At 44.4% G+C, this 123,527-nt stretch overlaps 2 protein-coding genes across 2 annotated transcripts; one reads left to right on the top strand and one right to left on the bottom strand.

The window, feature by feature from the left end:
* The first annotated feature begins 17,712 nt into the window (after nt 1-17,712).
* On the top strand, nt 17,713-33,367 carry LOC141197792 (uncharacterized). The gene is made up of 3 exons (XM_073662875.1): nt 17,713-17,737; nt 27,105-27,194; nt 29,563-33,367. Exons 1-3 carry the CDS (start codon nt 17,713-17,715, stop codon nt 30,717-30,719), a joined length of 1,272 nt encoding a protein of 423 aa, XP_073518976.1. The 3' UTR covers nt 30,720-33,367.
* A 19,137-nt stretch (nt 33,368-52,504) lies between these two features.
* LOC141197791 (uncharacterized) lies at nt 52,505-85,927 on the bottom strand. The gene is made up of 12 exons (XM_073662874.1): nt 85,294-85,927; nt 84,625-84,872; nt 83,228-83,425; nt 80,162-80,561; nt 79,862-79,918; nt 79,285-79,363; nt 60,407-60,617; nt 60,098-60,277; nt 59,899-60,022; nt 59,718-59,815; nt 59,429-59,519; nt 52,505-53,733 (listed from the first exon to the last, which is right to left on the bottom strand). Exons 1-12 carry the CDS (start codon nt 85,925-85,927, stop codon nt 52,799-52,801), a joined length of 3,255 nt encoding a protein of 1,084 aa, XP_073518975.1. The 3' UTR covers nt 52,505-52,798.
* Nucleotides 85,928-123,527: the final 37,600 nt, after the last annotated feature.

The raw sequence follows: 123,527 nt of genomic DNA, 5'->3' as shown, positions 1-123,527 counted from the left end.
TAGGTGTCAGCTAATTCCATTTCAATCTTCATTAGCATTTCTATTCATGTAGTTTCTGGGGCAGCTGCGAGCTGCTATTTTTAGCCTGGGAAAGTGCTATTTGCAAACATGGTCCCTGGCTGTTATTAACAGCTCACAGCTGTTAATCACAGCCGCTACGTCCCCACGAACAGCAAGAAGCAGCGCTTTGGATGCAGCATATTCTTGCTGCGTCCAAAATGAGGTGTTCTAATGCCGCACTTTTGTTGTCGGTACATGTCAATCCACCGCATATAATAACACTTCAATCGGTCAAAATCTGCAGCATAGACCAGCGTGTCCGCTACAGAAATTTACATGCTGCGGGTGAGTTTGGGTACATGGCCACGATCAGGAGCCGCTGCAGGTTTGATGCTGCATGTTTATACAGCGTCATACCTGCAGCATCCAGATGTTACCCTACACATAATGGATGGGATCTCTAGAAATCCCATGTTCACTATGCATGCATCAGAGGCTGCGGATCATCCGTGAAGACTGACAACTTTATTCACACAGATACAGAGGACTTTATTCACACAGATACAGAGGACTTTATTCACACAGACACAGAGGACGTTATTCACACAGATACTGATGACTTTATTCACACGGATACAGAGGACTTTATTCAGACAGATACAGAGGACTTTATTCACATACATATAGAGGACTTTATTCACACAGATACATAGGACTTTATTCACACTGATACAGAGGACTTTATTCACACAGATACATAGGACTTTATTCACACTGATACAGAGGACTTTATTCACACTGATACAGAGGACTTTATTCACACAGATACAGAGGACTTTATTCACACAGATACAGAGGACTTTATTCACACGGATACAGAGGACTTTATTCACACAGATACAGAGGACTCAACCCGAGCAATGAGCCCAATGTAAGTCTATGGGAAACTCGAGCATTTTTCAGGCGGATCCCCCGGGGGTCTGCAGAGTTTCGATGGGAACAGTGCTCAAATAACATGGGAACAGCATGGGGAAGACCCCTGGAAGTATTTCTGACTCCCAGGTCACTTCTGTCAACAACGTGGTCAGAGGTATTACGCCACTATTGCGGACTCACAATAAAACATACAAAAATGAAACCAAAATGGATTTTCCTGGGAAATATGTTAAGGAATTTCCTTTCCAGGGTAATAACTTGTATGTAAATCAAAATAAATAACCAAAAACAAAAATACTCCTCCACACCTTGGGCTATGTTCACACTAAGCATTTTTGATGCATTTTTGCACTTTTGCATTGCTTTCAACCGTGACAAATGCATTCACCAGGTAATGTCATTTTAACATTTTACAACCTTATCGGGCCATGTGGTGTGTGACACATCATCAGACACATCCTATTTTATTTATGATGGAGGGACTCTGAAAGTCACAAAGCCTATTTTTATAGGGCCATCAGGCGGCCTTTACTATTCTTAAAGGACCAGCAGTCGGCCCTCACTATTCTTAGAGAGCCATCACCCGGCTATGCTTTATTGTTCCCATTACTAAATAGTGGGTCTCCTATACTGTTATTGCGTATGCAGTTAGTGGCAGGGCTGCCCAAAATTTGGACACACCCCAATACCCCTTTTGAAGAGACTTAGAGGAGGGCCTCCTGAAACCAATGTTCCCATTATTAGAAAGTAGGTCTACCATTGTGTTTGCCTATGCAGTGAATGCAAGGGTTGCCAAAAATTTGGAGGCACTCCAATGCCCCTTGGAAGAGACGTAGAGGTCAGAGGGCCTCCTGAAAACAATGTTCCCATTATTAGGAAGTGGGTCTCCCATTGTGTTTGCCTATGCAGTGAATGCAAGGGCTGCCAAAAATTGGGAGCCACTCAAATGCCCCTTGGAAGAGACGTGGAGGAGGGCCTCATAAAAAATGTTCCCATTAGAAAGGAGCGGGCCTCCTATACTTGAAATGCCCATGCACTAAGTGTATGGGCTGACAAACATTTACCCCTGGGGGGTATACATGAACATACTGTATACATTTTTTTTTTACGGGCATCATAAACAACACCCTTTAAAAAAATTAGGTGGATGTTGCATCACGGACCACGGTCACCCTGGTGATATGGTGGTGGAGGATGAGGAGAAAGAGGAGGACAAGAGCAAATAGCCAAAATCAGGAAGCGTATACCCATGTGTGGGTGTGAGGAGATGCATGGGAATACACCTCACGAAAAAAGACACTGGATTTGAGTTTATGTTACGCTGCTATCATTCGGAGGTGTTGAGAAGTCTGGCCCAATCAAGCCCTTGTTCATTTTTATAAGAGTCAGCCTGTCAGCATTTTCAGTTGACAGGCGGATGCGCTTATCAGTTATAATTCCACCAGCGGCACTAAAAACCCGCTCTGATAAAACGCTGGTGGCAGGGCAGGCAAAGACCTCCAAGGCGTAGAGAGCCAGTTCATTCCACATATCCAGCTTGGATACCCAATAATTATAAGGCACAGAGGAATCACGGAGGACGTTGGTACGGTCGGTAAAGCACTCCCTCAGCATCTTCCCAAACTTTGCACTCCTTGTGAGAGTACCCTGCATCTCAGGGCCTGTGCGATGGGAGGGGCTGAGAAAATTCTCCCAGAACTTTGACAGTGTTTCCCTGCCTCTGCTGGATTGAAGTTGTGTCTCTCCTGTAGTCCTTGGTTGTCCAGCGAACTGTGACCTCTGCCGCCAGCGTTTTCAGATGGGAATTTTTTTAATAGTTCTGCAACAAGGGCCTTCTGGTACAGCCCCATTTTTGTAGACCTGTCCGCCTCAGGAATAAGAGATATAAAGTTCTCCTTGTAGCGTGGGTCTAGAAGTGTCACCAACCAGTAATGACTGTCACCCAAAATTTTGAAAACGCGAGGGTCATGGGAAAGGCAGCGTAACATAAACTTAGCCATGTGTGCCAGACTGCTAACAGGCAAGACTTCCGAGTCCTCACCAAAAGGATGACTGACCATGCTCTCCTCCTCCTCCTCCTCTCTGTCCTCTGGCCATCCACGCTGAACAGACGGTATTACAGCTGTGCAGGTAGTACCGTCTATAGCGGTACTACTAGCTCCTGTTCTTCCTCCTCCTCCTCTTCCTCATTGTCACCCAATCCACATTGGGATGAGATGAGGCTGGGCTGTGTGTAATCACCCTGTATGATTCCTTGATCCATATTATCGTGCTCCGCCTGCAATGCATCCTCTTTGATTGTGAGCAGAGGTCATTTCAGAAGGCAGAGAAGAGGAATGGTGACGCTAATTATGGCATCATCATCGCTCACCATCTTAGTGGAGTCCTCAAAGTTTTGGAGGATGGTACATATGTCTGACATCCATGTCCACTCCTGAGGTCTTATGTGTGGAGTCTGAACTGAATACCGACGGCCTTGTTGATGCTGGTAATCAACAACGGCCCTCTTCTGCTCACAAATCCTCCCAACATCTGCAGTGTAGAGTTCCAATGCGTGGGGACATCACACACCAGTCTGTGAGCCGGAAGCTGAAAATACTGCTGAAACACGGCATGGGCGGAAGCTGTAGGTGAGTCTCTAAAATGGGCACACAGACGGCGTACTTTAACAAGCAGATCCAGCAGCTCCAGGTAGGATTTGAGAAACCACTGAACCACGAGGTTAAGCACATGGGCCAGGCATGGTACGTGTGTGAGCTCGCCTCGCCTCGGAGCCGCCACCAGGTTCCGTCCATTGTCACACACGACCATGCCTGGCTGTAGGTTCTGTCCACAACTCTTCAGGATTGTGCGGTTTATCACCTAAGCATATTAGCTTCAGCACAGCCTGTTTCCTCTTGGCCGAGGCAGTGCTGCAGTGCTTCTAGCTTGTGACCGATGTGGTCATTTCGGAGATGGAGGCTGAAGAGGAGGCTGATGTGCAGGAGCTGTAGACTGTGGGGGCAACCCTGATTGACCTAGGGCCCGCAATCCTTGGCATCGGGAGGACATGTTCTGTCCCAAGGTCCAACTGGGTCCCGGCTTCCACTATATTAACCCAGTGTGCCGTCAGCGAGATGTACCGTCCCTGCCCACAAGCACTTGTCCACGTGTCCGTGGTTAGGTGGACTTTCCCGGTAACTGCGTTGTTGAGGGCACGGCTAATGTTTTGGGACACGTGCTTGTGTAATGTGGGGACGGCACACCGGGAGAAATAGTGGTGGCTGGGGACCGGGTACCGAGGGACGGCTGCCGCCATCAGGTTGCGGAATCCTTCTGTCTCCACGAGCATAAAAGGCAACATTTCGAGCGCAAGCAGTTGTGTAATGTGGGAATTTAGTATTGTGGCCTGTGGGGCGTTGGCTGCGTATTTGCGCTTGCGTTCCAAGGACTGAGGTATGGACAACTGAACGCTGTGCTGGGACAAGGACGTGCTTCCTGATGCTGCTACTTGAGAGTGTGCAACGACAGGTGCAGGGCAGGAGGCATCTTCGCATGCACCATGGACAGGGGATTGGCTTGCAAGCACAACAGCGGAAGAGTCAATGGTGCTACCCGCTGACACTGTTCCTTGTCCCGGGGGTTCGGCCCACAAAGTCGGGTACTTTGCTGCCATGTGCCTGATCATGCTGGTGGTGGTCAGGCTGCTAGTTTTGCCAACCCTGCTGATGCTGGCCTGGCAGGTGGTGCAAATAGCCTTTTGGGGGTTGTCGGCGGAGTCTTTAAAAAACAACCAGACTCGGGAAGACCTAACAGTTGTACTGGCAACTTGCTTCATGCTGGTGTTATGAAGAGCGGTTGCCTGCCTTCTGTCTGCGGCCACCACACTGCTTCTTCCTGCCTGTTGGGGTACTCTGCCTCCCTCCACCTGTATGCTCCTGTCCTCCTGCCATGTTGGGTCAGTTACTATATCATCCACCACCTCGTCTTCCACTTCCGCACCCTGTTCCTCCTCCTGACTTTCTGGCAATTGTGTCTCATTATCGTCCACCTCTTGTGACACTTTCCCACCGTAGCCTTCATGTGACCGTGGCTGCTCAAATATTTGGGTATCGCTACCTGCGATCTCCTCTTGCCCCACTTCAAGTGGACCGGGCGAGAGGCCTGAATCTATAAATGGAAAAATGAACAGCTCTTCAGAGTGTCCAAGTGTGGGATCATTTGTCTCTGGGCACTCGGCCTGGTGGGAGGAAGGAGGATCAGGGTGAATATGCAGTCCAGACTCATGGCTACTGAGACTTGACCGTGTGGAAGACATGATGGTGGTGGTGGCTAAGTGACTGAAAGTATTATCCGCTATCCAACCAACAACCTTTTGACACTGCTCTGGGTTCAATAGTGGTGTGCTGCGGTCCCCTAGGAATTGGGACAGGAAGGTCAGGCGATAAGATTTGGGTGTTTGTTGTGGCACAATTTCAGCTTGCCCACTGCCTCGGCATGCACCATCACCATCACGTCCAGTTCCCCGTCCCTTGCCACGCGCCTTGCCCATTTTAAATGGAGGACAATATCTTCCACACTCACTACAAATGGCTGAATTTGGAGCGAAGTTATAAGTAATCCATGTGATGGAGAAACCACAGTTTTAAATACCTGGCCTGTAGGTAACTATTTTAAACAGCAAACCGATGCCAATAACTTTGCTGACACACTGAAAAAAAATTTGAATGGAGACCAAAAATGGCAGTATTTTCAGCGCAATTATATGTAATCCGTGTGACGGACAAACCACAGTTTTAAATAGCTGGATTTTTAGCGCTGTAAAGGACCTGGCTGTATTCTGCAGTGCTAACAAGCAAATGGCACAAAAAAAGTGTTCTCTGGATTGCTTTTTAAGCAAATAATAAGTATTAAGATCCCCAAAAAAATATTCCTGGCCTCTGAGACCTGGGCCTTTGTCTAGAAATATCTAACATCCGCAGAAGGCAGAACTGGAATGGAGCCTCTTGTGCTATAGGCACTGCTGTCTGCAATATATCCTGCCTGCCTATATACGCTGCCTGTCTGATATCTCTGCAGATGGATTAGTCCTCAGAAGGACTGTTTGTTGAGATGGATATGTGTAATGTACTTGTTTTCTCCCTACACTACCTAATACACAACCAAATCTCTCCCTAGCTCAGCAGCACCTCTCCCTACACTGCCTGATTGCGGAGTAGACTGACGAGCACAGCGGCGCCAGGTCTGATATAGACCTGATAACGCTGTGCGGCCAACCAATCACTGTAATGCCACAACCAACATGGCTGCGGCATTACAGTGAGTGGCAGGCAATCCCTGCATGTTCATTGGCTCTGTAAAGAGCGCCAAAAATGCAGGGAGGCGACCCGAGCATCCGCCCGAGCATCTCGCAAGTACGTGGCGAGCTCCGAGCATCTTGAGCACTGAGATGCTCGGGCGAGTACCGAGTACTTGCGAGTATGCTCGATCATCACTAATACAGAGGACTTTATTCACACAGACACAGAGGACTTTATTCACACAGACACATAGGACTTTATTCACACAGACACAGAGGACTTTATTCACACAGATACTGAGGACTTTATTCACACAGATATAGAGGACTTTATTCACACAGATACAGAGGACTTTATTCACACAGACACAGTGGACTTTATTCACACAGACACAGAGGACTTTATTCACACAGACACATAGGACTTTATTCACACAGATACAGTAGACTTTATTCACACAGATACATAGGACTTTATTCACACAGACACAGAGGACTTTATTCACACAGATACAGAGGGCTTTATTCACACAGATACAGAGGACTTTATTCACACAGACACAGAGGACTTTATTCACACAGACACAGAGGACTTTATTCACACAGATACATACAGAGGACTTTATTCACACAGACACAGAGGACTTTATTCACACAGACACCGAGGACTTTATTCACACAGACACAGAGGACTTTATTCACAGGCACAGAGGACTTTATTCACACAGACACATAGGACTTTATTCACAGATACAGTAGACTTTATTCACACAGACACAGAGGACTTTATTCACACAGACACATAGGACTTTATTCACACAGATACAGTAGACTTTATTCACACAGATACATAGGACTTTATTCACACAGACACAGAGGACTTTATTCACACAGATACAGAGGGCTTTATTCACACAGATACAGAGGACTTTATTCACACAGACACAGAGGACTTTATTCACACAGATACAGAGGACTTTATTCGCACAGACACAGAGGACTTTATTCACACAGATACAGAGGACTTTATTCACACAGACACAGAGGACTTTATTCACACAGACACAGAGGACTTTATTCACACAGATACAGAGGACTTTATTCACACAGACACAGAGGACTTTATTCACACAGACACAGAGGACTTTATTCACACAGACACAGAGGACTTTATTCACACAGACACATAGGACTTTATTCACACAGATACAGTAGACTTTATTCACACAGATACATAGGACTTTATTCACACAGATACATAGGACTTTATTCACACAGATACAGAGGACTTTATTCACACAGACACAGAGGACTTTATTCGCACAGATACAGAGGACTTTATTCACACAGACACAGAGGACTTTATTCACACAGACACAGAGGACTTTATTCACACAGACACATAGGACTTTATTCACACAGATACAGTAGACTTTATTCACACAGATACATAGGACTTTATTCACACAGATACAGTAGACTTTATTCACACAGATACATAGGACTTTATTTACACAGATACAGAGGACTTTATTCACACAGACACAGAGGACTTTATTCACACAGATACAGAGGACTTTATTCACACAGACACAGAGGACTTTATTCGCACAGACACAGAGGACTTTATTTACACACATACAGTAGACTTTATTCACACAGATACATAGGACTTTATTCACACAGACACAGTGGACTTTATTCACACAGATACAGAGGACTTTATTCACACAGATACAGAGGACTTTATTCACACAGATACAAAGGACTTTATTCACACAGACACAGAGGACTTTATTCACACAGACACAGAGGACTTTATTCACAAAGACACAGAGGACTTTATTCACACAGATACAGAGGACTCTATTCACACAGATACAGAGGACTTTTCAGGTTCTTATTTGAGGCATTGTTATCAGAGACTAGGTGTTGTAGCTAATCAGAAGTGCAGGTACAGAACACGATGCCCAGGAGACACAGTGACTCCATCTCATCCGTATAACAAGGAGCCGTCAGCGAACAGGACAGATTCTCGCTTTTCCTGCTTTCAGACAGCTATCCATATATCTATTATCTATCTATCTATCTATTTATCTATCTATCTATCATTTATCTATTATCTATCTATCAGACTATATATCTATCTATTATCTATCTATCTATCTATTATCTGTATATCTATCTATCCATGTATCTATTTATCTATCTATCAGTCTATGTATCTATCTATCTATTATCTGTATATCTATCTATCCATGTATCTACTCCAAAAATAAAGGACAGCATTCCTTGTAGAAAACATAATGTGGTTTCATGGCCCATAAGGGCTAGTGGCGATGTTTTGGCTCTGATTTGAGCCTTTCTCAAGCAGTGAATAAGTGAAGTTACATCATATAAATAGAGTCATCCGTCAGATAATCAATGATATAAATAAAGTGCATAAGTGCTTTACAGAACCAAAATGCCTAGTACAAAAGACATGTGCAAACATCATTGTATATTTATAAATAAAGTGTTGGTGATACACGGATTGCAGATTTACACAAAACATATATTACATTTAATTGCAATCAAGTACCAGATGCGTAGCTTTCAATAATCTAAGATAACATGACTCACCCCATTGGATCATATAATCCAGCGCCAAAACTCGGCATCTATCAAATGCTACCACGCATGTCAGAGTCAGCGGGGTGTCCTGGCCGGGCAGGCGCTCTAAGCACCTGTGTGCATCCTGCACCATGATTGTTGAAGTAAGACTCTCAAATCGTACTGCGCATGTCACAGGCTGCTTCAGCACCACAGGAAGTGCTGCGCCTGACACAGACTGTCAAAAAATTCCCATGCAGCAGTAGTGCCGTAAGTGAGGTCACGCTCCTGTCAGTGTATCGCGGCTGCAGAATAGAGACGTCACATTTTCTGATGTGGCCGTTATATTCATGAGATCGATGTGGGACACTCACAATATGGACTACGGTGGACAGTGAAGATTATGGTCGTTTATTATTTTATCTTTATTTCAGGAGACAATGGCTTCAGGGATTAGGTGTAAGGTGAGTATATGGCGTGTTTTTATTTTTTGTAGGGGACGAAGGCATCGGGGACAAGGTGTAGGTGAGTATAATCTGTTTTTTTTATTTGAATATTTTTTTGTTCATTTCGACATTTGTTTTTTTTACTTTCAGCACAGGCGCCGCTGACAAGAGACTGCTGCATCAATCCAGCGGTGCCTGTGCTCCCTATTTTCTATGACAGCAGGCGCCGGCTGATGGGGATAGTAGTTCCATCAGCCGTCACCTATGACCTGCAGTAAGCTTTTTACCGCAGGTCACTGTCACAACTGTGGGATCATGCTGATCAGCATGATCCCACAGCGCTCTGACCATGGTAACTATGTTACCGCCAATCAGAGCCTGAGTTTCCTGCGCTGTCACGCAGATGACAGCCCGTGAAACACCCGAACCTGGACCCGAACAGTAACACGGACTTCCCGAGAAAGTCCATCTTCAGGGTCCGTGCCCGAACAGTAGTTGTTCGGTACGGACCCCAAACATTACTGTTCGGAATCGCCCATCACTATTCATAATCTCTATCTACGTAACACCACCATATTCCAGGAGAATCATACATACAATTCTCACTATTATTGCCGGCTTCTCGTAAATCCCCTATATTGTAATAAGGTACTTTAAAGCACATGTCAGCAGGATTGTGCTAATTAAACTACATACACTGTCTGATGGGCGACATTACTCTGATTAACATGATACCTTGGTTGATGAAATCCGTCCTGTGGTTCTTGTGTAATCTTTACTTTTAGTTTGGAGATAATGATATGCTCGTGCTCCAGGGCGGCCTGTGGAGGGCACTCTATCTGGTGCTCTGCTTACATATTAATCATATTAATCTGTATGCTCTTATGGCAGATCACTGATCGATCACTGACCTGCCTTCTATTTTACATACTACTAGATGCATTATGTAGAACAGGAGCAGACATAAAACACTTCCTGAGCAGAAAAAAACATTTCTCAATTTTAGCAAAGAAAGAAAGAATTCTCCCTCAATCCTTATCATACAACACGGACATGTTCCTGGTGAGAATCCAAATCAGCTGAGAAAATTCTATATCATCAAGGAAAATCACAAGAAATCTCCCAATGTAATCAGAGAAATATCATTCAGAGAGTTGTGAAATCCTGTTGGTGCATTGGAGAATCCAATTAATAGAGAGAAGTTGTGTCAATAGTTTATAGCACCCCTAAAACAATATATGTATAACCATTAGTCTATGAATCTACCACTTGGGTACTTCAAACCACCATGGAAGTGGTAAGTGGTTCCGTACAGAAAACACTCATCATATAGGAAATGTACTCATGAACCAAGATACATAAAATACTTATAGATTGTAAGCTCTTACGAGCAGGATCGTCATTACACGCGGCTCCGATCCATACATTTCGTACACACGCGGCTCTGCTCCGTACACCTCGTACACACACGGCTCCGCTCCGTACACTTCGTACACACACGGCTCCGCTCCGTACACCTCGTACACACACGGCTCCTCTGCGTACACCTCGTTCAAACACGGCTCCACTCCGTACACCTCGTACACGCGCGGCTCCGCTCCGTACACCTCGTACACACACGGCTCCGCTCCGTACACCTCGTGCACGCGCGGCTCCGCTCCGTACACCTCGTGCACGCGCGGCTCCACTCCGTACACCTCGTGCACGCTCGGCTCCGCTCCATACACCTAGTACACGCACGGCTCCCCTCCGTACACCTCGTACACACGACTCCAATCCCTACACCTCGTACACACGGATCTGCTCCGTACACCTCGTACACGCGGCTCCGATCCATACATTTCGTACACACGCGGCTCAGCTCCGTACACCTCGTACACACGCGGCTCCGCTCCGTACGCCTCGTACACACGCGGCTCCGCTCCGTACGCCTCGTACACACAGGGCTCCGCTCCGTACGCCTCGTACACGCGCGGCTCCGCTCCGTACGCCTCGTACACGCGCGGCTCCGCTCCGTACGCCTCGTACACGCGCGGCTCCGCTCCGTACGCCTCGTACACGCGCGGCTCCGCTCCGTACGCCTCGTACACGCGCGGCTCCGCTCCGTACGCCTCGTACACGCGCGGCTCCGCTCCGTACGCCTCGTACACGCGCGGCTCCGCTCCGTACGCCTCGTACACACGCGGCTCCGCTCCGTACGCCTCGTACACACACGGCTCCGCTCCGTACACTTCGTACACACACGGCTCCGCTCCGTACGCCTCGTACACACACGGCTCCGCTCCGTACACTTCGTACACACACGGCTCCTCTGCGTACACCTCGTTCAAACACGGTTCCACTCCGTACACCTCGTACACGCGCGGCTACGCTCCGTACACCTCGTACACACACGGCTCCGCTGCGTACACCTCGTACACACACGGCTCCGCTCCGTACACCTCGTGCACGCGCGGCTCCGCTCCATACACCTCGTGCACGCGCGGCTCCGCTCCATACACCTCGTGCACGCGCGGCTCCGCTCCGTACACCTCGTGCACGCACGGCTCCGCTCCGTACACCTCGTACACACGACTCCAATCCCTACACCTCGTACACACGGTTCTGCTCCGTACACGCGCGGCTCTGCTCCGTACACCTCGTACACGCGGCTCCGATCCATACATTTCGTACACACGCGGCTCAGCTCCGTACACCTCGTACACAGGCGGCTCCGCTCTATACGCCTCGTACACACGCGGCTCCGCTCCGTACGCCTCGTACACACGCGGCTCCGCTCCGTACGCCTCGTACACGCGCGGCTCCGCTCCGTACGCCTCGTACACACAGGGCTCTGCTCCGTACGCCTCGTACACGCGCAGCTCCGCTCCGTACGCCTCGTACACGCGCGGCACCGCTCCGTACGCCTCGTACACGCGCGGCTCCGCTCCTTACGCCTCGTACACGCGCGGCTCCGCTCCGTACGCCTCGTACACGCGCGGCTCCGCTCCGTACACCTCGTGCACGCGCGGCTCCGCTCCGTACACCTCGTGCACGCGCGGCTCCGCTCCGTACACCTCGTACACACGACTCCAATCCCTACACCTCGTACACACGGTTCTGCTCCGTACACGCGCGGCTCTGCTCCGTACACCTCGTACACGCGGCTCCGATCCATACATTTCGTACACACGCGGCTCAGCTCCGTACACCTCGTACACACGCGGCTCCGCTCCGTACGCCTCGTACACACGCGGCTCCGCTCCGTACGCCTCGTACACGCGCGGCTCCGCTCCGTACGCCTCGTACACGCGCGGCTCCGCTCCGTACGCCTCGTACACGCGCGGCTCCGCTCCGTACGCCTCGTACACGCGCGGCTCCGCTCCGTACACGCGCGGCTCCGCTCCGTACGCCTCGTACACGCGCGGCTCCGCTCCGTACGCCTCGTACACGCGCGGCTCCGCTCCGTACGCCTGGTACACGCGCGGCTCCGCTCCGTACGCCTCGTACACGCGCGGCTCCGCTCCGTACGCCTCGTACACACGCGGCTCCGCTCCGTACACCTCGTACACACGCGGCTCTGCTCCGTACACCTCGTACACGCGTGGTTCCGCTCCATACACCTCGTACACACGCGGCTCTGCTCCGTACACCTTGTACACACGCGGCTCTGCTCCGTACACCTTGTACACACGCGGCTCCCCTCCGTACACCTCGTACACACGGCTCTGCTCCGTACACCTCGTACACACGCGGCTGTGCTCCGTACACCTCGTACACACGCGGCTGTGCTCCGTACACCTCGTACACACGCGGCTCTGCTCCGTACACCTCGTACACACATGGCTCTGCTCCGTACACCTCGTACACGTGCGGTTCCGCTCCGTACACCATGTACACACGCGGCTCTGCTCCGTACACCTCGTACACACGCGGCTCTGCTCCGTACACCTCGTACACACACGGCTCTGCTCCGTACACCTTGTACACACACGGCTCTGCTCCATACACCTCGTACACGCGCGGCTCTGCTCCGTACACCTCGTACACACACGGCTCTGCTCCGTACACCTCGTACACACGCGGCTCTGCTCCGTACACCTCGTACACACGCGGCTCTGCTCCGTACACCTCGTACACACGCGGCTCTGCTCCGTACACCTCGTACATACACGGCTCCGCTCCGTACACCTCGTACACACACGGCTCTGCTCCGTACACCTCGTACACATACGGCTCAGCTCCTTACACCTCGTACACACGCGGCTCTGCTCCGTACACCTAGTACACACACGGCTCCGCTCCGTACACCTCGTACACGCGCGGCTCCGCTCCGTACACCTCGTACACACGCGGCTCTGCTCCGTACACCTCGTACACATGGCTCTGCTCCGTACACTTCGTACACACACGGCTCTGCTCCGTACACCTCGTAAACACGCGGCTCTGCTCCGTACACCTCGTACACACGCGGCTCCGCTCCGTACACCTCGTACACACACGGCTCCGCTCCGTACACCTCGTACACACGCGGCTCCGCTCCGTACACCTCGTACACACGCGGCTCTGCTACATCCACACTGTAAACCCCTCCTGACCCCACACATAAACTTCAGCTCATCCAGCACCATGACAACCAGCACAGCAGAGTCCTGCATCCACTGAGGCCCCTGATCATGTGACCCCTGACTCCTCCCCTCCTGTGACCTCATCACAGCTCCTGTGCGCACAGAGCAGCCATATATGTGGTGGCGGCTCTGCAGGTGGAGGTATGTGGAGACCCCCCATTACTGGGCGCAGGGGGCATTAACCCCTTCAGCACGGAGACTCTTTTGGGGTCTTGTGTTGCCCCTTTATAAGAATGATAAGGTTTTTGTTCTGTTTTCTGTAATAGATATATACGACCCAACTATGGAGCCAGGAAGGGAGGAGACGTATTGTTCTCATAGTACAGGACCCCTTTACTGCCCCACAGTGTAATGCCCCCATTATGCCCCTTATACAGTATGTATGATGCCCCCACACAGTGTAATGCCCCCATTATGCCCCTTATACAGGATGTATGATGCCCCCACACAGTGTAATGCCCCCATTATGCCCCTTATACAGGATGTATGATGCCCCCCACAGTGTAATGCCCCCATTATGCCCCTTATGCAGGATGTATGATGCCCCCCCCACAGTGTAATGCCCGCATTATGCCCCTTATACAGTATGTATGATGCCCCCACACAGTGTAATGCCCCCATTATGCCCCTTATACAGGATGTATGATGCCCCCACACAGTGTAATGCTCCCATTATGCCCCTTATACAGGATGTATGATGCCCCCACACAGTGTAATGCCCCCATTATGCCCCTTATGCCGGATGTATGATGCCCCCCACACAGTGTAATGCCCCCATTATGCCCCTTATACAGGATGTATGATGCCCCCACAGTGTAATGCCCCCATTATGCCCCTTATGCAGTATGTATGATGCCCACCACAGTGTAATGCCCCCATTATGCCCCTTATACAGGATGTATGATGCCCCCCACAGTGTAATGCCCCCATTGTGCCCCTTATACAGGATGTATGATGCCCCCACAGTGTAATGCCCCCATTATGCCCCTTATACAGGATGTATGATGCCCCACACAGTGTTATGCCCCCATTATGCCCCTTATGCAGTAGGTATGATGCCCCACACAGTGTAATGCCCCCATTATGCCCCTTATGCAGTATGTATGATGCCCCCACAGTGTAATGCCCCTTATGCAGGATGTATGCTGCCCCACACAGTGTAATGCCCCCATTATGCCCCTTATGCAAGATGTATGATGCCCCCACAGTGTAATGCCCCCATTATGCCCCTTATGCAGTATGTATGATGCCCCCCACAGTGTAATGCCCCCATTATGCCCCTTATGCAGGATGTATGATGCCCCCACAGTGTAATGCCCCTATTATGCCCCTTATGCAGGATGTATGATGCCCCCCACAGTGTAATGCCCCCATTATGCCCCTTATGCAGGATGTATGATGCCCCCACAGTGTAATGCCCCTTATGCAGGATGTATGATGCCCCACACAGTGTAATGCCCCTTATGCAGGATGTATGATGCCCCCACACAGTGTAATGCCCCCATTATGTCCCTTATGCAGTATGTATGATGCCCCCACACAGTGTAATGCCCCCATTATGCCCCTTATGCAGGATGTATGATGCCCCCGCACAGTGTAATGCCCCCATTATGTCCCTTATGCAGTATGCATGATGCCCCCACAGTGTAATGCCCCTTATGCAGGATGTGTGATGCCCCCACACAGTGTAATGCCCCCATTATGCCCCTTATGCAGGATGTATGATGCCCCACACAGTGTAATGCCCCCATTATGCCCCTTATGCAGGATGTATGATGCCCCCCACACAGTGTAATGCCCCTATTATGCCCCTTATGCAGGATATATGATGCCCAAACACAGTGTAATGCCCCTATTATACCCCTTATGCAGTATGTATGATGCCCCCACACAGTGTAATGCCCCCATTATGTCCCTTATGCAGTATGCATGATGCCCTTACACAGTGTAATGCCCCCATTATGCCCCTTATGCAGTAGGTATGATGCCCCCACACAGTGTAATGCCCCCATTATGCTCCCTATGCAGTATGTATGATGCCCCCACACAGTGTAATGCCCCTATTATACCCCTTATGCAGTATGTATGATGCCCCCACACAGTGTAATGCCCCCATTATGTCCCTTATGCAGTATGTATGATGCCCCCACACAGTGTAATGCCCCTATTATACCCCTTATGCAGTATGTATGATGCCCCTACACAGTGTAATGCCCCCATTATGTCCCTTATGCTTTATGCATGATGCCCCCACACAGTGTAATGTTCCCTCAGTACCGCCTGAGGTCCTGCACTTGGAATGATTCCTCTGGAAAATGGTTTTCCCTCTGCCTGCTCCCCTCCATGTATACCCTCGAGCATGTATACATACATGTAGGGGAGCAGGCCTTACTAGATATTGAGGCTTTGTACAGTAATATACTGCATGAGGATGGTATCAGAGGAGTAAGACGTTTCTTGAAATCAAGATCAATAGAGTGTAGCAGACCTAATGTCTTCATGGAGGATCTTCTAAAATTCACTCTTAGGCTGCGTGCACACGATGCGTTTTTCATGCGTTTATGCTGCGGAATTTCCGCAGCGGAAACGCATCAAAAAAGCATGGTAATCCGCACCCCCTGGTCCCCAGTGGCATTCCACAATGTCAATGCACATGCTGCTGATTTTTCCGCAGCGTTTCTGCAGCGCAAATAAATCCGCAGCATGTTCATTAATTTTGCAGAAGCGCCGCCATTGACTTGCATTGAGACGCATAGAATCCGTGTCTGTACATTTCTACAAGCGAATTCTATGCGTCTCTATGTGCGGATGGTACCCAGGTCTGGAGGAGAGGAGACTCTCTTCCAGACCTGGGTACCATTGTACCTGTAAAAAAAGAATAAAATTAAAAATAAAGTTTATATTCACCTGTCCGGCGGCTTCTCTCTGCTTGCCGGCAGCGCTTCTCCTTCCAGGACCTGAGATGACGTCACGGTCATGTGACCGCAGGCTGTCTCGCGATGTGCCGGCAACCTGGAAGAAGCCAGGACGAGCGCGACAGCACACGCCGGGGCATCGGGGGTGAGTATAGCTTTATTTTTTTTATTTTTACAGTCACACTGTATAAATCCATGCCTTTTGCATGGATTTATACAGTGTGACCTAGTTGTCAAGCACTTTCCCAGTGATGCTATCGCCTGGAAAGTGCTTGTCAGTCCGCATGCGGAAACACATGCGTTAACGCATGTGAATCCGCATGTATACTGCAGGAAAACCGCATGCACAATCTGCATGCGTTTTTTCTGCCAGGGAGATGCAGAAATGCTGCAGAAATTTTCTGCTTCATTTCTGCATCGTGGGCACATAGCCTTACTCATAACTTCTTTCTTTTTGACAGGAAATACTTCCACCAGCTCAGGGGTAGTGCGATGTGGAGCCCCTGTGTCCCCTCGTATGATAACCTCTTCCTGGGCTGGTGGGAGGAAACCACAATATTCAGGGATGATCATAAGTGGTGGCATCCATATATTTGGGTACAGTATAGATATATTGACCACATTTTTATCAACTGGTCGGGGACGAGTGAACAATTTTTTTTACATTTTTCAGGGAACTCTACATCAATAGCGATGGCCTTAGATTTACATCTGAGTTTAATTATTACCAGTTGCCTTTCTTGGATGTACTAATCTAGAAATAACGGGATGGGACCCTAGGGACACTCAACTACCATAAACCTACTAACACTAATAAACTATTGAAATGGGATAGCCACCACCCCATCCCACTGAAAAAGGCAATACCCAATGGCCAATTTTTACAGTTGAGAAGGAACTGTTCTAATGTCACAGATTTTAATATACAGACAATAGACATGAACTCCAGATTCATGGAAAAAGGTACCCACAGTACATTTTGGATTCCGCACGATCGTTTACAGAAAAACAGGAGAGACAAACATTCCTCCATACCTAACCAAGAGACCAAGAAAAAGATGGGATAACACTGGTAATAGGAACTGAGTAACCGTATCTTTAATATCCTCAGAAAACACTAGGATGTACTTGTGGCCGACCCGGACCTGAGGGTGCTGTGGGATCTACTCCCACAATAACTTTCAGAATTGGTCAGTCAATTAGGGACCATTTAGTGCATAGTGTCTATAAAAAACCAAGGGGACATGGCTAGATAGAAGAATCTTTGGTTTCTTCAGATGTGGAGAATGTTTTTTCTGTAATTGGATGAGACATATAAATCTTGTTCCTCCACTGGTAAAACCATTGTTCAGAGGGATTATTCCAACTGTAAAACCTCGGGACTTGTATATATGGCCACATGCACCTGCCCCTAGATTATGTAGGCAAGGTCAAGAGGGAATCTAGATAAGGTGGGGTAGCATCTGGGCGATATATGCCATGGTCACGACACCCCATTAGCGAGGCACATGAACAGTGTACATCGAGGTGAAGCCGGAGACATCTCCTTTTGTATTATTGAGGTGGTTAAACCCAATGTGAGAGGAGGTGATCACAATAGATGTATCCTCAAAAAGGAAAGTGAGTGGATTTCCAGATTGGATTCACTAGACCCTAAGGGACTGAATGAGCAAATTTCCTATGCTTGTTTTGTGTGAATACAACCCCATTTTGGGTTACATTTTTGGATTTTATACTCTATTCATTGCTACTCTCATTGTTCATTCATTGTTCCCTGTAAATAGGGTTCACATATTGTTTTACTTCATGAAGAGATCTGAGCTTCTATATCAGAATTATTTCTTATCAGTTATATCCCATATATACTATTTACACTGTGTGCAGAATTATTAGGCAAATGAGTATTTTGATCACATGATACTTTTTATACATGTTGTCCTACTCCAAGCTGCATAGGCTTGAGAGACAACTACCAATTAAGTAAATCTGGTGATGTGCATCTCTGTAATGAGGAGGGGTGTTGACTAATGACATCAACACCCTATATAAGGTGTGCTTAATTATTAGGCAACTTCCTTTCTTTTGGCAAAATGGGTCAGAAGAGAGATTTGACAGGCTCTGAAAAGTCCAAAATTGTGAGATGTCTTGCAGAGGGATGCAGCAGTCTTGAAATTTCCAAACTATTGAAGCGTGATCACCGAACAATCAAGCGTTTCATGGCAAATAGCCAACAGGGTCCCAAGAAGCGTGTTGGCCAAGAAAGGCGCAAAATAACTGCCCATGAATTGAGGAAAATCAAGCGTGAAGCTGCCAAGATGCCATTCGCCACCAGTTTTGCCATATTTCAGAGCTGCAACGTTACTGGAGTATCGAAAAGCTCAAGGTATTCGATACTAAGGGACATGGCCAAGGTAAGGAAGGCTGAAAAACGACCACCTTTGAACAAGAAACATAAGATAAAACGTCAAGAATGGGCCAAGAAATATCTTAAGACTGATTTTTCAAAGGTTTTATGAACTGATGAAATGAGAGTGACTCTTGATGGGCCAAATGGATGGGCCAGAGGCTGGATCAGTAAAGGGCAGAGAGCTTCACTCCGACTCAGACCCCAGCAAGGTGTAGGTGGGGTAATGGTATGGGCTGGTATCATCAAAGATGAACTTGTGGGACCTTTTCAGGTTGAGGATGGAGTGAAGCTCAACTCCCAGATCTACTGCCAGTTTCTGGAAGACAACTTCTTCAAGCAGTGGTACAGGAAGAAGTCGGTATCGTTCAAGAAAAACATGATTTTCATGCAGGACAATGCTCCATCACATGCATCCAACTACTCCACAACGTGGCTGGCCAGTAAAGGTCTAAAAGAAGAAAAAATAATGACATGGCCCCCTTGTTCACCTGATCTGAACCCCATAGAGAACCTGTGGTCCATCATAAAATGTGAGATCTACAGGGAGGGAAAACAGTACACCTCTCGGAACAGTGTCTGGGAGGCTGTGGTGGCTGCTGCACGCAATGTTGATTGAAAACAGATCAAGCAACTGACAGAATCTATGGATGGAAGGCTGTTGAGTGTCATCATAAAGAAAGGTGGCTATATTGATCACAAATTTTTGGGGGTTTTGTTTTTGCATGTCAGAAATGTTTATTTCTAAATTTTGTGCACTGATATTGGTTTCCCTGGTGAAAATAAACAAGTGAGATGGGATTATATTTGGTTTTTATTAAGTTGCCTAATAATTCTGCACAGTAATAGTTAACTGCACAAACAAATATCCTCCTAAGATAGCCAAATCTAAAAAAAACCCACTCCAACTTCCAAAAATATTAAGCTTGGATATTTATAAGTCTTTTGGGTTGATTGAGAACATAGTTGTTGATCAATAATAAAAATAATCCTCGAAAATACAACTTGCCTAATAATTCTGCATGCAGTGTAGTAACTAAGTGTGGTGATCCTTGTTTATCTCTAATTATGCAATAGGGGTCAAATTTGACCATTTAGGAATATACTGTGGGCCATCATCCCATATTTTTTGTAGTGACAAAGTAGATCTACATGACTATTGCATGATGGGAGGATGTGCAATACTTGTGTATAATCTCCCATGAAGCTAATCTCAGAGACAGGACTTTTCTATATTGGAATGCAATCCAAATTCATTATGCGCTTCAGCGTGCAACTCATACTTATGGACATTTGCAGTCTCAGAATGATCCTAGATGTGCTCCGGCGTGTAACACAACTACAGGCATACGCAGTCCCGGGTACTACTGGCACGGTGGGAATCAGTTTATCTGGCTTTTCAGTGTAAAGCGCGTCACTTCCGGACATGCACACTAGGGGATGGACATTATCGGACCTCTAGCTCATGAGAAGTAGCGCAAGCGCAGTACATTATTGTAGACAGACTCCATTCTATATACAGTGAGTACGGAAAGTATTCAGACCCCTTTAAATTTTTCTCACCCTTTGTTTCATTACAACCATTTAACAAATTCTAAAAAGTTAATTTTTTTTTTCTCATTAAAGTACACTCTGCACCCCATCTTGACTGAAAAAAAACAGAAATGTAGAACGCTTTGCAAATTTATTAAAGAAAAACTGAAATATCACATGGTCATAAGTATTCAGACCCTTTGCTCAGTATTGAGTAGAAGCACCCTTTTGAGCTAGTACAGCCATGAGTCTTCTTGGGATTGATGCAACAAGTTTTTGACACCTGGATTTGGGGATCCTCTGCAATTCTTCCTTGCAGATCCTCTCCAGTTCCGTCAGGTTGGATGGTGAACATGGGTGGACAGCCATTTTCAGGTCTCTCCAGAGATGCTCAATTGGGTTTAGGTCAGGGCTCTGGCTGGGCCAGTCAAGAATGGTCATAGAGTTGTTATGAAGCCACTCCTTTGTTATTTTAGCTGTGTGCTTAGGGTCATTGTCTTGTTGGAAGGTGAACCTTCGGCCAAGTCTGAGGTCCAGAGCACTCTGGAAGAGGTTTTCATCCAGGATATCTCTGTACTTGGCCGCATTCATGTTTCTTTCAATTGCAACCAGTTGTCCTGTCCCTGCAGCTGATAAACACCCCCATAGCATGATGCTGCCACCACCATGTTTCACTGTTGGGATTGTATTGGGCAGGTGATGAGCAGTGCCTAGTTTTCTCCACACATACCGCTTAGAATTATCACCAGAAAGTTCTATCTTCATCTCATCAGACCAGAGTATCTTATTTCTCATAGTCTGGGAGAACTTCATGTGTTTTAGAGCAAACTCTATGCGGGCTTTCATATGTCTTGCACTGAGGAGAGGCTTCCGTTGGGCCACTCTGCCATAAAGGCCCGACTGGTGGAGAGCTGCAGTGATAGTTGACTTTGTGGAAATTTCTCCCATCTCCCTACTGCATCTCTGGAGCTCAGCCACAGTGATTTTGGGGTTATTCTTTACCTCTCTCACCAAGGCTCTTCTCCAGCGATTGCTCAGTTTGGCTGAACGGCCAGGTCTAGGAAGACTTCTGATGGTCCCAAACTTCTTCCATTTAATGATTATGGAGGCCACTGTAAACCTTGAGTAATGCAGAAATTCTTTTGTAACCTTGGCCGGATCTGTGCCTTGCCACAATTCTGTCTCTGAGCTCCTTGGACAGTTCCTTTGAGCTCATGATTCTCATTTGGTCTGACATGCACTGTGATCTGTGAGGTCTTATATAGACAGGTGTGTGCCTTTCCAAATCAAGTCCTATCAGTTCAATTAAACTCAGTTGGACTCCAATGAAGGAGTAGAACCATCTCAAGGAGGATCACAAGGAAATGGACAGTATGTGACTTAAATATGATTGTCTGTGCAAAGGGTCTGAATACTTATGACCATGTGATATTTCAGTTTTTCTTTGTTAATAAATTAAAAAAAAATCTACATTTGTTTTTTTCAGTCAAGAAGGGGTGCAAAGTGTACATTAATGAGAAAAAAAATGAACTTTTTAGAATTTACCAAATGGCTGCAATGAAACAAAGAGTGAAAAATTTAAAGGGGTCTGAATACTTTCCATGCCCACTGTAAAGCGGTGCTGCACGTAGTGGCTTAGAGGAATGCGGTGTCCACCGCTAGTTCCTGGTGGTGCTGTGTGCGTTGTTAGGGGCAGGATGGTATCTAAAGGCGGGGGGCGGGAATAGTGAGGGCGGCTGACCAATCGCCGCCAATCCCACAGGGCTGTGTAGTGTGAACTCCGGAAGTGCACGTGTGACGTCACCGGAAGTGACTCGCTGCTCCCAGGAAGCTGTGCGTTCAACAGGCCAGTGTAAATGCGTTTCAGTGAGCCGGAAGTTTGAGGGAGAGAGAACGTGCGTTCCACCAGTATAGAGCATAAGACCCCATGGGCATGAGCCAGAGCCTTTGATGGAGTGGTGAAGGATCCAGGAGAGGGGACAAGAATGTGCCAGAGAGGAATAATCTTCAATAAAGGAGACAATATATGAGTAGGATATGTAGATCAAAACATGTATATTATTGACCTATTCAAATTGAAGACCACATTTCCAAGCGTAAAATACATTTCAACATAGGGTCACATAAGATCCCTGGGTGACAAGTTTCTTTATACCAATTGTCCAATGAGAACCAAACTCCAAATATAAAAAAACCTTATAGAAAGGGCAGTAGGTCATAGTCCCTATTAAGGCTTTTCGGTGAAAAGCACCGTGATGGGTACCAATGTGGCCCCCCCATATGCAAATTGCTTCATGTCATCTTTCGAGAATCAGGTGGTCTACTCTAATCCACTTTTTCAAGAACATTCCATTCTCTGGGAACGTTTCATAGATGACATCTTTTGCATATGAGAGGGTCCCTTAGAATCCTTAGAGGTTTTTCTCCACACTTAACTCCGCATAGCCAGATTTGAGCTTCACCATGACATATGATTCAAGCAGTGTTAGTTTCCAAGGATCAAGGATACACAGGGCCACCTAACAACTGACCTCTATTCCAAGCCCACCGATCGCAATGGCCTATTACACTTTTCTAACAATCATCCAAGGTCGTTGAAGAAATCTATACCTACATCACAATTTCAGAGGGTCAAACAGATAGTGTCCAGTGACACTATCCGCAATCAGAGGTTACAAGAAATGATGACCAAATTCATTGAACGAGGCTATCCACCTAGCTTCTTGCATCCCCAGGCGTCGAATTCCAGAACTGATCGTCCAAACACTAAGGACAGAATCCCCTTCGTTCACACGTTCCACCCCTTCGCCTACATCTTACATAAAACCATTAGGAAACACTGGAACATCTTACAAACCAGCTATCCCACGATCCCTGCGTTCCAACAACCCCCTTCCTACCGTGTTTTAAGAGAGCAACCAATATTAGAGACTCTCTGGTATGTGCCGATTTGGGCACAGCGCACCAATGTCCTAAACAACGGTTCTTCCAGAATCCCAAAATGGATTCAAAGCACAAGTCCACAATTCTGTGCAAAAACCTAATGTTACCCATTCCCCAACACTTTATCACGGCAGGACATAGTATTTCTCAATTCAAATACCAGGTATTGGAACAAGTTTTGACACCACGTCGGAGGGGGCGACCAAGTGAGCCTTCTCAAACGTAGAGAAGCCTTCTGGATTCATGAATTACAGTCCTTAGAGCCGAAAGACCTTAATAGGGACTGTGACCTACTGGCTTTTTATATAAGGTTTTTTATGTTTGGAGTTTGGTTCTCAATGAACAATTGGTATAGAGAAACTTGTCACCCAGGGATCTTATGTGACCCCATGTTGAAATGTATTTTACGTTTTTAAATGTGGTCTTCAATTTGAATAGGTCAATAATATACATGTTTTGATCTCCATATCCTACTCATATATTGTCTTCTTTATTGCAGATTATTCCTCTCTGGACACTCTTGTCCCCTCTCCTGGATCCTTCTCAACTCCAACAAAGGCTCTGGCTCATGCCCATTGGGGGCTCTATATTGGTGTAACGCACGTTCTCTCTCCCTGGCACTCAAACTTCCAGCTCACTGGAACGCATTTACACCGGCCTGTGGAACGCACAGCTTCCTGGGAGCAGCGTGTCACTTCCGGTGACGTCACACGTGCACTTCCGGAGTTCACACTACACAGCACTGCGGGATTGGCCGCGATTGGTCAGCCGCCCTCACTATTCCCGCCCCCCACCTTTAGAAACCATCCTACCCCTGAAAACGCGCACAGTACCAGGAACTAGCGGTGGACACCGCGTTCCTCTAAGCCACTACGTGCAGTACCACCTTATAACCAGGAACTAGGGGTCACAGGTATGCTACATCCAGCTCTATTCTGTCTATCTCTGCCTCCACGGTCCCTCTCAGCTGATAACTCTGAGTCTGCCACTCTCTGCTCTTTTCTGCAGACCCAAGCAACCAGTGTCACCATATCTCCACACTTTTGAATTCCTACCTTTGAATACCATCCAGCAGTCTAGTAGGTGTCAGCTCGCTTCAATTTTTATATATACTTGCTCTATACTATGATGTTGTATCCGTATTAATGGGGTTTGATGAAATATTATGCACTGTTTGACAGCATGTTTATTGTTCAGGTTAAACAAGAGATATTATCATGTTATTGTGCTATGATCCATTTGTATATGCTTTTTTAATTTTATTATTTATTATTATTCTTCTATTTATTGTTTTGTTCTTTGTGCTATTTCCAACAGTTACTGATGAAGGTCAGATCGACCTAAACGCTAACTTTTGTTTTTGGACTGCATTAAAAAAATTGAACCATTGAATGCCGAGGTTATTCTCCATTCCAGTGTCAGAAAATGCGACGAGAATTAGCTTTATGGAAGATGAGTCTATGAGAAACGTATTCGGCTGCGTGCCCACGTTGCGTATTACAGGCGTATATGCTGCGGAATTTCCGCAGCGTAACCGCTTGTAAAACGTATGTATATCCGCACCCCATGGTCCCCAATGGCATTCCGCAATGTCAATGCCCATGCTGCGGATTTTTCCGCAGCGTATATACTGCAGTCAAAAATCCGCAGCATGTTCGTTAATTTTGCGGAAGCGCAGCGGAATCAATGTGCGGATGGTACCCAAGTCTGGATGAGAGGAGACTCTCATCCAGACCTGGGTACCAAAGAACCTGTAAAAAAAAGAAAAAATAAAGTTTATACTTATCTTCTGATGTCTTCCCGGTGTTTTCCCGCCGTCGCGCTGTTGTGTGAAGGACCTGCCACGTCATTGAGTCATGTGACCCATCACATGACTCAATGACGTCACCGCAGGTCCTGCACACAACAGCATGAGCCGCTCAAGACTCCGGACGGGGCAGAGAATGCATCGGAAAGTGAGTATAAACTTTATTTTTTTTATTTTTTACCATTCTGATTCTTTTTTTTTTTAACTATTACTTGGTCACACTATATAAATCCATGCCGGTTGCATGGATTTATATAGTGTGAACAAGTTGTCAAGCACTTTTCCAAGTGATGCTTAAATCACTTGGAGAAGTGCTTGATAACCCGCATGCGGAAATGCATGCAAAGACACTGCAAAGACGCCTCACAAACGCTTCTACCTGGCGGGAAAACCGCATGTAAAATCCGCATGCGATTTTCCCGCCAGGGAGAAGCGTAAAAATATGCTTCAGTTCCGCAACGTGGGCACTTAGCCTTCAGCTGCCGACTCCGAGGAAGAAACTGCTTGTTGTCTGTGGCCTAAAATATAAAGGTTTTATTACTAGATGTAAAGTAAAAAACTAAATGATGTGAAATAATAAATCTCCTTATATGTTTCCTCTCATTATCTCCAATAGATGTATTATTACACAGGATTTTTATGATGTTCCATCAACTTATCTTCTTCTCATTCAGGTCTCTACAATATCGGATCCTCTCAGTGAAGATCTTCTATATATGAACATTTTCCTGATTTACTCATCAAAGATGGATATGGATAGAGACAAGATGGCGGAGAGGATATTACACCTCACCCTAGAGATCCTCTTCCGTCTTACTGGAGAGGTGAGAGATTCTGATGACGTCACATTACATCATTCTTATCTATGGGAATAACAGATGGACAGAACTGGAGAGGTGAGGACTCTGGAAATGTCTGTAGTGAGATTTATTAATGTGTCTCTCCATAACCAGAGATTAATCACGGGGCCTCCACCTCACCCCCTGATACATGAGGACATCAATGACCAGAAGATCCTAGAACTCGCCTACAAGATGATTGAGCTGCTGACTGGAGAGGTGACACTGCTGGGAATGCTGGGACATTATACAGTAACGCTATGGAGGGATCGAGGGGATGATGGTATCATTGTATGTGTCAGGTTCCTATAAGGTGTCAGGATGTCGCCGTCTATTTTTCCATGGAGGAGTGGGAGTATTTAGAAGGACACAAAGATCTGTACAGGGACTTCATGATGGAGGTTCCCCAGCCCCTCACATCACCAGGTAATAGAGAGGACTAAATACACATGGCCTATAATTGTCTATATGTAAAGAATGAATTCAGACCCTGTATGTGTTTCCTCCAGATCTATCCAGTAAGAAGACAACACCAGAGAGATGTCTCCGTCCTCTTCTTCCACAGGACTGTAAACAAGAAGATCCCAATGTTCCTCAGGATCATCAGGTAGATGAAGAGAAGGTGTCATGAGATCTCCCCTATGATGTGTAGATTGCTGTGAAGGTCTTGTATTCAGTCTTGTTTTATCCACCATTATTATGTTTTATATTTGTGTAATGAGAACGGTGGAGATGGCAGGATTAGAGCTGATCATAGATGTGACTTCTCCATCTGTCTTTGACTTTTATAATATTTGTTTCAAGGTGAAGATCTGACCCATAGTAATATTACAGAGACATATGTGAGGGGTGATGAGCGGTGTAAAGAGGAGATTCCTACATATGACTACCCAGGTGAGCAGTAACCACTAAATGCACAGAAGTCACAGATTCTTCTCAGTCACCGGCTGTGGCTGCTTTATCAGTGGTGTAGTCCGGCTGTATCACAATTTTGTGAGCACCATTTTGCCTCTAGACCACAACATTCTCCTCCGTCTGAAAATGTTCAGATTACTTTGGGAAATTATGAAAGCCCTTTTCTATAGAATTTACAACCTGGAGGATCCACCTACCCCCTGAGATTAGATGATGCTGACCATTACTTGCCCAGATCTGTAAACTACAAAGCCAAATGACAGCTTAAGTAGAATGTGCTGACAAGTTAGAAAATCACTTGAAGAAAAATATTATGATGGTCCTGTAAGAGAAAGTGGAGGGTAATGATGCTGTTGGCTTCCTAGATCCCTGATATCTTATTGGATGAATCTACCTTCTCTCCCTTCTGTGCTGCTGAATGTGCTCATATGGTCCCTACAAGACCAGGTCCAGTCTTTCTGGCCAAACTTCACTTTTATGATCGACATTAAATTTGCAGTGAGGCCAAGTGTGAATTTCTGTACAATAACAACAGAGTTTCCCTTTATCCTGACTTTTCAATTTATTTTAAAACCGACTAACTTCAATCAGGATTGTGATAAACTATACAGAAAACATTACTCCTGTGCCATGATATATCTCTAAGCTGTGCGTGGCTGATGGCTGTAATATACATTTATTCACGCCTGCAGGAGATGTGTTGGCTCGAGCCCTGGTTTCATGGATTCACTCCACGTCATAAATTCCATTATGTTTTCATCCTAAGAAATTCAGATTACTGCACAATCTCTCCTGAAATGGGAGCGCTAATACTTTCTCTACTCTTCTGGTCAGGATTCATAGTAGCTCCAATGCTCCACCATAAATGAGTGTGACTCCAGTTTAGTGTTGGATTTCTCCCTTCATACATACGTTGTTGTTGGGGATGTTACATGTTTATATATTCTTTCTTTTTTTTTACAGGTTCATTCTGTATGATAGTTTCATTATAGTGGGATCGGCTTTCCTCATTTATGTGACTCTGTAACTCCCTGGTAGTCTTTCAAAAAGGTCTCCATTACCTCTTCCAAATGCCCGAGATCTAAATTTAAGACGCCTCATCTCTGCAGTATTATAAAAAGTTCTCTTTGAATGTCTAATATTTCTTCTTGAAACTAATCTGACAGAAAATATTGTCCCTTACTATAGTTTAGATTGCCAAGAGCCCCATACTTTAATTACTCCCATTACCAGCGCTGCCTGCAGAATGAATAAGGCGGCTCCTGGTGACAGAAGCAGATTCACAGGAGCAGATCCCAGAGGAGATGGGACCCACCATTTACAGAAGCCCTAATATGACAAAATGTCAGAAAACCAGAGCAGTAGAATTCCCCATAAAGTGACTTCATTTTGGAAATTACAACTCTCAGTGAATTAATCTATAGGAGTAGTGACTATTTTGACTACACAGGCACTTTCCGAAAATTAGTCCTGGATGTTGGAGAGTAAAAATTACAGATTGGCCATTTTATTATCCAACACATAGTGCCCAGATTGTGCTCCTTAAATTAAGTGGGTTCTTCTCACTATAGTAATGCCAAATACATGGAGGCTAAATGTGTTTTGGTCGCACTGCAAGGCTCAGAAGCGAGGGGGAGATTTGACTTCGGAAAAGCAGATATTGCTGGATTGGTTTATGGAAGCCATGCTGATTATCAAGAGCCTTTGAGCCACTAATAATGTGGAAACCTCTGTTTTTCCACTGACAGATGATGGACCTGAGTGGGGACTTGTTTTTTGTGGGATGAGTAGAAGTTTTTATTTGTATCATTTTTCCCTACATAACATTGTTTGATGGCTTCTTATTCCATATTTTGGAGGCAGAATGAACAGTTGGACACCACGCTCTACTGGTTAATCCTATGAGGTTTTCTATTAGACTGTGAACTGTCATTCTGTCAATAACTTCCCATTTCTACAGACATTTTAAGTACAATTAACACAAGAATCCCATAGAAAAATAAATAAAGATTGCATACCACTTCTAAATCAATCTAAACAAACACATCCCTGGGCTACATGCTAATCCAGGGAAATGAAGAGATATATGCTCAAGTTTAAAAATCTATTTTATTAGACACAAATCTAAAAAATAGAGGAATATTTAAAATATTTTTAATCCTCTATTTTTTAGATTTGTGTCTCATAAAATAGATTTTTAAACTTGAGCATATATTTCTTCATTTCCCTGGATTAGCATGTAGCCCAGTGATCTGTTTGTTTAGACATTTTAAGTAGAAATGTTCAAAAATATAAATTTCAAGGATATTTTATTCAAAATTAATAATTGTTTTTTTTTTCTTGGCAGATGACTGTACCAGGAGATCAGAGGGACAGGAGATTTTTAAATCTGATGATCTTGAGATCCCACAGGATACAATTGAAGTGAATGCCATTACTCCAGATATACCATCATCCCTTCACAGCAAAGATCAATCATCTGATCCTATGAAACAGGTCCTGTCTTCTGATTCATTACCGACTACTAAGGAAAATCAAAATAAAATAAGCATTAAAAAACGAACTGCTCCTAAAGCAAAGAAATCATTTTCAAGTTCAGAAAATGGAAATAGTTTTACCCTCGAAAAGTCTATTCTTAAACATCAAAAAATACACACAGAGGACAATAGATTTTTTTGTTCCAAATGTGGAAAATATTTTAACCAGAAGTCAGTTTTTGTTGATCACCAGAGAACCCACACAGGGGAGAAGCCTTTTTCATGTTCAGAATGTGGGAAATGTTTTAGTCGTAAAAAGTTTCTTAATAGACACAAGAGAACTCACACAGGGGAGAAGCCTTTTTCTTGTTCAGAATGTGGGAAATGTTTTAACCGGAAAGACCATCTTGATAGCCACCAAAGAACCCACACAGGGGAGAAGCCCTTTTCCTGTTCAGAATGTGGAAAATGTTTTAACCAGAAATCAGGTTTGATTAAGCACCAGAGAACCCACACAGGTGAGAAGCCTTTTTCCTGTTCAGAATGTGGGAAATGTTTTAATTGTAAAATGATTCTTGATAGTCACAAGAGAACTCACACAGGGGAGAAGCCTTTTTCTTGTTCAGAATGTGGGAAATGTTTTAACCGGAAAGACCATCTTGATAGCCACCAAAGAACCCACACAGGGGAGAAGCCCTTTTCCTGTTCGGAATGTGGGAAATGTTTTAACCAGAAATCAGGTTTGATTAAGCACCAGAGAACCCACACAGGTGAGAAGCCCTTTTCCTGTTCAGAATGTGGGAAATGTTTTAATTGTAAAATGATTCTTGATAGTCACAAGAGAACTCACACAGGGGAGAAGCCCTTTTCCTGTTCAGAATGTGGGAAATGTTTTAACTATAGATCAGCTTTGGTTAAGCACCAGAGAACCCACACAGGGGAGAAGCCTTTTTCATGTTCAGATTGTGGGAAATGTTTTAACCAGACATCCAATTTGATTAGGCACCAGAGAACCCACACAGGGTAGAAGCCTTTTTTCGAATCTTTTTTTTTAATCCAATATATTTTTATTGAGATTTTCTTCCTTAGTTTTTTTTGACAAAACAAGAAACCAGTACACACAATAATAAAATAACATACCATAGGGATGACATACATGCATCTCTCCTATATATCTTTCAGCTTGCCCATTACCGTCTGATAACTTGCAGTTACTATATCTTACAATTAACATTCCACATTCTTGAAATATCTTATATAACCATAATATTGTAATAAACATTATAATCCTATACACATATAGGTGTGCTATATTACCCATACCACATGTTAAGGAATTCCAATGCACATTACAATGAAACATTAGACCTCGCCAATATCCCCCCCTTGATGGCATTCCAGGTGTATCCAACCATAAACCCCATATTTTCTCAAATGTATTCATTGAGTTTCGTTGTTTATATACCCCTTTTTCTAATCTGATAATGTTATTTATCCTATTTTTGAGTTCACTCATTTCTGGAGGTGAGGGGTTAATCCATTTGGATGCAATATGTTTCCCAGCTTGAAATAAAATATGTGAAATCCCTATTGAAATTGGGTCAAATTCCATATCCTCTTCTAATATACCGAATAGGCATTTTTTTAGTCTGGTTCAATATCTATTTTATATACCCTCTTTATAATAGACAAAAGTATTATTTTCTACCTAAAAGGGCATCCATCTTGTGCATTAAATGAATGCCGAAACTGTAGATATTTATAGAATTGTTTATTTGTCAACCCAAATCCCCCTTTAATTCATCAAAGCACTTAAGTATCCCTTCACACAATATGTTTTATATCGTATATATTCCTTTATCCACCCAACTCCGGAATCCCTCTAATTTATAGCCCTCTTTATATTTATTATTAAACCATATAGGTGTAGATTCATTGCAGTCTCCTATTTCCATTATATCTTTACCCCTATCCCAGACCTTGTAGAGTAGAGCAAGTGTAGGGTATAGTGATTTCTTGTGTGCGAGGTCATTCAGTTCCACTATATGAATAGGAATATTCCACGGTGTTCCTGAGGTAATTAACCCCTTAATACTATTTGGGTTTGCAGCGCTTTGCCACTCACCCAAATGTTGCAATATAATATATTAGTGCATTAGGAATCGCCAATCCACCAGGTTCCTTGTCACTTTTATTCACATTTTATCCTAGACGATTTCTTTTTCCATATAAGAGAATGAAACTTGCTATGAATTTTCTGAAAATGGGAATTATGGATCCAAATAGGGGCATTATGCAGAATGTATGAGAGTTAGGGCATCAATATAATTTTTAATAAGTTCCCTCTTCCTACAGCTGATAATGGTAATCTCCACCACGCATCGATTTTCTTTTTAAAATTTTCCAGAAGAAGATAAAGATTCAGTGCAATGTAATCCGGAGATCTTTTTGTTATACTTATACTCGGTATTAGAATTTCTCAACCGTTTGTATTTGTGTATGTTCTAATATGCTGGAATTAGGGATATCCTCAAATGGTAGAATAACCGACTTATCCCAATTAATGGACAGTCCTGACCATTCACCAATCTCTCAAATAATGTTCAGGATAGGATCAATAGACTTCTGGATATCACCTACAGTAGAAATCAGAAGTTTACATCCACTATATAAAAAGACACATATGATGTTTTTCTCAATATCTGACATGAAATCAGAATAAACCTTTCCCGATTCAGGTTAATTATGATTACCATAATTTATAATATTTGCCAAATGCCAGAATGAGAGTGAGAGAGAATGTTTTAAGGAATTTTTATAACTTACTGCAAAGTCAAAAGTTTACATACATTTCATTAGGATTTGGTGCCATTGCCCTTAAACTGAAAGATTTGGGTCTAAAGTTTGGGATATCCTTCCACAAGCTTCTCACAATAGTTGGTTGGAATTTGGGCCCATTACTCCTGACAAAACTGCTGTAACTGATCCTGGTTTGTAGGTCGCCTTGCTTACACCTGCCTTTTCAGCTTTGCTCATAAATCTTCAATAGGATTGAGATCAGGGCTTTGTGACGGCCACTCCAAAACATTGACTTTGCTATCCTTAAGCCACTTTGTTATCATTTTGGCAGTATGCTTTCGGTCATTGTCCATTTGGAAGACCCATTTCCGCCCAAGCTTTAACTTCCTGACTGATGTCTTGAGATGTTGCTTCAGTATTGCCACATAATCTTCTTTTCTCATGCTACCATCTATTTTGTGAAGTGCACCAGTCCCTCCTGCAGCAAAACAACCCCACAACATGATGCTGACACCCCCGTGTTTCACAGTTGGGATAGTGTTCTTAGGCATCCAAGCTTCTTCCTTTTTCTTCCAAACGCAACAATGGTCATTATGCCCAAAAAGTTCAATTTTAGTTTCATCAGACCACAGGACATGTCTCCAAAAATTAAGGTCTGTATTCCAGTGTGCATTTGCAAATATTAATCTTCCTTTTTTATGTTTCTTTTGAAGTAAAGGCTTCTTCCTGGCAGAGTGGCCTTTCAGCCCATGTTGATACAGTTCCCGTTTCACTGTGGATATTGACACAATCTTACCAGCTTACGCCATCATCCGCTGCTGTTATACAGCTGTGAAACATGAAGGGATTGCCTAACAAACAGGAAATCCCTGCATATATCACAGCTGTGTTACAGCTGCGACAAATGCAGATGCGGTTGCTTCAACTGAAATGCCGAGCACGCCGAAACTACTCTGCGAGTACCCGAGCGTGCTTGTTTAAAGGGTTAAACAAGCATTCTCGCTCATCACTAATGTCAGATATTGAGAAAAGTATGCATATGTGTCTTTTTATATAGTGTATGTAAACTTCTGGTTTCAACTGTGTATATATATATATCAGTAAATCGTCAGCATAGAGTGAAAATCATTCATCTAAGTTACCATATTTAAAGCCTACAATATCCGGACTAGCACACAACATACAGGCCAGAGGTTCAATGGCCATCGCGGGAAGGAGGGGAGACGGGGCATCCCTGCCGTGTGCCCCTCCCCAACGTGATTGAAGCAGATAAGAGACCGTTAGTTCTTATTTTAGTCTGAGGTCCCGAGTACAAAACCTGTATGTATGATAGGAATTTGGAACCCACCCCAAACCTTTTCAGAACCTTCTACAGGTATTTCCATTCTACGCCATCGAATGATTTAGCCGCATAGAGAGAGAAAGAAAGAATAGCTTTATGTCCTATTATTACATCTGATTTATGAATATGCAAAAAAAGCCTTCGTAAATTTATTGCTGTGGACCAGTTTGGCATAAAGCCTGATTGATCCTGATGAATAATCTCTGTAATAATGTGAAATAATCTATTTTCCAGGCCTTTGCAATAATTTTAGTGTCTACCGAAAAATGGGACGATATGACAGCGGGTCTTTCCCCGATTTCAAAAGGACCACTACAATTGCCTCATTCGTAGATTTTGGTGTGTGACCAGATTCTAAAGCTTCATTAAAAGTATCTAATAGTTTAGGGATTAGGAGATCCTTATATTCTTACATAGCAGTCCATGAGAGCCGGTGCCTTTTCATTACCAAGGGACTGTAATGCATCCTCAAGTTCAGACATTGTCAGTGGGTTTTCTAGGTAGGAGCTACTTTCCTCTTTAAACTTAGGTAATTTTATATCCTCAAGAAACAATCCAAGTTCGTCCTCATGTCCTCTAAATCTTGATTCATAAATACTAGAATAGTAAGTATGAAAGGCATTTAGCACATTGTTTCCTGATGTGGTGTCTCCATTTTCCGTGACATAAGATGGATCCTCCTGTGATTCATCTACGGTAGAGAGAAGATGCCCCACACTTTCCCCCTGTTCAAAATATTTTTCTTTGTAAAGAACTGCTTGTTTTCCATCTTAGAGATAAGATGATCATGAAATAATCTCTGAGCTGCCTCTTACTCCCGGCCATTACCAGCTGACTGGTTTAGGGTGTATTGCACCTCAGCCTGTTGTACCCCATTTTGGAGATCTTGTGTGAATTCTTTAGTTTTAGCTTTGCATCTAATAATATCTCTTATAAGTGTTCCTCTAACATAGGCCTTCATGGCATCCCATAGTATTATTATTATTTTTTAAACATATTTTATTGGTATTTTTGTAAAGATAATTCAAAACACATCCAAACAAACACAAGAAACAATCAATCCAGATGGGTCTTGCTGTTGATTCTTGAGCTTTCAGCCATACGTTGTGACATAGACCAATCCTTCCTTTCTAATTTGTTCTTATTCTCATCCTCCTTTCTTTCCCTGATCTACATGCTATTGATTATTAATCTTTGTCTAATCATTTCACACCTTTATGCAAGTTGGTTTCTCATTATGTTCTAATATCTATTACTTTTCCCAATAGATTCTTATGTATCATACAATATTTGTAGGATCACCTGTTGGGTCTTGTAGGAGTTTTCTTAGGGACCCTCTCAATCTCTCAGTGTGACACCAAACAGAGTTAACAAACGACGTTACAATATGTGATTTCTTCTTGATTACAGTGTTTTCCAATAAAAGTTTTTCCATTTAACAAAGTATTTGCTCGTGAGTTTCTTATTTTTTTCTGCTTCTATTCTTTCTAAATATAATAGATTTTTTAATTGTGAGATGAAATCCTGTAAAGTCGGGGTTGAAGGTTCCAACCAGCAGCCTAGTAACATACGCTTTGCCAATAGAACCAAAACCTATAATAATGGGGCGATCTTATCCGGAGAACTTCCTTCTTTCATTTTATCTCTAGGCCAGTAGTGAAACAATATCATCATAAGAGGGAGTTGAGTTTTAAAGTTCCACATTTCTTTAACCCCTTAAGGACCTTGGGATTTTCCGTTTTTGTATTTTCATTTTTTGCTCCCCTTGTTCCCAGAGGTATAGCTTTTTTATTTTTTGGTCAATATGGCAGTGTGAGGGCTTATTTTTTGTGGGACAAGTTGTACTTTTGAACAGCATCACTGGTTTTATCATATTGTGTACTGGGAAACGGGAAAAAAATTCCAAATGCGGTGATATTGCAAAAAAAAATGCAATTCTACAGTTGTTTTTTTACCACGTTCACTGAATGCTAAAACTGAGCTTCCATTATTATTCTCCAGGTCATTACAAGTTCGTGGACACCAAACATGTACAGGTTCTTTTTTATTTAAGTGGTGAAAAAAAAAATGGCATTTTCCGAGACCCGTAGCGTCGCCATTTTTTGTGATCTGGGGCCAGGTGAGGGCTTATTTTTTGCGAGCTGAGCTGATGTTTTTATTGATACTATTTTCTGGTACATCCTATATTTTAATCGCCCATTATTGCATTTTATTGCAATGTTGCGACGACCAAAAAAACGTTATCTTGCATTTAGAATTCTTTTCTCGTTACGCCGTTTACCAATCGGATTAGTTGCTTTTTTATGTTGATAGATCTGGAGATTCTGAATGCGGCAATGCCAAATATGTGTATGTTTTTTTTTATTATTATTTTATTTTGGTTGGGGCAAAAGAGGGGTGATTTAAACTTTTATACTTGTTTTATTTTTTTTATATTTTTAGAAACATTTTTTTACACTTTCTGCATGCTTCAATAGTCTCCATAGGAGATTCGAAGCAGCAGTTGTCCAATTGCCTCTGCTGCATACAGGCGGTGAGCAGATCGCCTGTATGCAGCAGAAATGCTCACTTGTTATGAGCTCCGACCACTGGGCGGCGCTCATAGCAATAAGGACATGACAACCACAGGGGTCAGCTGCAAACCCCGGGTTGTCATGCCAACCCATCGGTGACCCAAGATCATGTGACCGGGTCACCGATGGGCGGGGCTAATGCCGTGCTTCCGGCGCGGTAATGTTAAATGCCACTGTCAGAGATTGACAGCGGCATTTAACTGGTTAACAGCCGCGGGTGGATCGCGATTCCCCCGTTGGCTGTTGCGGGCACATGTCAGCTGTATAAATCCGCTGACATGTGCCCGGTTCAGTGCTGGTTCAACGCCGGAGCCCTCACTGAACAGGGGATGATGACCTGGGGCGTAATAATACGTTCCAGGTCATAAAGGGGTTAATGAAATCTAGAATAGCCCCCCTGAAGATGCGTATTCTTGGACACAGCCAAAGCCCATGTAATTAATCCGTAGAATTCTATCAGGTTTAAGGGGCGTTTTGGGGAGATCAAAGGCGGATCTGACTTTATGAATGATCTTAAATTGGGTTTCCCTCCACATCTCATTAGTTATTGCTTTACAGTTTTTTCTCCAACTTTCTCTTATCTTAACTCCAATGTCTTGATCATTAAATTGCTTCTCCCAGTGTTTGAAAGATAATTCAGTATTTACTCCCAACATCACATCCCTCATTGCAGAAAAATAGATGATGACGTCCTCGTGGCCCTCACTAAGCAATCAAAGTCATTAGTAGTAATTTCTAGGGAGCTGTCTTTCAGGTGACTCATGATAGAGCGTCTAATTTGTTCCAATTGTAATGTCTGATTAGAGCTTAGATGAAATTTCTCAATCAACTCATCTTGATTTTTGATGTTGATTCCTTGTTTATTTCAAAAATTCTATCAGATCCTCTTTTAAAGAATTACCCACCAATATTAGACAATATGGATTCAATCGTCACGGGCATTTCATTGCCCCCTCTATGCCACCTGTTCTCAATTGCACACATATCGGAGAATGGTCTGAGATTCCCCTGGGTAAATATTTCACTTTGTGAATTAACGGATTCAGAGATTCTGGTCCAATTGCCAAGTCAATCCTTGACAAGGAATGGTGTGACATTGAGTAGTATGAATATTGTCTAATTGAGGGATTTCTCTGTCTCCAAATATCCACATACCCAATTTCTGAAAATAATCTAGCCATCCCCGTAGAGGAGGCCGAGTCAGGTATGTTACCCATATGTAGTCTATCCCAATGCGGGTGGAAATAATTATTGAAATCTCCCACCAACAAAACTGGAGTCGTAGGAGAGTCCAAGGTAAAGTATAATACGTTTTTTTAATAATTGTATCCTTATATGGAGGGGGTTTATATAAAGCTACCAAAATTATTTTAATTCTGTATATATATAGCCCAATGTACCAATATACCGTCTTTCAGTATCCATGACAGTTTTAAGGCATTTAAATGGGATTGATTTATAAATCAAAACAGATACCCCTCTGGCATGAGAAGAAAATACCGAATGAAAAGCATGGCCTATCCACGACCTATTAATTTGTTTTGTTTCATGGGTCAAATGTGTTTCCAACAAACAGACAATAGCTGGTTGGTATTGATGTAGCCAAGTATATACAGCACACATCTTAGTTGGGTCTCCCATGCCCCGCACATTCCACGCTATAATATTTACAAGCTTAGCCATATGTACGCAGGAAAACAGAATAACAAGTAGACCGTTTTGAGCTGTTCCTCCACCCTCCCTTCTTTTTTGCATGTACCCTTTTTTAACACATAACATAAAAAACTTCTAACATTGCAATACAACCAATCAAACATTACAGACATTTCTCCCCGGAGGAGAGATTGGAAGCTTTTATAAGTCCAAAGCCTGACCTAAAAAGAAAAGCTCTTCTTCAAATCCTTTTTAGAGATTCCCGCTGTCCATATCAAATGGCATCAAGATTCAAAAGCCACCAAAGCAAAAGTGTTGATGTTTATGGAGGTCCGGATTTATCCACTTTAAATTTAGCTTCGCTGATGTCCAGCCATTGTGTAGTTTCCCGGGGAGATTCATGGATGAGCACCTTTCTTGAGACTACAATCCTCAGGTGTGCCGGATACATCACAGAATATGGGAGTAGTAAGTCTCGCAACCTTTTCTTTACAGGTGTAAATTGTGCTTTGCGTTTCTGCACTTCAGCAGAGATGTCAGGAAAGATGGCCACCTTGGTCTTGGATAAGTTAGGACAGTTACATGATTGTATCGCTATAATGCAGTAAGTTCAATACAAAAGGCCTTGGCGGAGCTCCTGGTGGAGGAGGTCTGAAAGGCACCCTATGAGCACACTCTATTGCCAAGTAAGGAGACAGAACCTCTCTTCCAAACACATCCCTGAACCAGATCTCCATAAATTCAACCGGATTTTTGCCTTCAGCTCTTTCTGCGACTCCTATAAGGAGTAGATTGTTTCTACAGGGTCTTTTCTCCAAGTCAACTGTTTTATTAAGTAGGGTAATCAGATTTTGCTTGTATGTTTTCATATCCTTTTACATCGGAGACAATTGATCCTCAATATTACTAATTATGCCCTCTGTTTCTTTAATTCTTTCAAACGCCCTTTGAATGTCTCTCCTTATAGATGACATATCTCCCTTCATAAATACCATATGGGTGGTAATGCTGGTCAGGGACTTGTTGGACATATTGACCACAGATGGCACATCCCTCATGGTGGGTTTCTGGTCTGTGGTATGCTCTAAGTTTACTGCTGGCACCAAGTAAATTCCTTACTTTATACCCAGGAAAGTTGGTGCTGAATTTTTTTGCTGCGTCATCTGCTCTTTATCAGGAGCACACGCTTCTCCCTGCTCCTCCTGTTCCTCCCCCGGGTGACCTTTAGGAGAATCCTCTATGGCCGCCTCTGTCACCCGGGCAAAGCGTCTGACGAGATGCAGCCTCCAACATCTTACCTCCCTGTTGGGCTGGCTGTCCTCCTTGCCAGTGTGGCTCTTTTGACGGGTCATTCTCCTCAGGGGACGCCGAAATCAACTCCTCACAGGTCCCGGAGTGTGTTAGATGGTAGGATCATTGGTATAAATCTGTTTTCTGTCAGTGCAGGCTGGGATTACAGGATTATGAGCGGGAGCTCAGTCCATGTGTCTGCTCACATCAAGCCTCAGGCCACGCCCCCTGCCTTGTTTTTTAATAAATTTTTTTACTGTGTTCACTGAAGGGGTTAACTAGTGGGACCGTTTTATAGGTCGGGTCATTCTGGACGCGACCATACCAAATGTGTGTACTTATTTATATTTATATTTTCATAAATATAGTTGTATGTACAGTATATATATGCATGTATTTTTTATTACTATTATTTTGTAATTTTTTTAAAAAAGTTTTTACTATTTTTTTCTGTACTTTTTTTTTTACTTAGTCCCACTATGTGATTTTCACTTTCACAGCTCTGATTGCAGTTATAAAGCATAGCAGCAATGTAAGAGCTTTGCTATGCTTTATAACTGTCGGTGCTGCACTGACACCAGTTAGGTAGATCGTGCACTGCGCACGACCTAAATAACTTGTTAGCTCTGGTCACCCGGATGTCATCATGACGACATCGAGTCACCATGGCTATGATCGGCCCCTGAGGTAACTAGTTTCTGATGACATATGGGACATCACCGCTTTCAGGAGAAATTGTGCAATAAATTATGTGGTCCAGATTCACCTATTAACCCTTGTGTACCTGACAAATTTGCAGCAAATACAAAAATTGCATTTTAACCACTAAAATGTCATTTCCACAACCCAATGTTAAAAAATTCTGTAAGGCACCTCTTGGTTCATAATACTCACTACACTCCTAGATTGATTTCATAGGCAGTGAAGTTTCCAAAATGGTGTCACATGGGGAGGGGGAACGGTTCTGCCACCTCAGGGTGGCTTTTAGAAATCTGCGTTTTAAAAGCCAAAATCCAAAGCAGAAACACAGAACATGACGTCATGGAAGACGTTTCTGCTTTGGGTTTTGGCTTTTAGGTTTTGGGTTTTAGCTTTTAGCTATTTCTCCACACTCGGTACCCTGGACCACTTAGAGCAGAAGTATAAGGCATATTACCTATCTTGTCTGATTGTCTACAAGTTTTGACCTGACCCTCATGTTGAACACGTCCTCTAACATCTAACCAGCATCTTCTGGGCACTTCTCTCCACAGCCGGTCATTAAGCCCCTTTCTTATATATAACGCTGTCTGCCATTGATCTGGTGTTGTGTCCATTGTTTCCCCTTCCCTCTCTTTGGAATACTCCATACCTTACATTACACTTCCTTCATTAGTCATTGACTCTATTTAAATCTTTACAAGAGGGATTCATTCCCTGGTGCCATCAGCTGACTCGCCGCCTGTGTAGGACCACTTTATATCTATAATCCTCTTATGCTATACAGTTAAGCTCATCTATAAGTTATTATTTTTAGGCTACCCCAGGATCATTGATATGCTACACTAGGCACTAGGCCTATTGCTTTATACGCTTGGCCTCATTCTACTTGTACATATTTGCTCCTTTGTGGTTCAGGATACTTGTGTGTGTAAATATATATATAGTGTGGGCACCCGCTTCTGCAGTGCCACCATGTAACCAATTGCTTGTGAAATAAAGGTTTTTGACTGACCTCATGATTGGTGTTTCTGCTTTGGGTTTCTGATTATTGTTCTCAAACACTAGTGTACAACCACATATGGGGTACTGCCACATTTGGGAGAAATTGCTTAACAAATTGTGGGGTCCAGTTTCTCCCATTATCCCTTGTGTAAATTATAAATTTGGTGCTAAAACAGTATTTTAGTGGAAAAAATATATTTTTTGTTCTCACACCTAAATGTTATGAAGTTTTGTGAATCACTTGTAGGTTAGAAATGCTCAGCACACCCCTAGATGAATTCATTGGGAGGTTTCTTCTGTTTTTCTATGCCAGGGGCTCTCCAAATGCGACATGGCATTCATCTATTCCAGACAAATAGCTCTCTTTCCTTTCCTAGCCCTGCCATATGCCCAAACAGTAGTTTTTGACCACATATGGGGTATCATCGCGTTCAGTAGAAATTGCATTACAAATTATGGGGTCCGTTTTCTCCTGTTATCCATTGTGAAAATTACAAAGTTGGGGCTAAAACAACATTGAAAAAATAAAAATTTTCAATATGTCGACCTAATGTTATCAAATTCTGTGTAGTACTTGTGGGTTCAAAATGCTCACTATACCCCTGTAAAAAATCTTTGAGGTGTGTAGTCTCCAAAATGGGGTCAATTGTGGGGGGTGTCTGCTGTTTGGGCACCTTAGGGTCCCTGCAAATGCAACATAGTGTCCACAATTTATTTCACCCAAATTTGTGTTCCAAAATTCAAATAGTGCTCCTTCCCTTCCGAGCCTGGCCATTTGTCCACATTAAATGTCTAACAAATTTTGGTGCGCTATCCCTTGTAAATTAAAAAATTGGGGCTAAAGTAACATTTTAGAGGCAAGATTTAAAGGAATATTTTTTTAATTCCACTTTGCATTAATTCCTGTGTAGCACCTGAAGGGTTAAAAAATTTCCTGACAGCAATTTTGAAATATTTGAGGGATGTCGTTCTTAAAATGGCATCACTTTTGGGGAGTTTACGGTATATAGGCCCCTTAAAGTTCTTTGAAATCTGAATAGGTCCTTAAAAAAAAAAAAGGTTTTGAAAATTTCTTGAAAAAATGAAAAATTGCTGCTAAACTTTTAACCTTTCTAACATTCTAACAAAATAAAATGACGTTTGAAAAATGATGCAGATGTAAAGTAGACATATGGGAAATGTTATTTATTAATTATTTTGTACGGCAGAACTAACTGGTTTAAGGATATAAAAATTGAAAGTTTGAAAACTTTCCCCAAACTTCTGATATTTTCACAAATAAATGCAAAAATATATGGACCCAAATTTACCATTAACATAAAATAAAATGTGTCACGGAAAGCCGTCTCAGAAGCACTAGGATCCGTTGAAGCGTTCCAGAGTTATCACATAAAGTGACACTGGTCAGATTTCAAAAATTTCACCTGGTTAGGAAGGTGAAAATGGGCTCGGTCACTAAGGGGATAAATGCTTTTACATTTATGTGAATATTCACAAGTTTTCTGTATGGTGCGAAATATATTCCACTACCTTGTTTAACAGTAAGATTAATATCAAGAAAATTAAGTTTTTTTAATGAGAAAAATGAGTGAACCTTGAATTGAAAGGCTTGTTATTAATGTAGTGACCAAAGTTCTCTATTTCCTCTCGTGTACCCTACCAGAATATCAAAATGTCATCAATAAAACAGGCGTACCATATGATACTTGATTGAAAATTACAGTCTCCATATAAAAATTGTTCATCCCATTTGGACATGACTATATTAAGAACAGGAGAACAGGAGAACAGGAGAAGTCCCAGAAGACTGGAGAAGAGCAAATGTTGTTCCTATCTTCAAAAAGGGGAAGAAGGTGGACCCAGGGAACTATAGGCCGGTGAGTCTGACTTCTATACCAGGAAAGATCTTTGAACAAATTATTAAACAACATGTATGTAAGTACATGGATAAGAATGAAGTGATTAACCAGAGTCAGCATGGGTTTGTAACTAACAAGTCATGTCAGACTAACTTAATTTCCTTCTATGACAGAATCACTGACTGGGTGGATCAGGGAAATGCTGTAGATATAGTATATCTTGACTTCAGCAAAGCATTTGACAAAGTATCTCACACCATCCTTATTGAAAAAATGACCAAGTATGCAATGGACCAGGCAACTGTTAGGTGGATTCATAACTGGCTTAGTGATCGGACTCAAAGGGTGGTTGTAAATGGCTTCACATCCAGCTGGATGAATGTCTCAAGTGGGGTACCACAGGGCTCCGTCCTGGGACCTGTATTGTTCAACATCTTTATCAATGATTTAGATGAAGGAATTGAGGGTAAACTGATTAAATTTGCTGATGACACAAAGCTAGGAGGGATAGCTAATACTAGAGAAGAGAGAGAGAGGATTCAAAAAGACCTAAATAAACTGGAGCAGTGGGCAGCAACCAACAGAATGGTTTTTAACAGGGAAAAATGCAAAGTACTACATCTGGGCAATAAAAATGAAAAAAGCATATACAGAATGGGAGGAATAGAGCTAAGCAACAGTACATGTGAAAAAGACTTAGGTATACTAATAGATCATAGACTGAACATGAGTCAACAGTGTGATGCAGCAGCAAAAAAGGCAAATACAATTCTGGGATGTATTAACAGAAGCATACAGTCTAGATCACGTGAAGTCATTATCGGTCTTTACTCCTCTTTGGTCAGACCTCATCTGGAATACTGTGTACAGTTTTGGGCACCACATTTTAAAAAAGACATAGACAAACTGGAGCAAGTTCAGAGAAGAGCGACCAGAATGGTGACTGGTCTGCAAACCATGTCCTATGAGGAACGGTTGCAGGATTTGGGAATGTTTAGCTTGCAAAAAAGAAGACTGAGAGGAGACTTAATAGCGGTCTACAAATATGTCAAGGGCTGTCACATTGTAGAAGGATCATCTTTATTCTCATTTGCACAAGGAAAGACTAGAAGCAATGGGATGAAACTAAATGGGAGGAGACACAGATTAGATATTAGAAAAAACTTTTTGACAGTTAGGGTGATTAATGAGTGGAACAGGCTGCCACGAGAGGTGGTGAGTTCCCCTTCAATGGACGTCTTCAAACAGAGGCTGGACAGACATCTGTCTGAGATGATCTAGTGAATCCTGCTTTGAACAGGGGGTTGGACCAGATGACCCAGGAGGTCCCTTCCAACTCTACCATTCTATGATTCTATGAAAATTGTTCATCCCATTTGGACATGACTATATTAGCCAGGGAAGGTGAAAATTTGTCTCCGATGCCAACTGCTTGTGTCTGTAAAAAATCCCTAATGTTCATGAATAGATGACTGGGATCATTGTCATCCCAGTCATCTATATATACTATTTTTGGGTATATATTTTTTGTGTTTTTAATTTTAGGTACCAGCTGACAATTAACCTCCAATTGGCCCATGACATGGGTCACATCCAAAGAGTGCATAGACATATCATATATATAGGGAGCTAGAAGTATCATGTTCAGACCATGAATAAGGCTTATTGCCAAAACGCAAAGGTCCGTCCCGATACCTATTTTATGTTGCTGACCAGCCAGTTACTGCTTCTGGATGTTTTTAATGGTGAAATACAAGTAAAGCTTTATATATACTTACCTGGAATGATGTGTCACTGCTGGATTCCTCCTCTCTTGTACATATGTATCTTCAATATGTTTTGGTAAACAGATAAAATGCCAAAACTTGTGTCACTGTCCAAATATTTAGCAGACCTAACTATCTAAAAGTGCTATTGACATGACATTCTCAGCAGATGATGATAACAACCAATGCAATTAAAACAGGCAAAGAAATCAAACCATAGATGTCCGTAAATTAAGTTATGAGAAATGACACAGGGAAAAAGTATTGAACTCGCTGTCTGCAATTTTTTTAATACTACATACAAAAGCCTTTGTTGGTGATGACAGCTTCAATACGCCTTCTGTATGGAGAAACTAGTCGCATGCATTGCTCAGATGTGATTTTGGCCCATTCTTCCACACAAACACTATTCAAATCCTGAAGGTCCCGTGGGCTATTTCTATGAACTCTGAGTTTTAGTTCCTTCCATATATTTTCTATTGGATTCAGGTCAGGTGATTGGCTGGGTCATTCTAGCAGCTTTATTTTTATCTGAAACCAATTGAAAGTTTCCTTGGCTGTGTGTTTGGAATCATTGTATTGCTGAAATGTAAACCCTTAGGCTATGTTCACACACGTTGTGTTTTTTTCTGCTGTTATCTTTTCTTTGGCAGGAAAACAGCTGTTTAAAAAACGCAGGTTTTGTTGCGTTTTTGCTGCATTTTTTTGACCACCCATTACTTCCTATGGGTGAAAAAACGCAGCAAAAACACTGGTGCGTTTTCTGCTGCAAAAACACTGAATGAGGTGACATGCTCTATTTTCCAAAAAACACAACCAAGTCACAAAATACACAGCAAAAAAAATAAAAATGTGTGAGCAGAGAATTCTGGTTTCTCATAGAATTTGCTAGTGCTGCAAAACGCAGCTGAAAATTTGCATAAAAATCAGTAGCAAAATACGTTGCAAAAGCCAGCGTGTGTCAATATAGCCTTATTTCAGCTTCATCATCCTGGTAGATGGCAGCAGACTTTTATTAAGAATGTCTCAATACATTTGTCCATTCATCCTTTTGTGACGACACAGCTTTTTTTCTTAATTATGCCAGACATAATTTCTGATGGCCAAGAGCAATATACCTTTATTTTTATGTTGACTTTTTTTAAACTGTGTTCTTCTTTGGTTGCTCAACACAGACTATTGTTCAACAAGTAACAATACAGAGAAAAACAAGAGAGCACTCACCGGTCTAAAAAATCCTCCTTTATTTCATCCATTAAAAATCCATAGCAGGGGAGTCGGTGGTACACGTTGTACTTTAATGTATACTGTATATACAGTACAGACCAAAAGTTTGGACACACCTTCTCATTTAAAGATTTTTCTGTATTTTCATGACTTTGAAAATTGTACATTCACACTGAAGGCATCAAAACTATGAATTACCACATGTGGAATTATATAGTTAACAAAAATGTGTGAAACAACTGAAAATATGTCTTATATTCTAGGTTCTTCAAAGTAGCCTCCTTTTGCTTTGATGACTGCTTTGCACACTCCTGGCATTCTCTTGATGAGCTTCAAGAGGTAGTATGAGACCTGTCAGTGAGTCATGTCTGACTCACTGACTGTACCTGTGAGAGCCAGCTTATTGCTGGATCCCATAGGCCACCGTACCATGGGATCATCACATGATCTCAAGGTACCATGGTAACCATCGGGACCCACGATTCTCATCGCGGGGGTCCGATGGTTATTAAGAGGGGTATTTTATCATAAAGGGCCCTCAAAGTCACTTCAAATGTGATGTGGTCATTAAATAAATGGTTTTCTAAATCTTGTTGGAAAAAGGGGAAATCGCTGGTCAACTTTAAATCCTTATAACTTCCTAACAAAAAAATTTGGGTTCCAAAATTGTGCTAATGTAAATTAGACATGTGGGAAATGTTATTTATTAACTATTTTGTGTGACATATCTCTCTGATTTAAGGGCATGAAAATTCAAAGTTTGAAAATTGCAAAATTTTCAACATTTTTGCCAAATTTCCGATTTTTTTCACAAATATACGCAAGTCATATTGAAGAAATTTTACAACTATCATGAAGTACAATATGTCATGAAAAAACAATCTCAGAATCAGGGGGATCCGTTGAAGCGTTCCAGAGTAATTACCTCATGAAGTGACAGTGGTCAGAATTGTAAAAATTGGCCCGGTCATTAATGTGCAAACTATCTTCGGGGGTAAAGGGGTTAAAGGAAAGTTGAGTGCAAGGAAAAAGTGTGGTAGGAAAAGGTGCACAAGCAACCGGGATAACCACAGCCTTGAAAGGATTGCTAAGAAAAGGCCATTCAAAAATTTGGGGGAGATTCACAAGGAGTGGACTGCTGCTGAAGTAATTGATTCAAGAGCCACCACACACAGACGTATCCAGGACATGGGCTACAAGTGTCGCATTGCTTGTGTCAAGCCACTCATGACCAATAGACAACGCCAGAAGCGTCTTACCTGGGCCAAGTAGAAAAAGACCCAGACTGTTACTCAGTGGTCCAAGGAGTTGTTTTCAGATGAAAGTAAATTTTGCATTTAATTTGGAAATCAAGTTCCCAGAGTCTGGAAGAAGAGTGGAGAGGTCACAATCCAAGCTGCTTGAGGTCTAGTGTGAAGTTTCCACAATCAGTGATGGTTTGAGGAGCCATGTCATCTGCTGGTGTAGGTGCACTGTGTTTTATCAAGACTAGTGATGAGCGAGTATGTGCTGTTAATCATTTCGCCGAGCATGCTCAGGCAAACACCGAGTATCTTCAGAGTGCTCTGTGTTATGTTTGAATCACTACTGTGTGCATGTTTTGCAACTGTTTGACAGCTTTAATAAATGTGAGGAATGTATGTTTCTTAGGCATTCCTCACATGTATTAAAGCTGTCAAACAGTTGCAAATCAGGCACACGAGAGTGATTCAAACATAACACAGAGCTGTGTTCGCCTGAGCATGCTTGTAAATCTCGAATAACGAGCATGCTCGCTCATCAATAATCAAGACCAAAGTCAGCACAGCCGTCTATCAGGAAATTTTAGAGCACTTCATGATTCCCTCTGCCGACAAGCTTTCTGGAGATGGAATTTTCATTCTCCGGGAGGACTTGGCACCTGTCCACACTGCCAAAAGTACCAATACCTGGTTTACACACAACAGTATCACTGTGCTTGATTGGCCAGCAAACTCGCCTGATCTTAACCCCATAGAAAATCAATGGGGTATTGTCAAGAAGAAGATGAGAGACACCAGACCCAACAATGCAGACGAGCTGAAGGCTGTTATCAAATCAACCTGGGCTTCCATAACACCTCAGCAGTGCCACAGGCTGATCACCTCCATGCCACATTGATGCAGTAATTGATGCAAAAGGAGCCCCGACCAAGTATTGAGTGCATTTACTGAACATACATTTCAGTAGGACAACATTTCGGATTTTAAAATCATTTTTTCAAGCAGTTGTTATAACGTATTTTAATTTAGTGAGATAATGACTTTAGTGTTTTCATTGGCTGTAAGCCATAATCATCAACATTAATAGAAATAAACACTGGAAATAGATCACTGTTTGTGATGACTCTATACAATATATGTTTCACTTTTTGTATTGAATAACTGAAATAAATTAACTTTTTGATGATATTCTAATTTTGTGAGAAGCACCTGTATATATACAGGAAAGTCCAGGGTCACTGGAGGACACTTCTGCTGTAATTTACACCACTTTTGTGTTGTCAATGCTGATGATTTTGTTTTCTGCTCCATCACTGTCATGACCCTCCCGGCAAATTTATACCCAAACTCTTAATTTGGAGTTGATTTTTCAGGACCTCACTCTAGCAACTCCATTTTAGTCTCCTCACTAGTGAGCAGTCTACAGTGGAGGCTAAAATGATAAAAAGTCCTCACGTATCTGAAGCTGAACCCATGCAAGTTAACCGCCTATTAAAATGTGAAAGTGCTTTGGGAAAATCTGTGTTTTTATTGTGGCAACACTGACCACTTTCTCGTCAATTGTCCTTCTCGACTACATAAAGCTGTGGCAGTGGATCTCAACTTTTCCGAAGAAGAATCAGTCTTGTCTGAACCAGCGCCTCCAGTGAATGTGGTCATCCATTCAATTTCTTCTATTGCACCCAACAGTAAAAAAGAAAACAAGGACTCTCATTGCTTTATTTTTATCAAGTTTCAAGTTGATTCTCAAATGATTTCCACATCTGCCATGGATGATTCAGGAGCAAAAGGCAATTTTATGGACATCTTTCGCAAATGAACATGGGGTAAAAATTCAAAACAGACTTTCATCTATTATCATGGAAACTGTTGACAGATCTACACAAAATTCGGAACCAGTGAATCAAGAGACTGAACCCTTAGAGATGTTATGGAACCTAATCACCATGAGGTTTTATCCTTCCTACTAATCTCATCTCCACATTTTCCAATAATCCTGGGGTTTCCATGGCTACAGACTCAAAATCCCACTATCAATTTGGAAACCAAAGAAATGTCTTTTCCATCTACTGTACCCTTCCCACAGGCTTCACCAAATGAAGAGTTTGTAGAGGATTCTTGTGCCGATACAGTGTAATACTTTAATTAGCCAGATGATTAGATGTGGTAATCCAAAAGAAATACATTATTGGGTTTTATTAGAGATTGCTGGCTGTTTTATTAATGTTCTGCTTGCTCTTCAGTTTATGTACACTAATTTAGCTTGTAAAGTGTTCAGCATTCCACTAATTTCATTACTATCTAAGCAGCCTCTAACCATTTTTCAAAAGTCGTCTAGGCCTATTGTGTAAGTGTTGAAAGAAGATCCGGCAGAGCCTTCACCACAGGGAATCTCACATGTAGACCCAGGTGATGCGGTCGACCTGAGAAAGATACCTCCACTAATGCACACTTAGCTTTGGAGGGGGTGGGTGAAAGGAGTTCTGCCCATTCAAGAGACTTGAGCCCAGAGAAGCAGAAGGGAGCATGTGTTTCTGTAGCTGTGGGACTTGGGACAGAGAATCAAGGAACATCAGAAAGATGAAAGGAGAATGAGAGACATCCTTCAGGACAGCAGATGGATTGCACGGCATCCAAAGAGACACCGATTTGTATTTCACATGATTCTAGTCAGATATGGATTTGCTCCATTTAACCATCAGAGATACCATAGATACTTTTGGGGAGACCAGGAGAGGACAAAGAAGTCACCTGGTCCCATGGATGTTGTTTGGGCGTTGCTAGGGTGAACCCACCAGTCACCTAGAACCCATGGAGACATTTAGAGTTGCCAGGAGGGACCCACCGGTCGCCTGGCCCCATGGAAACACTCGGAGAGGCCAGGTTGGGACCCTCAGGTCTCCTGGCCTTGTACCTTGATGGACTGCTAGCTTCCTAAGCTTACTGCTACCTCCTCTCTGTGGGGGCCCACCAGAAGCGGGGGGCCACTGGTTGAGGTAGTCGGCCCTGGAAGTCTCCAAAGGTGCAGTTGTTCTATCCTAGGCAGTCGAAGAAGGAAGGGTGAGACTGTGTAATGTTCCGTCTTGGGTATATGATGGGATTGTTCTGTGTGTTTGTCAGTTTGTGGGTCAATAAAGTATTGCCACGCTGTTTTACCCTCACCCTGTGCTGTCTGAGTAGCGTTACGCCCACGGAAGACCCCGGGTCTTCACAATCCTGATTAATCTTCTAAACTACCATCTGTGTATAAAGAATTTGATGATGTATGTGACAAGTAGTATTGTGTCTAGGTGTTAGCTTAGTTTCCAGTCTCCAAGCTCCTGAACATTCTTTCCTAGATTGTTCTCACCCATCTACGGATTGTTCCTACAACTCCTTTTGCTAACTACAAGAACTTCTGCTACTGCTTGCTCTTCTGCTCGTGCTCCTTTGGCCACTGGTTTCCAGCAGTACTGTGCCGATATCGTAACACACCGTCCAATCAACCTTACTGCATTTGGTGGTATCTGAGCAGAAAATATCGGCCATTGGAAACCAAGCATGCCTGAAACTTCACACAGCCTCCACCATGTGTTACAGAAGATGTGCTGTGTTTGGATCATGAGCCGTTTCAAGCCTTCTCCAAACTTTATTCTTCCCATCTTTTTTATACAGGTTGATATTAGTTTCATCTCTCCAAAGAATGCTTTGCACCTTGTGGTGAACCCTCTGTATTTGCTCTTATGAAGTCTGCTCTTTTATGGTGGGCCTAAACACTGAAACACCTTTTTCCTGGAAAGTTTTCTTCACGTAGGTTCATATTGTGAAGGGGCTTTTCTTCACCATTTAAAGGATTCTGCAATCATCCTCCACGGTTGCCTTCAGTGGGCGTGCACACCTTTTTGAGTCCCCAAGCTCAGAAGTGAACTTTTTTTTTGCAAAATATGCCATGCTGTTAATTTAGCAACTCCTAATATTTCTGATCATTTGTAGATTTGATCTTTTCTCTTCCATTCAGAGCTCATTTCTGTGTTATGAGTTCACAGCAACAGCTTCCAAATACGAAGCCACACCTGGAATCAGCACAAGACCTTTTACCTTTAATTGATGATGGATTAATGGGGGAAGAGCCCATACAGCCAGTGAAAGAGCTTTTGAAATAATTGTCTAATTACCTTTGGTCCCTTGAAAAAGATGCAGCCCCATATTAAAGAGCTGTAATTCCTAAACCCTATATCCAATTATGATGTGAACACCCTCAAATTAAAGCGGAGAGTTGGAACTTTAAGGCCAGACTGATTATATAATTGTATCCTAAATATGTTTTGGAAAACAACTAAAATGCCCAAACTTGTATCACTGTCCAAATATTTTCTGGACCCAACTATTTAAAGAAATCAAACCAAAGATGGCCAAAAATTAAGCTATTTGTAATAATGAGAAATGACACAGGGAATAAGTATTTAACTCACTTACTTAAGTTTATTTAATACTTCACACAAAAGCCTTTGTTGGCGATGACAGCTTCAAGATACCTCCTGTATGGAGAAACTAGTCACATGCATTGCCCAGGTGTGATTTTGGCCCATTATTCCACACTAACACTCTTAAAATTCTGAAGGTCCCTTGGGGAATCTTCATCATCCTGATAGTTGGCCCTAAATGCCCCAAAGTTTCTGAGGTTCTAATCCCCAGAGAGCCAATGGGATTGTATATGCTGTTAACTGTTGTTGATCCAATAAAGTCTTATCTGAGTGTGGTCCCCTACCCTGCATGGTCTGAGAAGTGTTAGACCAACGGGAAAGGAGTACGGCAATCAATAGGATGAACTCTGGCCCATGTGGTCTTTGTAACACTGCTGCATGGACAGTGCATGCACACTCAGCTCAGCTACATACGCACATTTACATACACACAGCTCTGCTACATATGCATATTTATATACACAGAGCTCTGATTCACATTTACATACACACAATACGTACATACAATATGTTAATAACATATATAGTTTCTAACCGTCTGAGTTATTTTTGATGATCAACAAAATACGATTTTCCAGAAATTCATTTCTCACACTCTAGGTATGATAATGTCTTCTCTCTGTATCGGATTTTTGATCTTTAAATGGGGCTGTCCACTACTTAGACAACCCCTTCTCATTTCTCATGTTTGGTCCTGTTAATATAAAAACAATTATACAAACCTCCCATGCCTGTGGCGTTCTAGCGGTGTCAGCACTTGCATTTCCAGGGATTATATGACGTTGTTACGTCATGTAAGCCCTGTGCCCAATCAGCCATGGCATGACTGTCTCCACCTTTTAACACATCGAACAATAAGAGAAACTCAGAAGGCGGGGACAGTGAAGCTGGCGCTGACTGGGCGTAGGGCTCGTGTGATGTAACAACCTCACAATAGCCCCGGGTACACAAGTGCAGACACGGCTGGAACAGCGACAACATAGAGGGTGAGTATGAGTGTTTTTATTTTAATGAGGCCAAACATGAGGAATGACAAGTGGTTGCCCTAGTATTGGACAACCTTATTAGGAAGATACAATTTTCAGTTAAAACTTTTCAAACATTCTGAACATGAAAACCGCTTATCCCCTGTATGAATTCTCTGGGGCTTATTCAAATCTGATTTCTGGTTAAAACATTTCCCACATTCTCAACAGGAAAAAGGCCTCACTTCTGTGTGGGTTCTCTGGTGCTTAATCAAAGCTGATTTCTGGTTAAAACATTTCCCACATTCTGAGCATGAAAAAGGCTTCTTCCCTGTGTGGGTTCTTTGGTGTATAACAACATCTGATTTCCATTTAAAACATTTCCCACATTCTGAACATGAAAAAGGCTTCTCCCCTGTGTGGGTTCTCTGGTGGTTATCAAGATGCTGTTTCCAGCTGAAACATTTCCCACATTCTGAACATGAAAAAGGCTTCTCCCCTGTGTGGGTTCTCTGATGGCTATCAAGATACGCTTTTAGGTTAAAACATTTCCCACATTCTGAACATGAAAAAGACTTCTTCCCTGTGTGCATTACTTGGTGCAAAACAAGACTACATTTATGTCTAAAATATTTCCCACATTCTGAACAGGTAAAAGACTTCTCCCCTGTGTGTGTTCTCTGGTGACTAAGAAGAGATGATTTCTTCATAAAACATTTCCCACATTCTGAACATGAAAATGGCTTCTCCCCTGTGTGAGTTCTCTGGTGACGAACAAGCTTCGATTTCTGGTTAAAACATTTCCCACACTTGGAACAATAAAATATATTTTCTGCTGTGTGAATGTCTTGATTCTTAAGAAAAAACTTTTGGAGAGGAAAACTATTCCCATAATCTGAATGTGAAAATGGATTATTTGCTTTAGGAGCAGTTTGATTTTTAATGCTTATTTTGTGACTTTGATTTTCCTTAGTATTCGGTAATGAATCAGAAGACAGGATCTGTTTCAAAGGATCAGATGACAGATCTTTGCTGTGAAGGGTTGATGGTATATCTGGAGTAATGGCATTCACTTCAATTGTATCCTGTGGGATCTCAAGATCATCGGATTTAAAAATTGAAGATATCAGCTGTCCCTCTGATCTCCTGGTACAGTCATCTGCCAAGAAAAAAACAATTATTATGTTTGAATAAAATATCCCTGAATGTAATATTTTTGAACATTTCTACTTAAACTGTCGGTAACAATGGAAAGTTACGTAGAAAAATTTTATTATTCACCAAGACAATGACAGTTCACAGTCTAATAGAAAACCTCATAGCATGAACCAGTGGAGCGTGGTGTTCAACTGTTTGTTCATTCTGCCTGTCAAATATGGAATAAAAAGCCACCAAACAATGTTATGTAGGCGAAAATAATACCAATAAAAACTTCTACTCATCCTGCAAAAAAACAAGTCCCCACTCAGGTCCATTATCTGTCAGTGGAAAAACAGAGGTTTCCACATTATTAGTGGCTCAAAGGCTCTTAAAAAGAAACATGGCTTCCATAAACCAATCCAGCAATATCCGCTCTCCCAAAAACAAATGCCCCCCTTGCTTCTGACCCTTGCAGTGCGCCGAAACCACATTTAGCATCCATGAATTTGGCATTACTATAGTGAGAAGAACCCAGTAAATTTATTGTGTGCCTCCTGGAGCACAATATGGGCACTATGTGTTGGGTAATAAAATGGCCAATGTGCAATTTTCACTCTCCAAAATTCAGTACGTGCTAATTTCCGGAAAGTGTCTGTGGAGTCACTAGTCCTATAGATTAATTCATTGAGGGTTATAATTTCCAAAATGGAGTCACTTTATGGGGATTTCTAATGTTCTGGTTTTCTGCCATTTTGTCATATTAGGGCTTCTGCAAATGGTGTATCCCGTCTCCTCTGGGATCTTCTCCTGCGATGTCTGCTTCTGTCACCAGGAACTGCCTCATTCATTCTGCGGGTTGCGCTGGTGATGGAGATGTCGGAACCAGAAGCTCTGGGCGGTGCAGGCTCTGTCCAGCCATTAAGATGAGGGTGCTTGGGACCTGTAGTACCATCCAGTCTGGCAGTATGAGTGTGTGCAATCTAGCTGAAGTCACACTACTAAAGCTCGGAGCATATTGCCAGAAGCTGCCTGATACAGCCTTGTTCTCCTCTGGTTCAGTCCTCTGTACTCAGCGCCTGGCTTGTGTGTTTGTTTCCGGATGTGGCCTTGGCCCATTTACTGACTATTAGTGATGAGCGAGCATGCTTGTCACTACTCGTTACTTACCTGAGCATCACAATGCTCGAAATGCTCAGTACTCAGCGAGTATTTTTTTTTCTTAAATTTTCGGGAGCGAGCTCGAGTCCCGGCCTCACATGTTTGGCACTTTTTAGGCAGCCAATTAACATGTAGGGATTGCCTGCCAGTCACTGTAATGCCGTAGCCATGTTGGTAGTGACATTATAGTGAATGGCTGGCCACATAGCATCATCAGGTCTATATAAGACCAGGGACCCTGCCCTCATCACAGTCTACCCCGGAAATAGGCAGAGTAGGGAGAGCTGCGGCTGAGCGATGCAGAGAATTCTAGCTTTTAGACAGGAATTCCACACCAGTTGTATTTATTTCATCTGAACCAACAGCCCTTGTAAGGGCTCATTCTGATGTATATTAATACTGCTGTTAGCAGGTTAGGCAGAGTTTGTGGAGAGATAGTGCACTACAGGTTAGGCTTCATTGCATGTTCTTTCTGGTGCTGTAACTCATATCAATAGCCCTAGTTCTCAGAGATAATAATATTCCTTTTTGCTCTTAATCCTGCTAATTTTTGTGAAAAGCAATATACTACACTATTTTTACTGCTCCATTTGTTTGTTAACAGTATACAGCCACACTTAGTTGATTTGACTAGCATTGCTATGTAGTGCAAGCATAGAAAAAGTCCATCTGTGGTGGTCAGATTTTACTGCGTAATGATCCTGAAATTTTTTGGAATCTGCAAAATATTATACTCCATTTAAAATGTGCCAGTTGTGTGTTGAAAACATACATCCTGACTTGGCCGCTAACCAATAGCATATTGCTATTGCAGTAAAACTTGCTCATCTGAAGTGGTCAGATTTTTACTGCGTTAATAATCGTGAAATTTTGTTGAAGTTGCCAAATATTATACTGCATTTAAAATGAGCAAGGCGCGTAGTAAGGGACGGGGAAGTGGATGTGATGCTGATGGTGCACGCAGAGGCTAAGGCTGTGGGCAAGGTGAAACTGTGCCTGCTGCAGTAGCACAACAAACATCCACATCATGTCGACCTAGCGTCCTGTCTACAAACCCCCACTTTGTAGGGGGTTGCAGAACAACACTCTTGAAGCCAGACCAGTGTGAAAAGGTTGTTGGGTTGATAGCAGACAATGCTTCCAGTCAGTTTCCAGCACCACCCTGTCTTCCACACGGTCCAGTCTCAGTAGTCTTGAGTCTGGACCACATAATCCCGCACCCGGCAACCCCGCCAATCAGCTGCTATTGGTGCCAGTGGCTTCCGTCGGCCGGAAGCGCTTACTTGCAGAGCTTGGCCGTCTAGCTTTAGTGGCCGCCGCAGGGTACTCAAACAATAGTAAGGGCCGCCTGATGGCGCTTTATAAATAGTGAGGCCTGAAAAAAAAATGGGACTTACAGAGTCTCTCTTTCATAAATGAAACAGATGTATCTGATCATGTCTTACACACCACATGGCCAGATAAGGTAGTAAAATGTTAAAATTACATTTACCGGTGAATGCATTTTCCACCGTTGAAGGCAATGTGAACGTGCAAAAACACTAAGTGTGAACATAGCCCAAGGTGTGGAGGAATATTTTTTCTGTTATTTATTTTGCATTATATAGAAGTCATTATCCTGGAAAGAATGTTTCTTAAAAATTGTTGTTTCCAGGAAAATCCATTTTATCTTTGCTTTTGTATTTTTTATTGTCAGCCCGTAAAAGTGGCATACTACTCTGGTAACATTGTTCACAGCAGCGACCTGGGATTCAGAGATGATTCCAGGGGTCTTCCCCATGCTGTTTCCATGCCATTTCAGCACTGTTTTCATAGATCTGAACAATTTTTAGACTCCCTCCAGCCCTACGGAGGATATGGGGGGGGGGGGGTTGGGGAGGGAACCGCCGGAAAATTGCTCGAGTAACAAATAACCGAGCATCACTACTGACTACTCTTTTGTCTTCTGATTTTGTATTTTCTCTGCCCTCCTTGTTCTGACCCGGCTACCTGACTATTCTTCATATCTCACTCCACAGAACAACAGGTCACACCAAGGCCCAAGCCTAGGTGTCTCTGTGTAAGTCCAGATTCATGTAGATGGGTTAAAGAAGTTAAAGGTTGATGGGGAAAACTGTGACTATAGACAATAACACATCACATTTTCTACTGAAAAGATTAGGCTGAACAGTCTTAGGCTCTGTGCCCACGATGCGTTTTTTCTGCAGTGGCAAAAACGCTGCAGAAACGCTTAAAAAACGCATGGTAGAAGACCTGCCATGTTGCCCAATGATAATCCGCATGTGCTGTGCACAAGCTGCGGAAATTTCCGCTGCGGGTTATCATTACGGAAAAAAACGCAGCACTACCAATTATTTTGCGGAAGCGCTGCGTTTTCGCCGCCATTGACTTGCATTGGAAAACATGGAATCCGCATCACTGCATCTGTACATGCGGAATCCAAGCGTTTCAATGTGCGGATGGTACCCGGGTGTGGAGGAGAGGAGACTCTCCTCCACACCCGGGTACCATAGAACCTGTGAAAAAAAGAATAAAATAAAAAATAAATATTATACTTACCTTCTGACGGCCCCCGGTCTCCTTGTCTTCGCTTGCTGGCAGGTCCTTCAGTGTAGTGTACCGCAAGCTGCCGGCATGCCAGGACAGAATGAAGCAAGACTCCAGGGGCCATCAGATGGTAAGTATAGATTTATTTTTCTATTTTTTTACATTCTTTGGGGTCGTTTGCATGGATTTATATAGTGTGACCAAGTTGTCAAGCACTTTCCAAGTGATGCTAAAATCGCTTGGAAAACGCTTGTCAACCTGCATGCGGAAATGCATGTGAAGAACGCTTCACATCCGCTTGTCACTGGCAGGAAAAACGCATGTACAATCCGCATGTACAATCCACATGTACAATCCGCATGCATTTTTTCTGCCAGGGAGATGCAGAAATGCTCAGGAAAAAACCCAGAGCATTTCTGCATCGTGGGCACCTAGCCTTAATCAGTAAAAAAAAATGAGAAGAGTAACTAGTGGAGAAACCTCCCTGGAGTAAATAGATTACCAGCAGCCACAAACTCTAAATTATCGTAAAATCCAATATTTTCTGTCAGATGAGCTTCAAGAAGAAATATTAGACATTTAAAGAGAACTTTTTATAATAGTGCAGAGATGAGGTGTCTTAAATTTGAATATCTGGCATTTGGAAAAGGCAATGGAGACCTCTTTTTAAAGAGACCAAGGAGTTACTGAGTAACATAAGTGAGGCCGACCGATCCCACCACAAATCATACAAAATGAAAATCTGTAAACCAATAGACATAGAATAAAAAAATGTTACATCCCCAACAACAATATATGTCTGAGGGGGGAGCTCCAACACTAAACTGGAGTTGCACTCATTTATGGTGGACCATTGGAGCTACTGAGTCCTGACAAGGAGAGTAGAGAAAGTATTAGTGCCCCCATTTCAGGAGAGATTGTGCAGTAATCTGAATTCCTTAGGATTGAAAACATAATGGAATTTTTGACGTGGAGTGAATCCATGAAACCAGGGCTGGAGCCAACACATCTCCTGCAGGCGTGAATAAATGTATATTACAGCCATCAGCCACGCACAGCTTAGAGAGATATCATGGCACAGGTGTAATGTTTTCTGTATAGTTTATCACAATCCTGTTTGAAGTTAGTTGGTTTTAAAAGAAATTGAAAAGTCAGGATAAAGGGAAACTCTGCTGTTATTGTACAGAAATTCACACTTGGTCCTCACTGCACATTTAATGTTGTCGATCATAAAAGTGAAGTTTGGCCAGAAAGACGGGACGTGGTCATGTAGGGACCATATGAGCACATTCAGCAGCACAGAAGGGAGAGAAGGTAGATTCATCCAATAAGTTATCAGGGTTCTAGGAAGCCAACAGCATCATTACCCTCCGCTTTCCCTAAGAGGTCCATTATAATATTTTTCTTCAAGTGATTTTCGAACTTCTCAGCACATTCTACATAATGTGACAAAGTCACTGGTAAAGTACTGGAGGAGAGATGTGTAGCACTGAGATTGTTAGCTCCAGTAATTAAACATAGGAAAAAGGTTCCAGCACACGAGGGGGTAAATCAGCCATCTTTAGTGATAGAATGATTGAACACCTGTAGAGAGGGAGGAGGTCATAGGATAAAATTCGCAGCCTTTAGAGTATTTGTGGGGTGGGCCTGGAGGTAACAGCCGTACTTTAAATAGAAACTGTTCCTGTGTCTGCCTCTTTAAGAAGCTGAGTGAGTCGATCACAATACGCTGACATTTGGCTTTGTAGTTTACAGATCTGGGCAGGCAAGGGTCAACGTCTCCTAATCACAGTGGGTACGTGGATCCTCCAGGTTGTAAGTTCTATAGAAAAGGGCTTTTAATGCCCAAAGTCATTTGGACAGTTTTGGGTGTTAAAATATGTTGTGGTCTAGAGGGAAATGGTGATCACACGATTGTGATACAGCCGGTCTACATCACCCATAAAGCAGCCACAGCCGGTGACTGAGAAGAATCTGTGACTTATCAGCATTTAGTGGTTACTACTCACCTGGATAGTCATATGTAGGAATCTCCTCTTTACACCGCTCATCACCCTTCACATATGTCTCTGTAGTATCAATATGGGTCAGATATTCACCCTGAAACAAATATTGTAAAAGTCACAGACAGATGGAGAGGTCACATCTATGATCAGCTCTAATCCTGCCATCTCCACCGTTCTCATTACACAAGTATAAAACATATAATACTGGTGGATAAAACAAGACTGAGCACAAGACCTTCACATCCATCTACAAATCACAGGGGAGATCTCATGACACCTTCACTCCATCTACCTGATGATCCTGAGGAACATTGGGGTCTTCTTGTTTACAGTCTTGTGGAAGAAGAGGACGGGGACATCTCTCTGGTGTTGTCCTCTTACTGGATAGATCTGGAGGAAACACATACAGGGACTGAATTCATTCTTTACATACAGATAATTATAGGCCGTGTGTATTTAGTCCTGTCTATTACCTGGTGATGTGAGGGGCTGGGGAACCTCCATCATGACGTCCTTGTACAGATCTTTGTGTCCTTCTAAATACTCCCACTCCTCCATGGAGAAATAGACAGCGACATCCTGACACCTTATAGGAACCTGACACATACAATGATATCGTCATCCCCCCCAATCACTTCATAGCGTTACTGTATAATGTCCCAGCAGTGTCACCTCTCCAGTCAGCAGCTCAATCATCTTGTAGATGAGTTCTAGGATCTTCTGGTCATCGATGTCCTCATGTATCAGGGGGTGAGGTGGAGGCCTCGTGATTGGGCACAGAGGTCTTCCCCATCCCTCAGACACAGGGTCCTGACGGCACTCACTAGAGGTCTTCTTCACTACTGTGTAATCCTGGTTATGGAGAGACACATTAATAAATCTCCCTCCAGACATTTCCAGAGTCCTCACCTCTCCAGTCCTGTCCATCTGTTATTCCCATAGATAAGAATGATGTAATGTGACGTCATCAGAATCTCTCACCTCTCCAGTAAGCCGGAAGAGGATCTCTAGGGTGAGGTGTAATAACCTCTCAGCCATCTTGTCTCTGTCCATATCCATCTTTGATGGGTAATTCTGAAAAATTCTCTTATATAGAAGATCTTCACTGACAGCATCTGATATTGTAGAGACCCGAATGAGAAGAAGATGAGCCGATGTAACATCATAAAAATCCTGTGTAATAATACAATTACTGGAGACAATAAGGGGAAATATATCAGGAGATAGAAGGTGTAGGTGTTGTATTCTCTAGTCTTGTATGGACTGGAACATAAGTTGAATTGCTGACTCAGACATCTCCTCCATGCTCCCAATCACTGGCTGTGTTACTCACTGCGTCAGCAGCTGATTGGCTGTAATAATCACAAGTTCGTTGGGGCTGACCAGGAAATACAGAGATTGGCGGGGACCCTAACAGCAATGGTATTTTTATTATTTTACAACATTCAGTTATTTTCATTGACTTCTACTAATAAAACCTATATATTTTAGGCCACAGACAACAAGCAGTTTCTTCCTCTGAGTCTGCAGCTGAACACGTTTCTCATAGACTCATTTTCCATAAAGCTAATTCTCGTCTCATTTACTGACACTGGAATATATTATACTGTGTGTGGGGGGGATGGCGGTACTGTGGGAACATTACACTGTGTGGGGGCATCATATATACTGCATAAGGGCAAACAAAAAACCGAAGAAAGATGATCTAGAGGCCGTATTGTAAAACTACAATAATCTTTATTAGTATCAATAATCAATTTTTTTTTTTTTTTTGGAAGTGCATTGAGGTGAAGGGTGCATTGCTGGAAAAGGAAAAAAAAAAAAAAAAAAAAACTCTCTAAATCTCTTAGTTTGCGAGTGTGAACGAGCTGCGTGTGTCCGGAGCGTAAGTGCGAACGAAAGTAAGTGTGTGACTTGTTTTTCAGTGACTTTGTATTCAGGGAGTTTGGAAGGGAGGACTTAGGACTGAATTGCTGACTGTATTTCATTTTTCTTTACTTTACTTTTTACTTAATTAATCCACCTGACCTACTTAGCTGATTCCCCCGTTCATACTTGATACTTAATTGATCCCCCGTCCATACTTAACTGATCCCCCGCCGATATCTAATTGATACACTTGCACATCCCTAATTGATCCCCGTCCATACACCTATATATAAATAATTGTGTTTTGTACTTGTATATATATACTGACTGTATCCCCATATTTAGAATGACGTCCATGTTGGCCGGAGCCGTGCAGTGTACATCTTGCGCAATGTATGCATTCCGTGAGCAACCGCTCGAGGATCCATACTGCTGCGAGAGATGTGAGCATATCGTGCACTTGGAAGCCCAAATTCTGGATCTAAGTGCTCAGATAGCGATACTGAGGAGCATCGACAACATGGAACGGAGTTTGCTGCTCACCGAGCAGACACTCAATGGGTCAATACTGGGGGTGGAGCATAGAGGGGAAGTGCAGGCTGAACAGGCAGGGAGCTGGATAACAGTTAGGAGGGATAGAGGGAAGAAGTATAGGAAGGCTGGTTCAGAACCGGCATTATTGGAGCACGACAGATCCTCTGACCGCCGGGGGAGTGTATGCTCCAGTAATGAGGGGGAGGGGGGAAGTGTAGGGCAGGCAAGACAGGTTCTGGTAGTGGGTGACTCTATTATTAGGGGGACAGATAGGGCAATCTGTCACAAAGACCGGAATCGCCGAACGGTGTGCTGCCTCCCTGGCGCTAGAGTCCGGCACATCGCGGATCGGGTTGACAGGTTACTGGGTGGGGCTGGCGAAGAAGTGAGTGGTAGATGGAGGGTCCTTAAAAATGATTTCAGGGACCTAGGTAGGAAGCTTAGGGCAAGGACCTCCAAGGTAGTTTTCTCAGAAATACTACCAATCCCGCGAGCCACACAGGAGCGCCAACGGGAAGTTAGGGAGGTGAATAAGTGGCTAAAGAGTTGGTGTAAGGCAGAAGGGTTTGGGTTCATGGAGAACTGGGTTGACTTCGCGGTCGGCTACAGGCTCTACCGTAGGGACGGGCTGCACCTCAATGGGGAGGGTGCAGCAGTGCTGGGGAAGAAGATGGCTAATAGGTTGGAGGAGTTTTTAAACTAGAGACGGGGGAGGGGGGAAACAAGGAAATAGGTGGGATGTGAGGCAAGCAAGGGGGAAGGGGAGAAGTGAATATAATGAGGGTGGAGAGGGGGGGTGGGGATAGTACAGTTAGATCGTTAGAGAAGAATAGGATGCTAAATAACCCCAAAGTTTTATCTTGCATGCTGACCAACGCAAGAAGCCTGACCAATAAGGCGGATGAGCTGCGGGCGCTTATATCGGAGGAGAGGTATGACATCGTAGGCATAACAGAGACTTGGCTAGACGATAGCTACGACTGGGCGGTAAATTTATTAGATTATAGTTTATTTAGAAGGGACCGGAAACAGGGGAAAGGCGGAGGAGTCTGCTTATATGTAAAGTCATGTCTAAAACCCAGACTAAGGGAAGATATAGGAGAGGGAGAAGAAGGGGTCGAGTCCATGTGGGTAGAGATAGAGGGGGCAAAAAATAATAATAAAATATTACTGGGGGTCTGCTATAAGCCACCAAATATAACAGAGGAGAATGAGAATCTGCTATTAGGACAAATAGACAAAGTAGCAAATCATAATGAAGTGATTGTAATGGGGGATTTCAACTACCCGGATATTGACTGGGAAACAGAAACCTGTAGATCTCAGAAAGGAAAAAGGTTCTTGACAAATATTAAGGATAATTATCTCTCCCAACTAGTGCAGGAACCAACGAGAGAGAAGGCCGTGTTGGACTTAATATTGACTAATAGGCCTGATAGAATAACTGAGGTACAGATAGGGGGGCACCTAGGTAATAGCGATCATAATATTATCGACTTCAAAATGCCCTTCAGTAGGGTTATCAATAAGGGAACAACAAAAACATTAAACTTTAGGAGGGCGAAGTTTGATCAGCTGAAAGAAAACATTCAACTTATTGACTGGGACAAAGTACTTAATCAAAGGAATACGAATAGTAAATGGGAAACCTTCAAAAGAATTCTGAATACTCAGTGCGAGAGGTATATACCGTATGGGAATAAAAGGGCCAGAAATAAGAGGAAACCAATATGGTTGAACAAGAACGCAAAAGGGGCGTTAAATAGCAAAAAAGAGGCATTCAAGAGATTAAAACAGGAAAACAGTAAGGAGGCACTAATGTGTTACAAGGAAAAAACGAGAACCTGTAAAAAACAAATAAAAATAGCGAAGGAGGAAACAGAGAAACGTATAGCTAGGGAAAGTAGATCAAATCCCAAACTGTTCTTTACGTATATAAATAGTAAAAGGATTAAATCGGATAATATTGGACCGATAAAAAGTGAAGAAGGCAAAATCATAGAGAAAGATGAGGATAAAGCTAATCTATTAAATAATTTTTTTTCGACAACTTTCACAAAGGAAATAGAACTAACAGGAGAAATGAGAAGTGACAAGCTTAATCCTCCACTAAGTATGACTAATCTAACCCAAGTTGAGGTACAGAAACTCCTCAGTAACATTAAAATAAACAAATCACCAGGACCTGATGGCATACACCCACGGGTACTAAGGGAACTAAGTAATGTGATAGACAGACCGTTATATCTTATATTTAAGGACTCTGTTGAGACTGGGTCTGTACCACTTGATTGGCGACAGGCGAATGTAGTGCCAATATTCAAAAAGGGAGCGAAAAGTGACGCCGGAAACTATCGCCCGGTGAGTCTGACGTCCGTTGTGGGCAAAATTTTTGAAAGCTTCATTAAAGAGGCAATTACGGAGCATCTTGATGCTAATAATCTTTTAATCCCGAACCAACATGGATTCATGAGGAATCGCTCCTGCCAAACAAACCTGATTGACTTCTACGAGGAGGTTAGCTCTCGATTAGATCAGGGGGAACCAGTGGATGTCGTGTATCTCGACTTCTCAAAAGCGTTCGATAGCGTGCCACATAATAGGTTGGTATACAAAATGAGAATGATGGGGCTGGGGGAAAATGTCTGCAAGTGGGTAGCTAACTGGCTAAAGGATAGAAGGCAGAGGGTGGTTATAAATGGAATAAACTCAGATTGGGTAAGCGTCACTAGTGGGGTACCACAGGGGTCTGTACTAGGCCCAATGTTATTTAATATCTTTATTAACGACATAGTCAACGGGATAAATAGTAAAATATCAATATTTGCAGATGACACAAAGTTATGTAAAACAATTAATACAAAAGAGGACAGTGCAGACCTACAGAGGGATTTGGATAAGCTGGGTAGGTGGAGCATTAAATGGCAAATGAGGTTTAACGAGGAGAAATGTAAGGTCATATATATGGGAAGGAAAAATGGAAGTCACCAGTACTCACTGAATGGGAAATCATTGGGGAATTCAGAGATGGAGAAGGACTTGGACATCTTGATTGATAGCAAACTAAATTGGAGTGCCCAAAGTCAGGCCGCTGCTGTAAGGGCAAACAGGGTAATGGGATGTATCAGAAGAGGTATAGCTGCAAAGGATGAGAACATTGTTCTTCCACTGTACAAAGCACTGGTCAGACCCCACTTGGAATACTGTGCTCAGTTATGGGCCCCAATATATAGAAAGGATATAAATGAGCTTGAAAAGGTACAAAGGAGGGCAACAAAATTAATAAAGGGAATGGAGGGACTGCAATACCCAGAGAGGTTGGCAAAACTAGGACTATTCAGCCTGGAAAAGAGAAGGTTGAGGGGGGACATAATAAATGTGTACAAATATGTTAGGGGACAGTATAGAGATCTTGCCCAGGATTTGTTCAAAAGGAGGGATATTACGGTAACAAGAGGGCATTCACTAAGACTGGAAGAGAAAAGGTTTCAGCACCAGCATAGGAAGGGGTTCTGTAGCGCCGGCGTCCCTGCCCTCTGCTAGGCAGGGACGCTGTTCCCCTCACCCCTCTGCTCCGACGTCCTCTCCTCCCGCTCTGCTGGCAGCGCGCGCTCCTTCCTGGCCACTGTGCTTAGGGCGCACGCGCGCTCCCTCCCTCTTAAAGGGGCCGCGCGCGCCGTCCTAAGGAGTCCCCGGCCAATGGCCGGAGGACTTCACCATATATAAGGCACCTCCTCCAAAATGGAGGTGCCCGAGCAATGTTGTTGCACTGCTCACTACTCTGCTTCAGCCCTCAGGTCCCGTTGCCAGTTACCTGCCAGTTTGCTGTCTGTTTCCTGCCTGACATTCCTCCTACCTGCTTGCTAGCCTGAGGTCCGACGGTCTGCCTTCCTACTCCTGTCAGTCTGTCTATGGACCAGCTTGCCCGCTCACCTGGGAGCGCACATCTGCTGCCTGCCTGCTAGCCTACCTGGAGGCTCTGCCGTCACGTGCTGTGACCACCTGCCATTCCAGAGACTCCTGCCCGCTCACCTGGGAGCGCACATCTGCTACCTGCCTGCTAGCCTACCTGGAGGCTCCGCCGTTACGTGCTGTGACCACCTGCCATTCCAGAGACTCCTGCCCGCTCACCTGGGAGCGCTCATCTGCTGCCTGTCTGTTGGCCTACCTGGAGGCTCCGCCGTCACGTGCTGTGACCACCTGCCATTCCAGAGACTCCTGCCCGCTCACCTGGGAGCGCTCATCTGCTGCCTGTCTGTTGGCCTACCTGGAGGCTCCGCCGTCACATGCTGTGACCACCCGTTTATCCAGAGACTCTCGCTTGCTCACCTGGGAGCACACATCTACCATCTGCCTGCTAGCCTACCTGGAGGCTCAGCCATCACAGGTCGTACCTACCCTTTACCCAGAGAGACTGCCCCGGTCACTTGCCGTGACCTCCTGCCCGTTCATCCAGAGACTGCCCCGGTCACTTGCCGTGACCTCCTGCCCGTTCATCCAGAGACTACCCCGGTCACTTGCCGTGACCTCCAGCCCGTTCACCCAGAGACTGTCCCGGTCACCTGCTGTGACTGCCTGCCCGTCTTCCCTGGTCGCCACCCGCTCCCTTACAAGGACCGCCCCCTTGTATAGTAGCTCAGAGGTTCCGCCTCCCAGACCCGTTACAGTTTGCTCGGGCCAGGGAACCCGGTGGCACCCAAGCTCCCTCACTCTCGGACCTGTGTCATGAACTGTCCCGTCAGAGGTCCCAACAGGAGTCCATCCTGGGTCACCTGCGGAATGTCAATTCTCGCCTGGACACTCTGACTGCTCCACCAGCAACCACCGCCAGTGCCATGACTCGCAATCCGGCAGCTCCGCTGCCCACCAATACTATGGTATCCTACCCCGGACCCCGGCTTTCTGCACCTCCTCGCTTCGGAGGCGACTCCGCTCAGGCTCGGGGCTTTATAAATCAGTGCACCCTGCACTTTGAACTCCTGTCCCACCAGTTTAACTCCGACCGGGCCAAAATTGCCTTCATCATGTCCCATCTCACCGGGGAGGCCCTGGCCTGGCTAAATCCTCTATGGGAGAGAGGAGACCCCCTGGTGTCCGACTTGCCTGCCTTTCTCACGGCTTTCCGTAAAGTCTTCGACGAACCCGGACGGAAGACCTCATCTGCATCATCTCTGCTACGCCTCCGTCATGGAAGTCTCACCGTGGGCCAATATGCCATACGGTTCTGTACCCTTGCCTCGGAGCTGGCCTGGGATAACGACGCTCTGGTATCTGTCTTCTGGGAGGGTCTGTCCGGCCGTATTAAAGATGAACTCGCCGGTCGAGACATTCCTACCACTCTCGATGACCTAATAACTCTTGCCACCCGGATTGACCTACGGTTCCAGGAGCGTGCCAAAGAAGTCACCCGTGAGAGGAGGTTTCCACGTCTAGCTCCTACTTTTCAGAAACCCGTCACTCCCTCCGTTTCTCCCCAGGTACACTCTCCTGAGCCTATGCAGGTCGACCAGACCAAGATGGTCAAAACCCGTCTGGACTTACGCCGTGCCGAGGGGAGCTGCTTCTACTGTGGCAGTAAGGAGCACCGGATCCGTACCTGCCCGGAGAGGTCGGGAAACGCCTGTGTCTAGGTTCGCTCAGAGAGGTCGACCTAGACAAGAATAAATCCTCTCCATCTCTGCTGCTGTCAGTCTCAATTATCTGCGGGGAGAATCGTTATTTCGAACTAGCCCAACTTGACTCTGGAGCGGCCGGGAATCTTATTTCACAGGCCCTGGTAGAAAAATACCGCATTCCCACCAAACCTCTGGCTATACCATTATCTGTCGCTGCTGTGGATGGGGGCCTCTTACCACGTCCCATCCAACTCATCACCGAATCCATAACTCTGCAGGTGGGAATGCTGCATTCTGAGAGCATCTCTTTTCACGTTCTGCCTGGACTCTCTCACGCCCTCTTGCTAGGCCTACCTTGGCTCCAGAGACATGCACCCGTGCTTGACTGGCAGACCGGAGAAGTCCTTCGCTGGGGACAGGACTGTCATAAGACTTGTTTGGTTCCTGTTCATCCCGCCCGTCCTTCTCCTACCCCAACTAATCTACCTGGACTTCCGATTCCCTATTGGTCATTTGCTGATGTCTTTAATAAAAAGGAGGCAGAGACATTACCCCCTCATAGACCATACGACTGTCCTATCGACCTGTTACCCGGTACTACGCCTCCCCGTGGGCGTATTTACCCATTGTCCGCTGCTGAGACCCGGTCGATGTCCGAATATATTGAGGAGAATTTGGCCAGGGGATTCATCCGGAAATCTACCTCCCCGGCGGGAGCGGGCTTCTTTTTCGTAAAAAAGAAGGACGGCTCTCTCCGTCCCTGTATAGACTATAGAGGCCTTAACCAGATCACGGTGAAGAATAAGTACCCCCTTCCGCTCATTCCAGAATTATTTGATCGTCTGAGAGGGGCTAGAATCTTCACCAAACTGGACCTCCGTGGGGCGTACAACCTGGTCCGTATCCGTCAAGGGGATGAATGGAAGACTGCATTCAACACCCGGGACGGCCACTATGAATATCTGGTAATGCCCTTTGGTCTCTGTAACGCTCCTGCCGTCTTTCAAGAGTTGGTTAATGACATCTTCCGGGACCTTCTCTACTCCTGCGTAGTGGTGTACCTGGACGACATCTTGGTCTTCTCTTCGGATCTCCAGACTCACCGGAGAGACGTTCGTCAGGTCCTGCTCAGGCTCAGGCAGAATCACCTCTTCGCTAAATATGAGAAGTGCCTCTTTGAGCAGACCTCGCTTCCGTTTTTGGGCTACATTATTTCTCAGACCGGCCTACGAATGGATCCAGAGAAACTGTCTGCCATCGAGAAATGGCCCCGACCGGAGGGGTTGAAGGCCATTCAGCGGTTCCTGGGCTTCGCCAACTACTACCGCCTCTTCATACCGCACTTCTCTTCCCGGACTGCCCCAATTTCCGAACTCACCCGTAAGGGCACTAATCCCAGAGAGTGGCCGCCCGAAGCAGAGGAGGCCTTTCTTTCCTTAAAACAGGCCTTCTCTTCCGCCCCGGTGCTGCATCGCCCAGATGGCAACAAGCAGTTCTTCCTGGAGGTTGACGCCTCCTCCTCTGGAGCAGGAGCGGTACTTACCCAAAAATCATCTTCCGGGAGAATGGTAACTTGTGGCTTCTTCTCCAAACTCTTCTCCTCTTCTGAGCGCAACTATTCCATAGGAGATCGAGAGTTATTGGACATCAAGCTGGCATTGGAGGAGTGGCGTTACCTGCTCGAAGGGGCTCTTCACCCGGTAATAATTTACACTGACCACAAGAACTTGGCTTACCTCCAGCATGCCCAGAGACTTAACCCGCGCCAAGCTCGGTGGTCCTTGTTTTTTGCTCGCTTTGATTTTATTCTTCATTTTCGCCCGGCTGACAAAAACATCAAGGCGGACGCCTTGTCCCGATCCTTTCTGGTGTCTGATCTCGAGGAAGAACCGAAACACATCATCGATCCCGCCAGAGTAATGCAGGTGGCTCCCGTGAATCTAAATCGTCTCCCTTGCGGTAAGACGTTCGTATCAGTACCTGATTGGGAGAAGATCCTACACTGGGGTCACTCGTCTAAACTAGCTGGCCACGCCGGTCAGAAAAAGACCCTCCAACTTATTACTCGGCACTACTGGTGGCCTACCCTGCACAAGGACGTAATAGACTTTGTTTCTGCCTGTGTGTCCTGCGCCCGCAACAAGGTTCCGAGACATCTGCCAGCCGGTCGCCTCCTTCCGCTCCCAGTACCTGCTGCCCCCTGGCAGCATATAGCAATGGACTTTATAACTGATCTCCCCGTCTCTGCCGGTTGTACGGTCATTTGGGTGGTCGCTGACCGCTTTTCCAAGATGGCTCATTTCGTTCCCCTGCCAGGCCTCCCGTCTGCACCCGAGCTGGCTAAAGACTTTATCCGCCACATCTTCCGTCTTCATGGACTGCCCCTCCACATAGTGTCGGATCGTGGGGTACAGTTCACCTCACGCTTCTGGAGAGCCACTTGTAAACTGCTAGACGTCACCCTGGACTTCTCCTCCGCTTACCACCCACAGTCTAATGGTCAAGTGGAGCGGATCAATCAGAACCTGACCAATTACCTCCGGCACTTCGTTAATGCCCACCATTCAGACTCGGTGGATCTCCTGCCATGGGCCGAATTTTCTTACAACAATCACGAGAGCGAATCTTCCTCCAGATCCCCGTTTTTTGTTGTCTTCGGTCAGCATCCTCGGATCCCATTTCCCGTCTCCACCTCGGTGGACAATCCGGCTGCGGAATCTCTTGTTAACAAATTTTCCTCCATATGGGAGAGTACCCGGTCCGCACTCCTTCTGTCATCCGAGCGCATGAAAAGACATGCTGACAAAAAACGTCTGGATCCTCCTCAATTCCGTCCAGGGGATAAGGTCTGGCTCTCGTCCAAGTATGTCCGGCTCAAGATTCCTTCCTATAAGTTAGGGCCTCGGTTCATCGGTCCTCTGGAGGTCATCAGTCAGATCAACCCGGTGGCCTATAAATTGAAACTCCCGGCCAACTTGCGGATCCCTAACTCCTTCCATGTATCTCTCCTCAAACCTGTGGTACTTAACTCTTTTTCCAAGTCTACAGGTACGCCTCCTGCTCCGGTTTCCGCTGAAAACGAATTTGAGGTAGAGAACATTCTGGCCACCAAAAGGGTAAGAGGGAAGACCTTTTTTCTAGTAGATTGGAAGGGGTTTGGTCCTGAAGAGAGAACGTGGGAGCCCCGGGAGAACATCCATGCCCCTCTTATCCTTGATCAATTTCTCTCTGGCCTAAAAAAGGGGGGGCCTAAAGGGGGGGGTACTGTAGCGCCGGCGTCCCTGCCCTCTGCTAGGCAGGGACGCTGCTCCCCTCACCCCTCTGCTCCGAGCCCGGCGTCCTCCTCCCGCTCTGCTGGCAGCGCGCGCTCCTTCCCGGCCATTGTGCTTAGGGCGCACGCGCGCGCGCTCCCTCCCTCTTAAAGGGGCCGCGCGCGCCGTCCTCAGGAGTCCCCGGCCAATGGCCGGAGGACTTCACCATATATAAGGCACCTCCTCCAAAATGGAGGTGCCCGAGCAATGTTGTTGCACTGTTCACTACTCTGCTTCAGCCCTCAGGTCCCGTTGCCAGTTACCTGCCAGAAACCTGCCAGTTTGCTGTCTGTTTCCTGCCTGACATTCCTCCTACCTGCTTGCTAGCCTGAGGTCCGACGGTCTGCCTTCCTACTCCTGTCAGTCTGTCTATGGACCAGCTTGCCCGCTCACCTGGGAGCGCACATCTGCTACCTGCCTGCTAGCCTACCTGGAGGCTCCGCCGTCACGTGCTGTGACCACCTGCCATTCCAGAGACTCCTGCCCGCTCACCTGGGAGCGCACATCTGCTACCTGCCTGCTAGCCTACCTGGAGGCTCCGCCGTTACGTGCTGTGACCACCTGCCATTCCAGAGACTCCTGCCCGCTCACCTGGGAGCGCTCATCTGCTGCCTGTCTGTTGGCCTACCTGGAGGCTCCGCCATCACGTGCTGTGACCACCTGCCATTCCAGAGACTCCTGCCCGCTCACCTGGGAGCGCTCATCTGCTGCCTGTCTGTTGGCCTACCTGGAGGCTCCGCCGTCACATGCTGTGACCACCCGTTTATCCAGAGACTCTCGCTTGCTCACCTGGGAGCACACATCTACCATCTGCCTGCTAGCCTACCTGGAGGCTCAGCCATCACAGGTCATACCTACCCTTTACCCAGAGACTGCCCCGGTCACTTGCCGTGACCTCCTGCCCGTTCATCCAGAGACTGCCCCGGTCACTTGCCGTGACCTCCTGCCCGTTCATCCAGAGACTACCCCGGTCACTTGCCGTGACCTCCAGCCCGTTCACCCAGAGACTGTCCCGGTCACCTGCTGTGACTGCCTGCCCGTCTTCCCTGGTCGCCACCCGCTCCCTTACAAGGACCGCCCCCTTGTATAGTAGCTCAGAGGTTCCGCCTCCCAGACCCGTTACAGGTTCTTTACGGTAAGAGCAGTGAGAATATGGAATTCACCGAGTGAGGAGACGGTAATGTCAGATTCACTACACCAGTTCAAGCGGGGACTGGATGCATTTCTAGATACCAGGCAGATTTCAGCGTATACTTAAAAATAAAATAAAATAGTAGGTTGATACAGGGATTTATTCTGACTGCTGGTTTCAGAGTCGGGAGGGAATTTTTCCTCAGGTGAAGATTGGCTAAATCACTTGAGGTTTTTGCCCTCCTCTGGATCAACTTTAGCAATTACAGAACTAACAGGTCGAACTTGATGGGCGCAAGTCTTTATTCGGCTTTACAAACTATGTTACTATGTTACTATGGAAGTGAACAGAGCACAGTGCAAATGGCTATGCACAAAGACGCCAGCAGGGAAGATAGAGAAAGAAGATTCATTGCTAGTCGGACTGAGAGCTGGGTGGTATCACCGGCTGCGGTCGTAATATCCATCATCCGAAGGAGCATATGCTGTGACTGCCGATATACCTGCGGGAGATACAAAAAGCTGTGGGCCAACCAAAAGTTGGGGGACAGTGGGTATCACCTGGTACGGGGCAGTGGAACTACTGATCCCAGGTTGGAAACTCGAGGACTAAGAGAATTGCCTGTTGGACATTTATCTGGAATTGCTGTTCACAGTGGCCGGAATGAATAAAACTAATTGCATCGATAACCTGCCTAGGTGATTATTAAAATCTACAACCGCACATCTTTACAGATACTAATAAAGAATATTGTAGTTTTACAATACGGCCTCTACATCGTCTTTCTTCGGTTTTTGTTTATGTTTATGGCGATTGGCCGTGATATTTAGTCCTAATAAATGGTAGGAGTTTATTATTGTATTATTGTGATTGATATATGATATATATTGCTCTCCCTGCTATTGTTCCTATGAATTTCATCTACTATACTGCATAAGGGGCATAATGGGGGCATTACACCGCGTGGGGACATCATACATCCTGCATAAGGGGCATAATGGGGGCATTACACTGTGTGGGGGATCATACATCCTGCATAAGGGGCATAATGGGGGCATTACACTGTGGGGGGGCATCATACATCCTGCATAAGGGGCATAATGGGGGCATTACACTGTGTGGGGGATCATACATCCTGCATAAGGGGCATAATGGGGGCATTACACTGTGTGGGGGATCATACATCCTGCATAAGGGGCATAATGGGGGCATTACACTGTGTGGGGGATCATACATCCTGCATAAGGGGCATAATGGGGGCATTACACTGTGTGGGGGATCATACATACTGCATAAGGGGCATAATGGGGGCATTACACTGTGTGGGGGCATCATACATCCTGCATAAGGGGCATAATGGGGGCATTACACTGTGGGGGGCATCATACATCCTGTATAAGGGGCATAATGGGGGCATTACACTGTGGGGCCAGTAAAGGGGTCCTGTACTATGAGAACAATACGTTTCCTCCCTTCCTGTCTCCATAGTTGGGTTGTATGTATCTATTACAGGAAACAGAACAAAAGCCTTATGATTCTTATAAAGGGGCAACACAAGACCCCAAAAGAGTCTCCGTGCTGAAGGGGTTAATGCCCCCTGCGCCCAGTAATGGGGGTCTCCACATACCTCCACCTGCAGAGCCGCCACCACATATATGGCTGCTCTGTACGCACAGGAGCTGTGATGAGGTCACAGGAGGGGAGGAGTCAGGGGTCACATGATCAGGGGCCTCAGTGGATGCAGGACTCTGCTGTGCTGGTTGTCATGGTGCTGGATGAGCTGAAGTTTATGTGTGGGGTCAGGAGGGGTTTACAGTGTGGATGTAGCAGAGCCGCGTGTGTACGAGGTGTACGGAGCAGAGCCGCGTGTGTACGAGGTGTACGGAGCAGAGCCGCGCGTGTACGAGGTGTACGGAGCAGAGCCGCGTGTGTACGAGGTGTACGGAGCAGAGCCGTGTGTGTACGAGGTGTACGGAGCGGAGCCGCGCGTGTACGAGGTGTACGGAGCAGAGCCGTGTGTGTACGAGGTGTACGGAGCGGAGCCGCGTGTGTACGAGGTGTACGGAGCGGAGCCGCGTGTGTACGAGGCGGAGCCGCGCGTGTAAGAGGTGTACGGAGCGGAGCCGCGTGTGTACGAGGTGTATGGAGCAGAGCCGCGTGTGTACGAGGTGTACGGAGCGGAGCCGCGTGTGTACGAGGTGTACGTAGCAGAGCCGCGTGTGTACGAGGCGGAGCCGCGCGTGTAAGAGGTGTACGGAGCGGAGCCGCGCGTGTACGAGGTGTACGGAGCAGAGCCGCGTGTGTACGAGGTGTACGGAGCGGAGCCGCGTGTGGACGAGGTGTACGGAGCAGAGCCGTGTGTATACGAGGTGTACGGAGCGGAGCCATGTGTACGAGGTGTGCGGAGCCGCGCGTGTACGAGGTGTACGGAGCGGAGCCGCGTGTGTACGAGGTGTACGAGGCGGAGCCGCGCGTGTAAAAGGTGTACGGAGCGGAGCCGCGTGTGTACGAGGTGTATGGAGCGGAGCCGCGTGTATACGAGGTGTACGGAGCGGAGCCGCGTGTGTACGAGGTGTATGGAGCGGAGCCGCGTGTATACGAGGTGTACGGAGCGGAGCCGTGTGTACGAGGTGTACGGAGCCGTGTGTGTACGAGGTGTACGGAGCGGAGCCGCGTGTGTACGAGGTGTACGGAGCGGAGCCGCGTGTGTACGAGGTGTACGGAGCGGAGCCGCGTGTGTGTACGAGGTGTACGGAGCGGAGCCGCGTGTGTGTACGAGGTGTACGGAGCGGAGCCGCGCGTGTGTACGAGGTGTACGGAGAGGAGCCGCGCGTGTACGAGGTGTACGGAGCGGAGCCGCGCGTGTACGAGGTGTACGGAGAGGAGCCGCGCGTGTACGAGGTGTACGGAGCGGAGCCGCACGTGTACGAGGTGTACGGAGCGGAGCCGCGCGTGTACGAGGTGTACGGAGCGGAGCCGCGCGTGTACGAGGTGTACGGAGCGGAGCCGCGCGTGTACGAGGCGTACGGAGCGGAGGCGCGCGTGTTCGAGGCGTACGGAGCGGAGGCGCGCGTGTACGAGGCGTACGGAGCGGAGGCGCGCGTGTACTAGGCGTACGGTGCGGAGGCGCGCGTGTACGAGGCGTACGGTGCGGAGGCGCGCGTGTACGAGGCGTACGTAGTGGAGCCGCGCGTGTACGAGGCGTACGTAGCGGAGCCGCGCGTGTACGAGGCGTACCTAGCGGAGCCGCGCGTGTACGAGGCGTACCGAGCGGAGCCACGCGTGTACGAGGCGTACGGAGCGGAGCCGCGCGTGTACGAGGCGTACGGAGCGGAGCCGCGTGTGTACGAGGCGTACGGAGCGGAGCCGCGCGTGTACGAGGCGTACGGAGCGGAGCCATGCGTGTACGAGGTGTACTGAGCAGAGCCGTGTGTCTACGGAGCCGTGTGTACGCTGTATACTCCCAGGTTCGGTCAGAGACACCGCGGCTCTTTATCAGACTGTAGAAGAACTGACTCTGGACACTCTGTAAAACTGCGCTCGGACGTCTCCTGTTTCTCGCACAGATATTGATAACATAAGATGGAGTCAGACGAACCCTCCTACAAAACCTGATAACAAAGTCATTACTACAGGACTGGATGAGAAAGGGATTTATTCTACAAGAAACGCTGGGGCCACAAATGAGAGAATCCGGGCCCCGTGGCTGGATACTCCGGGCCCCCAGCGTGTTAGGAGCAGACGGGGTCTTTGTCCCTGGAGCTTCTCTGCTCGGTATAATGAGACTCTGATCTTGTTCTTATAAAGAGGGTTGGAGTAAAATAGAAGCTGCCTGAATATGAGGACCTTGTCTGATCTCTATGTCCTTGTGTACAGAGCTATGGAGATAGCGCTATTCTCTGTATAATAGATGTGATGTCGCTGGAGCCCTAATACTCCTGTACAGGGGTCTCTGTAGAGATAATCTTACCCCAGCATTATAGATTGGGAGAAGGAAAAAATGGATTGGGGACATTTTACTGAAATTTCCCTTTAAAAAATGTAATAAAAAATGTTTGTAGGAGGTAAAGAGCCGAGGCTGAAGATGCTTTATCTCCAGAAGTCTACAAAAGAAGAAGGATTGGCAACGCCAAATGTCCTTGTCTATTTTCGAATTGGGAGTTAGGAAAAGGGGCAGGAGAACATTTTGGGATTTGTTTTGGGGGGTGGGGGCAAGAAATGCAATATTTGTCCATTAGTGTAAATATATGAATACAGGTAGATCCAGAAATATTTGGACAGTGAATCTTCGTGATTTCAGCTCTGCAGGCCACTAATCTGGATTTAAAATGAAACAGTGATGAGCGAGCACTAAAATGCTTGTTGCTCGGGTCGAGCAAATTGGAATGCTTTGGTGCTGGACCCGAGCAACGAGCCCAATGTAAGTCTATGGGAAACTTGAGCATTTTTCAGGCGGCTCCCCCCGGCGGTCTGCAGGTGGCCTAAAAATTGCCCAAATCGATGGAAACAGTGCTCAAATGACATGGGGAAGACCCCTGGAAGCATTTCTGACTCCCAGGTCACTGCTGTCAACAACGTTGTCAGAGTATTACGCCACTTTTACGGATTCACAATTAAACATACAAAAACAAAATGGATTTTTCTGGGAAATATATTAAGGAACATCCTTTCCAGGGTAATGACTTGTATATAAGGCAAAATAAATAACCAAAAACAAAAATACTTCTCCACATCTTGGGCTATGTTCACACATAGCGTTTTTGATGCGTTTTTGCACTTTTGCATTGCTTTCAACTGTGAAAAATACATTCACCGGTAAATGACATTTTAACATTTTACAACCTTATCTGGCCATGTGGTGTGTGAGACATGATCAGACACATCCATGCAGTGCTGAAAAGACATGGGAACAGCATGGGGAAGACCCCTCGAAGCATCTCTGAGTCCCAGGTCATTGCCTAATGATCCTATATTACTGTGGTAATAATACAGACATTTTTGGCAACATGACAAATATTAAACTCCATTTAAAATGGGCAAGGCGCGTAACAAGGGAGGGGGAAGTGGACATGCACGCCGAGGCCGTGGGCAACATGAAACTGTGCCTGCTGAGGGAGCACAACAGGCACCCACATCATGTCAAACTACCTTCCTGTCTCAATTGCTATGGGTCGCGTAATACCACTCTTGAAGCCAGAGCAGTGTGAAAAGGTTGTTGGTTGGTGTTAGAAAAACTAACACTTCCTTACTTTAGGTAAGGGTACGGTGAGAATAGAGAAGAAAACAATCTTGAATTGTGTGGATAAAACAAAAGCTTATTTAATGTTCATTCAAAAGTTATTACAAAAATGAAGAAAAATATTTCATAGCACAAAAAAAGAAGTATTAGGTTAGAAGAGAGAAAGGAAACAATTATAGGTTCTTACGTATCCAGAATAGAAGCATGATCCGTGTTGGAGATACTCGAGGAATGAGTGATCTCCCCCATTCATTTCTGGCTCTGCTTATATACCATCTTGCCTCATAGACATACATTGGAGAATATTTTTACAGTTTCATAACCCAATATGGCGACTTGCTGGTATATTAGTAGCTTCTACCATATTAGAACAAAACTAGTAACTTGTGACATATGCATTTTAGCTACGTGCACATCACCTCTTGTTGGTATATTTTAAACATATGGTTAGTGACCTTTAAGGATCATTAGTTATCCCCAAATAACCCATATAGACAAGAGTCCTATAGGTTTGACGTACAGAACAGGTTTCTACCATTATCCCAGAATAACTGCACATTCTTTCTCTGTATTTGAATCTAAGCATGGTTAGAGCCTAAGCATGTTAAAGCTTATGTATATATATTTTTCTATCATAAGAAATTAATATTTTACAGTCCCCCCGATTATGATTTAAAAATTATCATAATCAATCCTAAACTCATTCTCTCACCATTCGTATCACATTCATTCTTTATTCTGAAAACCTTGTATCAACATCTGTATTGAATGTCATCTGAGTTCCCAAAAACTTCTAAATTAAAAATTAAAATCAAAAAGTTATATTTTTTTATTTTAACATTTTCTCTTAAAATATCATTAATTTCTGTCTTTATCTTTTTTTGTATATTTTCTTAATTTTACACATAATAAAAATCTGATAAAAAATACACAGCAAGACCAAAATAAATATGATTATGATTGGGTTTGTTAATACATTTTCTGTTGGCATTTTTTCTGAAGACTGTGACCAACTAGTTACCGATCTTCCTAGATTTCTCCACCAAGATGAGCCTGACATACTTGTCCATTCATGTTCAACATAATTTAAGTTACCTTGTTCATGTCTGAATACAATTTCAGCTTCTTTTAGTTGTTTTGTTAACAAACCTTTGTCTTTCTTTATCTCATTTGTCCACATATCCCAAGGGAAATTATATATTTGAGACAAATTGAACTGTATTGGAAGGATTTTCAGATTTCTTGTCCCTATTGACGTAATATTAATACTTTCTTCCTTCTTGTAGATAGTTTTCACATTTCCCCCCATACAATATAAACCTATTGTCAGATTTTCAGCATGTACACAAGATGAGAAGAATGCAGAAACAACTTATTTTTTGGACATAACTTGGAAACAAATTTTGCTCGAGCTTATTGGGGTCACCAAGTCATGTATCGTGTGCACATTCTCAACTCTGGCATGACATGAGGTATGATTATGGAATCATGAGTTATAAATGACTTTATCCTGTCCAGGTAGACACATTACCTTAGAAACAAAATGTAAGTATGAAGAAATGTCTAATTGTTCAGTGTTTGTACCATCAAATGCAAAATCTGTGTCCTGTAATAGATAATACAGCAATTATGTATTACTAACAGGAATTCCCAGTAATAGGAACCATGGGTTCTTCTCTTCCCGATATTGGGATTAGCGATGTTACTATACAAATGTTCTGTTCACATCCTAACCACTTATTTACCCACAAATCTGTGTGATTTATTGCAAAATTATATTCTGTATGAAAAATTCTCATTATTCCTAAAGGTGTAATTTCACTTTGCAATGCCTGTGCAATCATTTTCAGATTGGTGGAATATTCAATCTGAATTTCTAGACATGCTCCGGCCACTTGGGATTCCTGTTCACTTTCTATTAGAGCTAAAGTAGCATCTTGTAGATGTGACACTGAAGATCCCAGCACAGCAGCAGTGTTCAAAACCATCTTTTCAAGGAGTTGATTCAAACTTTTCTGAATTTTTACCCCTTTACCTCCGATATACCCAATATTTTCCAAATCTGATTTAAGTGTATGAATGTCCATAATGTTAATTTAACTTCCCACTGTTCCTAATTCCCCCAAAATACCTTCTAATATCCCCCTCTTACTTCTAACCTGTGTTGAAGTTCTTCTCCCAAAACATTGTTGTATTCCCATTTCCATGTTGATGAGATGTGATTGACACTGGGGATATCTGGATGATATTTTCCAACTAGACATGCTAAAAGTCCAGACCATAGTCATCAACACTCCATCCCTTAATAGAGGTTTAGATTGGAATTGATTGATTTGGAAAGGAGTTGATGGTTGAAACCTTGTCTGTGTACATACATTATCTAATCCTGACCAAACATTTACATCTTTACATTGTTTGTAATTATTTTTAGTTAAAACACAAATTGATAAAGTCCAGAATCTTTAAGAGATGGATTATCTAGAGAAAAAAAAAATTCTTATCCAACCATCTCACATTCCCATATTGACTTCTGGGTATAACATTTGTTGGACCATTTGAAAAACTTCCCAAAAATAATTGGTTTCTGGTCCATGTTAACAAACACTCGGGACGTAACTCTAACCTTGTGTTGCATTTCAATTCAAGAGGAGACATATTTTCTTGACTATGTACTGCTTGTGGTGCGACCCTTACTTCTGGAGCGATAGTACTTGTTACTGTAAAAACTACAGATACCTGTACTTGTACTGGTTCTCTGGAAGTTCCATGTTTTTACCCAATCTTCATCTCCTTCTGTAATAGAAAGTAATGAAGGATCAAAAATTTTCCCAAAACGTTGTGTCTTTAACACAATCTCGGTTTCATATGTTCTAACTGTCCCTTTTGCGAGCATATCATTAGTAATATCACCCGACCACACAGCTTTCTCTTCACCTCTTATCTCTATATTCCAGTATAACACATCTGTAGGATTACATTCCCATGTGCCTGTCTTATTATTATGTATATAATCTCCTTGTAACTGTGTAAACTTACTCTTAGGTCCTATGGCAGCATGTAATATTATGGCAGTGTTGTGTATGAAGTGTAGCTCAATGCAGCATTTTACACCATAACCCATGCAAATGTTTCCAGTAATATCTACTAAATCATCTGGTATGTCTTCCTCTATTAGATTTTGTATACTTGATCCTTTTGGTTTCCTTGAGTGTAAAGTTCCTTTGATATGTCCATCCACTTCACTAGTATTTGTTCCATGATATAAAATGTCTTCTGCATAGACCACAATTAAAATAGTACAAAGTAGCAGAAATGTGGTTCCCATCAGATAGTAGCTTTCCTGAGAAACTTTCTTTTCTTGAAGGATTGATGTTGAATCCCTTCCATCAAGGACATGGTATTCTGCATTCCAGCTCTTTTTGGAATCCATTTCTTCCTAAAAGAAATGCAGTATCGTTATTTTGCAATATAAAATTTGCATTGATCAACATGTACCCACAATTTTTGTTGTCTGCGGGTAGTTTTAACCACGTTGGATGCTGGTTGCACTAGGATCTTAACTCGTCCCATGGTATCGATTATTTTAAAGGGACCTTCCCAGTTACTTTCCCAAGGTCTACTCTTCCTGAAAGTTTTAATCATGACTAGAGCCCCTTTTTTGAATTTGGATTCATATGGTGGCTTCATCCTCTGCATTCTTGATGCAGGATGTAGAAGAATGGTTTTCAAGTTTTCCTACAACAATTGCCACCATTTGGACCTTGGAACAGCATCTTTTTGAGGTGTGGACAAAAATGGTTCATGTGGGAAAAACAATGGCATTTTTCTTCCTGTCATTAGTTCAAAAGGAGTAAACTGAGTTGTGGAGAAAGTTGTTCCTCCAACACTCAACAGTACAAAAGGTACTACATCCACCCAAGTATTACCTTTGTCCAATAACATTTTGGCAATTCTGGATTTTATTATCCTATTCATCCTTTCCACAATACCAGCAGACTGTCGATGGTAAGGTACATGAAACTATTGTACCCCTAGAATAGTACAAACTGCTCACATGATTCTTCCTGTGAAGTGACTTCCTCGATCAGAGATAATTATTCTGGGGATCCCCCAAGTACAAAAGACGTGATTAACTAATGCTCTAGCTGTAGACAAAGCATCATCTTTCCTGACAGGTAAAAATTCAACCCATTTAGAAAAAACATCTACTACAATCAATGCATACCTGAGACCATTTTTACCTGATGGTAATGGACCAATGTAGTCTATTTGTAACGTAGACCAAGGACCATCTGCAGGTGCGGTTCTCAGTAGTGGCGGTTTCTGTCATTTTGGTCTTGGATTAATTTGGGCACAAATGAAGCATGATTGAACAATATTGCGTACAGTCTCTTTCATCTTTTCCCAGTAAAATCTCTCTTTGAGAATGCCTAACAATCTCTGTTAGCCCAAATGACCCAAGCTGTCATGATTATATCTCGTGAACTCATCCTGTAGATGTTTTGGTACAACAGGACGCAAGTCCCCATTTAAGTCATGACACAAAACCCGGGAAGCAACAAGAGTTGTATCTTTTTCTTGTTCTTCCGCAAAAGAAGGGATATGCGTGTCTGTTCTTTGAACTGCTGAAACCTCAAGAGGTTTAGGCTCAAACACTTCTCCTGTCAGGGCTGCCTTTTTTGGCTAACGTATCTGCGGTTGCATTTCCAACAGATAATTCATCATCAGAATTTTTATGGGCAGGAACTTTGACAATTGCAAAACTATTAGGGGTTTTTGAAGCTATCTCAAAAATTGTTTTCAGTGTGTCACTATGTACAAGAGTCTTGTAAGGCTGTGTGCCCACAATGCATTTTTTAAGAGTTTCTGCAGCGGCAATTCCGCTGCAGAAACGCTTAAAAAACGCTTGGTAGAAGGCCTGCCATGCTCCCCAATGCTGTGCACATGCTGCGGAAATTTCCGCTGCGGATTATCATTGCAGAAAAAAATGCAGCACTACCAATTATTTTGCGGAAGCGCTGCATTTTCGCCACCATTGACTTGCATTGGAACGCATGGAATATGCATCCCTGGATCTGTAGATGCGCATTCCATGCGTTTCAATGTGCGGATGGTACCCGGGTCTGGAGAGGAGGAGACTATCCTCCGGACCTGGGTACCATAGAAACTGTGAAAAAAAGAATAAAATAAAAAATAAATATTATATTTACCTTCTTATGGCCTCCGGTGTGCTTGTCTTGGCTTGCCGGCAGATCGCGGTAGAGTCAAGGACCTGCGCTGACGTCATTTAGTCATGTGATGGGTCACGCAACGCTGACGTCGGCAGGTCCTTCAGTGTACCGCGAGCTGCCGGCAAGCCGAGACACATTGAATAAAGACTCCAGGGGCCATCGGAAGGTAAGTATGATATTTATTTTTTACCATTCTTTCAGTCACACTATATAAATCCATGCCATTTGCATGGATTTATATAGTGTGACCAAGTTGTCAAGTACTTTCCAAGTGATGCTAAAATCGCTTGGAAAGTGCTTGACAACCCACATGTGGAAATGCATGTGAAGAACGCTTCACATCCGCATGTCCCTGGCAGGAAAAACGCATGTACAATGTGCATGTACAATCCGCATGCGTTTTTTTGCCAGGGAGATGCAGAAACGCTCAGGAAAAAATCCGGAGCATTTCCGCATCGTGGGCACATAGCCTTAGAAGAATCTACAGCATCTCTTTTTCAAAACTGACAGGTAATCTGTCAGTGATCTCACAACATAGGAGCTATCACTGTAGATTACAATGGGACACTGATCATCAGCCTCATTCAGCTGTAGCACCATTCTTACCGCTTCTAGCCCTCTGAGCTGAAAAATGACTCGGTAACTTGTGCTTTACCACTGGTCCTCTTTTGGGATAAAAAATGTCATATCCTGTATAAGAGTGCCCATCTGAATAGAATCTGGAACCATTTACAAAGACTGCTTCATCTGTTACCTCTGCCTACCATCTGAAAAATGATGGAATAGGATCCTGAAAAGACTGGAGACAATCATGAATTTGCCCTTCATATTGCATCAACTGAGGAAGAACATATTTGACCTTATAATCTACCTCAATTTGATTGGGAGACAATGACAGTAACCAATGAGCAAATCTCTGATGTGGGATATCTGGGATATTTTTCTCAAAGAGAAGTTTTAGTGTAGAATGAGGAGTTTGTAGAATGATTTTTTTAAAACCAACGCGTTCAGTTGCTTTCACTGCAAAGAAGACACCTACCAAATAGCCCAAAATTCTCCACTCTTCTGCCTGCAATTGTAACAGAACAGCAGACACCGATGTCTCTGATGGGTGAACTTGCAAAACAAATGGAGCTGAAGAATCTACTATGGACAAAGCAGGTGCATTCTGTAAATTAATTTTCAATTGTTCAAATGAGGTTTGTTGTTCAACATCCCAAGGACCAAAATAATCATTATTTTCACCTTTCAAAAGATCGTACAAAGGCCTGGCCTTTTCAGCAAAATTTTCAATGAGATTCCTAGAATAGTTTACAAGACCCCAAAAATGTCGCAATGCCTTGTGTGTGGTTGGGATTGGGAGAGAAGCGATCGCCTCTATTCTTTCCTGCAATGGCTGTCTTTTTCCTGGACTCAACAACACTCCCAGAAACCTGACCTCGGTCTGCATCAATTTGACCTTTTTAGTGTTAAATTTCAACCCTGCATCATACAACAGTTCAAACAATTCTGTCAAAAGAGAAACATGTGACTCCTTATCCTCAGTAGACAACAGAATATCATCCACATATTGCAGTATGAAATCAGGCCTAGAAAATCTGGATAATACCTTTACCAACACCTGATGAAAAACACTAGGTGACAAATGTGCTCCTAGAGGTAACCTGCAAAACAGATATTGCTCATCCAAGAAAGTAAATGCAAACTTGTACTGACAGCTCTTTTCAAGAGGTATACTGAAAAATCATTACTGATGTCTAGTACAGAGAAATATTTTGCCTTTGCATTTAGCCTTGCCATCATGTCATGAGTATCGGCAACAATGGGAGCAACATTGGGAGTATGTTTATTAAACATCCGCAAATCCAATATCATTCGATATGTACCATCAGATTTCAATACACACCATAAAGGATTGCTACTTACAGAGTTAGCCTTACGTATGACACCTTGAGCTAGCGATTCCTGTATGATCTTAGACATAGAACCAATTTAATCTGGAGGCAATTTATACTGACGCTGTGGAGGAGGATCACGTCCTTCTACATTCACAATTACATCCTTCATTGTACCCAACCTCATAACTGAACTGAGCCCAAAGAGAAGGGAAGCATTGCACAATTTCAGTCAGTACCTCATCACCACCAGTTTCAGGCCATAAATGATCTGATGACACAACATCATTCAAGCAAATACTTCCAACATGGCTATATTCACTAGGGTCAATGACTACAGGTTCCAGATCACTTGATTCCCTAGATCAATTACCCATTCGAATTTCTGCATAAAATCTGTGCCAAGTATATTCTCAGAATCACAACAATACCAAATGTCAATTCCTGTTTTGAAAGAACCTGGTATTTCCAACATAACATTGAGAACGAGCTTTGCGTTTGTTTTTCCTTTTCCGCTGAATCCGATAATATTACAACTTGGAGATTCTGGTTTTACCATCAAATCAAGGTTAGTAACACTTAATTGTGCCCCCTTATCAATAAGAAACACAGCACTCTGTTCTGCCAAAATCACATTGAGAAATGGTCTTCCACAGTCATCCAATGTAACTCGAGTCACAAATTCCAATGGATGGGGTGTGGGAGCATTCTTTGCTAGTCAGAGAGATGGAGGAGATGGGAGCAGACCAGTGTCCCTGCAATTTGACTTTCACGGTCATTTCTCTGATCTGTCTGATTAATGGAGCATATGGTGACTGTGTTTGTGTATTGTCAGTGTGAGGGTATGTGAGAGAATTGAATGGAGGGGCGGAAGGTTTGTTGGATGATTTTGGAATAAGTCAGTTTTCCCTTGCAAGCTTACCTGTTCCCGATGTACCTGCCTCTGATTTTGCTCTCAAAAATTTCCTGCCTTGCCACTTTAAGTGTCCAAGTATACCACAAAAATAACAATTAATATTGCTCCTCTGTGTGATATTTTTACCTCTATGTTCAGTGTAATCTCTGTTCCTAGATGTTAATGTGGGTTTAGGTTTTGGTTGAGTTTTCTCTGATGTCAGTTGTCTATCTTTTTCCTCATGAACTACAGCTATTTTTGCCTTGACCTGGTTCTGCTTCATGGATCTCCTAATTTTGTCAATAAAAGATGTTGCCTCCTGCAATGATGTCTGAACACTAGCCAATTGCACTGATACAGGATCTAGGTACTTTAATTTTGTTACATACAATTTGATCATGGATGTTGGTTCCTCATTAGGCCCAACAGGCATCACCATTCTATAGGCCTGTTCAAATTTGACCAAAAAAGCAAATGGGTCATCATGGATACTCGCACTCAAATGACGCAAAATGTCAACTGAGGGCGAGTCTCCTGTGGTAAATAATAGCAATTGTCTAAGTCTGTCTTCTTTTGTACTATGTGTCAGTTCATTATCCTCATTTAGTCTGGGCGTGATCTGTAATCTTTTTGCCATATGTGAGGGTAACCAAACTCTGAATGTCTTGTTTTTTTGTTCATCATTAAGATTGAATTTATCTTTATTAGATTCAAAAATATCTGCATTATAAAAAGCATCCATCTTCTCATTGTACTTTGGAAAGTCTTTTACAATTTTCATTAATTGATCATGTATTTTAAGATTGATTTGTGCTGCTCTGTCATGTAATTTTTTCCTTTGTAATTCATTTCCCTGTAAACTTTCTACTGAAATATCTGGATTTTGTGTGTCTGGTACGAATGATGTGGAGGTATTATCTTCACTTTTACTATTGGATCTTGTACTTACAGAAACCTTTTTTATGTCTTGGTGTAGTTTGGACAATAACTCTGTCCAAGGATCAATTTGATCCAATTATTCAATATGTTCTGCCAAAATCAAACAATTAGGATAATCAAAGTAATCCCCGTCAGCGTCTTGTGTCTCAGTATGACTGGTCTCCTGTGTGTCCACCTGTTTGTCAGAATGACTGAAGTCTTGTGTGATAATCCATGCTTTCTGTGTGTCAGTTTCTTCAAAGACTAAATTATTGTACACACGGACCATATGCATCACATTTTGAAGCCTTCTCTGTAACTATTTTACAGAGAGAAACCTTTTATCAGTACTAATATTCTCTGCTTCACATTGGCTATACAAACTAGACCATAAATGTGCATCTGTATGACTATGAACAAACTTAAACTGTATGTTAGTTTTCTTAGAATAGTCATGAATAAAATCCATTTCTCACCTATGGAATGGCTTTTCCTCTCCTGGATTGATCCAACCGTTGATGGATGGTCCTTTGTGGCTTTTCTGTGTTCCGCAGACCTCCATGTGGTTGTATGCTTTGGAGACCAACTCCTCACCGTCCTGTAGATTCCATTTGATCCCTGTGAATATGTGGAATTCCTGAGACTTGGACAACAGGTTTGTTTTTTTTTTGCCTGATCCTGTTCTGTCCACTTCTATGGAAGCAGTGGTGTAATGTCTGACCCTGCTCTGTTCACTTCTATGGGAGCAGTGGTGTAATGTCTGACCCCGCTCTGTTCACTTCTATGGAAGCAGTGGTGTAATGTCTGACCCCGCTCCATCCACTTCTATGGGAGGAGTGGTGTCATGTGTGACCCCGCTCAGTCCACTTCTATGGTTGCAGTGGTGTCATGTGTGACTGTGCTCAGTCCACTTCTATAGGTGCAGTGGTGTAATGTGTGACTCCACTTCGTCCACTTCTATGGGAGCAGTGGTGTAAGGTGTGACCCCTCTCGTCCACTTCTATGGGAGCAGTGGTGTAAGGTGTGACCCCTCTCGTCCACTTCTATGGGAGCAGTGGTGTAAGGTGTGGCCCTGCTCCATACATTAGAAACTGTGTATGTAATTCCATCCTGTATGATACACTCTGCTGAGCTCAATATCTAATCCCATAATGTGATACACTACACTTAGTCCTGTATCTAATCGCGCATGTGATACAGTCCACATATCCAACCCCAGTTTATGATACAGCGAGCAGCACCATCAGGATCAGCTCTGCCGGTCGTCCTCAGTGACACTGTACTTGTCAGTATCACTGGCGGTCACTAACAAAATGTGCGATACTCTCCAGACCAGTGTATCTAATCCCGTCATCGTGTGCATTACGCCCTGGACTGGACTGATGTATCTAATCCCGTCATCGTGTGCGATACACCCTGGACTGATGTATCTAATCCCGTCATCGTGTGCGATACGCCCCGGACTGGTGTATCTAATCCCATCATGTGATACACTACACTGAGCCCTGTATCTAGATATGTGTAGTGTATCATGTGCTGTGAATAATCCCAGTGTGTGTAACACGCCGTGTATTGTTATGGTAAATATTTATACTTTGTTTTGATTATTATTTTAGACAATTAAATCTACCTATATATTTTTGATAATTTAATATTAGCCTTATAAGTGTTACTCATAAAAGCGATAACACGGCGTTGTATGAAATATAGAGCTGTCTTCGTGTTAAGCTTTCCTTGTTTTTAAAAGTCTAGTAAATTAGACAGAGCTGCTTTCAAGCACGACTGTTATTTCCAATTAAAATACTTTCTTTCTTAGGTAATGTTGGCCACCCATTTCTTCTTGGGGTGTAATAAAGTACCTGTTGCTTGGGTTCTGAGGGCAGACAAGAATTATACACTCAGACACTGGCTGTATGTTATTTTCTTTCTCAATCTCAATTATCTCAATCCAGATTCTTGGAAGGGCTACCATGACAGTATCTAACCCCAGCGTATGATACAGAGAGCAGCACTAACAGAAGTGGCGCTGCCGGCCGTCCTCGGTGACACTGTACTTGTCAGCATCACTGGCAGTCACCAACAAAATGGCTCCACACTGTGATCCTAAACTTCATCCTCTCTTATCCTGTTACAAACACCCAGAAGGGGAGGAGAGGAGCGACATCACACACAGGAGAGCAGACCCAGCCCACATTTACTGCAGTCGTAATGTGAGCTAGTTGTACACAAGGTTTTCATGGAAAATTTCAGCAGCTGCTCCCCCTAGTGTTTAAAAGTGGAAATACCAAACCTTGTTAAATTATTTTTCATATTTTACTTCATTAAAAACAAATAATATTATTTAAAAAAAGAAAATCAAAACATTAATACTTTACATTTTTTTAATTGTTTACATTTTTTTATGGCACCTTCCCTTTAATCATCTAATTGCTGTAGTTACTATTGACAGCAGCATCTAAGGAGTTAAACGGTCATGGTCGGTTCCAACACTGATTGTGGCCAATGCAGCAAGTTGTCAGCTATAGTGTACAGCTGGATTGTCACCTGTTGGAGGACGCTATTCTCTTATATATCAGGTCAGTAAAGACGTATTGGTGGTCATTAAGGGGTTAATTATGTTATATGTTTTTGTACAATTTGTCAATAACATATATAGTTTCTCCCCATCTGAGTTATTTTTGATGGTCAACAAAATTGATTTTTCAGTAATTAATTTTTCACACTCTTGGTATGAGAATGACTTCTCCCGCTGTGGGATTTTTGACGTTTAAAGGGGTTGTCCAAGTAGTGGACAAACATTCCACATGTTTGACCCTGTTAAAATAAAAACAATTATTGACAGAAATATTTCACTTTTTACCAAGTGAGATAGGAGATCATCCTGAAGTCCGCAGTGAAATCAGTTTATTTTGTTTGTTAACAAGGAGACAAGTGAGATACTCAGCAGGCTGTCTGACGCTAATTCATTCCGATCAAGCTTATACAGGCAATGCAAAATATACACAATCAGATATGACAGGCAGCTAACACTAATACTGGCTGCCGACTATAGATAATATTCTAAGCATACTGTGTTTCAAAAGATACGGATACTGCTTCTACACATACAGTGGTGTGAAAATGTTTGCCGCTTCCTGATTTCCTATTCTTTTGCATGTTTGTCACTTAAATGTTTCAGATCACCAAACAAATTTAAATATTAGACAAAGATAACACAAGTAACCACAAAATGCAGTTTTTAAATGAAGCTCTTTATTATTTAGGGAAAAAAAATCCAAACTTATAGGGTCCTGTGTGTAAAAGTGATTGCCCCCTAAACCTAATAACTAGTTGGGCCACCATTCGCAGCAACAACTGCAATCAAGCGTTTGCAGTTTGGCAATGAGTCTTTTAACACGCTCTGGGGGAATTTTGGCCACTCATCTTTGCTAAATTTTTGTAATTCAGCCACATTGGAGGGTTTCCGAGCATGAACCGCCTATTTAAGGTCATGCCACAGCATCTAAATCAGATTAAAGTCAGGACTTTGACTAGGCCACTCCAAAGTCTTAATTTTGTTTTTCTTAAGCCATTCAGAGGTAGGTGGATTTGCTGGTGTGTTTTGGATCATTGTCCTGATGCATAACCCAAATGCGCTTCAGCTTGAGGTCACAAACAGATGGCCGGACATTCTCCTTCAGGATTTTTTGGTAGACTGCAGAATTAATGGTTCCATTTACCGCAGCAAGTCTTCCAGGTCCTGAAGCAGCAAAACAGCCCCAGACCATCACACTACCACCACATTTTACTGTGGGTATGATGTTCCTTTTCTGAAATGCTGTGTTACTACTACGCCAGATGTAATGGGACATTCACCTTTCAAAAAGTTCAACTTTTGTCTCGTCAGTCCACAGTGTATTCTCCCAAAAGTCTTTGGAGATCATCAAGATGTTTTCAGACAAAACTGAGAAGAGCATTTATGTTCTTATTGCTTAGCAATTGTTTTAGTCTTGGAACTCTGCCATGCAGGCTATTTTTGCCTAGTCTCTTTCTTATGGCGGAGTCTTGAACACTGACCTTAACTGAGACAAGTGAGGCCTGCAATTCTTTGGAAGTTGTTGTGGGGTCTTTTGTGATCTCTTGGATGAGTGGCCGCTGCGCTCTTAGGGTAATTTTGGTCGGCCAGCCACTCCTGGGAAGGTTGACCACTGTTCTATGCTTTTGCTATTTGTGGATAATGGCTCTCACTGTGGTTCGCTGAAGTCCTAAAGCTTTAGAAATGGCTTTATAACCTTTTCCAGATTGATCGATCTCAATTACTTTTTTCTCATTTGTTCTTGAATTTATTTGGATCGCGGCATGATGTCTAGCTTTTGAGGATCTTTTGGTCTACCTTACTTTGTCAAGCAATTCCTATTAAAGTATTTTCTTGATTGAGAACAGGTGTGGCAGCAATCAGGCCTGATTGTGGCTAGGGAAATTTAACTCAGATTCCCAAAGATGTGATAAACCACAGTTAATTTAAGTTTTAAGTGGTGTGTGTGTGTGTGTGTGTGTGTGTGTGTGTGGGGGGGTGTCACTTTTTCACACAGGGTCCTGGAGCTTTGGATTTCTTTTTCTCTTAATAATAAAATACCTTCATTTAAAAACTGCTTTTTGTGTTTACTTGTGTTATCTTTGTCTAATATTTACATCTTATGATCTGAAACATTTAGGTGTGACAAATATGCAAAAGAATAAGAAATCAGGACGGGGCAAACACTTTGTTTTACACCACTGTATCTCAGAATGTTAGATGCTTCTGACCGCAAAGAGCATGACTGAAAAGTAGACCTGTTATGATCTTTTGATAAATCTATATTTCTAGAACTAAGGATTCAAATCTCTATTAATGAACACACTGAATATATACATAATGGATAAACAATATACTTATTACAAAAATTATTATAAGAACTATACAAACCCCCCATACTTGTGCCGTTCCATCGGCGTCAGCACTTGTGTTCCCGCGGCTCAGGTCAGGTTGTTTCGCCATGTGAGCCCTGAGCCCAATCAGCGCTGGTGTCACATTTAACGAGGCCAAACATGAGGAATGACAAAGCATTGTCCAAGTAGAGGACAACCCCTTTAAGAATCGAGAGCAGAAGAAAATACAGCTTCAATGATCCTCTAAAAACATTGCTTTATTGAGTAAATATAAAAAATCTGAGATAACAGCATGGATGTTACGACTCCTAGAGGGGGAAATATTTTCTAGCAGACACGTTTCAGACAGTAAGGTCTTTAGTCATTGAAGCTGGATTTTTTTCTGCTCTCGATTTGTATTCCTGCTGCATGGCTGGTTTCCTGAGCGTTGGATTCCTCAATGGTTGAGCTGAATTATTTTGTTTTTTTTCTTAGTAACCCCTTTAAGAAGATACAATTTTCGATTAAAACATTTCCAAAATTCTGAACATGAAAAGGGGCTTTTCCCGTGTGGTTTCTCTGATGTTTATTAAAAATTGATTTCCATGTAAAACATCTCCCACATTAAGAACATGAAAAAGGCTTCTCCTCTGTGTGAATTCTTTGGTGACTAAGAAGTGATGATTTCTTCACAAAACATTTCCCACATTCTGAACAGGAAAAAGGTTTCTCCCCTGTGTGGGTTCTCTGATGTCTGATAAAACTAGCCATGTGTGTAAAACATTTTCCACATTCTGAGCATGAGAAAGGCTTCTCCCCTGTGTGGGTTCTCTGATGATTAACCATAACCGATTTATAGTTAAAACATTTCCCACATTCTGAACAGGAAAAAGGTTTCTCCCCTGTGTGGGTTCTCTGAAGATTATAAAGCCCCGATTTCCGGTTAAAACATTTTCCACATTCTGAACAGGAAAAATGTTTCTCCCCTGTGTGAGTTCTCTGGTGATTAATCAAAACTGATTTATGGTTAAAACATTTCCCACATTCTGAACATGAATAAGGCATCTCCCCTGTGTGGATTCTCTGATGTATAACAAGCTCTGATTTGTAGTTAAAACCATTCCCACATTCTGAACAGGAAAAAGGCTTCTCCCCTGTGTGAGTTCTCTGGTGATTAATCAAAACTGATTTATGGTTAAAACATTTCCCACATTCTAAACAGGAAAAAGGCTTCTCCCCTGTGTGAGTTCTCTGGTGATTAATCAAAACTGATTTATGGTTAAAACATTTCCCACATTCCAAACATGAAAATGTCTTCTCCCCTGTGTGATTTCTCTGCCTCGCAAGATCTGATCTGCGAATTTTTTCTTGTTTAAGAAGAGTATTTTTATATTCTGAACGTGAAAATGCCTTCTTTGCTTTAGGAGCAGTTTGTTTTTTAATGCTTATTTTGTAACTTTGATTTTCCTTAGTAGTCGCTAATGAATCAGAAGACAGGACCTGTTTCAAAGGATTAGATGATTGATCTTTGCTGTGAAGGGATGATGGTATATCTGGAGTAATGGCATTCACTTCAATTGCATCTTGTTGGATCTCAATCTCATGTGATTTAAAAATTGAAGATGTCAGTTGTCCTTCTGATCTCCTGGTACAGTCATCTGCCAAGAATAAAATTAAGTATTATTTTTGAATAAAATATTCTTACATTTTTTTAACATTTTTACTTAAAGTGTCTGTAAAAATGGCAAGCTACGTAAAAAAAAAAAGAAAAGAATTATTCACCAAGTCAATTACAGTTCACAGTCTAAAAGACTGTGCCCAAACCACATTTAGCATTCATGTATTTGGCATCACTATAGTGAGAAGAACCCACTTAATTTATCTGGGCACTGTGTGTTGGGTAATAAAATGGCATTTTTGCAATTTTCACTCTCCAACATCCACTGCGTGCTAATTTAGGGAAAGTGCCTGTGGAGTCAAAATAGTCACTACTCCTATACATTAATTCCCTGAAGGTTATAATTTCCAAGATGGAGTCACTTTATGGGGATTTCTACTGCTCTGGTTTTCTTTCATTTTGTCATATCAAGGTTTCTGCAAATGGTGGGTCCCATTTTCTCTGGGATCTGCTCCTGCAATGTCTGCTTCTGTCACCAGGAGCCTTATTCATCCTGCAGGCGGCGCTGGTGATGGAGGAGACGTCGGAACCAGAAGCTCTGGCGGCGCAGGCTCTGTCTAGCCATTAAGATTAGGGTTGCTGGGACCTGTAGTACCATCCAGTCTGGCAGTGTGGGTGTGTCTGCTGTCCAGCTGGAGTAATCTGCTCCCTCCTTCAGAGAATTGGAAAGCACCGCACCCTACTAAAGCTTGAAGCATATTGCTGGAAGCTGCCAGATACAGCCTTGTTCTCCTCTGGTTCAGTCCTCTGTGCTCAGCTCCCGGCTTGTGTATTTGTTTCTGTTGTGACCTCGGCCCGTTTACTGACTACTCGTTTCTTCTGATTTTGTATTTTCTCTGCCCTCCTGGTTCTGACCCGAATACCAGACTATTCTTCCCATCTCACACCACAGAACAGCTGGTAACACAGTGGCCCAAGCCTACGGGCCTCTGTGTAAGTCCAGATCCATGTAGAGGGGTTAAAGAGAATCTGCCACCCCCTGGGAGTTTGAGACCTATAGTATGGGCATACAGGTTATAGAAAACTAGATCTATACATGCCTGTATGGCCCATAGTAGAGGTCTGCTTGCAGCGAAATGGAGTTTTATAAAATCCGTTATCACATGCTTGGCGTCCCCCGGACGCCAAAAAGTCCCCGCCTATCTGCTTATTTAGCATGTTCCCCACCTCCCCTGCACATACAGGGACCTGTGACGTGCACTGGTTTAACTCATTTCCCACGCATGCGCAATGCGACGCTCACATCAGGAGCGCTTTGTTTCCTCCCGGTCCGTTTGTCTCTGCACTGCTCCGCAGTCGCAACGCTCATGTGCAGGGGGACATGCTACATAAGCAGATAGGTGGGGATTTCTGGGCTAACTAAAGAGATAGGCGGGGATTTCTTGGTGTCCGGGGGACGCTAAGCATGTGAAGACAGATTTTATAAAACTCAATTTCACTGCAAGCAGACCTCTACTATGGGCCATACAGGTATGTATAGATTTACTTTTCTATAACCTGTATGCCCATATTAGAGGTCTCACATCTCCCAGGGGATGAGAGATTTCCTTTAAAGAAGTTAAAGGGGTGATGGGCAAAACTGTGACTATAGACCATAACACATCTACTGAAGAAATCAAGCTGAACAGGCTTCTTTATAAAAAAAAAAGAGTAAATAGTGGTGAAACCTCTCGGGGGTAATTAGAGCATGGGGTTCTTGGCAATCTAAATTATCGCTAAGTGCCAATATTTTCAGATCAGATGAGTTTCAAGAAGAAATATTAGACATTTTAAATGAACTTTTTCTATTAGTGCAGAGCTGAGGTGTCTTAAATTTAGACCTCGGGCATTGGGAAGAGGTAATGGAGACATTTTTTGAAAGACTACCAGGGAGTTACAGATTCACATAAGTGAGGCCGGCCGATCCCACCACAATCAAACTATCATACAGAATGAACCTGGAAAAAAAGACATAAAAAATATGTTACATCACCAACAAGAACATATGTATGAGGGGAGAACTCCAACATTAAAGCGGACTTACACTTATTTATGGTGGACCATTGGAGCTACAACCTGATCAGAAGAGTGGAGAAGTATTAGTGCCCCCATTTCAGGAGAGATTGCGCAGTAATCTGAATTCCTTAGGATTGAAAACATAATGGAATTTATGACGTGAAGTGAATCCAACATACCAGGGCTCGAGCCATGCCAACACATTCATGCAGGTGTAAATATTACAGCTATCAGCCTCGCACAGCTTAGAGATACAGGTGCTTCTCAATAAATTAGAATATCATCAAAAAGTTAATTTATTTCAGTTCTTAAAAAAAGTGAAACTCATATTATATAGTCATTACAAACAGAGTGATCTATTTCACGTGTTATTTCTGTTAATGTTGATGATTATGGCTCACAGCCAATGAAAACACAAAAGTCATTATCTCAGTAAATTAGAATAATTAACAAAAAACACCTCCAAAGGCTTCCTATGCGTTTAAAAAGGTCCCTTAGTCTGTTTCAGTAGGCTCTACAATCATGAGGAAGACTGCTGACTTGACAGATGTTTAGAATTCAGTCATTGACACACTCCACAAGGAGGGTAAGCCACAAAAGGTCATTGCTAAAGAAGCTGGCTGTTCACAGAGTGCTGTATCCAAGCATATTAATGGAAAGTTGAGTGGAAGGAAAAAGTGTGGTAGAAAAAGGTGCACAAGCGACCGGGTTAACTGCGGCCTTGAAAGGATTGTTAAGAAAAGGCCATTCAAAAATTTGGGGGGAGATTCACAAGAAGTGGACTGCTGCTGGAGTCATTGCTTCAAGAGCCACCACACACAGACGTATCCAGGACATGGGCTACAAGTGTCGCATTCCTTGTGTAAAGCCAGTCATAACCAACAGACAATGCCAGAAGCGTCTTACCTGGGCCAAGGAGAAGAAGACCTGGACTGATGCTCAGTGGTCCAAGGTGTTGTTTTCAGATGAAAGTCAATTTTGCATTTCATTTGGAAATCAAGGTCCCAGAGTCTGGAGGAAGAATGGAGAGGCCACAGTCCAAGCTGCTGGAGGTCTAGGGTGAAGTTTCCACCATCAGTGATGGTTTGAGGAGCCATGCCATCTGCTGGTGGAGGTCCACTGTGTTTTATCAACACCAAAGTCAGCGCAGCCGTCTACCAGGACATTTTACAGCACTTTATGATTCCCTCTGCCGACAAGTTTTTTGGAGATGGAAATTTCATTCTGCAGCAGGACTTGGCACCTGTCCACACTGCCAAAAGTACCAATACCTGGTTTAAAAACAACAGTATCAATGTGCTTGATTGGCCAGCAACTCGCCTGACCTTAACCCAATAGAGAATCTATGGGGTATTGTCAAGAGGAGGATGAGAGACACCAGACCCAACAATGCAGACGAGGTGAAGGCTGCTATCAAAGCAACCTGGGCTTCCATAACACCTCAGCAGTGCCACAGGCTGATCGCCTCCATGCCACGCCGCATTGATGCAGTAATTGATGCAAAAGGAGCCCCGACCAAGTATTGAGTGCATTTACTAAACATACATTTCGGTAGGACATCATTTCGGATTTTAAAATCATTTTTCAAGCTGTTATAAAGTATTCTTATTTACTGAGATAATGACTTTCGTGTAATCATCAACATTAACAGAAATAAACACTTGAAATATATCACTCTGTTTGTAATGGCTCTATATAATATATGAGTTTCACTTTTTTGAAGAACTGAAATAAATTAACTTTTTGATGATATTCTAATTTATTGAGAAGCACCTGTATATCACACACAGGTGTAATGTTTTTTGCATAGTTAATCGCGATCCTGTATGAAGTCAGTCGGTTTTAAAAGAAATTGAAAAATCAGGACAAAAGGGAAACTCTGTTGTTATTGTACAGAAATTCACGCTTGGCCCTCACTGCACATTTAATGTTGTCGATCATAAAAGTGAAGTTTGGTCATTAAAACTGGACCTGGTCTCGTAGGGACCATATGAGGACATTCAGCAGCACAGAAGGGAGAGAAGGTAGATTCATCCAATAACATATCAGGGATCTAGGAAGCCAACAGCATCATTACCCTCCGCTTTCTCTTACAGGCCCATCATAATATTTTCTTCAAGTGATTTTCTAAACTGTCTGTACATTCTACGTACGTTGTCATCTGGTTTTGTAGTTTACAGATCTGAGGAGGTAATGGTCAGCGTCTTCTAATCACAGGGAGTAGGTGGATCCTCCAAGTCATAAGTTCTATAGAAAAGGGTTTTCAATGGCCAAAATCATTTGAACAGTTTTGGGTGGAGGAGAATGTTGTGGTCTAGAGGCAAAATGGTGATCACACGATTGTGATATGGCCGCACTACACCACCGATAAAGCAGCCACAGACGGTGACTGAGAAGAATCTGTGACTTCTCTGCATTTAGTGGTCACTACTCACCTGGGTGGTCATATGTAGGAATCTCCTCTTTACACCGCTCATCACCCCTCACATATGTCTCTGTAGTATTAATATGGGTCAGATCTTCACCCTGAAACAAATATTGTAAAAGTCATAGACAGATGGAGAGATCACATCTATGATCAGCTCTAATCCTGTCATCTCCACCGTTCTCATTACACAAGTATAAAACACATAATACTGGTGGATAAAACAAGACTGAACACAAGACCTTCACAGCTGTCTACACATCATAGGTGAGATCTCATGACACCTTCTCTCCATCTACCTGATGATCCTGAGGAACATTGGGGTCTTCTTGTTTACAGTCCTGTGGAAGAAGAGGACGGGGACATCTGTCTCGTGTTGTCCTCTTACTGGATAGATCTGGAAGAAACACATACAGGGACTGAATTCATTCTTTACATACAGATAATTATAGGCCGTGTGTATTTAATCCTATCTATTACCTGGTGATGTGAGGGGCTGGGGAACCTCCATCATGAAGTCCCTGTACAGATCTTTGTGTCCTTCTAAATACTCCCACTCTTCCATGGAGAAATAGATGGCGACATCCTGACACCTTATAGGAACCTGACACATACAATGATACCATCATCCCCCCGATCCCTCCATAGCGTTACTGTATAATGTCCCAGCATTCCCAGCAGTGTCACCTCTCCAGTCAGCAGCTCAATCATCTTGTAGGTGAGTTCTAGGATCTTCTGGTCATTGATGTCCTCATTTATCAGGGGGTGAGGTGGAGGCCCCGTGATTAATCTCTGGTTATGGAGAGACACATTAATAAATCTCACTACAGACATTTCCAGAGTCCTCACCTCTCCAGTTCTGTCCATCTGTTATTCCCATAGATAAGAATGAGTAATAAATATGGCGCTGTGCCTTATTACATACCATCCTCTCTGGCTATGAATGGTGCCATCCCTTATTACGTAGCACCCTCTTTAGCTATGTATGGTGCCATCCCTTATTACATAACATCCTTTCTAGCTATGTATGATGCTGCCCGTTTTTATGTAGCATCCTCTCTAGCTATCTAGGGCGCCGTCCCTTATTAGGTAGAACTCTCTCTAGATGTGTATGGTGCCTTCCCTTATTACGTAGCACCCTCTCTAGCTATGAATGGCGCCATCCCTTATTACGTAGCACCCTCTCTAGGTATGTTTGGCACTGTCTCTTATTACGTAGCATCTTCTCTAGCTATGTATGGTGCCTTCCTTTATTACGTAACATCCTCTCTAGGTATGTATGGTGCTGTCCCTTACTACGTAGCATCCTCTCTAGCTATGTAGGGCGCCTTCCCTTATTACGTAGCATCCTCTCTAGTTATGTACGGCGCCATCCCTTATTATGTAGCATCCTCTCTACTTATGTTTGGCGCTGTCACTTATTACGTAGCACCCTCTCTAGTTATGTATGGCGCCATCCCTTATTATGTAGCATCCCCTCTACGTATGTTTGGCGCTGTCACTTATTACTTAAAATCCTTTTTAGCTATGTATGGCGCCATCCCTTATTACGTAGCATCCTCTCTAGGTATGTATGGCGCTGTCACTTATTACGTAGCACCCTCTCTAGCTATGTATGGTGCCTTCCCTTATTACATAGCATCCTCTCTAGCAATGTATGGTGCCGTCCCTTATTACGTAACATCCTCTCTAACTATGTATGGCGCTGTCCCTTATTACATAGTACCCTCTCTAGCTATGTATGGTGCCTTCCCTTATAACGTAGCACCCTCTCTAGCTATGTATGGCGCTGTCACTTATTACGTAGCATCTTTTCTAGGTATGTATGGTGCTGATACATATTACGTAGCATTCACTCTATGTATGGCGCCGTCCCTTATTACATAGTACCCTCTCTAGCTATGTATGGTGCCTTCTTTTATTACATAGCACCCTCTCTAGCTATGTATGGCGCCTTCTCTTATTACGCAGCACCCTCTCTAGGTATGTATGGCGCTGTCACTTATTATGTAGCACCCTCTCTAGCTATGGATGGTGCCGTCCCTTATGACGTAGCATCCTCTCTAGGTATGTATGGCACTGTCCCTTATTACGTAGCATCCTCTCTAAGTATGTATGGCACTGTCCCTTATTACGTAGCAACCTCTCTAGCTATGTATGGCGTCGTCCCTTATTACGTAACATCCTTTCTAGCTATGTATAGTGCTGTCCCTTATTACGTAGCATCCTCTCTAGCTATGTAGGGCGCCTTCCCTTATTACGTAGCACCCTCTCTAGCTATTTGTGGCGCCTTCCCTTATTACGTAGTACCCTCTCTAGCTATGCATGGCGCTGTCACTTATTACGTAGCATCCTCTCTAGGTATGTATGGCACTGTCCCTTATTATGTAGCACCCTCTCTAGCTATGTATGGCTCCGTTCTTTATTATATAGCGTCCTGTTATGTTTAGAACCTGATATGTAAAGGACAAGAAAGTGCACCATGTAATATTATGTTACATATACAGGTGCTTGTCACAAAATTAGAATATCATCAAAGACTTAATTTATTTCAGTTCTTCAATACAAAAAGTGAAACTCATATATTATATAGAGTCATTACAAACAGAGTGATCTATTTCAAGTGTTTATTTCTGTTAATGTTGATGGTTATGGCTTACAGTCAATGAAAACACAAAAGTCATTATCTCAGTAAATTAGAATACTTTATAACAGCTTGAAAAATGTTTTTAAAATCCGAAATGTTGGCCTACTGAAATGTATGTTCAGTAAATGCACTTGTGGCACCCCAGGGGTCTGGTTACCACAGTAATAGAGATATTATGTCTGAGAGCAAGTGGGAGGTTTCTCTGGTCAGGAGCCCTAAACATGCAACACGGCCCACCCAGACCTGGGAGGGGAGCAATCTGCCCTTATAAAACTGGGTCTGGGGCGGGATTAGAGTAGTCAGAGCCTGGAGAGGGAAAGTGAGAACAGGAGCTCTGTAGGAGGAGAAGCAGAAGACCAGGGGCTGTGAGCAGAGATATAGCTCGCCCTGGCTGAAGTTACTAAAACCGGACACAGGAGTCCGAGGCTGTGGGGACTGATATATACCCAGCAGCAGAAACCAGCCGGCAGGGGATTCCAGGTCCTCTGGCCATAGAAGCTCGGAGGCTCAGTCACAAAGAAGGGACCAGCACCGCCATCCAGGAGCGGAGGCTAACAGAAGGCCCCAAGTCACCAGCCATACGGGTGAGCACCATACGGTACACTCAGGGACGTGGGCTACTTGTAACCGCTGACAGCAAGGTAGCCAGGAAGAGTGCAGATAAACGGGGAGGCCTACAACTCCACCTGGCCAGGGGAACTCCTGCTTGCTCGCAGACTGACCAGGCCCCTTATGCTAGCCAGTACTTCCGGGAGGGTCTGCCTTGTACCATCAGTAAAGACCCTGAACCGCACCACACGTCTCTGTGATTCCTTGCCGCACCAGCACCATTAGCACTGGGACCCTCACACCATCACTCCCATCATCTCTCACATTAGCTGCCCTGAGGCAATACTTCTCCCGAGGGGAGTTATCCCATACTCGGCTGCGCAAACAACATCAGCCTCAGCGGTCTGCAGCGCAGCGGCGGTCCCCACTGACCGCAATCCACGGGTGGCGTAGTCGGACAATTAGAATACAAATAGACTGCCACTGGTTTGACCACCCTGGGTACGGACCGGGTCACCGCCACACGGAGACTACAACCCCCAGCATTCTACAACTTCCGGGTTCCCCTGCACAGCACAGGCCCAGGGGGCGCGTCAACTTTGGCGTAGTCGGCAGGATTTCGTGCCCACAACCACCGGGTACTGCGTGCCTGAAAAAGACTTTTGAACTTACCTGTGGTGAAGTTTCCCGCCGTCCGGAGTCGTTTCCCGCCATCCGGAGCCGATTCCCGCCATCAGACGCCATCTTGGACCGTTTCCCGCCGTCTTCTGCCTTCTTCCCGCCATCTGCAGCTGCTTCCCGCCTTTGGACGACATCTTCGGGACGCCGCACAGGAAGAAGAGGGGCGTGGACGCCGAAAGCGCGCGAGATCTGAAGCTCCGCCCCACGCTCCGCCCCACACAGTGACGCTGCGCAAGGTCCTGGAAGGGAGGAAGAGCGACGCTGACGTCATCGGAGCGCGACGCCAGGTCCTCGACCCCGACGATCGACTGCGGAGCCGCGGCCTATGGAAGAAGAGCATCGCAAGGTAGGCCACGTTCCACTAGGGGGGAGGAGGATGCCGGACACCGAGGGGAGCTCCACTGCCACAGCCACCGCCAGCGCAACCGCTGCAGCAGTCATGCCATTCACCATGCCCTATATCCCGGGGGCAACCTGGCTACCCCAGTACTCAGGGGAGTCACATACCCTAAATGACTTTAGAGAAAGACTGGATAGCCTCTTCCAGGTGTACCCCCTCACAGAAGAGCAAAAAGTGAGCATCCTGGTGGCCCAATTAATCGGGGCAGCCCAAAGGGAGGTAAAGTCCTGGCCACCTGGGAGGAAGAGGACTGTCAGAGAGATACTAGCCCGGCTGAAAGACACGTTTGACACCCGCACCTCAGCTGAGATAAAACTAAGATTTTATGGGTGCAAACAGCGGGCACATGAGAGTATAAGAGACTATGCTTTAAACCTACAAGAGGCCCTGAGAGCCATTAAGCAGGCAGACCCTGACAGCGTGGGAAATGAAGATAAGCTGTTGACTGAACAATTTATTGAGGGTCTACTGTGCAATGCCCACCGAACCCAGTTGCGGGCAATGGCCTTACAGGACCCTGACCTGGACTTTGCACAGTTCAAGGACAGAGCCATCCGGGTGCTCCGAGAACCAGCACCAGGTGGCGCTGTGACCCACAGGCGCCCTGCTATCACTTACCACCAGGAGACGGCGCCCTTGTCTGCAGGGCCTGTGGGAGCTGATGCGCAGGCTTTAGACAGTGACCCGGCTACAGACCTGCACCATCAGGTCCAAGAGCTGACTAAGAGCTTTGCCCCGCTAACCAGAACTGTGCAGTCTTTACAGGTCTCTTCTCCAGGAAAGATCCAGCTGGCATCCGGACCGGAGGATGTCCCGTGGCGCCGACTGAGGAGGACCCCACCGGCCAGAGGAAGACCCAGCGACAGATACAACGAGGACGGACGACCCATCTGCCGCCGCTGCAATCAACCCGGACATGTGGCAAGGTACTTCATTTAAACGGGCACAACCTGGGGTAGAGGGCCAACCCCCAGGCACAAGACAATCAGGCCCATCAAACTGGCGTGATAAATACGTAGGGGGACGTCCAATCTTGCCTGTGGTACTGGATGGCATTCCTATGAGTGCCCTACTAGACACTGGGTCACAGGTGACCACCATCCCGTACGTGCTCTTTAAGCAGTACTGGAATGACTCGGACATAACCCGCTACCCAGATGACGACCTGAGTATCATCGCCAGCAATGGTCAGCCCGTGCCACAGGTGGGATTCAAAGAGGTGACCATTAAGATCGGTAAAGTCGAACTGGCGGCACAAGGACTGATTATAGTGGACATAGACCGTCATGAGAGTCACCCTAGAATAACCTTGGGAACTAATGTGATTGAAAATTGTCTTGCAGAGGTGCTTCTCATTTTACAGCAGGTTGCCAAGAACGCCAGTTCCGGCCAGCAGCGTGTGCTCCAAAAAGAGATCCGGGCACTGATGAAGCGGCAACAGGTGGAACTATCTGGTGGTGAGATAGGTAGCGTGAGAATGTGTGACCCGTTCCCTATTGCCATGCCCCCAAAAAGTGAGATGATGATTTGGTGCCGGGCAGCTATTGGTCTAAGAGGTAGAGACTACCAAGCAATGATAGAACCCGTCTACTCAGACAGTAGGCCCACGATTCTGACAGCACGGGGGGTGGTCGATGTACGCCATGGGAGGGTGCCCGTTCGCATCATAAATATCGGGGAGAGAGAAGTACACCTGCCCCAGTATGCCACGCTAGCCAAATTGTTCACCATCAACCAGAACTCTGTACAGGCCGTGGAACCCTTGCCTCCATCTCGACCAGAGGAAGGTAACGGCTCTAAGAAACCAATGGAGGACTGGTGTCAGCAACTACATTTGGGTACTGACTCCACTCCCTCACACCAAAAACAGGGAGTCTATCGGGTGGTTCAAGAGTACGAGAGAGTGTTTAGTAAACACCCACTGGACTTCGGGCGAGTAAAGGGGGTAGAACATCACATCCCCACGGGAGACCATCCTCCCATAAAGGAGAGATACCGACCCGTACCCCCTGCACACTACCAACACGCCAAAGGGATGCTTAGAGACATGAAGGAGGCTGGGGTAATCAGGGACAGCTGTAGCCCCTGGGCAGCTCCACTAGTCTTAGTGAAAAAGAAAGACAACACCATGAGAATGTGTGTAGACTACAGGAAGGTCAACCGTATCACACACAAAGATGCATACCCGTTACCAAGGATAGAAGAGTCCTTAGCTGCATTAAAATCTGCTAACTTCTTCTCTACTTTAGATCTCACTAGCGGGTACTGGCAGGTTCCTGTAGCAGAGGCGGACCGGGAGAAGACCGCATTCACCACCCCGATGGGTCTCAGCAAATTTAACTGTATGCCGTTCGGGCTCTGCAACGCACCAGGAACCTTCCAACGGTTGATGGAATGCTGTCTGGGACACCGGAACTTCGAGACGGTCCTGTTATACCTGGACGATGTCATTGTCTATTCCAAGACCTACGAGGACCACCTGAAACACCTGGCAGAAGTGTTTGAAGCTCTGGCAAACTACGGCCTAAAAGTGAAACCCTCCAAGTGTCACCTCCTGAAACCAAAGGTGCAGTACCTGGGACACGTGGTGAGTGCTGACGGAGTGGCTCCCGACCCTGATAAGATCACCGTGATTAAGGACTGGCCAAGACCCTCCAGCACAAAGGAAGTGCGGCAGTTCCTCGGGTTGGTAGGCTACTACCGAAGATTCATTCCCGGTTTCACCAAAATGGCAGCCCCTATGCAGGACCTCCTGATAGGTCAATCTCGGAAAGCCAAAAACCAGAAGCCGCCCTTCAGGTGGGAAATGTTGGAAGAGGAGTCCTTCTGCCAGCTGAAGATGGCCCTCACGGGGGATGAAATCCTGGCATATCCAGACTACAGCCAGCCCTTTATCCTCCACACGGACGCAAGCAACATCGGGCTAGGAGCCGTACTGTCCCAGATCCAGCAAGGGAAAGAACGGGTAATCGCTTACGCCAGCCGAAAGCTACGGCCCACTGAGAGGAACCCTGAGAATTATAGCTCATTCAAGCTGGAGTTCCTGGCAGTAGTGTGGGCAGTGACCGAACATTTCAAGCATTACCTTGCCTCCTCCAAATTCACCATGTACACGGATAACAACCCGTTGACACACCTGGACACTGCAAGGCTCGGTGCCCTGGAACAGAGATGGATGGCCCGCCTGTCCAACTTTGAATTCACCATCAAATACCGGGCGGGGCGCTCAAATGCCAACGCAGATGCCCTGTCTAGGATGCCGAACTTACCGGACGTAGGGGAAGATCCAGAAGATCTGGAAGAAGTTGAGCTCCCTGCGTTCCACCGTCATGGGATTACCCTGTATTCCCACCGTGTGAAGGACAGGCGCTCCGTGACATTTAATCCCTTGCCCCACTACAACTGGGCGGAGACGCAAGACAGTGATCCCGCAGTCCATTTGGTGAAGGAAATGCTGACCCAGGCCGATGCCAGTCTTGACCCAGACGCTCCGGAGGAGACCAAGCAACTGTGGAAGGAGAAAAGTAAGCTGTTCCTCTACAGGGAGAAGCTGTGCCGGAGAATGGTTAACTCTCGAACACATGAGTTGACCTGGCAGGTAGTGGTCCCAAGACGAGACGCGGCTATGGTTCTGGAGGCATATCACAACGGAGCAGGACACTTTGGATGGAAGAAGCTGGAGTTCTTGTTGCGTGAACGGTTCTACTGGGTAGGCATGAGAGGAGCCATTGAGAGGTGGTGCAGAGACTGTGGCCCATGCAACCTAAGAAGAAAGGACGGTGCCAGCCAGAAGACTCCCCTGCAGCCCATCATCACCAGACAGCTACTGGAACTGGTAGCCATGGACCATGTGAAACTGGCTCCAAGCAGATCTGGGTATGTCTACGCCCTCACAATCGTAGATCATTACTCCCGGTTCCTGGTGGTGGTCCCGGTCAAGGACTTAATGGCTCAAACAGCAGCTAGAGCCTTCCAGCAGCACTTCTGCCGTCCACACGGGTACCCGGACCAAGTGCTGACAGACCAAGGACCAGCCTTTGAAGCGGAGGTCTTCCAGGAGTTCTGTAGCCTGTATGGCTGCAAGAAGATAAGAACAACACCCTATCACCCGCAGACCAACGGACTATGTGAGAAGATGAACCAGGTGGTGATAGATCTGCTAAAAACATTGCCCCTGGAAGAACGCAGTCTGTGGCCTGAGAAACTGCCCGATCTGGTGGACCTGTATAACCACATCCCTGTAGGTTCCACCAACTGTACCCCGGCTTACCTAATGAGAGCAAGACCTGGTAAGCTGCCTATTGACCTGGATATGGGAGTCCTGACGCCTGAGGACACCTCGCCAGAGGCAGACTGGGACACAGAACGGCAGCAGCAGTATCGGAAAGTACAGGAGAGCGTCGAGCGAAGTCTGTCTCAAGCTAGAGAAAGGCAAAAGAAGGCTTATAACCAGTATGCTCCCGCTGTTCCCCTGGTACCTGGAGAGCGGGTCTTGAAGAGGAAGAGGCGGCTCCACAAGTTGGACGACCAGTGGGAGAAGGACCCGTACTGCCATCAAGCCATGAGAACCCAAAAATCTGCGTAATCAGTAAGGATGGAGGAGAAACCACAGCCATTGTCTCCAGAGACCACCTGAAGAAGTGTCCCGAGCAGCTGCAAAGCCCTGAAGAAGATCAAGAAAACCCTCATCCCGCAGAGGAAATGGAAGAAATGATCAGTACCGTACTCGGAGACTTCCCCCGGTCTTGGACACAAGTAAACGGCGCTGTCGTGGTACCCGTCCTCACCTTTCTCCAGCCAGCCCCGCAAGTGCCTACAGAGGAACCGGTAGAGCTGGAAGAGCAGCCGGCCCAAGAGGCAGAAGAGTTCACACCAGCAGTACAGGAGGATCAACCCTCTGCTAGTAGTGAGCCTGCCGTGCCCCTAGTGAGCCAAAGAGTGCGCAGACAGCTGCCCAGCTTACCTACAACCTCCCCTACACCCTGTAGTGCAAAACCAGTTAGTGAGCTCCGTAGGTCCACTAGAGTCACTAGAGGTCAGATGCCCGCTTGCTGGAGAATCTAAACTAATGCACTGTGAATTTATCTGTTAACTGTTTATGGTTTATGTTTGTTGCCTGTTACTAATTATGTTTCTCAGTTACCCTGCAGATTTATTTGGACTAACAGGTTATGGACACTGGATAACCGGAACAATGCTTGTAGATAGTTGCACCTTGGTGCCTCTTGCGAAGATGGTCGCAGAAGAGAAAACCTGTCTGGCGTGGCCTCCTTGCGGCCCAAAGTAGTTAGTCTACCCTTGCAGCCACGCCCAAGGCCAACGCAAGGGGTTTGCTTTGGACAGGTCCCCTACTTCGCTTAAAGTTCCACCTTGGGTGACATGGACACCCCCTTGTTTTACAAACTTCACCTTGGGTGATATGGACACCCGGTTACGGACACGCCGTGACCTTTAAAGAACTAAAGCTTCTTGTAAATATGTTGTCTTGTTATTGTTATACCTTGTATTTATGTTTCTTTAAAAATGTGTTTAGTCCCGGAGTGCTAAAATTTACTAGGGGGGAATGTGGCACCCCAGGGGTCTGGTTACCACAGTAATAGAGATATTATGTCTGAGAGCAAGTGGGAGGTTTCTCTGGTCAGGAGCCCTAAACATGCAACACGGCCCACCCAGACCTGGGAGGGGAGCAATCTGCCCTTATAAAACTGGGTCTGGGGCGGGATTAGAGTAGTCAGAGCCTGGAGAGGGAAAGTGAGAACAGGAGCTCTGTAGGAGGAGAAGCAGAAGACCAGGGGCTGTGAGCAGAGATATAGCTCGCCCTGGCTGAAGTTACTAAAACCGGACACAGGAGTCCGAGGCTGTGGGTACTGATATATACCCAGCAGCAGAAACCAGCCGGCAGGGGATTCCAGGTCCTCTGGCCATAGAAGCCCGGAGGCTCAGTCACAAAGAAGGGACCAGCACCGCCATCCAGGAGCGGAGGCTAACAGAAGGCCCCAAGTCACAAGCCATACGGGTGAGCACCACACGGTACACTCAGGGACGTGGGCTACTTGTAACCGCTGACAGCAAGGTAGCCAGGAAGAGTGCAGATAAACGGGGAGGCCTACAACTCCACCTGGCCAGGGGAACTCCTGCTTGCTCGCAGACTGACCAGGCCCCTTATGCTAGCCAGTACTCCCGGGAGGGTCTGCCTTATACCATCAGTAAAGACCCTGAACCGCACCACACGTCTCTGTGATTCCTTGCCGCACCAGCACCATTAGCACTGGGACCCTCACACCATCACTCCCATCATCTCTCACATTAGCTGCCCTGAGGCAATACTTCTCCCGTGGGGAGTTATCCCATACTCGGCTGCGCAAACAACATCAGCCTCAGCGGTCTGCAGCGCAGCGGCGGTCCCCACTGACCGCAATCCACGGGTGGCGTAGTCGGACAATTACAATACAAATAGACTGCCACTGGTTTGGTTTGACCACCCTGGGCACAGACCGGGTCACCACCACACGGAGACTACAACCCCCAGCATCCTACAACAGGCCCGGTTCCGGGTTCCCCTGCACAGCACAGGCGCAGGGGGCGCGTCACACTCAATATTTGGTCGGGGCTCCTTTTGCATCAATTACTGCATCAATGCGGCGTGGCATGGAGGCGATCAGCCTGTGGCACTGCTGAGGTGTTATGGAAGCCCAGGTTGCGTTGATAGCAGCCTTCAGCTCGTCTGCATTGTTGGGTCTGGTGTCTCTCATCTTCCTCTTGACAATACTCCATAGATTCTCTATAATAGATTCTCTATGGGGTTAAGGTCAGGCGAGTTTGCTGGCCAATCAAGCACAGTGATACTGTTGTTCTTAAACCAGGTATTGGTACTTTTGGCAGTGTGAACAGGTGCCAAGTCCTGCTGGAGAATGACATTTCCTTCTCCAAAAAGCTTGTCGGCAGAGGGAAGCATGAAATGCTCTAAAATTTCCTGGTAGACGGCTGCGCTGACTTTGGTCTTGATAAAACACAGTGGACCTACACCAGCAGATGACATGGCTCCCAAACCATCACTGATTGTGGAAACTTCACACTAGACCTCAAGCAGCTTGGATTGTGGCCTCTCCACTCTCCCTCCAGACTCTGGGACCTTGATTTCCTAATGAAATGCAAAATTTACTTTCATCTGAAAACAACACCTTGGACCACTGAGCATCAGTCCAGGTCCTTTACTCCTTGGCCCAGGTAAGACGCTTCTGACGTTGTCTATTGGTCATGAGTGGCTTGACACAAGGAGCGCGACACTTGTAGCCCATGTCCTGGATACGTCTGTGTGTGGTGGCTCTTGAAGCAATGACTCCAGCAGCAGTCCACTCCTTGTGAATCTCCCCCAAATTTTTGAATGGCCTTTTCTTAGCAATCCTTTCAAAGATGCAGTTATCCCTGTTGCTCGTGCACCTTTTTCTACCACACTTTTTCCTTCCACTCAAATTTCCGTTAATATGCTTGGATACAGCACTCTGTGAACAGCCAGCATCTTTAGCATTGACCTGTCAACTGGCACAGAATAAAAATGAATTATTGTTATATACAGTCATGGCCAAAAGTTTTGAGAATGACACCAAAATTATATTTTCACATGATCTGCTGGCCTCTGGTTTTTATTAGTGTTTGTCTGATGTTTATATCACATACAGAAATATAATTGCAATCATATTATGAGTACCAATAGGTTATATTGACAGTTAGAATGAGTTAATGCAGCAAGTCAATATTTGCAGTGTTGCCCCTTCTTCTTCAAGACCTCTGTAATTCTCCCTGGCATGCTCTCAATCAACTTTTGGACCAAATCCTGACTGATAGCAGTCCATTCTTGCATAATCAATGCTTGCATTTTGCCAGAATTTGTTGGTTTTTGTTTGTCCACCCGTCTCTTGATGATTGACCACAAGTTCTCAATGGGATTAAGATCTGGGGAGTTTCCAGGCCATGGACCCAAAATCTCTATGTTTTGTTCCATGAGCCATTTAGTTATCACCTTTGCTTTATGGCAAGGTGCTCCATCATGCTGGAAAAGGCATTGTTGGGCGCCAAACTGCTCTTGGACGGTTGGGAGAAGTTGCTCTTGGAGGACATTCTGGTACCATTCTTTATTCATGGCTGTGTTTTTAGGCAAGACTGTGAGTGAGCCGATTCCCTTGGCTGAGAAGCAACCCCACACATGAATGGTTTCAGGATGCTTTACAGTTGGCATGAGACAAGACTGGTGGTAGCGCTCACCTCTTCTTCTCCGAATAAGCTGTTTTCCAGATGTCCCAAACAATCGAAAAGGGGATTCATCAGAGAAAATGACTTTGCCCCAGTCCTCAGCAGTCCACTCCCTGTACCTTTTGCAGAATATCAGTCGGTCCCTGATGTTTTTTCTGGAGAGAAGTGGCTTCTTTGCTGCCCTCCTTGAAACCAGCCCTTGCTCAAAGATTCTCCGCCTCACAGTGCATGCAGAAGCACTCACACCAGCCTGCTGCCATTCCTGAGCAAGCTCGACACTGCTGGTAGTCCGATCCCGTAGCTGAAACAGTTTTAAGATACGGTCCTGGCGCTTGCTGGTCTTTCATGGGTGCCCTGGAGCCTTTTTGACAACAATGGAAGCTCTCTCCTTGAAGTTCTTGGTGATGCGATAGATTGTTGACTGAGGTGCAATCTTTGTAGCTGCGATACTCTTCCCTGTTAGGCCATTTTTGTGCAGTGCAATGATGGCTGCACGTGTTTCTTTAGAGATAACCATGGTTAACTGAAGAGAAACAATGATACCAAGAACCAGCCTCCTTTTAAAGTGTCCAGTGATGTCATTCTTACTTAATCATGACTGATTGATCGCCAGCCCTGTCCTCATCAACACCCACACCTGTGTTAATGGATCAATCACTAAAACGATGTTAGCTGCTCCTTTTAAGGCAGGACTGCAATGATGTTGAAATGTGTTTTGGGGGTTAAAGTTCATTTTCTGGGCAAAGATTGACTTTGCAAGTACAGTAATTGCTGTTAAGCTGATCACTCTTTGACATTCAGGAGTATATGCAAATTGCCATTACAAAAAATGAAGCAGTAAACTTTGGAAAAATTACTATTTGTCTCATTCTCAATACTTTTGGCCATGACTGTACATACTGACACATGAGGAGATTGATATTACTGCACTGTATACATATGCACTATGCTTTCCTGATGTATAGTGATTAATCACTGATTATGGGGTGTAACCTATATATACCTTGCTTATGCACAGTGAATATTCATGGCTTGAGAAAGGCTCACAGTGTGAAGAGCCGAAACGTCGCACATACATACAGGGCCGCCATCAGGGCATTACTGCCCTTACTGCTGTATGGGGCCCCGTGAGCAGCAGTACAGAGGGGGGGCCCCCCTCTTGTGCTTCTGCTCACGGGACCCCATGCTGTAACAGAGTTCCGAGCGCCGGGGCGCCGCAAGGGAGCACACACCTCGGCGCTAAGTGCCTTACCGGAGCTGCGTGGCTGCATATTTCTCCTGACTGAATAGAGGGTGGGGATGAGGAGAGCACGGACTTGACAATGAATTGGGGTAGAGGGTGCATATAAATTTAATGAATCGGGGGAGCAGGAGGTACAGAGTAGGGGGCGTTGAGGATGCAGGAGTGTGACTGGTAATAAATTGGGGTTCTAATTAATTTATATATTTATTAGCTGGGGAAAGTGGCTATTTACAGTTAGTGGGGGGCACAGGGGTGGATTACAATTTATATTTGGAATGGTGGGTTGCATAATAACTAATTATATATTAATGGTGAGTGCACGTCTGTATTCAGCTGTGTAATGTAGAAGTTGGGGAATGTGCTCTAGATAACTGTGTGTTATTTTATGCAGAGACGAGTCCTGGCTGGAAGAAGTGATGGCGGTCTGTGCTGTAAGAAGGAGAAAAGCGAAGATGAAGGACTTCACCTAGAGACATCACCGGTGAGTCAGTGTATTACATGTACACTGACACTATACACTGTATACCATGTACAGGGCTCCTGTGTATAATGTCACTGGTGATCGCTATATTACCTGTACACTTACATTATACATTGTACCATGTACAGAGCTCCCGTGTATAATGGCACTTATGGTAATATTGTGTTTTTTTTTATTAATGATCAGTATTGTAGTATTGGGTCACTATGTGGTGGTAATATGTGGTCCAGTCGTGGTGTGACGGTATTTGTTTCTGGTATGTGGTATTATTTGATCACTATGTGGTGGTAATATGTGGTGTGGTCATGGTGTGGTGGTATTTGTTCCTTGTATGTGGTATTATTTGGGCACTATGAGGTGGTAATATGTGGTCTGGTCATGGTGTGACGGTATTTGTTTCTGGTATGTGGTATTATTTGATCACTATGTGGTGGTTATATGTGGTGTGGTCATGGTGTGGTGGTATTTGTCTCTTGTATGTGGTATTTTTGGTCATTTTAAAAAATGTATATGATACATTCCCTTAAAGAAAAATAAATAAAAATATACCTAAAAAGAGTATTGGATATTTAAATTTTTTTTAAATTGGTTAGAGTAGAGTAGGGCCCGGCCAGAAGAGTCTACCTTATCGTGGTAAAAATCTTTTGGCCAAAACAAAAGCTGATGGCTATGTGTGTGATCTCGTGTTCACTGGGAACTGGTAATGTGTGATTGGTGAGGACGTCTTTTGGCCAAAACAAAAGCTGATGGCTATGTATGTGATCTGGTGTTCACTGGGAACTGGTAATGTGTGGAGTGGAGTTTTTCCAAGAGTTGGCGGTTGGACTGTAGAAGGTTCGAGGGATAGAGGTGGAGCTGGGGTGGAACCCGGGCAGAGTCTCAAGGGGGCCCGAAAATTTTGCCAGTATGGGGCCCTGAAATTCCTGGTGGCAGCCCTGCATACATGGGTGAGTAATGATCAGTTTTCTTCACTATTTCACGTCTGGAGTGCTGCCATTTTATTGCCGTATATCGCTATAAATAAATATGTATCTATAACAATCTTTATTCATATGGTTACGTTTTTTATATGTAAAACAATAACTGCATACATGCTTCATATATTATACAAACTCGACCAATTGATCAGCAGGATCTATTGGAAAACTTGCAACCTTCTTCGGCTGGTATTCAGACTCCTCATCTTGAATGTATGTGGCACATAATACAAGGGCACACTATTTCTTGACCGGCTGAATATCTTTGCATGACCCTGATCCGATTCCTATGGAGTCCTGTGACTCTTTTTATTCAGCTATACATTACACTATTATTTATTGATGCTGGTTACTCAGTGATTTTGGTCATAGTGCAGATTGTGCAGCATAATCATTGTAAAATGCTGCTACATGACATGGCAGCAGAAATAAAGTGAGTAGGGTCACATTACGTCCACCCTACATAATGCAGCAAGCAGATAAAAAAAAATCAGAACTTGTCACATCACCGCAGGGGTCGTAATTAGTGTTGAGCCACCCCCGTAGTGTTCGGGTTCGGTTCGGTTCGTCGAACACCGGGATGTTCGAGGAACTGTTCGTCGAACTGTTCGTCGAACACCTTAGAACACCGTCGAACACCGTTAAAACCAATGGCAGGCAAACAAAAACACATAGAAACACATAGAAAACACCTGCAAAGGTGTCCAAAAGCTGACAAACTGCTCAGAAGACACTCTCTTTAAAAAAGCCGGCCGGCAAATTCAGCAGCGGCATACACCGGTACCCGACAATTTAGACAAGAAGGAATAGAGCATCACACATAGATTAGATAGATAGAAACATGTCAGTCACACATATAAGAAGCACAGTGACAGTGTTGGTTACTGCACTTGTCATTTAGTGTAAAGGATTTATTAAAAAAAATATTAGTGTTTTCATGCACCGTCTCTTTAAAAAAGCCGGCCGGCAATTCAGCATCTGTACCCGACAATTTAGAACAGAAAGAATAGAGCTTCACACATAGATTAGATAGATGGAAACATGTCAGTCACATATATAATAAGTACAGTGATAGTGTTGCTTACTGTACTTGTCATTTAGTGTAAAGGATTTATTTAAAAAAATAATAGTGTTTTCATGCACTGTCTCTTTAAAAAAGCCGGCCGGCAATTCAGCAGCGGTACCCGACAATTTAGAACAGAAAGATAGAGCATCACACATAGATTAGATAGATAGAAACATGTCAGTCACATATATATGAAGTACAGTGATAGTGTTGGTTACTGTACTTGTCATTTAGTATTAAAATAAAGGATTTATTATTAAAAAAATTGGCGTGGGGTTCCCCTTAATTTTAGGCTCTAGCGGAGGTTAAGCAGACGGCTGGGGCAGATGTTTGAAGCCTGGGAAGGGGGTAATACCCACGGAGCTTCCCAGGCTACTAATATCAGCCCCCAGCTGAATACATAGCCTTTACTAGCTATTAAAATGGGGGACCCCCCCAAAAAAATGACGTGGGGTCCCCCCTAATTTAATAGCTAGCAAAGGCTAGGCAGACAGCTGGGGGCTGATATTAATAGCCCAGGAAGGGAGCCATGAATATTGGCCCCCTCCCAGGCTAGAAACACCAGCCGTCAGCCGCCCCAGAAATGGCGCATTCATAGGATGCGCCAATTCTGGCACTTAGCCTCGCTCTTCCACGCTGCCCTGGTGCGGTGGCAGGGGGTAATAGGGTTGGGGTTGATGTCAGCTTATAATGCCAGCTGACATCAAGCCCAGGTTAGTAATGGAGAGGCGTCTATAAGACACCCCCATTACTAACCCCATAGTCAAAGTTAAAAAAAACACAAACACCCAGAATAAAGTCCTTTAATTGAAATAAAGACACAATCCTTTATTGTTCTAAATTAAACCATACTTACCATCACGCCCATTCCAGCTGAAGCCAACGATCTCCTGCAATAAAAGAAAAATAATAAAGCAACCTCATCCTTACCTTTCCATGGTTCCCACGACAGCTTCAGCTCTGCTACATCGAGATGACAGGCTGGACCGCAGCAGAACGCCGCCATCCAGCCTGTCATCCCGCAGACACTGAGAAGCGCAGGCTTGCTTGCGCTGCTCAGCGTCTCTCTGTGACGACATCCAGATGAGCCGAGTTCATGTCCAATGAACTCGGCTCACCTCATGCACGTCACTGACAGCGTGGGAAAATAAACGGGTTAAATCTTGCTGCCAGGTGGTAAAAGGGTTAAATCTTGCTTGCCAGGTGGTAAATGGGTTAAATCTTGCTGCCAAGTGGTAAACGGCTTAAATCTTGCTGCCAGGTAGAAAACAGGGTTAAATCTTGCTGCCAGGTGGTAAACGGCTTAAATCTTGCTGCCAGGTAGTAAACGAGTTAAATCTTGCTGCCAGGTAGTAAAAGGGTTAAATCTTGCTGCCAGGTGGTAAAATGGTTAAATCTTGCTTGCCAGGTGGTAAACGGGATAAATCTTGCTGCCAGGTGGTAAACGGCTTAAATCTTGCTGCCAGGTAGAAAAAGGGTTAAATCTTGCTTGCCAGGTGGTAAACGGGTTAAATCTTGCTGCCAAGTGGTAAACGGCTTAAATCTTGCTGCCAGGTAGAAAACAGGGTTAAATCTTGCTTTCCAGGTGGTAAACGAGTTAAATCTTGCTGCCAGGTGGTAAACGGCTTAAATCTTGCTGCCAGGTAGTAAACGAGTTAAATCTTGCTGCCCGGTAGTAAAAGGGTTAAATCTTGCTGCCAGGTGGTAAAATGGTTAAATCTTGCTTGCCAGGTGGTAAACGGGATAAATCTTGCTGCCAGGTGGTAAACGGCTTAAATCTTGCTGCCAGGTAGAAAAAGGGTTAAATCTTGCTGTCCGGTGGTAAACGGGTTAAATCTTGCTGCTAGGTAGTAAACGGGTTAAATCTTGCTGCCATTTGGTAAAAGGGTTAAATCTTGCTGCCAGGTAGTAAATGGCTTAAATCTTGCTGCCAGGTAGTAAACAGGTTAAATCTTGCTTGCCAGTTGATAAACGGCTTAAATCTTGCTGCCAGGTGCTAAAAGCATTAAATCTTGTCTTGCTGCCAGGTTGTAAAAGGGTTAAATCTTGCTGCCAGGTGAAAAAAAGGGGTTAAATCTTGCTGCCAGGTGGAAAAAAAAAAGGGTTAAAACTTACTGTCGCGTGGAAAAAAAAAGGGTTACATCTTGTTGCCAGGTGGATAAAAGGGGAAAAATCTTGCTGCCAGGTGGTAAAAGGGTTAAATCTTGCTGCCAGGTGAAAAAAAGGGGTTAAATCTTGCTGCCAGGTGGTAAAAGGGGTTAAATCTTGCTGCCAGGTGGAAAAAAGTGGTTAAATCTTGCTTGCCAGGTGGTAAAAGCATTAAATCTTGTCTTGCTGCCAGGTTCTAAAATGGTTAAATCTTGCTGCCAGGTGGAAAAAAGGGGTTAAATCTTGCTACCAGGTGGGAAAAAAAGGGTTAAATCTTACTGTCGCGTGGGGGGGAAAAAGGGTTAAAACTTGCTGCCTCGTGAAAAAAAGAGGTTAAATCTTGCTGCCAGGTGGAAAAAAAGGGGTTAAATATTGCTGCCAGGTGGAAAAAAGAGGTTAAATCTTGCTGCCTTGTGGAAAAAAAAGGATTAAATCTTGCTGCCAGGTAGTAAACGGGTTAAATCTTGCTGCCAGGTAGTAAACGGGTTAAATCTTGCTGCCAGGTGGTAAGCGGGTTAAATCTTGCTGCCAGGTGGTAAAAGGGTTAAATCTTGCTGCCAGGTAGTAAACGGGTTAAATCTTGCTGCCAGGTGGTAAAAGGGTTAAATCTTGCTTGCCAGGTGGTAAATGGCTTAAATCTTGCTGCCAGGTGGTAAACGGGTTAAATCTTGCTGCCAGGTGGTAAACGGGTTAAATCTTGCTGCCAGGTAGTAAACGGGTTAAATCTTGCTGCCAGGTGGTAAGCGGGCTTAATCTTGCTGCCAGGTGGTAAACAGCTTAAATCTTGCTGCCAGGTAGTAAACGGGTTAAATCTTGCTGCCAGGTGGTAAAAGGGTTAAATCTTGCTGCCTGGGAGTAAAAGGGTTAAATCTTGCTGCCAGGTGGTAAAAGGGTTAAATCTTGCTGCCAATTGGTAAACGGGTTAAATCTTGCTGCTAGGTAGAAAAAAGGGTTAATTCTTGCTGCCAGGTAGTAAAAGGGTTAAATCTTGCTGCCAGGTGGTAAAAGGGTTAAATCTTGCTGCCAGGTTGTAAACGGGTTAAATCTTGCTGCCAGTTTGTAGAAGGGTTAAATAAATCTTGTCTTGCTGCCAGGTTCTAAAATGGTTAAATCTTGCTGCCAGGTGGAAAAAAGGGGTTAAATCTTGCTACCAGGTGGAAAAAAAAGGGTTAAATCTTACTGTCGCGTGGGGGAAAAAAAGGGTTAAATCTTGCTGCCTCGTGAAAAAAAGAGGTTAAATCTTGCTGCCAGGTGGAAAAAAAGGGGTTAAATATTGCTGCCAGGTGGAAAAAAGAGGTTAAATCTTGCTGCCTGGTGGAAAAAAAAGAATTAAATCTTGCTGCCAGGTAGTAAACGGGTTAAATCTTGCTGCCAGGTAGTAAACGGGTTAAATCTTGCTGCCAGGTGGTAAGCGGGTTAAATCTTGCTGCCAGGTGGTAAAAGGGTTAAATCTTGCTGCCAGGTAGTAAACGGGTTAAATCTTGCAGCCAGGTGGTAAAAGGGTTAAATCTTGCTTGCCAGGTGGTAAATGGCTTAAATCTTGCTGCCAGGTGGTAAACGGGTTAAGTCTTGCTGCCAGGTGGTAAACGGGTTAAATCTTGCTGCCAGGTAGTAAACGGGTTAAATCTTGCTGCCAGGTGGTAAGCGGGTTAAATCTTGCTGCCAGGTGGTAAACAGCTTAAATCTTGCTGCCAGGTAGTAAACGGGTTAAATCTTGCTGTCAGGTGGTAAAAGGGTTAAATCTTGCTGCCAGGTGGTAAACGGGTTAAATCTTGCTGCCATGTGGTAAACGGCTTAAATCTTGCTGCCAGGTGGTAAAAGGGTTAAATCTTGCTGCCTGGTAGTAAAAGGGTTACATCATGCTGCCAGGTGGTAAAAGGGTTAAATCTTGCTGCCATGTGGTAAACGGGTTAAATCTTGCTGCCAGGTGGTAAAAGGGTTAAATCTTGCTTGCCAGGTGGTAAAAGGGTTAAATCTTGCTTGCCAGGTGGTAAACGGGTTAAATCTTGCTGCCAGGTGGTAAACGGGTTAAATCTTGCTGCCAGGTAGAAAAAAGGGTTAAATCTTGCTGCCAGTTGGTAAACGGTTAAATCTTGCTGCCAGGTAGTAAACGGGTTAAATCTTGCTGCCAGGTGGTAAAACGGTTAAATCTTGCTGCCATGTAGTAAACTGGTTAAATCTTGCTGCCAGGTGGTAAAAGGATTAAATCTTGCCTGCCAGGTGGTAAACAGGTTAAATCTTGCTGCCAGGTGGTAAAAAGGTTAAATCTTGCTGCCAGGTTGTAAACGGGTTAAATCTTGCTGCCAGGTGGAAAAAGGGGTTAAATCTTGCTGCCAGGTGGAAAAAAAAGGATTAAATCTTGCTACCAGGTGGAAAAAGGGTTAAATCTTGCTGCCAGGTGCTAAAAGCATTAAATCTTGTCTTGCTGCCTGGTTGTAAAAGGGTTAAATCTTGCTGCCAGGTGGAAAAAAGGGGTTAAATCTTGCTGCCAGGTGGAAAAAAGGGTTAAATCTTGCTGCCAGGTGGTAAAAGGGTTAAATCTTGCTGCCAGGTGGAAAAAGGGGTTAAATCTTGCTGCCAGGTAGAAAACAGGGTTAAATCTTGCTTTCCAGGTGGTAAACGAGTTAAATCTTGCTGTCAAGTGGTAAACAGCTTAAATCTTGCTGCCAGGTAGTAAACGAGTTAAATCTTGCTGCCAGGTAGTAAAAGGGTTAAATCTTGCTGCCAGGTGGTAAAATGGTTAAATCTTGCTTGCCAGGTGGTAAACGGGTTAAATCTTGCTGCCAGGTGGTAAACGGGTTAAATCTTGCTGCCAGGTGGTAAACGGCTTAAATCTTGCTGCCAGGTAGAAAAAAGGGTTAAATCTTGCTGCCAGGTGGTAAAAGGGTTAAATCTTGCTTGCCAGGTGGTAAACGGGTTAAATCTTGCTGCCAAGTGGTAAACGGCTTAAATCTTGCTGCCAGGTAGTAAACGAGTTAAATCTTGCTGCCAGGTAGTAAAAGGGTTAAATCTTGCTTGCCAGGTGGTAAACGGGATAAATCTTGCTGCCAGGTGGTAAACGGCTTAAATCTTGCTACCAGGTAGAAAAAGGGTTAAATCTTGCTGCCAGGTAGTAAACGGGTTAAATCTTGCTGCCATTTGGTAAAAGGGTTAAATCTTGCTGCCAGGTAGTAAACGGCTTAAATTTTGCTGCCAGGTAGTAAACAGGTTAAATCTTGCTTGCCAGTTGGTAAACGGCTTATATCTTGCTGCCAGGTGCGAAAAGCATTAAATATTGTCTTGCTGCCAGGTTGTAAAAGGGTTAAATCTTTCTGCCAGGTGGAAAAAAGGGGTTAAATCTTGCTGCCAGGTGGAAAAAAAAAAGGGTTAAAACTTACTGTCGCTTGGAAAAAAAAAGGGTTACATCGTGCTGCCAGGTGGATAAAAGGGGAAAAATCTTGCTGCCAGGTGGTAAAAGGGTTAAATCTTGCTGCCAGGTGGTAAAAAGGGTTAAATCTTGCTGCCAGGTGGAAAGAAGGTGTTAAATCTTGCTTGCCATGTGGTAAAAGCAATAAATCTTGTCTTGCTGCCAGGTTCTAAAATGGTTAAATCTTGCTGCCAGGTGGAAAAAAGGGGTTAAATCTTGCTGCCAGGTGGAAAAAAAAAGGATTAAATCTTGCTACCAGGTGGGAAAAAAAGGGTTAAATCTTACTGTCGCGTGGGTAAAAAAAAGGGTTAAATCTTGCTGCCACGTGAAAAAAAGAGGTTAAATCTTGCTGCCAGGTGGAAAAAAAGGGGTTAAATATTGCTGCCAGGTGGAAAAAAAGGGGTTAAATATTGCTGCCAGGTGGTAAAAGAGGTTAACTCTTGCTGCCAGGTGGAAAAAAGAGGTTAAATCTTGCTGCCTGGTGGAAAAAAAAGGATTAAATCTTGCTGCCAGGTAGTAAACGGGTTAAATCTTGCTGCCAAGTAGTAAACGGGTTAAATCTTGCTGCCAGGTGGTAAGCGGGTTAAATCTTGCTGCCAGGTGGTAAACAGCTTAAATCTTGCTGCCTGGTAGTAAAAGGGTTAAATCATGCTGCCAGGTGGTAAAAGGATTAAATCTTGCTGTCATGTAGTAAACGGGTTAAATCTTGCTGCCAGGTGGTAAACGACTTAAATCTTGCTGCCACATAGAAAAAAGGGTTAAATCTTGCTGCCAGTTGGTAAACGGTTAAATCTTGCTGCCAGGTAGTAAACGGGTTAAATCTTGCTGCCAGGTGGTAAAAGGGTTAAATCTTGCTGCCATGTAGTAAACTGGTTAAATCTTGCTGCCAGGTGGTAAAAGGATTAAATCTTGCTTGCCAGGTGGTAAACGGGTTAAATCTTGCTGCCAGGTGGTAAAAAGGTTAAATCTTGCTGCCAGGTTGTAAACTGGTTAAATCTTGCTACTAGGTTTGAAAAGGGTTAAATTTTGCTGCCAGGTGCTAAAATCATTAAATCTTGTCTTGCTGCCAGGTTGTAAAAGGGTTAAATCTTGCTGCCAGGTGGAAAAAAGGGGTTAAATCTTACTGCCAGGTGGAAAAAAAAGGGTTAAATCTTTCTGTCGTGTGGAAAAAAAAAGGGTTACATTTTGCTGCCAGGTGTAAAAAAGGGCATAAATCTTGCTGCCAGGTGGAAAAAGGGGTTAAATCTTGCTGCCAGGTGGTTAAAGGGTTAAATCTTGCTGCCAGGGGGTAAAAGGGTTAAATCTTGCTGCCAGGTGGAAAAAAGGGGTTAAATCTTGCTTGCCAGGTGGTAAACGGCTTAAATCTTGCTGCCAGGTAGTAAACGAGTTAAATCTTGCTGCCAGGTAGTAAACGGGTTAAATCTTGCTGCCAGGTGGTAAAAGGGTTAAATCTTGCTGCCAGGTGCTAAAAGCATTAAATCTTGTCTTGCTGCCAGGTTGTAAAAGGGTTAAATCTTGCTGCCAGGTGGAAAAAAGGGGTTAAATCTTGCTGCCAGGTGAAAAAAAAAGGATTAAATCTTGCTACCAGGTGGGAAAAAAAGGGTTACACCTTGCTGCCAGGTGGAAAAAAGTTGATAAATCTTGCTGCCAGGTGGTAAAAGGGTTAAATCTTGCTGCCACATTAAAAAAAGAGGTTAAATCTTGCTGCCAGATGGAAAAAAGGGGTTAAATATTGCTGCCAGGTGGTAAAAGGGTTAAATCTTGCTGCTAGGTGTTAAACGGGTTAAATCTTGCTGCCAGGTGGTAAACGGGTTAAATCTTGCTGCCAGGTGGTAAACAGCTTAAATCTTGCTGCCAGGTGGTAAACGGCTTAAATCTTGCTGCCAGGTAGTAAAAAGGGTTAAATCTTGCTGCCAGGTGGTAAAAGGGTTAAATCTTGCTGCCTGGGAGTAAAAGGGTTAAATCTTGCTGCCAGGTGGTAAAAGGGTTAAATCTTGCTGCCAATTGGTAAACGGGTTAATTCTTGCTGCTAGGTAGAAAAAAGGGTTAATTCTTGCTGCCAGGTAGTAAAAGGGTTAAATCTTGCTGCCAGGTGGTAAAAGGGTTAAATCTTGCTGCCAGGTTGTAAACGGGTTAAATCTTGCTGCCAGTTTGTAGAAGGGTTAAATATTGCTGCCAGGTAGTAAACAGGTTAAATCTTGCTGCAAGGTGGTAAACGGGTTAAATCTTGCTGCCAGGTGGTAAACAGCTTAAATCTTGCTGCCAGGTGGTAAACGGCTTAAATCTTGCTGCCAGGTAGTAAAAAGGGTTAAATCTTGCTGCCAGGTGGTAAAAGGGTTAAATCTTGCTGCCTGGGAGTAAAAGGGTTAAATCTTGCTGCCAGGTGGTAAAAGGGTTAAATCTTGCTGCCAATTGGTAAACGGGTTAATTCTTGCTGCTAGGTAGAAAAAAGGGTTAATTCTTGCTGCCAGGTAGTAAAAGGGTTAAATCTTGCTGCCAGGTGGTAAAAGGGTTAAATCTTGCTGCCAGGTTGTAAACGGGTTAAATCTTGCTGCCAGTTTGTAGAAGGGTTAAATATTGCTGCCAGGTAGTAAACAGGTTAAATCTTGCTGCAAGGTGGTAAAAGGGTGGTAAATTGTACGCTCTGCGAAACCATTATATACTGTGGGGCTGTATTATACTCTAGGGGGCTGCAATGTACTCTAGGGGGCTGCAATGTACTCTATGGGGCTGCATTGAACTCTATGGGGCTGCATTGTACTCTATGGGGCTGCATTGTACTCTATGGGGCAGTATTATACTCTATGGGGTGGCAATAAACTCTATGGGGTGGATATATACTATATGAGGCGGAATTGTACTCTATGGGTCTGCATTGTACACTATGCAGCGACATTATACTCTGTGGGGCAGCATTATACTCTGTGGGGCGGTATTATACATGTATGGAGCTGCATTATAGTCTATAGGGTGGCATTGTACTCTCTGGGGCAGCATTATACTCTGTGGCTGTGTTTTACTCTAAGGGATGGCCTGCATTATACTCTATGGGGTAGCTGCATTATACTCTATGAGGGGGGCTGCATTATACTCTATGGGGGGCTGCATTATGCTCTATGGGGGGCTGCATTATGCTCTATGGGGCGGCATTATACTCTATGGGGCAGCATTGTATGATATACGGCGGCATTATACTGTATGGGGCGGCATTGTACTCTCTGGGGCAGCATTGTTTTCTATGGGGCTGCATTGTACTCTATGGGGCGGAATTATACTCTGTGGGGCTGGATTATACACTATGGGGCTGCATTATACTTTATGGTGGGATGGCAATATACTGTATGGGGCGGCATTGTACTCTATGGGACGGCATTGTACTCTATGGAGCTGCATTGTATTCTATGCGGCGGCATTATACTTTATGGGGCAGCATTATACTCTGTGGAGCTGCATTATACTCTATGGGGCGGTATTGTACTCTATGGGGCGGTATTGTACTCTATGGGGCGATATTGTACTCTATGGGGCAGCATTATACCCTATGGGGCTGTATTATACCCTGTGGGGCTGCATTGTACTCTATGGGGCTGCATTGTACTCTATGGGGCGGCATTATACTCTATGGGGCGGCATTGTACTCTATGGTGGAATGACATTATACAGTATGGGGCTGTATTATACTCTATGGGGCCGCAGTTTACTCTAGGGGGCTGCATTGTACCCTGTGGGGCGGCATTGTACGCTATTGTGGGGCGGCATTATACTGTATGGGGCTGTATTGTTCTCTATGGGGCTGCACAGTACTCTATGGCGAGGCACTGTAATCTATGGGATGGCCTGCATTATACTCTTTGAGGAGCTGCATTTTGCTCTATGAGGGGGGCTGCATTATACTCTTTGGGGCTGCATTGTACTCTATGGGGCAGAATTGTACTCTGTGGGGCTGGATTATACACTGTGGGGCTGCATTATACTTTATGGTGGGATGGCAATATACTGTATGGGGCTGCATTGTACTCTATGGGGTGGCATTGTTTTCTATGAGGCGGCATTATACTCTTTGGGGCGGCATTATACTCTGTGGGACGGCATTGTACTCTATGGGGCGGCATTGTACTCTATGGGTCTGCATTGTACACTATGCGGCGGCATTATACTCTATGGGGCAGCATTATACTCTATGGTGCAGCATTATACTCTGTGGGGCTGGATTATACACTATGGGGCTGCATTATACTTTATGGTGGGATGGCAATATACTGTATGGGGCTGCATTGTACTCTATGGGGTGGCATTGTACTCTATGGGACAGCATTGTATTCTATGGGACAGATGTATACTCTGTGGGGCGGCATTGTACTCTATGGGTCTGCATTGTACACTATGCGGCAGCATTATACTCTATGGGGCAGCATTATACTCTATGGGGCAGCATTATACTCTATAGGGCAGCATTATACTCTGTGGGGCGGTATTGTACTCTATGGGGCGGTATTGTACTCTATGGGGCTGCATTATACTCTATGGGGTGGCATTATACTCTATGGGGCTGCATTGTGTTCTATGGGGCTGCATTGTACTCTATGGTGGGGCGGCATTATACTGTATGGGGCTGTATTATGCTCTATAT

Source organism: Phyllobates terribilis, unplaced genomic scaffold (genome assembly GCF_046119375.1).
Source record: "Phyllobates terribilis strain yellow unplaced genomic scaffold, ASM4611937v1 Scaffold_88__1_contigs__length_6355796, whole genome shotgun sequence".
NCBI lineage: Eukaryota > Metazoa > Chordata > Amphibia > Anura > Dendrobatidae > Phyllobates > Phyllobates terribilis.
Note: the sequence above shows the minus strand (reverse complement) of the source record. Positions and strands in the feature narration are given on the sequence as shown.

Bases quoted from the DNA above. Each gene is read 5' to 3' on its own strand.
- LOC141197792 (XM_073662875.1), top strand. From the start codon at position 17,713: ATGAACTCCAGATTCATGGAAAAAG. The intron at 17,738-27,104 runs GTACCCACAGTA...ATTTGTTTCAAG, and splicing joins CTCCAGATTCATGGAAAAAG to GTGAAGATCTGACCCATAGT. The intron at 27,195-29,562 runs GTGAGCAGTAAC...TTTTCTTGGCAG, and splicing joins TCCTACATATGACTACCCAG to ATGACTGTACCAGGAGATCA.
- LOC141197791 (XM_073662874.1), bottom strand. From the start codon at position 85,927: ATGAAAATTGTAAAAGACTTTCCAAAGTACAATGAGAAGATGGATGCT. The intron at 80,562-83,227 runs GTAGATTATAAG...CATTTCTTTTAG, and splicing joins TGTCTCCCAATCAAATTGAG to GAAGAAATGGATTCCAAAAA. The intron at 60,278-60,406 runs GTGAGAGATTCT...CTCCATAACCAG, and splicing joins TCTTCCGGCTTACTGGAGAG to GATTACACAGTAGTGAAGAA.